The 121,510-nt window shown below is 39.8% G+C and overlaps 3 protein-coding genes and 3 long non-coding RNA genes across 7 annotated transcripts; 4 read left to right on the top strand and 2 right to left on the bottom strand.

Annotated features, from left to right (window-relative positions):
* Positions 1-10,787: 10,787 nt before the first annotated feature.
* LOC124286506 lies at positions 10,788-17,739 on the top strand. Its single transcript, XM_046722880.1, has 5 exons — positions 10,788-10,833; positions 11,554-11,835; positions 14,105-14,234; positions 15,945-16,147; positions 17,576-17,739. The coding sequence occupies exons 1-5, from the start codon at positions 10,788-10,790 to the stop codon at positions 17,737-17,739; spliced, it is 825 nt and encodes a 274-aa protein (XP_046578836.1).
* A 1,236-nt stretch (positions 17,740-18,975) lies between these two features.
* On the top strand, positions 18,976-31,609 carry LOC124286505. The gene is made up of 9 exons (XM_046722879.1): positions 18,976-19,056; positions 19,796-20,015; positions 22,350-22,507; positions 24,143-24,314; positions 24,870-25,025; positions 25,168-25,323; positions 28,491-28,578; positions 29,244-29,304; positions 29,667-31,609. The coding sequence occupies exons 2-9, from the start codon at positions 19,880-19,882 to the stop codon at positions 31,017-31,019; spliced, it is 2,280 nt and encodes a 759-aa protein (XP_046578835.1). The 5' UTR covers positions 18,976-19,056; positions 19,796-19,879; the 3' UTR covers positions 31,020-31,609.
* Positions 31,610-37,268: 5,659 nt separating this feature from the next.
* On the top strand, positions 37,269-96,817 carry LOC124286523 (leukemia inhibitory factor receptor-like). Of its 2 annotated transcripts, none has more exons than XM_046722895.1 (16): positions 37,269-37,506; positions 48,458-48,587; positions 49,027-49,314; positions 50,998-51,124; positions 52,038-52,231; positions 60,018-60,157; positions 60,837-60,993; positions 61,717-61,808; positions 62,437-62,656; positions 78,185-78,342; positions 79,100-79,271; positions 80,431-80,586; positions 83,915-84,070; positions 84,594-84,681; positions 86,417-86,477; positions 94,974-96,817. In XM_046722895.1, the coding sequence occupies exons 2-16, from the start codon at positions 48,488-48,490 to the stop codon at positions 95,088-95,090; spliced, it is 2,226 nt and encodes a 741-aa protein (XP_046578851.1). In that variant the 5' UTR covers positions 37,269-37,506; positions 48,458-48,487; the 3' UTR covers positions 95,091-96,817. The 2 variants fall into 2 exon arrangements, with proteins under 2 accessions (XP_046578851.1, XP_046578850.1); XM_046722894.1 differs by having other exon boundaries at positions 37,271-37,506; positions 49,024-49,314.
* Positions 59,390-60,011, bottom strand: LOC124286527. The gene is made up of 2 exons (XR_006901051.1): positions 59,844-60,011; positions 59,390-59,629 (listed from the first exon to the last, which is right to left on the bottom strand). It is a non-coding gene; the product is annotated as an uncharacterized LOC124286527 (long non-coding RNA).
* Positions 96,818-97,752: 935 nt separating the features above from the next.
* LOC124286530 lies at positions 97,753-115,709 on the bottom strand. Its single transcript, XR_006901054.1, has 4 exons — positions 115,699-115,709; positions 104,383-104,389; positions 100,229-100,233; positions 97,753-97,832 (listed from the first exon to the last, which is right to left on the bottom strand). It is a non-coding gene; the product is annotated as an uncharacterized LOC124286530 (long non-coding RNA).
* LOC124286529 lies at positions 112,077-113,213 on the top strand. The gene is made up of 3 exons (XR_006901053.1): positions 112,077-112,120; positions 112,826-112,863; positions 113,193-113,213. It is a non-coding gene; the product is annotated as an uncharacterized LOC124286529 (long non-coding RNA).
* Positions 115,710-121,510: the final 5,801 nt, after the last annotated feature.

Raw genomic sequence — 121,510 nt, 5'->3', positions numbered from 1 at the left:
TCTCTTGCCGGATTCTAACCTCCTGAATGAATTTGATTGGTGTGTTCATAATGTCCTTTGTGGAAGATGACCACTTCTCAACTATATACTTTCAGAAATAACTCCATCTGATTCTTACATCATTATACAAGATGGAAGTTTTCGAAGAGCGAACTGGTCTTTATATCAAGCTTTATGTAAAATCTAGAATTGCGACCTGAATGTTTCGAGTGATATAACTGATCCCATTCAGATTTTTTGCTGACGTTTTAAAGAGGGAAATGGCTGACGAAATTAGCTATACCGAAATCCTCCATGTACGGAAACCATGGTTTAATACAGACTGTAGACAAGCCCGAAAGCGAGGAAGAAGGCAGAACATTATTTCCGCCACCATCCAACGGTCCATAAATTTAAATAAGATTAAAATACTCAATGCAAAGGCAAAATCGTACCTTCAAACAAATCAAACGACAATCTTGGTGGAAATATGTCTCTCCAATATTAATTCACGCGCCAATGTCTAAAGATTTGTGGAACATGGTTCCAGAAAATAAAAGGCAAAGGCTCAAAATCTGCTGTTCATCATCTTAAAGATGGAGACAATTTAATAACTGACAAATTACAACATTGGCGGAAACCTTTACCAAAAATTCTGTCATCGGCAAATTATGTCCCTGAGTTTCAGAGATATCCAGAAACAACAGGAAAAGAATAAAAACTTAATTTTGACTCGCATAACGGTGAAGATTATAATGGAAGTGTTTTCATTACACCCAGGCTACATACTGCTCTTGGGCAAGCTCATGACACTGCCGTGAATTGATGACAATATACATTACCGGCTAACAGAGCACGCTACCGGAACCGTATTCTGATGACACTTTTAAAGATATATTTGACAAAATATATGGACGTCTGGAGAACCTCCTCCTTCATGACGTCATGCCATTCAATAGTCCCAATGCACCCAAAACCTGTATCAAGGGATCATACCGATCAAATCTAATTACAGACCGATCTCTCTAACAAAACATGTTTGTACAAAACCATGGAACGTATTATGGTGAATAATAGATTAACTTGGTATCTTGGGGAGCCAATAACCTTACATAACCAGTATGCAGTATGGTTTCAGGAAAAATCGTAGTACCATTGATGATTTGGTACGTTTAGAATCCTTTGTTAAGAATGCTATAGTAAATAAACAACATGGTGTATCAATTTTCTTTGATCTTGAGAAAGCTTATGATACGACCTGGAAGCATGGCATTTTGGAAGGATTTACATGACTTTGGTTTGAGAGGCCGTTTGCCTCTTTTTATATCACGGTTTTAAAAGACAGACAATTTCAAGTTCGACTGGGTTCAACCCTGTCTGATCATTACAATCAGGATCAGGGTGTCCCTCAAGGCAGTATTTTGTCTGTCCACTTTATTTAGTATCAAAGATCAACAGTTTATCCAAGGTTTTAAACGGATTCAATTGATGGATCCACTTTTGTGGATGATTTTAATATTTCTTGTCATGGTAAAATATGCATACTGTTAGAACGGCAATTGCAGTTGTAGTTTAAATAAAATAAATAAATGGTGTCTTGAAAAACGGCTTTTCGTTTTCCAAGTCAAAACTAAATTGTCTACACTTTTGTAGAAAATATAAGCCGCATAAAGATCCAGAACTATCTTTAAATGGCACTCCCATCAAAGTTGTTAAGGAGGACAAATTCTTAGGAGTCTAATTTTGACTCCCATTTAACCTTTTGCCTGCATATTAAAATCACTTAAAAGCCAAATGCACAGAAGGCACCTGGATTTGTTGAAAGTTGTTTCCAACTCAAAGTGGGGAGGGACCAAGCTACTCCTCCTCCACCTATATCGATCATTGGTCCGCTCGAGACTTAATAATAATAATAATAATGGCTCTTATATATTGCTATATCGCGGACCACGCCATGAAGGTATAGCTGCTCAAAGCATTGCCTCAAACAGTGGAAACAGAGGCAGTTAAGGAGTTCTCCGCAGTGGTATGAGTTATGTATCTTTTGGTACCGTGCTTGAAAGGTAGGATTTAAAGACTGGATTTAAAAGAAGTTGAAACTTGTTGATTATGGCTCGATCGTATATGGAGCCTGCAAAGGTAACCCTAAAACTACTTGATTCTGTCCACATCGAGGCCTAAGACTTTATGCAGGGTCCTTTAGAACCTCTCCCTATTGATAGTATAATATTTGAAGCAGATGAGCCTTCTATTACACAACGTCGTATAAAATTATCTTGACAATACGTTTCTAAACTATATTCATGAAGTCTAACCCTGCATTTAACTGCGTTTTCAATCCCTCTGTGAGTTTATACAACAAAAACCTTCTCTTGTTCCGCCTCTTAGGCAAAAGAATTAAACCCTTCATTTCTGCTGCCGGCATTGAGCTGGAGAATATGGCTCCTTCTCGTCTTCTTTCTTCTCCTCCTTGGCAACTGAGTGGAAGCCTGAAGTTGACTAACTCTTACAAAGTTTAGAAATCTGTAACCTAATGAATTACAATATAAACAGAATATAATCAATTAAAAATAATTATAATACTCCTGAAATCCTTATTTTACAGATGGGTCAAGGATGGTGGCGCGGTGGCTTATTGCCCTGTCATTGGATCCCGAACAATCTCTTCTCGACTACCAGATAACAGCTCTATTTTCACAGCAGAAGCTAATGCCATATTAACAGCTCTAAAAGTAACGTGTTATTGTTAATTTTTTCCATGAAAAGCCGATGATGAGGTCTGGAGACTGTATAATGAAGATGACCAAAAAGGATGAGGTCCAGCAGGAACATGTGAAGGTAATTTGACCTATCATAGTGACTTCCATTATAAATAGTAAATAATTTCCGATTAATAGTGTAGAGACAAGGTTTATGGATGTCAACTCCTTTATTATGTAGAAAACATGTTTCACAGTGAATGCTTACCCTTCGTCAGGTGTAAGCATTCACTCCTAAACATTAATTTCATAATACAAACGATTGACATCCATGCTGTCATATCTCGTATTGATACTTCTAAATGCACCTCAAAGACTTATTAGTTGTAAACACTACAGTCACTACTGGGTGAATATGCTTGTGCCTTCAACAATACGACTGGCTGAGTTTGGTTTTACGCCGCTTAGTAGCAATATTCCAAGCAACATCACGGCCCGGGGACACATGAAATGGAAACAAACAATTGATTGAATATAGCAATTTGATGAAAATCTATTACTAGTACCCATTATTACTATATATAGAAAATGCAATGGAAATCTTCAGATTTATATATATAATGTATTACTACTACCTCTGGACTGGGAAGCATGTAACTCCAGAGATAAATTTTGTGCTATATATTGTGTGTCCTCTTTAGAAAATAAGATATTTCATTCCGGTCAATGAAGTGTGATGAATTGCATAATTTGAGTTTCTGGTATTTTAAACCATCCTTGGCATTGTCAGTTTCTTGTTGATTGATGTTTGTACTTAATTTATCAAAAATAACCTAGTATTCGTGCTATTACCTGCCATTTTCAGAAACTTGCACAACGCCCTAAAACAGACTCTTGCGGAAGGAACAGGCGAAAGAAAAGGTGCTGATAAACACTCACTCATATACGCAGCATCACCAGTCGTGAGTGACGAAGATGACGATCAATTAGTTGCATTCCGTCCTTTGTCGCAGGGTCGAGCAAACTTAGGGCATACACGACGACACTGGGACTTGGAAGCAGAATCTACACCTCCACTGCTCTCTCGTCGAGGCCAACATGAGGGACGAGATGGGAGCATCCCAAATCAAAGTAGCAGAGGATCTCTGCCCGGTGATCTTATGGTAAGATTCAACTGACCAACTCTTGCAATTTAATTGAATTTATTTTCGAGATTTCATGAAAATGTAATTTTATTTTATTTTAATATTGTATTTATAAGCTGTATGTTGTAAGTTATTGTATGATGGTATGTTATAGTGGATGTTTGGCGATAGTTGTGACAGATAGAGTGTGTGGCTGAATGCCAAGGCCTGCAAATAAATGTCCGATGCAGCTATGTTTTGTTACTATGTTAAGTTGTATGTTATTAGTTATTTTTCACCATTAGCATGATTTTAGAAAAAAAAAAATGGATATCTAACATGCTATTTAAAAGAGATAATAAGTGAATGAAGTTTAACTGATGAAAAAATTACTACTTTGTTATAAATGATATATGATTTCTTAAAACTGGATTTCGAGTTATGCAAAATGTTTTGCCTTGTTCTTTAGTGTGCTATATTACTTGTTATATGTATGATCTTTATTTGCCTTAATGCTAATTCATTATTCATGATGAGAAAATAAAACAATGAATCTTATCATATATTCTTCTGTTTTTCTTTAAGTAAATGTCATGATAATAACAAGTTGCTTATATTGTTTTTAACTTACGGGTTTATGATATGAATAAAGAAGAATGTTTACATTTAGCTCTTTGAAACACGCATATGAAAACTTGTGAACCTGAAATTGAAACCGGTAACTGAAACTATGCGGAAACTATGTCGGATTGTTGGTAAACTGAAACTATGCTTGGAAACTATGTCCGGATTGTTTGTAACTGAAACTAAGCGGAAACTATATGTCGGATTGTTGGTAACTGAAACTCTGCGGAAACCTGTTGGAGTCTTAATGCTTCTGAAACCTTTGCGGAAACCTGATGGATTCAAAGTTAACTGGAAACTCAACGGAAACTTCTTGGAGTTAGGGTAACTGGATACCTTGCGGAAACCTGTTGGAGTGTGGGTAACGTAAACCCTTAGAGAAGTGGGTAATTGTAAGTTTCCGTTATTGGGTGACACTCAGTGTAAAGAACGGAAACTCACTGGATCTAGGTGGAAAGTTAAAGTTTCAGTCCACTTTCCACCCAAGTTATTTTGCTGTGTATGCATCGTTCATAAAAATGCGGCTGGTTTTCATGAGGATATACTAACCTTGAAACTTCATTATTGAATGTGTCGAAGATGATACAGACTGACTTTGTGCGCTGGTGATTGGTGTCTGACTCTGAGAGTGTGGGTTCGAATCCAGGAGTAGGACACAACCCAACAAAAGTACTAGAATCGGTACATTGCTCAGATAGGTGTAATCCCAAATATAACTTGTTACATTTTGACTACTTTCCTAAATGACATTTACGTGTATTCATAAATGTAACAGAGATAAGGTGTTTGAAGTTGAAATGTTTAAAGTAAATGTCATCTTTGTGTGTGTAATTCGAAGCATGCAATGTCTACAACAATAGAAGTGTTGAGAATAATATGTTCGTTAGATGTGCTTGTGGTTGATTTTAAGTTTTTAAATTTATTAGTCCCTCCTACCTATCTCTCGTCACGTGATATGGCTGAAATATTGCCGATGGGACGTTAAATATTCACTCTAACCTCACTCTAGCTCCTACCTATCTATCTATTCTAGCCACATCTAGTTGATGTCGGTAATTGACAAGTACGTACTGATGCAACTCTCGTTCTGTGCATGCAGTTTTCCTAACAACTGACTAAGGTGGCTGACAGTTAACAACCACCTTATCCAAATCCACAGATGTATTTGTGTAATGTTAACTTAAGTGAAGGAATAGTGTACGAATTTGCTGATGTAAGACAGTGTTGATCGAGTCAGGCAAAATGGTTATTGTTTATTTATTGTGGAACAAAATGAAAGTTGTAAGAATATAGAAAGATGATCAGTTACATTTTAACCTTATGACAATGGGGAAAATAAAAAGAGTGTAAGGATGAAATGTAAGCATGTCTGAAGGTAAACCCCAGCAGGGCTATACCCAGTTGTAATCATACTCATTAATCATCCACGATTATCCACACTCCACTCCTCATCCTTGCCTTTCGGTGATTGTGGTTCAGTTAAGAACTTTAGGGTCCAGAAGTTATCAGACGAAGGCACATTGGCCGTTATGGAATGGAGATGTCATATCATTATACTCATTACTTGGATTTATACATATTTGATTTTCTGATGTTCTGCTTGATATGTTTACCTGCTGTCATACCAATGTATATAACATTCATGTTCTTGTAATAAAACACCCTCTCATACATGTTGAATTTAATTGAAGGAGTAATTATATCACTTATCGGGGTTACATGACATTAACTAAGTCAATACACCTGTCTGAAAACTGTCAGGATGACAACAGGTAATGTCAATACTGTCTGGCTGTCAGGATCACATCAGCTACGTCAATACATCTGTCTGGCTGTCAGGATGATGACAACAGGTATGTCAAAACACCTGTATGGCTGTCAGGATGACAACAGGTATGTCAATACACCTGTCTGGCTGTCAGAATGACAACAGCTACGTCAATACACCTGTCTGGCTGTCAGGATGGCACCAGCTACGTCAATACACCTGTCTGGCTGCCAGGATGACATCAGCTACATCACTACTGCATGACTCCTATAGCTAGGATCATTTAACAGGGAGCTGGAGTCACATCCCTTATTGCAGATCACTGCACCTGTCCAATCACTGGTGTGTCCGGTTCAGACTCACGTTTATTTACAGAATCTCTCGATATTAGTGTGTTGCTATGCAGACTGATACACAAATCATGTCGTAGAAAAGAAACTAAAACCAGGCATGAATATATTGTGATCATTAAATATAATTGTTAGTAGTAGCAGATATTAGAATAATATTTAGAGTTGATGTTACTGTCTTAATCCTGTGTAAGGGCTTAATGTCTGTAACATCGGACACAAAACACGTCTCATCGATATCTGTATTCAGCAATGGAGACCTGATTTAGAGTCAAATGGTATTTTTTTTGCTTTACCAAAATTTAAAAGCAGTTTTTGGTTTTGGAAGTGTATTTGGAACTAATTAGAAAACAAAGTGATAGGAGATTTATCATACAAATATTCCAAGGGAAGACCGTATTGTGATTATTGCAATACCCAGGGTCAAATCTTTGTTGAAATTCAGTAGCCTTTTATGATGATTTGTCCTAAATATTTACAGTTTAGAAAGTTATGTGTTCAAGCTTCTACATGTGTTTATAAGTTTATGTGTATCACTGTTTAGATATTCCAATCAATCCTGCCAACCTTAGCTCTCTAGTGATGTAACAACTCTCAGACACCATGCGTTGACACCATACATTGACTCCATACATTGACTCCATACATTGACTCCATACATTGACACCCATGCATTGACTCCATACATTGACACCATGCATTGACTCCATACACTGACACCATGCATTGACTCCATACAGTGACACCATGCATTGACTCCATACATTTGACACCATGCATTGACTCCATACACTGACACCATACATTCACACCATACATTCACACCATGCATTGACTCCATACATTGACAATTCATACATTGACTCCATACATTGACACCATGCATTGACTCCATACATTGACACCATGCATTGACTCCATACACTGACACCGTATGCATTAACACCATACATTCACACCATGCATTGACTCCATACATTGACACCATGCATTAACACCGTACATACATTGACTCCATACATTGACTCCATACATTGACATCATACATTGACTCCATACACGTTGACACCATACATTGACTCCATACATTTGACACCATACATTGACTCCATAAAGCTGATTAAACATATCCTATGTGGCTTTACAGGCCTGTACACCATGTGGTTTTGCATCGAGTAACATGTTGTTTCAAGTCAAAATAAATTCTTCTCCTCTTCTTCTTCACCTTCTTCTTCATCTTCTTTTATGTCAGTTGTTTGTCCTTATGTCAGTTGTCTGTCTTTATGTCAGTTGTCTGTCTTTATGTCAGTTGTCTGTCTTTATGTCAGTTGTTTGTCTTTATGTCAGTTGTTTGTCTTTATGTCAGTTGTCTGTCTTTATGTCAGTTGTTTGTCATTATGTCAGTTGTTTTGTCTTTATGTCAGTTGTTTGTCTTTATGTCAGTTGTTTGACTTTTATGTCAGTTGTTTTGTCTTTATGTCAGTTGTTTGTGTTTATGTCAGTTGTCTGTCTTTTATGTCAGTTGTTTGTGTTTATGTCAGTTGTTTGTGTTTATGTCAGTTGTTTGTGTTTATGTCAGTTGTTTGTGTTTATGTCAGTTGTTTGTGTTTATGTCAGTTGTTTGGGCCTTTCATTGCAAGTATGGTCTACTTCAGATCGTTCATTGTTTGTGTATGAGTCTTGCGATGTGTTGTCGAAACTGATAATTGTCGTTATGTTTTATGATGTGTCCCGATTCGCTTTACATACATACATATACATTTTATATACATATATTTACACTTTACATGCATATATATATATGCACTTTACATACATATATTTACATTTTACATACATGTATATATACATTTTACATACATATAGTTACACTTTACATACATATAGTTACACTTTACATACACAATTTACACTTTACATACTTATATATACACTTTACATGCATATATTTACACTTTACATACATATATTATTTACGCTTTACACTTCCTTGATAGTAATAGTCGAGTCTTGCGACGTGTGACCAGAACATGGCGAGGATGTATGGATGCTGACGATGCTGTGACATCCGTGTGACAGCGACTTTACTACAAATTTGTCTGGGAAGGGGTCGGTGGTGTCCTCTTTTGCCAGTCGGGCAAGTTGTTTTATTTAAAGAGTAAGAGGATTAAGAGGCATGATCGACTTGGTTTGTTTGTTTAAGAAAAAAATGGTTATTGGGATGATAGCTTACGCCGATACATTCGGCTAACTAAAACGCAGCTAGTGGATTAACAATATTTTCTGTTTGCAAGAGAAATGTCAGCTTGTTCAGCCTTTGATAACTAGGCAAAATTTGAGTGTAAGATGCTAGATTTTCTAAACAAATCATACCGATGATCACAATAATAAGGACAGCTAACTAAGAAATGGACTTCGTCTTCGACAGCCTGACTACTACAGTGACGACAAAGCCTGTCTGCAAGTGGCGTCGCAGGACGAGAAAATCTTCCACGTTCTATTTCTAATGGAAGTGTACCACAGCGAAGTTTGCCTAGAACGCAACAGTGCCATCTGGGCAGTATAGCAGTTATGTACGGTTCTGGAGTAACAGTGTGCTTTAAACTGTCTATATGTGCTTAACTTGTTACCGTTGGGATTACCCTATTGATCATTCCACAGTTCCAGTAGCCACTCTTGATGATCTAACAACTGTACATGTTGAAATGACAAAGTCAATTCACTACTAGACATGTGTAACATGATCTTACACTGGGAGTTGCAACTTGATTGTAGTAAAGATGACACTGTGTTATCCGCTGTTTGAAACAAACGCCGTGACCAGCTGCTAATAACAGAAGGTAATCTAGCAGGTGCCATACGGTGCAGATTATCATAAAATCGTACTACTTCTGTTCTCTGTTTTGACCAAGTACCAGTCCATCGCATATCGCCCTTACTGCCAAATTAGGGTTTTGCTATTTACGCCAATGAAAATCTACAAGCACAGTTCTGTACTGCGCTTATAGGAGACTAAAATCCTTAGTTCCCAAAGTACTGCACAGTAAGACAGAATAGGGTTGCACTAAGTTGTTGTGCAACGTATTACAGACGCTATAAGTCATACCTCTTCTATGTAATCCACCTGTGTCTTTCTTGGCTTGGTCATCTCCTCAGTCATCCCCACCCACTCCACTCACTCAGTCAACCTTTCCCTCACTGCTAGACCACGTATTCACTCCACTGCACCAACCAACCTCACTCAACAATAGCACTTATGTTGGAAAGTAGCCAACCGCGCCTTTACGGTTGTTGTGTTTTGTTTGTCAGTCCATAAGTACATACAATGCATGCACACATGCTTCTTGATCCGTCGCCTACATCCTTGTGTGTAGGTATTTATCCGGTGTCCGCGTTCGTTTCCGCGGTTTAGATATATTGCATTAAACATCATATATGGTACAATGTCCTCCACTGCATCAGTCAGCGCGGACGGTACCGAGGGCGTGGGACAGTGATGTAGTTGAGGACTGTTCCCAGTCCTCCTATACGTCATGGACACTGGGACTATATGCAACAATCACTTTGGTCTCATAGAACAAGCAAAGTGGAGACAATTAGGTGGACCCTGAAACAATCAGTACACAATTGATATACAGGGACACAATCAGTTTGATATACTGGACACAATCAGTTTGATATACTGGACACAATCAGTTTGATATACAGGACACAATCAGTTTGATATACAAGGACAATCAATCAGTTTGATATACTGGACACAATCAGTTTGATATACAGGACACAATCAGTTTGATATACTGGACACAATCAGTTTGATATACAGGACACAATCAGTTTGATATACAGGACACAATCAGTTTGATATACAGGACACAATCAGTTTGATATACAGGACACAATCAGTTTGATATACAGGACACAATCAGTTTGATATACAGGACACAATCAGTTTGATATACAGGACACAATCAGATTGATATACAGAACACAATCAATATGATATACAGGACACAATCAGCTGAATATACAGGACACAATCAGCTAAATATACAGGACACAATCAACCTCACATACAGGACTCCATCAGCAAAGAGTTTAGTTACCATGTCTAATCGTATAACATAAAAATATCGCCTTTAAAGTCTTTTCTGACCTATTTGCAGACTATGGGTTAGATTACCTCACCAGCATCATGGCAAGGCTCTTTCAAGGAATTCAGAAGATACTATTGGTCGTCGTGATGTCGCTCAACTGCAGTAATGCGTTCTTGTTTGTCACCAATGGATGTAAGGGACCAACGACCCTGATGCATGTGCATGAACCTGGAGTGACGTCATTCAAATGCTGGAATTCCCGCAAACTCTGCAATTGACTTAATTGGAGTCTTTTCTCCCATGTCGCGAACCTATAACCGTACATAACCTGTTTACTATAGGAAGTCACTGTGTTCCCATTGATAGAGCCATTGCGGCAGTTGATCAATTGACAAATTAACGAGGATCACTACTTTCCCCCAGTATATACAATCAAACGTCAACACGAGATCTGCACCATGTATATAATGGAAGGACTTGTAAGGGCTGGTAGTTTATTAAGTAATAAAGTTGTTTTTAAGTAGATTACTACTGATTGTTATGCTATCAGTCACCAGGTGAAATATTTCTGGTGTTCATAAACATAAACTGAAATATAAATACGGTTAAAGCAAATATTTTAAATCAGTAATGAGGGCTTTACTGTTTAATAGTTTTATACGTATCTTTCAAGTAGTCTTTCAGAGCTTTGATCAGTGTCATTATCAATATGAAGCAATATTTAAAATTATATATTCAATGATGCATAGACTGATATGAATTATGCTTCAAAAAGTTCTATATTCTGTATCGTGAAATAGTTTCGCACCACTAACGTGATAGAGCCGCGATAGAGCCCCGACAGTGCCGCGATCTCTTGAAATCTTATGGCAGTACAAGTTTATTTACAACCACTTATGTCTTTGTCCTCAGACGTTCGTCCTGTTAATCCTTATGGATTCATAAATGAGACCTTGACCTTGACCTGCAACGTGACGAAGGACAGTTTGGCAGGCAACATATCTGGAGGACTCTTCTTCAAGCTGACGTTTCTGAAAAAGGTCAAGGTTCTTCCCATGCACTTTGTTACCCAAATAAGTGACCGAGCCATACAGCTGGACTACCCTCTGACGTCACGCCGAGACCAGGGCCAGTACACATGCAAACTGAACACAACGGACGTCTTCATAGGCGAACAGCGAGTTCATGTTGAATGTAAGTACTGAGAATCCTCCCCTGTTTGTCAGAATGATGATGGTAGCCTAGTGGCTAATTAAAGCGCTCGTAAAACCGTTGGCCAGTGTTCGCATCCCTCGTAGTATCCATCCTATGGTCAGAAGGGAAACTATATTGATTTGACACTTTGTTGTTGTTGTTGTTGTTGTTGTTGGCAATGCACCAGCAGGCGCCGTGGTAAAGCCGACATGAGATGACTGTCGCGATAAGCAAAAATAGAAACTAGGAAACCAATAAATCGTGACACTGTCAAACAAAAATAGTTCCATTTTAAAGAGAAAACTACGTTGTACAGAAGTCGTTCGATTTCTAATCGTACGTCGAGCTTCACAGTTGTGACTGATACCCCAATAGTATCCAGAATCACACTAGAATCGGTTTATAATCGGTTCCATTAATTATATGATGTTCATAATGATTATTGATTCATTTATGTGGTAGTCTCACATGCATCAAGGTCACCTCCTATATCATGGTGACCTCCTACATCAAGGTGACCTCCTACAGCAAGGTGACCCCTATATCGTGGTGACCTCCTATATCATGGTAACCTCCTACATCATGGTGATCTCCTATATCATGGTGACCTCATATATCATGGTGACCTCCTATATCATGGTAACCTACTACATCATGGTGACCTCCTATATCATGGTGACCTCAGCAAGGTGACCCTATATCATGGTGACCTCCTACATCATGGTGAACCCTCCTACATCATGGTGATCTCCTATATCATGGTGACCTACATCATGGTGACTCCTACATCATGGTAACTCCTACATCATGGTGACCTCCTACATCAAGGTGACCTCCTACATCATGGTGACCTCCTATATCACACCTCATAGTGACCTCAAGGTACCTACATCATGGTGACTACTACATCATGGTGACCTACATCAAGGTGACCTCCTAAATCATAGTGATCTCTTACATCATAGTGACCTCCTACATCATAGTGACCTCCTACATCATGGTGACTACTACATCATGGTGACCTCCTACATCATGGTGACCTCCTACATCAAGGTGACCTCCTACATCATGGTGACCTACATTAAGGTTACCTCCTACATCATGGTCACCTCCTTTATCAAAGTGACCTTCTATATCACAGTGACTTCCGTGATAAAGGTGACCTCACTATATTATAGTTACCTACATAATGATGACCTTTTATATCATGGTGACCTCCTACATCATAATGACCTATATCGTCATGATCTCCTATATCATGGTGACCTCATACATCAAGGTGACCTCCTATATCATGGTCACCTCCTTCATCAAAGTGACCTCATTCATCAAAATAAATGACCTATATCGTCTTGATCTCCTACATCATGGTGACCTCCTATATCATAGTGACCTCCTACATCATGGTGACCTCCTACATCATGGTGACCTCCTACATCAAGGTTACCTCCTACATCAAGGTTACTTCCTATATCATGGTGACCTCCTACATCATGGTGACCTCCTACATCATGATGACCTCCTACATCATGGTGACCTCCTACATCAAGGTGACCTCCTACATCAAGGTTACTTCCTACATCATGGTGACCTCCTACATCATGGTGACCTCCTACATCATAGTGACCTCCTACATCATGGTGACCCCTATATCATGGTGATCTCCTACATCAAGGTTACTTCCTACATCATGGTGACCTCCTACATCATGGTGACCTCCTACCTCATGGTGGCCTCCTACATCATGGTGACCTCCTACATCATGGTGACCTCCTACATCATGGTTACTTCCTACATCATGGTGACCTATATCATCGTCTTCTCCTATATAATGCTCACATACATCAAGATGACCTCCAATATAATGCTGACCTACAACATCAAAGTGACTATCATATATTTCATGGTGATTTCATACATCATGGTGATCTACTGATTGGTGGTGACCTATATCATGGTGACTTCCTTTATCACGGTGACCTACTATATCGTGGTGACCTTTGTCAAGGTAACTTCCTTTCTCATGGTGACCTATGTCAAGGTAACATCCTTTATCACGGTGACCTACTATATCATGGTGACCTATGTCAAGGTAGCTTCCTTTATCATGGTGACCTCCTATATCATGGTGACTTACTTCATCATGATAACCTACTATATCATAATGACCTACCACATCAACGTGACCTACCACCTGTCATTATATAACCGGGATACTGTTCAAGGCGTCATCATACACACCTTACTCATACATTAACCCTTTCTTCAGATCGGCCCAGGAAGGTGGAGAAGCTGGACTGCCGCGTGTTCGACTGGAGGAACATGACCTGTCGGTGGGACCTGGGAGTGGACTATATAAATAGGGACATGGTGACGTCCCAGCTGTTTTGGGAAATCAAGTAAGGAGTTTGACATTCACTATGGCAATCGTGAAAATCATTTAAAATATTTTCGTAAGAGAATGCATCGACACTTGTGATAATTGCTCCTTTCCTTCTTCTTGTGGGAGCTTTTGTCTGCGGCCCTTCCGTCTTCGAGGCACCCATCACTTGTGATAATTGCTCCTTTCCTTCTTCTTGTGGGAGCTTTTGTCTGCGGCCCTTCCGTCTTCCAGGCACCCATCACTTGTGATAATTGCTCCTTTCCTTCTTCTTGTGGGAGCTTTTGTCTGCGGCCCTTCCGTCTTCCAGGCACCGTCATTCCTCCTGTGAGGCACCCATCACTTGTGATAATTGCTCCTTTCCTTCTTCTTGTGGGGCAGCTTTTCCTTCTTGTGGTCTGCGGCCCTTCCGTCTTCCAGGCACCCATCACTTGTGATAATTGCTCCTTTCCTTCTTCTTGTGGGAGCTTTTGTCTGCGGCCCTTCCGTCTTCCAGGCACCCATCACTTGTGATAATTGCTCCTTTCCTTCTTCTTGTGGGAGCTTTTGTCTGCGGCCCTTCCGTCTTCCAGGCACCCATCACTTGTGATAATTGCTCCTTTCCTTCTTCTTGTGGGAGCTTTTGTCTGCGGCCCTTCCGTCTTCCAGGCACCCATCACTTGTGATAATTGCTCCTTTCCTTCTTCTTGTGGGAGCTTTTCCGTCTGCGGTGATAATTGCCCTTTCCTTCTTCTTGTGTCTTCCGTCTTCCAGGCACCCATCACTTGTGATAATTGCTCCTTTCCTTCTTCTTGTGGGAGCTTTGTCTCCTTTCCTTCTTCTTGCGGCCCCTTCCGTCTTCCAGGCACCCATCACTTGTGATAATTGCTCCTTTCCTTCCTTCTTGTGGGAGCTTTTGTCTGCGGCCCTTCGTCTTCCAGTCTTCCTTCTTCTTGTGGGAGGCACTTCCAGGCACCATCACTTGTGATAATTGCTCCTTTCCTTCTTCTTGTGGGAGCTTTTGTCTGCGGCCCTTCCGTCTTCCAGGCACCCATCACTTGTGCATGCTCAGTCTCTCTCATGATCTTTAACTCTGAGACTTCCGGGAATCGCTAGGCCTGTGCCCCGCATGCTTGTGAGTGAGTGAGAACAGACCCCAGCATCACATGTGTGAGTGAGTGAGTTTAGTTTTACACCGCTTTGAGCATTATTGCATCAATATCACGACGGGGACACCAGAAAAGGGTTTCACATATAGTACCCGCTAGGCTACTCCACAGCCACGCCTCCCTGTAAGGATTCTGGGACCGAACAGGTACTATCGCGCGAATTTCATCTCCTTGGAAGTTGGGGGAAGAATAGGTTCCCTGCACCCAACATGAACCTCCGCTTGGCACGCCTGAATGTACAATAGCACTTACCTGTTATACTAACATTTATTGTTAAAAACACATGGACTTTCATCATTATCAGAGACTAAACAGATCTTTCGAATTTTGGTTTCTTGGAATTTCAACTGTATCTCTGAGCATCAAGACATCACCTGCAAAATACAACATATCCAGATACTGATTATTCACAACATGATTCTACTTGGCATATATACTGGACAAAATAGTTGGGGATAAATGTAAATTTTGAAATTGTGAATAATGACTTATTTATTCATTAACATACTGATAAAATATCAATCATAAATATGCCAATATCCCTAACTTATTTTGTTCAGTATATGTTTCGCTGTTTGCAGGGGTGGCGCCAACAGATGCCCTCATTCAAGGGCGACAACCTGCATCTGGAAAGAGACCGAGGAAGGAAACAGAGTGGATTTTTTCAAACCACATCAAAATTACTTAATGCAAGTTAATGTGTCTGTCCACAGAAAGGAGCCCAAGAAATCACTGTTGGATACTGCGGCATCGGAGGTGTTTTCTATAAACCCTCGAAATCTGGGTACGATAGTTATGTGCATGACATTCGTGACAAACTCGTGTTATTCCGGGACAAGCCGGCGAGTGGTGACGAATGTATGCATGAGTCATTCGTCACCACATGCCCCTTTCCGTAACCTATTCGGCTTGTCCCGGAATAACACGAGTTGGTCACGAATGACTTCTTGGCTTTCGTCCCAACTCGCCCCTTTCCGTAACCTCGATATTCGGCTTGTTACGGATTGGTCACGAATGGCCGGGGAACGTAATCTTTTACGGGCGCTTCTCCAATATTGCGCAACATCAGCTCTGCCCTTAAAAAGGGCGGCGAAATATTTACATCTTGCAATCCAGTGGTGTATGAGCAAGCCTTTTTCAGAACGAGCGAATACTCTGGGGTGTACAATGTAGCTGTACCCCACATTTCGTGGGGACAAGGGCTAGAATAGGCTCCCAGATCACTGATCTATCTATCATTTGGTTGACATCGTTTCGGCATTTACCGACGGCATGGGACGTTGTAACAATTGTATGGCGACTGAACAACTCAGTGGTTGTGTGTTGGAGTCAAGGCAAGTGGTTTACATGTCAGACATCTGCTCGTGTTGATGTGTTCCCGACATTATGAGACAAACATTCCAACACAAGTCCACAGGGACTTAACGCTAGAATCTGCCATCACGATCTATACTGTCACTGACGCTGAAGGTGTCGTTGTCGGCACAGGTACTACAGATACGTACCCCAGGTACGTTTCTGTATACAGATATGTAAACAAAGTCAAAATACAGAAACGTACCTGGTACCCTGAAAGGCAGACGAGTCCATATTCCGCAATCCAAAACCAAAACCGCACGTAGTTGTTCCCGTTCAACTGATTGCGATTAGTATTCATATGCATCGCGAAATATCCGTTACTGTGTATTCTCATTACTTACATAAAGCAATCAAATGTATCTAATACAACGGTATGACAATTCCGATCAAGAATACGACACAATGGGAATGAAATCGCCCTACGGTACGTTTCTGTATTCTCATTATGGCCAGGGTACGTTTCTGTATACAGAAACGTACCTGGGGTACATATCTGTAGTACCCGTGCCGACAACGACCCCTTCAGCGTCACTGACGGAGTCTTCATAACGGCACTATTTTAAAGGAAAGAGGTGTAACGAGGTCAACACACCAAGTTTTATCCATTTATATAAATCTAAGACCCCGTCAGTGACAGTATATACTTTCGTGGCAGGTTTTAGCTTTACAAGCCCCTGTGCACCAGCTCACTCAACCCAATACCCGTTGTTCACAACGAACAGCAACAGGTGTTTACAGTGGACATCCGAGTCTGTTAAAAGGTTCTTAACTTAATACAACCGTCAGTTACAGGATCCTTAGATAATCTCTGTGGAAAAAAATCCGTAATTTGGATCTGCCTCTATGTTTCCAGTGGAACCGGCTCCTGTGCAGTCGGTGACTGTGGGTAACAGGACCAGCACGTGCTTGTCTCTGCGGTGGAACCATGAACAGTACATGTGGGGAATGATGTACACCGTGCACGTTCATCAGAAACAGGGATCTGTCTTAAAGGTAACCCTGCAGACTCACCAGTAATATAACACTCAACATTTGATAGGGATAATCATTAGCTCCAGTAGATGCACGTTCATCAGAAACAGGGATTTTTCTTCAATGTAACCCTGCAGATTCACCTGTAATATACTACTCAACATTTGATAGGGATAGTCATTAGCTCCAGTAGATGCACGTTCATCAGAAACAGGGATTTTTCTTAAATGTAACCCTGCAGATTCACCTGTACTATACTACTCAACATTTGATAGGGATAGTCATTAGCTCCAGTAGATGCACGTTCATCAGAAACAGGATTTTTTCTTAAATGTAACCCCTGCAGATTCACCTGTAATATACTACTCAACATTTGATAGTGATAGTCATTAGCTCCAGTAGATGCACGTTCATCAGAAACAGGGATTTTTCTTCAATATAACCCTGCAGATTCACCTGTAATATACTACTCAACATTTGATAGGGATAGTCATTAGCTCCAGTAGATGCACGTTCATCAGAAACAGGGATTTTCTTCAATGTAACCCTGCAGATTCACCTGTAATATACTACTCAACATTTGATAGGGATAGTCATTAGCTCCAGTAGATGCACGTTCATCAGAAACAGGGATTTTTCTTAAATGTAACCCTGCAGATTCACCTGTAATATACTACTCAACATTTGATAGGGATAGTCATTAGCTCCAGTAGATGCACGTTCATCAGAAACAGGGATTTTTCTTCAATGTAACCCTGCAGATTCACCTGTAATATACTATTCAATATTTGATAGTGATAGTCATTAGCTCCAGTAGATGCACGTTCATCAGAAACAGGGATCTGTCTTAAAGGTAACCCTGCACACTTACCTGTTATATACTACCCAAAATGTAAAAGAGATATTCATTGGCTGCTTCGAAGTATGCTGTTTTTGTCTGTATGGTCAAGCTCAGTTTTGATGTTACATATGTTTTCAGTTAAACACCAGTGTAAGGGAGGTAACTGTGTGTGACCTACACCCTGCCATGAACTACAAGCTGCAAGTGTCGTGTATCCCGTTACTATATGGATCTAATGAAACTACAGGTTTTTACAGCGACCCGGCCTTCATAGCGGCAAAAACACTGGAAGACGGTCAGTGACTTAAATCATATTTGTTATTAAACAATTTTCAAATATCACAACCTCAATAGCTTACTCAGTCACTCAGTAGATAGCGATACACTCACTCACTCATTGACTCACTCACTGACTGACTCCACCACCCACAGTACCCAGCGGCGTTCCTGTAGTGAAGACAGGCAGCTTTGTGTACAACGACTGTGAGACGTCACAGTGCATTGCGACGATCTACTGGAGGGTGAGTACTCTCAGCATATCACATATGTCGTGTGGGACGCCATGCGTGTCTGTTCGGCAATGTTTACACTGTTTCAAGGCTTGACTTGCGTTAGGGATAAAGTTATTTTTTACAAGCTAGTGACCTATTTTACAGATATTCATGAGATAATTGAGACAGCTTTGTTCATCATAACTATGTTCATGAGCGTCATAAACACATAAACACATGGGAGCGTGGTGGGCGAACTGGCTAAAGCGCCAAGCTATCGAGGTGACGGGATCGAGCCCACCAATTTTGTGTGCAGACTCTACCAACAGAAAAACTTTTGATAAACACCTACACATGTCATCGCATCCCATTTACGTATATCGATGCTCATGCAGTTGACCACAGGATTGACTGGTCCAGACTCGAGTATTTACCGACCGCCGCTATATAGCTGGGATTTTGCTGAGTGCGGCGTAAAACAACAAACAAACAAAACAGCAACAAAAACATTAAACCGCCCAAGCAAAACATATCTGCAAGAAATAGTTTCGATTATCCATATTTATTTGGTTTCGAGACACTTTTACATACAGCCTTGTTATAACATTCATTAGGTATTGACAGTGTCCCTGGTGCGCCCAATGGGGAGATAACTCTGACCTTTCATTATTATGATGTTCTAGATACGTTACGTTCCGCCATTCCGAGCAGTGTTCAATGAATTGTTTTCACTTCACCTCATCTAACCACTTTCTGTTATTTACAATAGCCAATACCTTTTGAAGAGTCCAATGGGGAGATAACTCTGTACACAATAAAGCAAGAAGACAGACATCATGGAACTAGCAAGGCGATGAAGGTGGAGGGGTCAGCAACATCGTATGACCTCAAGGTCAGGTGTGACCGGGAGTATAGCATCACCTTAAAAGGAGAAACACGAGTGGGCGTGTCAGCAGAGTCCAAACCTATTGTGATTCCTGCTTGTAGCAGTGAGTATGTGCCATGTATAGGCAACAACTGTTATTGCATATATACACATGGAAATAAATATCGCAACACCTGTGATTCTTTATCCCCGTATGTATACATATCACAGTTATGATTTGGTTATATGATTATTTTCGCAGTTCAGGTGCATTTTACAGTGATTTTATATATGCACGTGCTACAATCAATGGCGAGATTCACGTGCAATACGTTTACCCGTCATTAAGCAAATATCAAGTTCAGTAAACTGTTCTTACGCCTCGATAACTTGGAAAATCAGTTGATTTCTTTGTTGATAAGCAAATATGGGGCCTCGTCATCTGACAGCTGCTCAAAGATGGCAAGGTATTGATATGCGGAATGCTGACGTCACTGAGGACTATTGCAAGAGGTGGTGGTTGTCATCCATCGGCTATTGACATTACGCTCGGCTATTGTTATGTGTAGGCTCAAATCCTGAAACTGGCCGCACTTGTAAACGTCATACGACTATAGTTGTCTGCACTACAAAATGATTTAATGCTTGCCGATGTTAATATACTACGGTTCTTCGTTCTTTTTTACGGTTCTTCGTTTACATTTGATATTCAATTATTCCCCGAGAGTCAATTTTCCGGATAGTCCGTTAAATCGAGGTTATTGGATGAGTTATAAGATAAGATATTGGTGTTTTGGTTAATCGTAATATACTGATGCTATACTGATCATGTTGCGATACGTTTGTCCATGTGTATATATGACACCTGTCTTCGTCGAAAGACACCAGAGTCCTAATATATGAAGGCTGAATATTTTCTATATATTATCGAGTAAGTGCGGATACATACACGTGCGTTCGCATGTGTACATGTATACATTGACTGGAATTTCTTGTGGGTTTAATATCATCGCTTTTGTTTCCCTGTTTTATTGTTACGACTTTAGTATTCGGTCTGTATATGACATGAAAGGCCTTGTATTGAAAACATATTTCAAAGTATGTTTTAACCCAGCGGATCAGTAAATTAGAATATAACAAATGTTGCCATAGAAACAGATAATACCGGCAGTAAAGTGTTGCCCTCCATAGTTACAGGACCCATTCTTTAGTCGTAGAAGAATAGATTCCCGGTACACAAACTAGTTAACCTTCATGAGGAGTAGGTGGAAACAATGTCCGACTGTCCGTCACCATGCCTTGTGCGAATCCTTGCTAATGCTGTCAACTCTGGTTTGTCTGGGAGACTTATTGACGAGATTGATGCTATTGTACAACTTTCCAAATCAATGCATTGGCCGGAATTCTTTGCCCAAAGTCAACATATAGTTGATGTATGCGTTTTTATATTTGCATAATGACCAATTGTTGCGTCAGTTTTAACAACAAAATAAAAAAATGTGCTTCCCATGGCAACACAAAGACATTCACTCACTTTAATGACTTAAGGGCTTCATCATCATACAGACATGAGAATAAGGAGATCAGTTCATCATCATACAGACATGAGAATAAGGAGATCAGTTCATCATCATACAGACATGAGAATAAGGAGATCAGTTCATCACCATACAGACATGAGAATAAGGATATCAGTTCATCATCATACAGACATGAGAATAAGGAGATCAGTTCATCATCATACAGACATGAGAATAAGGAGATCAGTTCATCATCATACAGACATGAGAATAAGGAGATCAGTTCATCATCATACAGACATGAGAATAAGGAGATCAGTTCATCATCATACAGACATGAGAATAAGGAGATCAGTTCATCATCATACAGACATGAGGAATAATCATCATACAGGAGATCAGTTCATCATCATACAGACATGAGAATAAGGAGATCAGTTCATCATCATACAGACATGAGAATAAGGAGATCAGTTCATCATCATACAGACGTGAGAATAAGGAGATCAGTTCATCATCATACAGACGTGAGAATAAGGAGATCAGTTCATCATCATACAGACATGAGAATAAGGAGATCAGTGCATTGTTTTGTTTGGTCAATTAGTTCTTTCCTTTTAGCATTGCTCTGAGCTACGCTTAAAGTTTTGAAATGTAAAAGTTGCATCCAGTTTATGAAGATTTGCCGTATGACATGTATGACACATTTACAGACTTCCCAGTGCATGTGCTATTAATGTTAGTACGATGTCATCAATTTTAGAATTGGCCCACGCCTCGGACGGCACCTACGGGTCAAGCATCCTTGGGTATAACTTGCTGAAATGGCTATAGGTTCGATGACGATTCTGTGTCATACCCTACTAAGTTTTACAACACTCACAATAGCCCTGTTTACTCGAAATTTCACAGTACAAATCATGTTGTTTTTATTGCAGAAATGCCATTCCACTCAGAAATCGTGGTAGAGGCCGACAGCTCCACCCTGTACATTACCTGGGGGGTTCCACAAGGGTCACGTGACCCCCACCACGGGAGAGTCACAGGTTACACCTTGTACTACTGCAATGGGTCCAAGATCGCCTCCAAATGTGAGGTAGGAATAGTATTATTTAATTACCATTTTTGTTTTAGGTTACTTTTTATTTTATTTATTTTTTTATATATATTTTCTATATATTTTTTTTTTTTATTGGGGGCGGGGGTGGCGGTTCCTTAGTTACCATGAACAGTTACCAGAACATCCTACTACAGTTACCAGAACATCCTACTACAGTTACCAGAACATCCTACTACAGTTACTAGAACATCCTACTACAGTTACCAGAACATCCTACTACAGTTACCCGAACCAGACTATTGACTTGCTAGTTACAACCATGTCTTGCATGTCAAGATGATACCCAGTCCTCTAACAAATTAAATAATGTGATGGCTACATATAAATGTACGGGGGTGGAAATAACCCATTGCCCGACGTCCGAGTCCAGTGTTTTTTTCTGTCGGGCAAGCAAATTTGTAAATCACACTGTACCGTGCCCAGTTGACTTTCCAATGTTAATTACAGTAGAACATGGTTATAGCGAACACGGATATAGTGTACAAACGGATATAGCGAACAAATTTAAAAGTCCCGTCAACAGTCCTTATAATATCATTGAAATTATATGTGAATAACGAACTCGTGAGTAGCGAATTAACGGCTATAGCGAACTGATTTACTACCCCCAAGGTACCCAATTAACGACGTGATTAGCGAACTCACTCAGTGTCAGCTCAGCCACTTAGCGGTACAGTATACATCAATCTTGTTGGCAGTGAATCAACATTGTTTGATGGTCATGTATGTTGTTTGCTTAAAAAATCAACAAGAAAACGGACGGTATAGTGGAAAAATTATCAGGGCAAGTGATTTTACATGTGCCACTGTACCGGAGTACACTAGTAATTTTAAAGTTATTTCCACCCCTGATGTAATAGTGAAAGGACGTTTTATATAATTGATACAATGTCTATATATTTTGTATATTTATTTGGTTGTGGAGTATAACGGTATCTCAGTCGTCGGTGGTTGTGAAGTGGTCACCACCACTATCCCTGCCTTACACGGATCTTCTCACTCTTTACATCCTTGCCGACCCACACAAGTGATGTCGCTATATCCTTCCCCTTGACTGTTGTGAGGGTGTGTTCTTGTAGTTGATTCTCATCCCAGAAAATCGGCTTTTCTCAACGTGCATGTAAAAACTGACGCAACAATTGGTCATTATTCAAAATTGAAAATGTATACATCAAGCATAATGTTGGCTTAAGGCAGAGTCTTCAGTCGAATATGATTCCGAAAGTGGAATCAACTCACCCTTCTTCATTGGTGCCACTTCCGGTATCAACGGATTCTCTGGAGTTGTCTATCAGACCATTTGTAACTCCTAGGTAATAGCGGACGGTGACATGTACGGATTTAGTACTACTACACCTGTCTACACTATCAGTAGATGTTATATCAGGCAACGTGCAAAGTGTATCCACTCCTATTGTACACACAGTCCGGTTTCAATATGGTGGTTATGGGTGACGTAGGCACGTGCACGTGATCGTGGTCATAGTGGAAAGCGTGCACGTTGGATATCGATTGTTATAAACGTTCAGGATGTCCTGGGTGTCAGAACAAGACCGTTACATTTACTGTGATCAATCAACAAGCCCTCAACGCGATATTCATGTTTTTCAGGATAGCATCCATTGGCTATCTTTTCCACCTAATATCAGACAGTATGAATGGAAGGTGCCAGATAGTAACCTTGACAACAAGATGGTCGGGGTATCAGTGGAAAAGGAGACAGCCAATGGGAACGTGAGCAGTGGAATCAGGTGGAATACCTGTGTGTGGCGCAGGAATCACAGTAAGAACATTCAATAAAGTAACGGCGTGTTTCAACCATTGGTGTAACTGACACGCCAGGATCAGAGTGAGTTTAGTTTTACGCCGCGCTCAGCAATATTCCAGCAATATCACGGCAGGGGGGACACCAGCAATGGGCTTCACACATTGTACCCATGCGGGGAATCGAACCCGTGTCTTCGGCGTGACGAGCGAACGCTTTAACCACTTGGCTATCCCACCGTCCCCAAGGATCAGAAAATGCGCACAACTGGTCGCAAGAGGCAAAGGTTGGTCGGGTTCTGTAACATGGTTCGTTGTGGTTCACTGTAACCTTTACTCATGCTTTCAACCAATGGTTGGCTCTCTTAATTTCATTAACAGACCGCAATGATATACTCGAGAATATTGCGTCCTTTGGCAGTAAACAAATCCATACTTTCATCTTTTATAATCCTTTAGGGATGCTTTCAGGGAATTAACAAGTTCCGGTTCCGTGTGTCAGTGAGCACAGAAGGTGTATCCCTTGACCTGAGACGTAACAAACGAAAGAATAGTTCATTAACCATATCCACAGAGCCCCCGTCACCACGAGGAGTGACCTTCTCCAGGCACCAACCGGACAACGCCTTGAGCTTGGAGTGGCAGAGGTTGGGATGTGCCGAGATTCCCGTCTATGTCCGCTACTACATGGTGTCCCACTGCACGGTCAACAACCAGGGTGGATGTGCGGGTACGACAACATTTCAAGGAATCATATTTAATTCAGCGTCACCTTGTAATTTTGTATGTCCGTGTTGATAAATGTAGACGCCAGTCTCTGTACAGTGTGAGTCACTGATGATTACTTGTTAGCATGATCTTTGGTGTTTTAGGTCCTTCTGTGATCGTCAATGTGTCTAACACCGAGAAGAGCCATGTGATCCAGGGTCTGTCAGCTGGAGTGAAGTACAGGGTGACTCTCCGGGCGGTGTCCAGGACAGGGGAGGGGCCAGAGAGTGACCCCATCACCAAACTTGTTGTAAACAGTGGTAAGGAACATCTCATTACAAAGTTGTAAACAGTGGTAAGGAATATCTCATTACAAAGTTGTTGTGAACAGTGGTAAGGAATATCTCATTACAAAGTTGTAAACAGTGGTAAGGAATATCTCATTACAAAGTTGTTGTAAACAGTAGTAAAGAATATCTCATTACAAAGTTGTAAACAGTGGTGAGGAATATCTCATTACAAAGATGTAAACAGTGGTAAGGAATATCTCATTACAAAGTTGTTGTAAACAGTGGTAAGGAATATCTCATCACAAAGTTGTTGTAAACAGTGGTAAGGAATATCTCATTACAAAGTTGTAAACAGTGGTAAGGAATATCTCATTACAAAGTTGTAAACAGTGGTAAGGAACATCTCATTACAGATTTGTAAACAGTGGTAAGGACTATCTCATTACAAAGTTGTTGTAAACAGTGGTAAGGAATATCTCATTACAAAGTTGTTGTAAACAGTGGTAAGGAATATCTCATTACAAAGTTGTAAACAGTGGTAAGGAATATCTCATTACAAAGTTGTTGTAAACAGTGGTAAGGAATATCTCATTACAAAGTTGTAAACAGTGGTAAGGAATATCTCATTACAAAGTTGTTGTAAACAGTAGTAAAGAATATCTCATTACAAAGTTGTAAACAGTGGTGAGGAATATCTCATTACAAAGATGTATTCAGTGGTAAGGAATATCTCATTACAAAGTTGTTGTAAACAGTGGTAAGGAATATCTCATCACAAAGTTGTTGTAAACAGTGGTAAGGAATATCTCATTACAAAGTTGTAAACAGTGGTAAGGAATATCTCATTACAAAGTTGTAAACAGTGGTAAGGAACATCTCATTACAGATTTGTAAACAGTGGTAAGGACTATCTCATTACAAAGTTGTTGTAAACAGTGGTAAGGACTATCTCATTACAAAGTTGTTGTAAACAGTGGTAAGGAATATCTCATTACAAAGTTGTTGTAAACAGTGGTAAGGAATATCTCATTACAAAGTTGTAAACAGTGGTAAGGAATATCTCATTACAAAGTTGTTGTAAACAGTGGTAAGGAATATGACATTTGATTAATAACATATATATTCCTTGTATGTATAAGTAAAATTAACTGAATATATAATTTCAGACAGCATTTCTCAGTTGTAGGAATATATGTATTTCATCCACGTTCATAAAATATGTTTCACGGTTCGCCCAGCCGGTAGTAAACAAGAGGCCATAGCCCAGTAACAGTTTTGCTCTATTCTCCTGCAGACGTTATTCAATATTTCACTCTGAATAAAGTCGGTAAATGCACAGGGGCTTGTAATGGTGAAAGTAATACGTTCTAGGCTCAACACTCAGTCACTGATAGCCATCTACATATAATAAGGAGTGAGGGAGGGAGTTTAGTTTTATGCCGCTCTCAGCAATATTCCAGCTATATGGCGGCGGTCTGTAAATAATCGAGTCTGGACCAGACAATCCGACCGCCTCCGTGGCGTAGTGGTTAGAGCGTCCGCCCGGAGAGAGGAAGGTCGCAGGTTCGATCCCCGACCGCGTCATACCACAAGACGTTAAAATATGGTACTTGTTGGTCCCTGCCTGGCGCTCGGCATTAATGGGTACAACAAGGACTGGTCGGCTCGGTCAGTATAATGTGTTTGAGTTGGGTATTCATGCTATCTCAGTGGGCTAGCACTATAAAACCAGCTTAAGTCTTGGCTAGTACAAGCAGCCGCACATACACATACACACGCATGCACGTCGTCATATAAGTGAAATATTCTCAAGCAAGACGTTAAACCCACTTTCACCTCACCTCACCTCACCTCACCAGACAATCAAGTGATCAACAGCATGAGCATCGATCTGCGCAATTGGGGACCGATGACATGTGTTAATCAAGTCAGCGAGCCTGACCATCCGATCCCGTTAGTCGCCTCTTACGACAAGCATGGGTTACTGAAGACCAATTCTAACCCGGACATTCACGGGTGAAGATGGCATGAAGGCTTAAGGTGGTAAACATTACAGCAATGATGATTGCAATATTATCTAGATGTGACGTTCATATAGTTCTTATATTAGGCTCGTGAACTTGAATAGGTCAGAGCCAAGTAGCTTGTGTAGGTGTACCGGGTACCCACATGTACAGAGCAAAGGCAAGGTAGGATCTAAAATACACACTAGAGTGAGGATACCATGGAATACAGATATTCACAATGTAGGACAATCATACATCTCCACGACATTTCATCTATGTGTTCAGTAACCAGTATTTCACCTCCACCTTCATCTTCTGGCAGTTATTCTATTTGTACAGATACATTGACATGAAAAAGATCTAAAAGTTTGGAACAGAACTGATTCCTGTTGTACATATAATGTTCACAATGTAGAATTATATAGCAGCCATAGTCATAACATTTTGAAAATGTTGCTTGAGAATAAATGATTTGTACACAAAATCATCAGGTGAGAGTCCAGGTGATGAAGGAGTAAGCATACACTCCGAAACGTCGTGTTATGAAGTTGACATCCATAAATCTTGCTTTTCTTATGCATCCCACTTCTAAATGTCCTTCATTTACACATACTTTACAGTTTCAATTGTTTTATTTATTTACAAGCTAGGTCTACTCAGCAGGGAACACTAATTAGTACTGTTCTATTTCAGCCATGGGTGTTGTCTGAATTAATCCCCTTCTTTAGTGTCTAAGTTTTGGCTGTCTAACATATGGAGGTCTAAGTTTTGGAGGTCTAAGTTTTGGGAGATAACTCTTTGAAGGGTTCATGGAAGGCATCCTTCTGACGGCAAAGCTGACGCCAAGACAGTGTAAACATTGCGGTGTAAAAAGGCTATGTTGGTGCACATCTTTTTGTCCCCGCTAAGAGTGTGCCATAAATAATGTCCAGCTCCAAACATGCTGTCATCATCCCGCGTGGATTTCGAGAACAGATCCCGGGCCTGTGTAAGGTGTTTATTTGTTTGTTTGTTTGTTTAACGAAGGCTGCCCAAAGTGACTTCCAAGCTACATGGCCGCGAACCGTAAATAATGGAGCTTCAAGCATGACTGAATTTTTCATACAAACAAAATTACTTGCGAAGGAAACCTGAATAAGTAGCAAAGAATTCTTTGTGAAACAATTGTATATCTTAGAATATCTTTCACAGTTTTAACATCGAGCCAGATTGCAGGCATATCCATGGGTGGAGTATTCGGCTGCGTTGCACTTGTATCATTTGTCGTCTGCTGCATACGGTAAGTGACATTGACAAGGGTAATGACGCCAGTACCATCTTCCCGGGACAAGGCACGTCACTGACTATGGAGGTCCAGTTTCCTTGTAGAAGGACTTACCTAGTCAGGTACCTCTCTTGTCTCAGGAGTAGTGATCTGGAACAATTACAGACACGCCATGGTGGGAGGTCAGGTTCTCTCATAGGAATGTTCCAAACAGATCTTCAGTTGGTGTCACATGCTTCAGTGTAGATTTATAATAATAATACGACGGAAGTTCGTCACATTTAACAGCAGACAAAATATGATCATTGTAGGATGGGTAAAGCCGTAACAGTGTATTCCCAGCAGACATTTGTGTTTATCCTCAGACCAAAGAACTGACTGTCATATTATCAGACAGTAGTTATCGTCTTTGGAGAAACATTCCATTCTCTCATGACATTCATTCATGAGTGAGTTCAGTTTTACGCCGCTGTTAGCAATATTCCAGCAATATCAGGGCTGGGAACACCAGAAATGGGCTTCACACATTGTACCCATATAGGGAATCGAACCCGTCTTCGGCGGGAATAGAGAGCGCTTTAACCACTAGACTACCCCACCGCCCAATGACATTCATGACAGTGACGTAAAACACACATGTCCTGTAGCTGACATTCATCATCTCCATATACTTCTACTAGGAAACTGCAGAGGACCTACAGAGGTATGCGTTTGGATATTAAGCTGCCAACATTAACGGGGGTAAGTTGGTAAAATCAAGAATGAAACTACAAGAACAACGTGTTTAAAATCCAGAGATACTGCAGAAGATTTATTTCCTAAGATGACTTTAACTAAGAGTACAGTCAGGGTGTCTTCCGGCGAACACCTGGTGTCATCACTGTTTAAGAGTGAGACATGCCAGCTGTACAGTGGGAATCAATATCTATTGCAACCAGTTAATGTTGCATGATAACATCCGAGCAGAATATTGTTTTCGATTGACAGTCCAAAACAAGACAATTTTATTGAAGACAATTATCTTCTGTTTATGACCGTGACATATTACATTTGTTGACTGAAAAAATGCCGTTTGGTGAAAACGATAAGCCATTTCTTTGCAGGTCGACAAGAATGAGGAACATGTCATCAGGGAAACTGTTACCATGGAAACTAATGATAATATTTTGAAAAAGGGAATTCAGCCAAAATATCCATCATCTATTGAAAAGAGCACAGCTAACAAAGAAAACACAGTGGATCGTGAAGGTGAAGTGACCCATCCAACAACCCTGGGAACTGACACGTCTGAGAAGCCGAGGCCAAATGTAGAAACTGCCCAACTTGCATCGGAGATTGTGAGGCCTCTACGTGAGCTTGGCGACACTTCATGTTCAGACAGAGACAGTGACAAGGCCAAGACATCAATGAAGAATAAAGCTGATCCATCATCCACCCTGGTGGACAGCTATTCGAAACTGGCTCTGTCAGGCAACTCCGAATCCACCAGACCGGAACCTGGCACAGATTACATTACGAGGGACAAACTGTCACTTATGTTGGGAAGGCCATCTTGTGATGCTTCACATTCTTCAGGGCAGGACTCAGCATCAAGCCCTCCTCCTCCATACGAACCACCTCGATCTCCTGATGACCAGAAGTTGGAGACCCCACCGCCAACCTACAGCTCCTATGTCTCATCCCAGACAGATTTCCTATCAGCCCCCAACTCTCACCCTCTCTCTCATCAGTCACCAGCTCCCTCTTCTGGTGATGCATCCTTCAATCAGTTTCAGTCTGATGAGGTGAATACTTTTCCTCGAGGACATAACTTAACCCACCAACTACCAAGTGGAAGTCCTTCCAATGATGGCCCATTTATCCATCTTGAAGAAATTCAGCCTCCAGACGAATCTACAGGTCGTCGCGAAAGTCACTCCACTGATGGCCCGTATGTCCCTTTTGACACATTACACCCTCGAGACGCATCTGAAAATCACAACAAATCTCCCAAACCTCCTCGTGAAAATAATTCTACTGACGGCCCTTACATCTCTATTGTCAAACTTCAGTCACCTCATCCACTTCAACCACCTCAGCCAATTCAGCCACCTCAGCCACTTCAGCCAATTCAACCACCTCAGCCAATTCAACCACCTCAGCCCCTTCAGCCACCTCAGCCGCTCCAACCACCTCAGCCGCTCCAACCACCTCAGCCAATTCAACCACCTCAGCCCGCTCCAACCACCTCAGCCGCTCCAACCACCTCAGCCGCTCCAACCACCTCAGCCACTTCCAACCACCTCAGCCAATTCAACCACCTCAGCCACTTCAACCACCTCAGCCGCTCCAACCACCTCAGCCACTTCAACCACCTCAGCCACCTCAACCACCCCAACCACCTGAGGAACAGAAGCAGGCCCCACTGTCAGCTGATGACAGTTACGTGGCTGTGTCAGATTTATCCCAGATGTTGATTAACAAACCTTAAATAGAAAATCAGCATACCATAGATGTTAATGACACCTGGCTTCGAAAACCCAAAGGACCTTTGCCGAGTAAAAGCATCAGAAACTACTGTCAACTGAGAGCACCTGGTGTCCGACTTCCCAGATACCCTCCATGTATATACATATCAGAATGTAAACGTGACAAGATGCATATATGTCTACCTATATCTAACAGGTATATTCTAGAGAATGATAAACGTTTGTTATGCATATAGTTGCCATTTCACAAGTCCTTGTATGAAATTTGACAGAAATAAGGAAATGACAATAATGATGTCCTATTTTGTTGAAAACACAGACTCTTCAGACCAAAAGAACTTCAGCATCATTCTGATGTACATGTTTTGACTTGTGGGTGTTTTGTGTCGTTGTACCTGTTTTCACGTGAGTGTGTCTATGTTGTAGGTGGTATATATGATACAATCAGATTGTAAGTAATCATGTATGAATACTTTGAAGGGAAGGAAAATACAACCGACTGACCCCTTTGGCCCCAGTGATAGCTGCATGTCACACTAGTAGGGTGTAAGTCATTTACTAGCTTCACGGACCCGTGAAGGTCCGGGTTGGAATAAACCTTCAGTAACCCATGCCTGTCGTAAGAGGCGACTAACGGGATCGGGTGGTCAGGCTCGCTGGCTTGGTTGACACATGTCATCGGTTCCCAGTTGCGCAGATCGATGCTCATGCTGTTGATCACTGGATTGTCTGGTCCAGACTCGATTATTTACAGACCGCCGCCATATAGCTGGAATATTGCTGAGTGCGGCGTAAAACTAAACCCACTCACTCACTACTAGTTTCACGAGACTGACGCTCGGGGTGAATCATCTCCCGTACACTCTGCTGGTGACGAGTTCAAACGTTGCAAAGACAAGTTGTGGGTGAAATATATTATCTGCCTGGTGACCGCCGTCAGACCCCTAACGGTAACTAATTGCGAGCAGAAAAATGTAAAAAAATGTCTTATCTCCTTTAAGGTTTTCACTTCATTTTGGATTGCTGCGCAATTGTATTTCCAAAATCATCCACACAGTATTCACGTCACAATGCACATAATATTTACGTCACCATGAACGTAGTGTTCATATCACCATGCACATGGTATTTACGTCACCATGCACGTAGTATTTACGTCACCATGCACATAGTATTTACGTCACCATGCACATAGTATTTACGTCACCATGCACATAGTATCACCATGCACATAGTATTTACGTCACCATAGTATTTACGTCACCATGCACATAGTATTTACGTCACCATGCACCGTCACCATGCACAGTATTTACGTCATGCACATAGTACATCACCATGCACATAGTATTTACGTCCCCATGCACACAGTATTCACGTCACCATGCATAGTATTTACGTCACCATGCACATAGTATTTACGTCACCATGAACATAGTATTCACGTCACCATGCACATGTATTTACGTCAACATGCACCGTCACAATGCACATAGTATTTACGTCACCATGCACATAGTATTTACGTCACCATGCACATAGTGTTTACGTCACCATGAACAGTATTTATGTCACCATGCACATAGTATTTACGTCACCATGTACATAGTATTTACATCACCATGCACATAGTATTTACGTCACCATGAACAGTATTTATGTCACCATGCACATAGTATTTACGTCACAATGCACATAGTATTTACGTCACCATGCACATAGTATTTACGTCACCATGAACAGTATTTATGTCACCATGCACATAGTATTTACGTCACCATGCACATAGTATTTACATCACCATGTACATAGTATTTACGTCACCATGAACAGTATTTATGTCACCATGCACATAGTATTTATGTCACCATGCACATAGTATTTACGTCACCATGAACATAGTATTCACGTCACCATGCACATAGTATTTACATCACCATGCACATAGTATTTACGTCACAATGCACATAGTATTTACGTCACCATGCACATAGTATTTACGTCACCATGCACATAGTGTTTACGTCACCATGCACGTAGTATTTACGTCACCATGCACATAGTATTTACGTCACCATGCACATAGTATTTACGTCCCCATGCACACAGTATTCACGTCACCATGCACGTAGTATTTACGTCACCATGCACATAGTATTTACGTCACCATGAACATAGTATTCACGTCACCATGCACATAGTATTTACATCAACATGCACATAGTATTTACGTCACAATGCACATAGTATTTACGTCACCATGCACATAGTATTTACGTCACCATGCACATAGTGTTTACGTCACCATGAACAGTATTTATGTCACCATGCACATAGTATTTACGTCACCATGTACATAGTATTTACATCACCATGCACATAGTATTTACGTCACCATGAACGGTATTTACGTCACCATGCACATGATATTTACGTCACAATGCACATAGTATTTACGTCACCATGCACATAGTATTTACGTCACCATGAACAGTATTTATGTCACCATGCACATAGTATTTACGTCACCATGCACATAGTATTTACATCACCATGCACATAGTATTTACGTCACCATGAACAGTATTTATGTCACCATGCACATGGTATTTATGTCACCATGCACATAGGTATTTACGTCACCATGAACCTGAGTCACGTCACGTCACCATGCACATAGTATTTACATCACCATGCACATAGTATTTGCGTCACGTGCACATAGGTAATTTACGTCACCATGCGCATATTATTTACGTCACGATGCGCATGGTGTTTCACGTCACCATGCACGTATATTTACGTCACCATGCACATGGTATTTACGTCACCATGCACATAGTCAATTTACGTCCCCATGCGCACCCATTCACGTCACCATGCGTAGTATTTACGTCACCATGCACATAGTATTTACGTCACCATGAACTTATAGTATTCACGTCACCATGCACATAGTATTTACGTCACCATGCACATAGTATTTACGTCACCATGCACATAGTATTTACGTCACCATGCACGCATAGGTATTTACGTCACCATGCACATAGTGTTTACGTCACCATGAACGGTATTTATGTCACCATGCACATAGTATTTACGTCACCATGTACATGGTATTTACATCACCATGCACATAGTATTTGCGTCACCATGAGACGGTATTTATGTCACCATGCGATAGTGTTTACGTCACCATGCACATGGTATTTGCGTCACCATGCACATAGGTGTTTACGTCACCATGAACAGTATTTATGTCACCATGCATGGTAGTATTTTGCGTCACCATGCACATAGTATTTACATCACCATGCACATAGTATTTACGTCACCATGAACCACATAGTATTTATGTCACCACATATGCATGCACATAGTATTTATGTCACCATGCACATGAGTATTTACGTCACCATGAACACATAGTATTTATGTCACCATGCACATAGTATTTACGTCACCATGAACAGTATTTATGTCACCATGCACATAGTATTTACGTCACCATGCACATAGCATTTACGTCACCATGCACATAGTATTTACGTCACCATGGACATAGTATTTACGTCACCATTCACACGGTATTTACGTCACCATTCACATAGTATTTACATCACCATGCACATAGTATTTTGCGTCACCATGCACATAAGATTTACGTCACCATGGACACGGTATTTACCTCACCATGCACACGGTACTCACCTCACCATGAGACACGGTACTCACCTCACCATGTACACGGTACTCACCTCACCATGCACACGGTAGTCACCTCACCATGCACACGGTACTCACCTCACCATGCACACGGTACACACCTAACCATGTACACTGTACTCACCTCACCATGCACATAGGTACTCACCTCACCATGCACATAGGTACTCACTTCACCATGCACGCGGTACTCACCTCACCATGCACACGGTACTCACCTCACAATGCACACGGTACTCACCTCACCATGCACATAGGTACTCACGTCACCATTTAGGGATGAAGCTACCACCTGACTTAGAAATGAGTGAATAACAATTTATACTTCCAGTTATGGAAGCGCCGGGGTCTTGATAACGTTTTAAGATAAATTGGACTTTGTAAATATTAAATAAAGTTTAAAATAGGAGCCAAGCTTTATCATTTTCGTTCTAGCTTAATGAGTGAGTGAGTTTAGTTTTACGCCGCACTCAGCACTTTTCAGGCTATATGGCGACAGTCTGTAAATAATCGAGTCTGGACCAGACAATCCAGTAATCAACAGGGAACCAAGTCAGCGAGCCTGACCACCCGATCCCGTTAGTCGCCTCTTACGACAGTCAATTCTAACCCGGATCTTCACGGGTCGTTCTAGTTGAAAAGCTACATTGGTGATGATATTTTTCTGTAAAATATGTTCATTTCAGAGACTAAATGTTAGTCTAACATTACACCGGAATCAGGACGCAACAGAAGGTCTTTTTTATCCAAAAGTTTGTGAAACATTCAGCAAGTCAGACGACATATTTCATCCATTCACTAGAACCGCCACCGTGGTGTAGTGGTTAGAGCGTCCGCCCGGAGAGCGGAAGGTCGAGATTACGACGTTAAAATCCAATTCGTCTCTCCTCACATCATTCACTAGTGATAGAAATTCTTACGGCTATTTAGCTAACGTTGTAAAGATTTACGTCACAACTTACATTTTTGTGACATTACATACATTTAGTAACGTAATAAAACACTGTAAACATACGTCATTGTACTTTTACAGGACATCAGCATGATTAAGGATATTTAATTGTTTGATCGGCTGTCTAGAAGTTGGTGTGTCAAAAATGAAGTATACAACTTAATTAATGGATGACAGCTTCTTGTTTATTCAGAGCGACGTTTCGATGCAGTTACATGCTGTTGTTAATGTTAATCTGCTGTTTGTCATAACATATACCATGTTAATCTGATTGTCAAAAACATACTATGTACAATGTATATAATTCTCATTATTTGGTAGTGGTCACTTTTAGCTTGATAACGGTGTAAGAATCGACATCGAAACATCGCTCTATGCAATAAACAAAAGTTGTTATCCATAAAGTTGCATGCTTCATTTATGGATATTTAGCTAGCTGATAGATGATTGTTTGTTGTTTTACGCCGCACTCAGCAATATTCCAGCTATATGGCGGCGGTGTGCATAAGTAATCGAGTCCTGACCAGACAATCCAGGGATCAACAGCATGAGCATCAATCTGGGATCGATGACATGTGGCAGCCAAGTCAGCGAGCCTGACCACCCGATCCCGTATTTAACTAGCTTGTGAAGACCACTTTACTATCTTATGATCTGGTATAAGAAATAAGCTTTACACATTGTATCCATGCGGGGAATCGAACCCGGATATCCGACGTGACGAGCGAACACTTTAACCACTAGACTACCCCCACTGCTCCGCCAAAGCATAGAAAGCTTAGGTACTTTGTAGGTGACACACAAACATGGATATAGTGTGTTGTAGGTGACACACAAACATAGATATAGTGTGTTGTAGGTGACACACAAACATAGATATAGTGTGTTGTAGGTGACACACAAACATAGATATAGTGTGTTGTAGGTGACACACAAACATAGATATAGTGTGTTGTAGGTGACACACAAACATAGAAATAGTGTGTTGTAGGTGACACACAAACATAGATATAGTGTGTTGTAGGTGACACACAAACATAGATATAGTGTGTTGTAGGTGACACACAAACATAGATATAGTGTGTTGTAGGTGACACAAAGATAGATATAGTGTGTTGTAGGTGACACACAAAGATAGATATAGTGTGTTGTAGGTGACACACAAACATAGATATAGTGTGTTGTAGGTGACACAAAGATAGATATAGTGTGTTGTAGGTGACACACAAACATAGATATAGTGTGTTGTAGGTGACACACAAAGATAGATATAATGTGTTGTAGGTGACTAGTATACGTCTAAAGGAAACAAAGAACTTATTGCGTATTAAATATATGTAAAATGCTTGGATTGAAATTAAAACAAATAATCTACATCGGCCACTCTGCAATTATCCTGCTGGTGCCTAGCAGGCGGTTTGGGTTGTATGTTTCCCGGGGAGCTGAGAATTAAAATCGCGCGCACACTGACATCTCACAATTTAGGTCACCACGCTGACGGGACAGACAGGGGGAAGTGAGCACCCCTCACAAACACTCGCCCACCCCCCTCTCAACGGTCTGGTCACCCCGTCACGTGTTATATTACGGTGGAGCCCGCGAATGACGAGTATCACTTCTATGCAATACATTTATTTCACCTCGCTCTAGCAAACATGACCCACTTTCGGCAAGTTCCGGGAATCAGACCTACACCGACTTGAAGAGTCGCAGTTTGGCTGTGAGATCGTTGTACACGTATAGAGAACGACAGTTGGATACGATCGAAACAGTTTCACTGACGGCAAAATAGAGGTAGGTTACACACAATTACAATATTCTGTGTTGTGTAAGAGTGTTGTGTATAGATTGTACCGTTTCTCAATAGCGAGAAGTTAACAGGTGTAATCGCTGGTACACGGCGAGATCCGGTAGACGAGACCAACTCGGCAGTGGGCTTGGCGACGTGATTGCGCTGTTAACGGTCGATGAACCCAACACTGTGGTTGATGAACTATACATAGATGTATCCACAAGGGACAGTCTAACCCACATATACAAATCTAACATTTAAATCTGTTAAAGTGTATCTGCGCAGTATGATAAAGCTAAAAATTTGAAAAATTTTGAGATTGTTATTTATGATCAAGGCAATTTATCATATTTCAGTTTCATAGTTCTATCACTATTTCTGTAATGTCTAAAGCTGTTGGAAATACCCGTGTAGTGATGATAACCTACCCTGAGAAGTTGACGTTGATATGATAAGACTTAACACAGACGTTGATGTTGGGCATAGCAATATCATGTGCGCTCTGTCATTGTCAGTGTCAGTGTCAGTGTCAGACTGGAACCCCCCGGGATTTCCCGGTCCGATCAGGTCAGGGCTAGATGCGCTTGTCGTGGGGTGACGTCATGCACCTCGTGGTCAAGCTTGAGTGTGGCGTCTTCTGCTACTTCGACTATGGGGATCGTCGCTCATAACATTATTCAGTCGCTTCTTCGGACGCGCGGTTATTTAGCCGCAATATTGCTTTTTGAGTGTGGCGTTAAGCAACAAGGAAGCGAGTTTAAATTGTTAGTTCCTTAACACTGTTATATTTCTTGAAAAATTTGAAAGAGTTATTAAAACTGATTCCTACATAAGTCAAGATGACTATACACGTTATGCAGATTGCACGTTATAAATGCTGTTCAGTTTGATGATTGTGGGCCGACCGTCCTATCCTGAAAAACATTTCCAACAAACAAACGCCAATATCTGACCGACAACAGACAGTACTTGTTATGTTATTTATTATTCCCGCCGCGCGTTTAGCGCGAAGCAGGGGAATATAGTATTAGGCTCCGTCCGTCCGTACGAATTGGAATATCTTAAGAACCGTTCAATAGATTCTTTTCATATTTGGTATTATATTTTGCAACGATTTCAAAGTGTAGATGTATTTGCTTTTAGTGACACACTATGAAAATCTAATTGCGACCACTTTTGTAGCATAGAATATTTTTTTCAGCGACATTTCTCCTTGCTTCGATTACTTTATCGGTGTATTTTTTCTTTTCAGTTACTTTCTCGTTATTTCAGTTACCTCCTCGTTTTTAAGTTACTTTCTCGTTATTTCATTTACTTTCAAGTTACTCCGATTATTTTCTCTTTGCTTTGAATATATACTCGTTTTTACTGCAATTTTCTTTCAAAACTTGAAATTTCGATTAATTTCTCGTTACTTCAAATATTTTCTCTCTTTCCTTCAAGTTTCTCTCACAAACATTCGAAATTTCAAGTTTTGAAAGAACTTGAAGTAACGAGAAAAATACTCAAAGCAACGGGGAAAATCGAAGTAACGAACAAATTATAATAATTGAAATAGCGAGAAAATATTCCCAAGTTTTGCCTCGTGCCTCTGATTTGTATTGTACTCCCTCTTCAGTAGCTAAGCCACAAAGATCGACTTTTGACTCTTGAATTATGACGAATCTATCCATGAGTAATGTTATACGTATATCATACCGGATAATGAAGGATGTTGTGGTCGCGAACTACCGTTATGTGACCTTAATACGGCGAAATATACAGCCAGGACATCACGCCCTCCATGTCCGGTACATCGTAGGATGGCGCGCGTAGTGTCCTAACTGAATATTTCATGTTCACAAACCGATACGCTGATAAACAACTTACTTCATTTGTCCCATAGGCTTGTGAAAGGTGATTTTAAAAATTTATGAATGTACGTTACAAACATGACTGCTGTTTTACGCAGCTGCGAATATACGCGAGATACCAGGTTGATGCATCATTCAGTATCAGTATCCCCTCAGATGTGAGGTATTAGTAGAAGCACAGCTGTTGTGATCGAATAAGGTCGTTTGGAAGTTTCGGTGAAAGGCATATGAGAACTTCTCCCACGTCAGAATGTGTCAAGTGTAATGGAAATGGATTTAAAACCCCATCATTTGGGTCCATTACGTACTCTTCTTACACAGAATTGTGAGTATAATTAAAGTTTTTTTATATGGTACTTTTTCGTTCTGTACAATGCATATTTTCTTTATCAACTGTGTTTAACTGAAAGTCGGCCTTCAAATCAGCCCAAACGCAGACTGATTTAACAAGAATCTTTCATGTGTAGCATGAGGGAATGGGGTGAGGGGAATGGGGTGGGAGGGAGGGGTGGGAGGAAGGGATTGGGGAAGGCTGTTGTAAAAGCCGTCATTTGAATAGAAAATATATATCCCTTTGTTTTAGGACAAAGTTGAAAGAAAGTCGCTGGTCTTTTATTTGTGCATTTTTATCGTTTGTATTCTGGGACCGTTCATATAATGTATGGCTAGAGGGTGTGATGATGATTGGGGGGTGGGGTCAACCCATTTTGTTCCTGGGTTGGTAGGGAGGTCATCAATTTTGTACATGAAAATATTTAATAATTATGCTTAAAAATTATGGGGAGGGGGTAATTAATTTTGTACACCACATGCAGGAGGTGACTTCGTATATAAATTTTAGTCGGGGAGGGGATGAAATTGAACAGTCTTTCCACATCATATATATATAGTTCAGTGAACAGTCTTTCCACATCATATATAGTTCAGTGAACAGTCTTTCCACATCATATATAGTTCAGTGAACAGTCTTTCCACATCATATATAGTTCAGTGAACAGTCTTTCCACATCATATATAGTTCAGTGAACAGTCTTTCCACATCATTTCCATATATAGTTCAGTGAACAGTCTTTCCACATCATATATAGTTCAGTGAACAGTCTTTCCACATCATATATAGTTCAGTGAACAGTCTTTCCACATCATATATAGTTCAGTGAATAGTCTTTCCACATCATATATAGTTCAGTGAATAGTCTTTCCACATCATATATAGTTAGGTATAACATCGCAGTCCAAAATCTGAAATGCTAAAAGCCTCAATGCAAATGCAGATCATAAGACTTTTATCTTAACATGAGGACAACTGGTTCTACTTTCACAAGTACCCAACACTGATCAGCTGAACCTTTCAGGTTTATTGTATACGATGAACATTTGAAACTAAAAATGTTTACATTATGCGTTTTAGCTGTTCTCTATATGACCCGTGAAGATCCGGGTTAGAATGAACCTTCAGTAACCCATGCTTGTCGTAAGAGGCGACTAACAGGATTGGGTGGTCAGGCTCTGACTTGGTTGACACATGTCATCGGTTCCCAATTGCGCAGATCGATGCTCATGGTGTTGATCACTGGATTGTCTAGTTCAGATTCGATTATGTACAGACCGCCGCCATATAGCTGGAATATTGCTGAATGCAGCGTAAAACTAAACTCACTCACTCACTGTTCTCTATACAATATATATCCTTGAGGCCCCTAATTCTCTGGGTAAATCGGGGTGGTGGGGTAGCCTTGTGGTTAAAGCGTTGGCTCGTCACACCGAAGACCTGGGATCGATTCCCCACATGGTTACAATGTGTGAAGCCCATTTCTGGTGTCCTTCGCCATGATATTGTTAGAATATTGCTAAAAGTGGTGTCACTCACTCACTCACTCACCTTAACGAAGTAGGGGGTCATGAAATACAAATGTTGATAGCTGGTATCTGATTGTCATGTTTTGTATTTTGACTGAAGCTGAAGACAGACCTTGTTGCTAGGAGCGATGGGATACCCTACTGGTTACAGCGTTTGTTTGTCACGGCAAAGACCCAAGTTTAATTCCCAGTTTAATACAATGTGTGAAGCCAATTTCTGGTGTCCCTGGTGGTATTGCTAGAATATTGCTACAAGCAGTGTAAAACCATGCTCATTCATATTTCACTGACTATGCCATTACAAAACTCTCTGTCACTAAGGCTTCTTCGTCTACTTGGTACACTCAAGACATTGCGTTGTTCCTTTTATTTCAAAACATTAACACAAATCTATAAAAGTTTAAAACCCTGGTTTGTGTTCTATATACATGTATTTGATATTAAAAAACGTTTAGGTGAGATATTTATTGTCTCATTGTTAGACTGTAGGTCACCTTACAGGATGATCTCAGGGGAATGAATAAACCTGTTGACCTACATCCAGCCCAGTACAAAATTAAGGAAGTATCTTTTTTCATCTGTAAAACATTTTGATGTGCACCTACCGCTGTCAGCCGTGAACCAGCCGCATTGTTCATGTGACGTGAAGCAGCCCAGCCCATGTTGTAGGCAAGTCCTGCACTGCGGCCCAGTTGCCAGTAAACAACTCTGCGTTACTACACTCAGCCTAGTCTCTGAATATGTATAATTTTGATAGAAACAAATTACCGCATAAACTGCATAAAGTGAGATGCAAAGGAGGATAATCTAGTGAGCTTCATGGGAGATTAAAGTAACAGAGGACTGATAATCTAGTTTTACTTGCTTCATTATCCGGGCTTCACCAGAAATTACACATAGGGCCCATGGGGGAATCGAAGGGCCTTCAGCGTGACGAGCCAACGCTTTAACCACTAGGCTATGGATGGAAGGGACTGTGAGAAAGACCACTGAGTCACCTATCTCAAGGTGAAGATTATTGTCATGGGAGAACAGGGTTGCAGGTCGCTGTGACCCAGACCTCAGGCAACAAGGAAGACGCTATCTCTGTACCCATGCACATCATGGGTCTACACTCAAGGGAAACATTCTTCCATTATATTTCCTAACAAGAGAGTTGGGTTTTTCTATGACTACCCACTCAATGTATTACAAAGACAGCTTGTGAAAAGTTGGGATGGGACATGATGTGACAGTCTTCAACTTGTGTTTCATTGTAAGAGTATAAGGTATAGACATTAACAGTGTTTGGGGAGAGGTTGGAGGGGCTCCCATGTTTGGTTAGCTACACAATATTCTGTTGTAAATACCCCCACAATTTAACACAAACTCATTTTTTTATTTTTTTATTTTATAGTCTCTTACACTGACTGACTGAGTTTAGTTTTACGCCGCTTTTAGCAATATTCCAGCAATATCACGGCAGGGGACACCAGAAATGGGCTTAACACATTGTACCCATGTGGGGAATCGAACCCGGGTCTTCGGCGTGACGAGCCAACGCTTTAACCACTAGGCTACCCCACCACCCCCTATAGTCTCTTACATTTAACTATTTCATGTTTAATTGAACATGTCAACTTTATAAAGCCATAATCGTACACACTGTATATTCTGTAAATCTTTCTACAAATCTCGAATCGGTGAATTTATTTGGAACTACGCAGTCAGAAAATAAAATAGACCCTGCTGGATTCTGGGTACAAACGGAAAGTCCATAGTCACTGCATTTGTCAATACCGTGCATAAAAAACCAAAGATTGTTTAGTCATATAGTGTGCTTCTTGGGTCAGTGGTTTAACATGGCAGTTGTATAGAGTACTGGAGAAGCACTCCACACAAACGCGGCTGGTTTCAATAGAACAAGTACAGGCAAGTAACGTACCTCCAATACCATGACATGAATAACTTATATGGTCTTAATACTCCTATATATTCTGTATTCAGTATTCAACCTGAATACCTGATATCTGAAGCCTGATATACCACATTACACATATTGGCAGGGGAAGGTGTGATCATACATCGTGTTGTGACGTAATTACTAACACCTGTATGTTCAACAAACACTGTGCAAATTTATGGCCTACTTGCACGTTGCAGAAAACATGTTCAACACAGGTATGCTGTTTACATACAGTTGTTTCTGTACAGCATACTGCATGTAGGCCTATCTAACCCTCGTCTTCTATAGTTATCAGAACAGGAAAGTTCTGTCCGTCAGATCTTGGAGGTGAACAATGATAATGATAACCTGCATGTTTAAATCAATTAACAATTGTGATGTGTTCTGTGTACTGGCAGCGAGTTTAACACTGGAACTGGTAGCATTGATCAAACAAGTACCGGTATGTCTTGAGCTGTGATTTGAAAGAAAAGACGGGGTAGCAGTTTTAATAATCTGGAAGACAGTTCTCGGTTGTGAAAGAAAAACATCTTTTTCAAAAAGTAGAATAATGTGTATGGTTGTGTTGCGTTGTGTCTAATTTTGTATTAAACGTTAATAAATGTGTAACGTTTTTCCTTGGGGCAATGTCATATGTATCTTCTGAGCTTTTTGTGAAAGTTTCCCGGATGCTGTAATCAACAAGGCTATCAACACTTCCTCTACAAACAAGGACATATAACCGTACTAAGTATTAGTGGGATAGCCTAGTGGTTAAAACACTGGCTTATTACCCCAAAAGTCCAGGTTTGATCCCAAACATGGGTACAATGTGTACAAACCCATTCTTGATATTCCTGGTTTGGTATTAATATTATTTATGGTATTTATGTTGATAACAATAATAATAATAAGTCCATTTGTATAGCGCCCTATATCCAATCACCAAGTGGTTGCTCATGGCTCTAACTATATACATATTTACAATAGGAGTTCATTTAGATGTCATAGTGCTTCTTGAACAGGAAAGTTTTTAAGTTAGACTGGAAGCTGGCTATTGAGGGGATTCTTTGAGAGACACGTGCAGATTGTTCCAGAGGATAGCTGACAAGTAGGAAAAACGTCGGTGTCCATATGTCTTCAGACGTGCATTTGGGATGATGAGCTGCTACTGATTGGCTGATCTCAGAGTCCTGGTTGGAACATACTCTCTTACAAGACTAGAGAGATAGGATGGTGCTGCGTTGTTAAGACATCTGTAAGTCATGCTAAGTATTTTGTATTCTATCCTAGCTGGGAGTGGTAACCAGTGCAGACGCATGAAGATTGCGGTCATCCATGTCTTCACATTGCCTACACACACTTCAACTTCTGCAACTTGTGATTTTGCATCATTAACATTGAGTTTTCTTAAAAGTTGAGTATCATCAGCATAACAATGATGTAAGATGTTATGCCGAGTAATAAGGTCCCCAAGACTGCTGGTGTATAGAGTGAATATCATCGGCCCCAACACGGAACCTTGTGGGACACCACATGAAAGGTTGCATGTCTGAGATCTAGTATTTTGGATGAGCACAAACTGAGATCGTTCTGATAGGTATGAGGAAAACCATCTTAGAACAAAGCCGCCTAATCCAAAACGGTTTTGTAGACAATCAAGAAGCTGTTTGTGATCTATCGTATCGAACGCTACCCATAATTCAAGAAGGACGAGTACACAGGCCTTGCCAGAGTCTACCGCTCCAAGCAGGGTATCCATTACATGGAGTAAAGTTGTCTCAGTGCTGTGATTGCTCCTATACGCTGACTGGAATTCATCGTATAGACTGTGGTTCTTTAAATGAGCAGTAAGGCAGGTCTTCACAGCTTTTTCCAGTACTTTGGACACAAAGGATAGATTTGAGACGGGTCTGTAATTGGTCAAATCATCAGCGTCAAGGCTTGGTTTCTTCAATCAAGGCTTCACAGTAGCTTGTTTCAGGCATTCTGGAACATGCCCTGAGATCAAGCTGAGATTTACGATTTGTGTAATGACCGGAAGGAGAATATCCACAAACTCTAGCGTGAATCTGGTAGGGATGGGATCCATCACACAGAAGGTTGGTGTTGAAGCTGCTATCAGTTTCTTTACCTCTTCCTCACTGAATACATCAAATTTGTCAAGATACATATCTGAGGTTACAATGTCGCCTTGTAGAGACTCAGACAGTTCACACCTGTCAAGATCTGAACGGATCTTTGCTATCTTATCCACGAAGTAATTGCTAAAATCCTCTGCAAGAGATGACATATCTGTAGTATCTGGGAGACTAGAAGACTTCTCCTTTCCCAGAAGAGAGGACATGAAATCATACATGGATTTAACTGAGGTAAATAAATAGAGAGTGTACAAACCCATTCTTGATATTCCTGGTTTTGTATTAATATTATTTATGGTATTGATGTTGATAAATAGAGATTACAAAATGAGTGGGTGTTGAATATGAAAATATTCCAAGAACATATTTTTCAACTTTTTGATTTAAGCAGACGATGCTGGATGTAAACAAAACAAAAGGGAGATAACTCTGTCACACCTACTTTATAGATGAAAATAAACAATGAAAAATATTCAGTTGAAAAAAACTACAAATCCCGAGGACACCAAAATTGAATTTTAATTATCCACTAACCTAATGTTTTGTTAGGTTGATATTTTTGGTAAAAAACTGCTTGAATGGAGTTTAATGTTAATTTGACATATAGAGGTGGCATTATGACGTCACTGTCATTGACATTCGTGACCAACTCGTGTTATTCCGTGACAAGCAGAATTTTATGGAAAGTGACGAGTGGTGACAAATGTGTCGTTGAAAAACAGCCGATGGGTACACAACAATCGTTGGATAACTTTCAACTGGTTACACATCACCTGTTTCAAATAACCAAAATTATCTCATAAAGATATTCAGAACATGTGTGTAATAATATGGAATATTACTATAAGCATTCTAAGCCCACATTGTCACTCTACTGACAAGGTCTATAGGTTAAAATGGTGATTTGGTGTTTTTGCTTTGTGTTTCCAGGTCTTTTCACAAATCTGATACAAGCCATTTACTTGTAATTACATCATAGCATGACGAAGTATGCTTGTTTAAGTGAATATATTTTTTTAGAAATCCTAGCTGTATTACTCACTGCTAATTCCAAAATGTCAACTTGTAAATTGCCATATTATCTTGCATACCTGCCAACTCCCGCTCCTTTGGTGTGAGACTCATGCTTTTGTTGCTCATGTCACGCTAACACAACTAAACTGATACTTCTCACGCCAAACTGACTTCATAGGAACAATATAATTTTGACAACTTAAAATCACACAAATGTGTCAGAATGCATTGTTTTCAGTGACTTTGCTGAGAATGGAATTTGCAATCATGCATTGGTCATGCAGCCCTTAGACCCTAGCATCTCAAGCGTCTTACTATATCATCCTTCAGTACTGTAGGTGATCATGGGGGTGGGTAGCCTAATGGTTAAAGCGTTGGCTCGTCACACCGAAGACCCGGGTTCAAATCCCCACATGGGTACAATGTGTGAGGCCCATTTCTGGTGTCCCCCGCCGTGATGTTGCTGGAATATGGCTAAAAGCGGTGTAAAACCAAACTCAGTCAGTCAGTCAGTAGGTGGTCATGTCACCTACTGTCACTAATGTCTTCCCAATTCCTTCATCAACCTGTGAAGATCTGGGTTAGAATTGGTCTTCGGCAACCCATGCTTGTCTCCCCATGAAGATCCGGGTTAGAATTGGTCTTTAGCAACCCATGCTTGTCTCCCGTGAAGATCCGGGTTAGAATTGGTCTTCAGCAACCCATGCTTGTCTCCCGTGAAGATCTGGGTTAGAATTGGACTTCAGTAACCCATGCTTGTCTCCCATGAAGATCCGGGTTAGAATTGGTCTTCAGCAACCCATGCTTGTCTCCCCGTGAACATCTGGGTTAGAATTGGTCTTCAGCAACCCATGCTTGTCTCCCCGTGAAGATCCGGGTTAGAATTGTCTTCAGCAACCCATGCTTGTCTCCCTTTAAGATCCGGGTTAGCATTGGACTTCAGCAACCCATGCTTGTCTCCCTTTAAGATCCGGGTTAGAATTGGTCTTCAGCAACCCATGCTTGTCTCCCTTTAAGATCCGGGTTAGAATTGGTCTTCAGCAACTCATGCTTGTTGTAAAAGGCGACAGATGGGATCTAGTTGTCAGACTCGCTGACTTGGTTGACACAAGTCATCGTATCCCAAATGCATAAATCGAAGCTCTTGATGTTGATCACTGGATTTTCTGGTTCAGATTCGATTGTTTACAGACCCTGACATATCAGAGGCCCAGATAAGCTGCGTATAGGGGTAAAATACGCAAAGAAAACTTCTAGTTACGCATTGAAAAATATTTGTTGCGTACCAATTACGCATTTAAAATGTTAGATACCCAAAAAGTTTAAAACAAATGCGTGCGGAATATATTTATAAAAATAGCTTGCATTATGAAAAAGACATCGATTGCTATCAAATTGTACTGTTAGTATAGGACAAGTGTTGTACTGTCAGTATAAGATGAGCGATTTTTTATGAAATCATTTCCATTATATTTAAGTTGGTTTTGATTAGGTATGACGTAAGGCAGAACATACCTGCATAGTAAACTTACTCAATGACATAATACTTAGGTGAGTAAAATGACTGAAATACGCACATATTTGAAAGCAGTGGGTAACTGAAAATGAAATACCCACTCAACATTCATAATGCCTACTCCAAGAAAATACAGTGGGTACGGTACCCACATGAGGTAAATCTTATCTGGAGCTCTGCGTATAGCTGGAATATTGCTGACTGCAGCTTTAAACAACATACAAACAAAATTTCATTAACAGCAGACAACTATTTCTATAAACTAATAACTCTTACAAATTTGTAAATGTTATTTTTGGTTGTTCCCTAGTAGCTTCTACCTTTATAGAGGGAGTATATACGGCGATGTACGATGGGCAAGCTGGTCCGTATGGCCATCAATCCATATATGTTTATAATTATTGGAATTATATTTGCGGCAATTTGTTTTGTATAATTAAAAATGAATGACTAGTCTACTAGAAATAAGAATTATGAACAATATGTTGGGCAGATTATACTGTCATCAAAATGTTTGGTAAAACTGATTATTATTTCTTAGTCTTTCACTAAATTTGATATTTGCATATATCAAGTCTTCCTTTCGGGGTACTTAAGTAAGGAACATCAGTTTTCAAAATGTCATGACATATTTTCTGTTTGCAGGAGTGGTTCCCATGACAACATGACAACAGCATGACAGGGGTACCAGAAAGTAGAGGTATACTGAGTGCAGTTGTACTTGTTGTGTCCCTCAGCCACAACCTTGCATTCCTAGAGGGACTGTCCAATGGAAGTGAGTGTTTTATACCTTGAGCAAATGTAACCATCTTTACAGCAAGTGTTGTGCATGCAAATTAAAATTCAGAACTTTTCATAACTCAGCATAAACGATGTTTTGTGTGTATTCTCAATTTACTTATTTGCTTCTGTTAAAGTTTAGTTCTCCTGATTGGTCATGTGACTGAGTTAGTCAATGATACTTTTGAATTTAGTTTCATGAAATCGTGTTCCTTTGTATGGTGTATGTTATATTTTAACTCAGATGGACAGAATTCTCATATAATAATAAAATCACAATATATTTCTGTGTCCTCTGTCAATCATAGCAAACAACTCATGATGTGTTTCACATTAGATGAAGTGAGATAAGGACTAATGTTGCAGGAAACAATTCATCACATTGGTACAAAGTGTATTATTCAAAATGCAATTTCTACTTTTATCTTCAGAAGTGAGTCCCAGTAATCCATATGCATTCATTAATGAGACCTTGACCTTGAACTGCACCGTGACCTCAGACAGTTACCCTGGCAACGTCTCAGGATCACTGTTCTTCGTTAAAGATTTTGATGATGTTGAGAAGGTGCTGCCGATGCAGTACATCACCCTTCTAGGTAACCGATCCATACAACTGGACTACCCCATCACTTCAGGCATCGATCAGGGGTCGTACGTGTGTAAGCTCAACAAGACGGATGAAAGCAGTGTCATCATAGATTCCCAGTACACCTCCATCGAATGTAAGTTGACTACCTTGTTTACCTCACATCAAAGGCCATGTGAGGTGTAGATGTTCTCAAAGTTCTCTCACTTGTCATCCTTTGCAGAGGTATTGATAAGCTGCGTATCTGCGTAAATTATGCAAATATTTATGTGAAAACTCAATTCCTATCAACTCTATTGCGTGCAAGTATGCTTGAATTTGTAAATACTCAACAAATTTGATCTTACATGCGAGAGACTAAAATGTCAAATCTTAGCGTGCATACTGTAACATTCAGCAAACCTACTAGAATTTGGAGTAAGCAGACCCATGTGCTACAGATGGAGGTTACTGAGGATAGATAAAATAACTGAGGTATATTGAGAGGTTCTATTTCAGCCCATGAACTTGGCAACTTGCAGCCTTTCTTATATTTTCTCATATTACAGATCAAATATAAATAACACACACGTAAACCAAGATTTAAACTTTATTCTATTTTCACAAATAGTGGAAAATGGCAAAATACCCAATTCAGTTTGAGTGAGGTGGGTATAATTTATTTGGTTACTCAAAGGAAAATTAGGATACCCAACTGAGATGAACACAAGCGAGTGCATTACTCAATGACCCATAAAGTTATCTGTAGCTCTGCCTTTGTGTGTGTGTGGGGGTTTTTAAGATTGATCCTAGATTCAGCTGAAATTTTGTAGGTATGTTTATTATTTGAAGGGCGTGAAGTTGTTCGAGGCATCAAGGAATTTCAGTGGGACCACTTGGAAGACATTTGATTTTAGGAATATCTTTTGTAAAACATGAAGTTGGCTGATCAGGTGGTTACCATATTTAGTTGTGAGATGAAGGCATCTTTATCAGACATCAGATATGGCTACAAGGAGTTATATTGGCAATGGAGCTGAAACCAAACATGCTTGTCACCATTTTCCGCTTGAAGTTTTAATCATATTTTCAATATGGCCGACATGGCAATCACATTGGAAAAAGCTATTTCTAGCTATTAGTCATTTCTGCCATTTGTCATTTTGTAATTTGGTACATGAGAAGTCAGTAAAGGAACTTTTAATATATATTTTATATTTTGGCCTTGTATTGATCATGCATTTGTATGAGCAAACCATAAATTTTGCATCTTGCATCTCTTGGTCAAAAAAGAAAACAGTACTTTTTAGTTCTAATCTCAGATGAACCAGGTTCTACCTATATTTGTAAGTTTCACCAGTGTGATGCACGTCCAAGACCTGTGTATACTCTTTCGTCATGTGGACAAGGTGTCCGACCTGAGATTGGAAAGTCTGTTGTTCAAATCATGACTGAGAAATCTTGTGGACAAAGCATCTGGCCTGAGATGAGGTCTGTGGTTTGAATCCAACATGGGCTGAACACACTGACATTATACTTGCGGAAAATACATCTCAGGACCCTACTATGCAGCATGGGACGCCTCTACTCTTGACAGAGGTGGAGTTATCCCACAGATGACATAATAACTGACAGGGTTAACCTCTGTGGTCGTGTAGACAGGGCATTCTACTTGATTTCACAAGGTCAGAATCCTAGCAGACTCGGATCTGTTAGGGCAGATACACTATCAGTTGTCAGTATGATTGGAACACTGATTAAAGCAGCATCACTCACTCACTCACAAACCCACCCGACTACTCACTCACCGATCACCAAAATATTGTCATGTCTGTTCCAGATCGGCCGAAGATGGTGGAGAAAATCGATTGCCGTGTGTTTGACTGGAAGAACATGATGTGTTGGTGGGACCTGGGCGTGGACTATATAAATATGAATCGACTTAAAGTTCAACTGCAATGGGGAATGTAAGTGGAGCTTTATCTTGTTATCATTTGAATTTTGAATGCCCTATCAGTGCGGCACATTTCAACATGCTTTAAAACTGTATCTCCAGAAGAGTTGAACATACAGACATGAGCGCTATTTTAGGACTGGTTTCCTGTCAACAAGGGTTAGTATGTGTTACATAGTCCAGGAAATAACATCCAGGAACTATAGTTTTTCTGAACTCAGAGGGAACACCAGTTTTAGTTTGTTATAACCATCTTTCATTACACACATATCAACTAAAATATGCAGTAAGTGGGGTAACAGTCCTGTTTGTTACATCTGTCAGTTTCTTATTAACAAGTTCATTATAAACATCTTATGCTGTACTGTGTTTTCAAAGTATACGTTACATGTGTATTCAACCAAACTGAATAGAATTTAACACCAAAGGTGCATCAATGAGCTGGAAATTGTGTGTTATGCTGCCTGTTTTTTTATTTCAAATCTTCTCATTCCATGTAAAGTTGTTATTTTAACCAAACAAAGACGTGTTATATTGCCTCATGCTAATCTTCTTGTAATATAGTTCAATCATATTTGGCATTTTATTTTCAATTTTAGTGGTTCTCAAGCAGTTTTAATGTAAACAGAGGATGTAGGGGTAGTCTAGTGGTTAAAGCTTTCGCTAGACACACCAAAAACCCGGGTTAGATTCCCCACATGTGGACAATGTGTGAAACCCATTTCTGGTGTCCCCCGCCATGATATTGCTGGAATATTGCTAAAAGTGGCCTTAAACTAAACTCCCTCACATAATGTGAAAATGAAATATTACGTTTTGAAAATGGATGCAAAAATATGATAGAATCACTACCTGGGGAATGATATTGTGTGTCAGCAGGTACACATGTGTGATACATTGATACATCTATCCGTCTCTGCCTCCAGATTGGGGGGTTTATACGCCTGTCCTCACGAGACTACAACTACATGCAGCTGGAAGGAGAATGATGGTGCAGATTCTTTCAAACTTGAAACATACGTCATGATAGTTAATGTTACAATCTATGACAGTGACCAGTATAAGAGTGTCAAGGATGAAGCTGTCTCCAACTACACTATGGTGGATACGTTAACAATAGGTGAGATATACTGTGCTAAAGGTGAGATATAATCTCTTATAGGTGAAACATGCTGTATTATAGGTGAGATATACTGTACTAAAGGTGAGACATACTGTATTATAGGTGAGATATGTTGTATGATATGTGAGATATGCTGTATTAAAGGTGAGATTATCAGATGTAACCTCCTTTAGTACAGAGATCATCAGATATGCCCTCCTTGATCACTCAGATCATCAGATAGGAACAATTACAAGTATTGTTAGTAATTGTTAGTAAACTTACCTCTGGATTATGGTTGCCTTATTTATGGGGTTACCACAGACACATACAGAAAAAATGGAAAAGAAAAACGATCCCTAAGTCATAGTTCCCTGGTAGTATGCCCTACCCCTTAAAGAGTTATCTCCCCCTTAAATCGTGACGTAAGAGCGCCCTTTTAAACCTCACAATTTTTATGAATAACAGACTCTTCTGCCATGATTAGCGGGGAGGAAAAAAGGGAGGGAACTAAACCCCATAATCCAGAGGTAAGTTTACTAACAATTACTAACAATACTTGTAATTGTTCCTAATTTAGGCGTAAACATTCCCTCTGGATTATGGTTGCCTGAATCCCACATAAGGAAAGGAGGGAATGAGCAGAAGACTAATAGATAACTTAGGGCATATTTCCAGAATAATCCTTAAATATATGGATAGAATTGGGAACTATGACAGCGCTATACGAATAAACGTTTTATATATAAAAAACTGGCTTAGAGATCATTCTTCTAAAGTTAGTTGACTAACCCGACACCAAGAAAAGGATCCAACTGTGAAGGATAGCAATAAACCAAAAATCTAACGGGAGTCTATGACGTCACTTCCGGATTAATGACCTTACTTCGGGTTTCATGACGTCACTTCCGGTCATTGACGTCACTTCCTGGAAAATGACGTCACTTCCGGTTAATGATGTCACTTCTGGTGCCTAACGTCCTATTCTCCCTTAGGTTACGTATTCGGTGGAAAACAATAAAGATAGTGGTATACCAATCCACTGAATAACACGTGACTCAAAACTAAGTTAGAGAGACCATGATATAATTTAGGCTCTCACCCCACAAAGTATCTTGAGTAGCGGCAGATCCCCATCCTTCACAGGCCAGACAGTATCCCGCTGCATGCGGAACTTCTTGAGCAACACGCACACACACACACACACACACACACACACCCTTGTTCCCCCCAAAGAAGGATCAAGCGGAGGAGAGATGTTGAGCCGCCACCAGGGGACCAAGGTTCTTCAACCCATCCATGGAAGAGGCGACATCTCTGAGGTAGGCGTTGATGAAAGTATTAGCTGACTTCCACTGGCAAGCTGACACAACCTGTTCCACTGAAACCGATCTCCAAGCAGCTAAGGAGCTCACTTACGCTCTGATCTCGTGTGGTGATAACTTTACGTTAATTAAGTCCTGATCACAATCCTGGTATGCATAAGCAATCGTCTTTCTAAGCCAGGATGCCAAAGTGTTCTTAGAGATTTCAGTGTTCATATTAGTTTTGCAAGATAAAAATAGCCTGCGACGATTCCGTCTAAAACTGTGCGCGTACGTTGAATATACCATCGTAGTGCGCGAATTGGACAAAGAAGTCTAGATCTGTCTGATCGAGATGATGTATCTGGAAGAGCCGGGATCTTGTATACTCTCTGACCTAAAGGTCCCTAAGCTGAAGACTGGTTTTTGGCAATAAATTCAGGAAGAGCTCTGCAGGTGATTTCCTTATATCCATCCGCAAACATGATTGAACGGAAATCTAGAGCATGTAGTTCAGACACTCTCGAAGCTGTAGCAAAGGCCAAAAGAAACGCTGTTTTGAAGGAGAGGAATTTTAGCGAAGCATTCTGAAGTGGTTCATATGGAGTCCTTTGTAATGATTTAAGTACTAAACAGAGGTCCCATTTTGGAAACATGGCAGGAGTAGACACATCTTTAATTTGAAAAGATCTGATAAGTCTATGCAGAGAATTATTAGATCCCACACCTAATCCCTGAATATCACACACCGACGCGATTGCGGACTTGTATCCTTCGATTGTGCCATGTCTAAGCTTCCTTTCCTTCCTAAGATAGAGTAAGAATTCAGCAATTTGCGGAATAGTAATGGGAGAATCTAAGAGCTGATGCAGTCTTCTCCACTTGATGAATCGAGCCCATTTGGTATTGTACAGTGATGATGTGGAAGATCTGATTGATTGAGAGATAGCCACAGTGGTTTCTGTTGTAAAACCCTGCTGTTGAAGTGACTTGCGGATAACTTCCAACCGTGCAGTTGAAGTTGCTGAATGTTCTTGTGATATCGGTTCGATTCCGGTTGACTGATGAGATTGTGCCAATTTGGAAGTAACATCGGTGTGTCGATGAGGAGATCCAGTAGGGTCGGGAACCATGTCCTCGTGGCCCAGGCAGGAGCCACTAGATATATTACACAATTGTGCTGATAGATCTTGCTGAGCACTTCCGGAATCAACCTGAAGGGAGGAAAGGCATAGGCTATCATTCTGTCCCACGAGATTGAAAGAGCATCCACCGCCCAAGCTAGAGGATCTGGAACTGGACTTACGTAGACTGGAAGTTTGTTGTTGCGACGCGTGGCGAACAGCTTTATCATCGGAGTCTCCCAACGTTGAGAGATCATGTTGAAAGCCTCGTCGTGTAAAGTCCATTCGGTTGTAATTATCCTGTCTTGCCTGGATAGAGAGTCCGCTAGAATATTGAACTTGCCCGGAATGTGACGTGCCCTGATTGAACATTTGGTCAAGTCCACAATTGTAAACAGCCTCTGAGTTGCACGAAGTAGCTGGTGGGATCTTGTCCCTCCCTGCTTGTTCACATAGCAGACTACGGTTGAGTTGTCTGTGGCCACCATAATAGCTTTTTTGTGGAGACACCAAGACCAATGTTCGAGTGCTCTGACTATGGCTAACATCTCGAGAACATTGATATGCAGACTCTTCTCCTGGTCTGACCAGATGCCTTGAAGTTGCAGATGACCCATATGTGCACCCCAGCCCGAGGTGGAAGCATCTGTGTACATCGTCAGGTCTGGAGGCGGAGGTCGAAAGGGTGCTCCCGACAGGATGTTGGCCTCGTTGGTCCACCAAAGTAGTTCTCCTTTTAGTTTCTGTGGAAAAGGAAGAAGCGTGTCTAGGTCTAAATGTCTGTTCTGGTTGATCCACACCTGACACTCCCGTAAATGGATCCTGCCTCGTTGAGTAAAAATTGAATTGACGTTAGTGATCCTAGGAGAGACATCCAAGAGCCGTGAGTGTGATGTTGGGGTGCACTTATGAGATGTAGAATCCTGTCTTTAGGATTAACCAGCGATCCGACGGAGGATAAATGTGAGACACTCGAGAATCCAGGATCGCCCCAAAAAACTTGATTCTTGAAGTTGGAATTAACTCTGATTTGTCGGGATGTACAATTAGACCCAAATGAGTGAACACATGGATGATGAACTTGGTCTGCTTGATTAAAGTCTGAGTGATAATATTCCTTGCTAAAAAATCGTCCAGATATCCGTGAATGGCGATGTTCCAGCGATGGAGAAAGTTTAGTATAGGATTCATCATTACCGTGAAGAGCCAAGGTGCTAGGGATATTCCAAACGGAAGGACTAGAAATTGAAATCTTTGGCCGTTGACTGCAAATCTGAGATATTTTTGGGAGCGTTGATGAATCGGGATGTGAAGATATGCATCCTTCAGATCTGTACTTATGAATTTTGAGTGAGGACGGATGAGAATACGAAGGTTGCTGAGCGATTCCATCTTGAATGTTGGTGGTTTTTGGAGGAATTCTTTGTTTAGAATCTTCAGGTCTATAATCATTCGCATCTCTTGTGTGTCTTTTTGGGGGACAAGAAACACTGGAGAATGAAACCCCCGGGAGGTATCGTGACTGGGGAGCTCTAATACCGCCCGTTTCTCCAATAATTGTTCTATTGCCTGAGTAGCCGCAGACACAGGCGTGGTTCCTGTAGAAAAAATCTCCGTCCCATGGGCTGGATCGTTACTGGAGGTAGCCTGTCCCATGGTAAGATAAAACCCCTTTTCACAATTGACAGGATCCAAGGGTCCCGTGTGATCTGTCTCCAATTGTCTATGTACAAGGAGATCCGGCCCCCAACAGGGGATGGAGTAACTGGAATCATAAACATGTGATCTAGCTCTGAATCCGTGGACAATACCGGTTCGTAAGGCTGAGAGGAAATTGTTCTTGGAACGTATGCGTCAGCTTCTCCTTCCGCCCGCTCTTGAGGAACGAAAGGAACCTCTACCCCTATTTCTCCCTCTGAAACTCTGCCCCTGCTCCCGTGAAAACCCAGGATTAGAACGTGTCCTGGAATCTGACATACAATCAAAGGCAGATCTTTGCAAGGAATCCCGACGACCCACGGAGGATGAACGAGACATGGTAGATGATGGAGTACCTCTCCTACTTCTAGGAACACTTCTGGATCTATTTTGAGCAATTAGCGCCGAGGCTAATTGCTGATTAAGATTACGCGAAGTCACAGCATCCTTAGTGGTAATGGCCTGATGACACTGTCCATTAAAGATGGAAGGAGAGTTAATGGGTTGCTGAAATACTAGTAGTTGATCCTTCAATGAATCCGGGAGATTCCTCACAGAATGTAACGCTGAGAACGATCGACGGCCGTCAAACGTCCTAAAGTATTTACTTGGGCATGCGTGACATCACTGATCCCCTGGTACACTACATCAAGGAAGGAGTGTGCTAAGGCAACTTCATGAGCAGACATTGCCACTAAGGTATCCTTCTTTATTCCCGAATAATCTTGGAAAACAGGAGGAAGCAGAGCCCTAACACCCGCTGCAAACCAATTCACATAGGATAATATGTCCACAGAAGCTCTAGCTGCCATATCCATATCACGCACATCCTTGTTATATAAGTGAGTGACCTGATCCTTGGATGCTCTAGGATCCAGTTGAGAAAAATCATCATCCAATTCAGGTGGGGCAGAGGGGAATAACCTGTCATGAATACTGTATCCCAGTTTGTGAAAAACCTTAGGCAAATTCAATACATTCTTGACCTTGGCAAGTTGTGAATTATAATTTTGTAAAGCTGACTTAACTACAGACGAGTGTGGCAGAGAAAGTCTAGGAACACGTTCAGGTGGGAGACATCCCGATGTCCCTAATTCCACGGGAATTTCCATCGCTGGTTGATCCGATGGAGGAGGTACCGTAGACGGATAAAGTTCATGAATAATTTCAATCTTGTCTCTAAGGGACCATCCTGGTACGTAATCCTCAGCCTCCGTATCCATGGAAGGGACTGTCACTAAGCCCTCTCGCATAACCATGGCTGGTTGAGAAACGGGGTAAACACTAGATCCGAGCTGATCCGAAAAATCCGGGACTAACAGAATAATGGGAGGGTTGTCAATATCCAGTGACCCAACCTCTCCAACCGCATGATCAGACGTGCCGCCCGTGCCTAAGGTAGACGACCGCTGAATTTCAGCCGAGCTGCACGAAGCTATCCAAGCCAGCCGTACTGCCCTTTACTTGACCCCGGTCTGACCCAGTGACAGCTATATGCTCCGTAGCACGCCCGCTCGGCCCGTGCTGCAAGCTTGCATCCGTGCTTTTATTTATAATCAGCTGACTGGCACAAGTATTAAGGGAATCCGCCGTCATCGACTGAAACCCCGAGACAAGCAGGCTACCATCGGCCCCTGCCATGGATTTATCCTGCTGTCTGCCGACCCCGTCGGTTGTCCCTGCCCCGCTCGAATGCTGCTGCCTCACCCCGGGGGATCGGCGTTCAGCTTCAGACGGCAGGAGATGACCCACTCTCTGGGACAGAGCTCCTGACCCGCCTACGGGTACTGACCCTAGACTATGGCCCTGGCCGGCGTCTTCCAGGTCTATCGACATAAGGTGGATCGGGACTCAATTTGCTTCTGCAGACTAGAAAACTTGAGATGATTACGTGACTCCAGCTCATTAAAGGATTTGTTCATTGAAGCGGAAAGTTCGTCTCTAAGCGAACCAAACAAGTTAGTAATGGCAGCCAAATCCAACGATGCAGAAGATTTAGATTTTGAGGAACGTGAACTACTCTTGCTAGTATTATCCGATTTACTAGACTGACAGTCTGAGGAGGATTTAGCACGTTTAATTGAATCAGAAGACACAGAAGATTTCCTCTTCTTAACAGAATTCTAGCAGCGTTTTGATCCAATCATCATTACTGAGACTTGAGCACAACAAACATCTAATGTCTAAGGTACAGGGAGGCTCCTTGCGGCACGCTGCACACAATGAATGAGGATCGAAATCCAACATGACTTTTTGACAGTGTAAACACTTGGATTGCGCCATAGCGCGGGAAAATCAGAGTCACAATGAATAATGTCACAAAGTTAATTAAAGCAATTGTAGCACCAACAAGGTGATAGTACTGACCAATCTGTAGATTTGATCTAGAAAACTTGACTATTGTTGATGATAAACGAATTACAGTAGAATCTTTTCCAAATTTCTGAAACGTCCTGTGCGTAGCACATACAGAAAAATTGTGAGGTTTAAAAGGGCACGCTCTTACGTCACGATTTAAGGGGGAGATAACTCTTTAAAGGGGAGGGCATACTACCAGGGAACTATGACTTAGGGATCGTTTTTCTTTTCCATTTTTTCTGTATGTGTCTGCGGTAACCCCAGAAATAAGGCAACCATAATCCAGAGGGAATGTTTACGCCTAAATTATGCCCTCCTTGATCACTGAGATCATCAGATATGCCCTCCTTGATCACTGAGATCATCAAATATAACCTCCTTGATCACTGAGATCATCAAATATACCCTCCTTGATCACAGAGATCATCAGATATACCCTCCTTGATCACTGAGATCATCAGATATACCCTCCTTGATCACTGAGATCATCAGATATACCCTCCTTGATCACTGAGATCATCAGATATACTCTCTTTGATCACTGAGATCATCAAATATACCCTCCTTGATCACTGAGATCATCAGATATACCCTCCTTGATCACTGAAATCAGCAGATATACCCTCCTTGATCACAGAGATCATCAGATATACCCTCCTTGATCACTGAGATCATCAGATATACCCTCCTTGATCACAGAGATCATCAGATATACCCTCCTTGATCACTGAGATCATCAGATATACCCTCCTTGATCACTGAGATCATCAGATATACCCTCCTTGATCACTGAGATCATCAGATATGCCCTCCTTGATCACTGAGATCATCAAATATAACCTCCTTGATCACAGAGATCATCAGATATACCCTCCTTGATCACTGAGATCATCAGATATGCCCTCCTTGATCACTGAGATCATCAGATATACCTCCTTGATCACTGAGGTCATCAGATATACCCTCCTTGATCACTGAGATCATCAGATATACTCTCTTTGATCACTGAGATCATCAGATATACTCTCTTTGATCACTGAGATCATCAGATATACCCTCCTTCACCACTGAGACCATCAGATATACTCTCCTTGATCACAGAGATCAACAGATAAAACTGGCTTGATTAGTGATCATCAGATATACCCTCCTTGATCACTGAGATCATCAGATATACCCTCCTTGTTCACTGAGATCATCAGATATGCCCTCCTTGATGTAACCTCTTTGACATCAAAGATCATCAGATATAGATCCCGGTTCTACAATAATAGTCAACCATAGCTGCTATGGTAAATATCTTTGCCTCTATGTTTCCAGTGGAACCAGCCCCTGTGCATTCACTGACTGTGGGGAACAGGACCAGCAAGTGCTTGACTCTGCGGTGGAACCATACACACCACACTAGGGGAATGATGTATACTGTGCACGTTCATCAGAAGCAGGGATCTGTCTTAAAGGTAACCCCGCAGATTCACCTGTAATATACTACTCAACATTTGATAGGGACAGTTATTACCTCCAGTAGATGCACGTTCATCAGAAACAGGGATCTGTCTTAAAGGTAACCCTGCAGATTCACCTGTCTTAAAACATTTGATAGGGATAGTCAACCCCAGTGATGCCATCAGAAACAGGGATCTGTCTTAAAGGTAACCCTGCCGACTCACCTGTTATATACTACTCAACATTTGATAGGGATAGTCATGACCTCCAGTAGATGCACGTTCATCAGAAGCGGGGATCTGTCCTAAAGGTAACCCTGCAGATTCACCTGTAATATACTACTCACTGTTTGATAGGGATAGTCATTACCTCCAGTAGATGCACGTGAAGGTAACATCCTGCAGAAACTCGGTTCCATCAGTATCAGGTTCATATGTGTCATGTGTTTGGTTTATGCAGCATACCTATATTTGGTGGCCAAGTCTGACATAAAAGGTACTCAAAGTCCACACAGTGAAATAGAAGGTATTTGATCTGTTTCAACAAAGCGGTGGATTGGTGTTTATTTTGGATGTAGGTTATCAGGATATGTACATGCATTGTTATATTACTTTCCTGAACATAGACTTTGTCAGAAACAAGTAGGAATGTCTTTTTAGTGAATGGAATATTTATGGAATCTAATGTCTTCAGCTCAACACCACCACAAGAGAGGAAACTGTATGTGACCTACACCCTGCCATGAACTACACGCTGCAAGTGTCGTGTATCCCGTTACCATATGAATCTAATGAAACCATGGGCTTTTACAGCGACTCGACCTCCATAGTGGCGAAAACTCTGGAAGACGGTTAGTGGTGTTGTTTATAACAATGCATCATTTTGGTACTCATTCTGTTATATTTTGTGTCAATTGTTATGATAAAGCAGAGATATTGTTTAACACGTTGACTGCCTATCACGAGTATACTCGTAGTATCAATTCTGGCCAAATGTGCCACTACGAGTTATGTTGTAGTGGCAAAATGGTATTTTGAAACAAGTTTCACATGTTGGCAAAATAGGCACAAGAAACAAACGTCTCCTGGCGTTCTTTGTTTCCACCAGGAGACAATTGCTTCTTGTGCCTGTTTTGCCAACATGTGAAACTTGTTTCAAAATATCACTGATGCAGCTACATGATAACTCGTAGTGGCAAATTCGGCCAGACATTGATACTACGAGTATACTCTGGTGGCAGTCAACGTGTTAAAGTGGCATAAAACCTTATTCCCTCACTCACTCAGTGAGCATCTCATGAGTGTAACATGGTAGTCAACCTTGTTTGTGAAAATTGTGCTTTTATGTACTGTACTCTAAACAGTCAGCGAATTTGTTTTAATTTTGAAAGACAAGTGATTAAAAAACATATCATGACTGACAAAGTATCATTGATGGTTGTCACTGTACGTTGATGACGCTTGATACTTTTGATGTGAAACTGATTCAAATGACCTCCAAGAAATGTCAAGGTCGCTGACGTTCACTGAAGTGTTTGTCAGTAGTAATGTTCGGAGTATTCGTACTCTTTCAGTGCCAAGTGGTGTTCCTGGAACGCAGGTCGGAAGTTTTGTGTACCGGGACTGTAATCAGTCATCGATCTGTACTGTGACCATCTACTGGAAGGTATGCATCAGTCTGTGACGGCAGTAATGGAAATATGGCAGTAATGCTTAAATATTTTTTTTAAACTTACAGATGTGTGTAAGTTTCTGACCCCTATTATAGGAGGGGGCCTGTTAGAGTAAACTGCAGTTATATTGCTTTGTGGATATTGTACATACACATCAGTAAGTTTCTCATTTATTGTTTTTAGCGGTATGTAAAAGACAAAACAAGTAACTCCCTTTTATCTTGACAGAAGTACCTGTACATTTGTTTCCCATGCTCAGTTCGAATGTAACTGTCAACCGATGTGGAAGGTCTTATTAACATTTTTTTCCCAACTTGGATTCCTCTTTCGTTCATGCATGAGAAGCAAGATGTCAACAGTGCCACTGATCTTTGTCCAAATGCAACCAGTATCTTGTTCTCAATCATCAGCAGGCAATAGGTTTGGTAAGAGTGCAATGGGGAGATAACTGTGCCCCCAAACCAAGAAGTTAGTTATTGTGATGTCATCCTGGTTTTCACTGTACCCCTATTATTCTCAATAGACAATACCTCTGAAAGAGCAAGTAGGGACTGAACTGTTTTCTCATTGAAACATTTAATTATCATGATGTCTTAGATATATTTCTATTATTTACAATAGCCAATACCATTTGAAGAGTCCAATGGGGAGATAACTCTGTACACAATAAAGCAAGAAGACAGAGAGCATGGAACTAGCAAGGTGATGAAGGTGGCGGGGTCAGCAACGTCGTATGACCTCCAGGTCTGGGGTGACCGGGAGTATAGCATCACCTTGACAGGTGAAACACGAGTGGGCGTGTCAGCAGAGTCCAAGCCAATTGTGATTCCTGTTTTCCACAGTGAGTAAACCACATTCATGTTTTGTCTAATCTGCTTCAGAAGATTTGATAAATATGAAAACCATATTACTGTATACTTAGCATGACTGATGTGAGCCAGATGTACCTGGTTAGGTCTGTGAGTGAGGACATTCAGTGGGTGGGAGAGGCAGGGTTTTAATGCAGGATCATAGATGCCACAGACTGGTAATGCTTCCAGAAGTTCCTCTCATATCATTTATTCTGAAACCATAGATGGGGATATTATGTTAGACTGAAGAAACTCATCCACGGACACTTTAAACCTTTTGTTGGAGTAGTCTGTTTAACTTGTTAATTTTATGTTAGACTGAAGAAACTCATCCATGGACACTTTAAACCTTTTGTTGGAGTGGTCTGTTTAACTTGTTAATTTTATGTTAGACTGAAGAAACTCATCCATGGACACTTTAAACCTTTTGTTGGAGTGGTCTGTTTAACTTGTTAATTTTATGTTAGACTGAAGAAACTCACCCATGGACACTTTAAACCTTTTGTTGGAATGGTCTGTTTAACTTGTTAATGGTATGTTAGACTGAAGAAACTCACCCATGGACTCTTTAAACCTTTTGTTGGAGTGGTCTGTTTAACTTGTTAATTTTATGTTAGACTGAAGAAACTCATCCATGGACTCTTTAAACCTTTTGTTGGAGTGGTCTGTTTAACTTGTTAATTTTATGTTAGACTGAAGAAACTCATCCACGGACTCTTTAAACCTTTTGTTGGAGTGGTCTGTTTAACTTGTTAATTTTATGTTAGACTGAAGAAACTCATCCATGGACTCTTTAAACCTTTGTTGGAGTGGTCTGTTTAACTTGTTAATTTTATGTTAGACTGAAGAAACTCATCCGCGGGACTCTTTAAACCTTTTGTTGGAGTGGTCTGTTTAACTTGTTAATTTTATGTTAGACTGATCTAAACTCATCCATGGACACTTTAAACCTTTTGTTGGAGTGGTCTGTTTAACTTGTTAATTTTATGTTAGACAGAAGAAACTCATCCATGGACACTTTTTTAAACCTTTGTTGGAATGGTCTGTTTAACTTGTTAATTTTATGTTAGACTGAAGAAACTCACCCATGGACTCTTTAAACCTTTTGTTGGAGTGGTCTGTTTAACTTGTTAATGGTATGTTAGACTGAAGAAACTCATCCATGGACTCTTTAAACCTTTTGTTGGAGTGGTCTGTTTAACTTGTTAATTTTATGTTAGACTGAAGAAACTCATCCACGGACTCTTTAAACCTTTTGTTGGAGTGGTCTGTTTAACTTGTTAATGGTATGTTAGACTGAAGAAACTCACCCATGGACTCTTTAAACCTTTTGTTGGAGTGGTCTGTTTAACTTGTTAATTTTATGTTAGACTGAAGAAACTCATCCATGGACTCTTTAAACCTTTTGTTGGAGTGGTCTGTTTAACTTGTTAATTTTATGTTAGACAGAAGAAACTCATCCATGGACACTTTAAACCTTTTGTTGGAATGGTCTGTTTAACTTGTTAATTTTATGTTAGACTGAAGAAACTCACCCATGGACTCTTTAAACCTTTTGTTGGAGTGGTCTGTTTAACTTGTTAATGGTATGTTAGACTGAAGAAACTCATCCATGGACTCTTTAAACCTTTTGTTGGAGTGGTCTGTTTAACTTGTTAATTTTATGTTAGACTGAAGAAACTCATCCACGGACTCTTTAAAACCTTTGTTGGAGTGGTCTGTTTAACTTGTTAATGGTATGTTAGACTGAAGAAACTCACCCATGGACTCTTTTAAACCTTTTGTTGGAGTGGTCTGTTTAACTTGTTAATTTTTATGTTAGACTGAAGAAACTCATCCATGGACTCTTTAAACCTTTTGTTGGAGTGGTCTGTTTTAACTTGTTAATTTTATGTTAGACTGAAGAAACTCATCCACGGACTCTTTAAACCTTTTTGTTGGAGTGGTCTGTTTAACTTGTTAATTTTATGTTAGACTGAAGAAACTCATCCATGGACTCTTTAAACCTTTTTTGTTGAGTGGTCTGTTTAACTTGTTAATTTTATGTTAGACTGAAGAAACTCATCCATGGACTCTTTAAACCTTTTGTTGGAGTGGTCTGTTTAACTTGTTAATTTTATGTTAGACTGATCTAAACTCATCCATGGACACTTTAAACCTTTTGTTGGAGTGGTCTGTTTAACTTGTTAATTTTATGTTAGACAGAAGAAACTCATCCATGGACACTTTAAACCTTTTGTTGGAATGGTCTGTTTAACTTGTTAATTTTATGTTAGACTGAAGAAACTCACACCATGGACTCTTTAAACCTTTTTGTTGGAGTGGTCTGTTTAACTTGTTAATGGTATGTTAGACTGAAGAAACTCATCCATGGACTCTTTAAACCTTTTTGTTGGAGTGGTCTGTTTAACTTGTTAATTTTATGTTAGACTGAAGAAACTCATCCACCTAACTCTTTAAACCTTTTTGTTGGAGTGGTCTGTTTAACTTGTTAATGGTATGTTAGACTGAAGAAACTCACCCATGGACTCTTTAAACCTTTTGTTGGAGTGGTCTGTTTAACTTGTTAATTTTATGTTAGACTGAAGAAACTCATCCATGGACACTTTAAACCTTTTGTTGGAGTGGTCTGTTTAACTTGTTAATTTTATGTTAGACTGAAGAAACTCATCCATGGACTCTTTAAACCTTTTGTTGGAGTGGTCTGTTTAACTTGTTAATTTTATGTTAGACAGAAGAAACTCAACCATGGACACTTTAAACCTTTTGTTGGAATGGTCTGTTTAACTTGTTAATTTTATGTTAGACTGAAGAAACTCACCCATGGACTCTTTAAACCTTTTGTTGGAGTGGTCTGTTTAACTTGTTAATGGTATGTTAGACTGAAGAAACTCATCCATGGACTCTTTAAACCTTTTGTTGGAGTGGTCTGTTTAACTTGTTAATTTTATGTTAGACTGAAGAAACTCATCCACAGACTCTTTAAACCTTTTGTTGGAGTGGTCTGTTTAACTTGTTAATGGTATGTTAGACTGAAGAAACTCACCCATGGACTCTTTTTTAAACCTTTTGTTGGAGTGGTCTGTTTAACTTGTTAATTTTATGTTAGACTGAAGAAACTCATCCATGGACTCTTTAAACCTTTTGTTGGAGTGGTCTGTTTAACTTGTTAATTTTATGTTAGACTGAAGAAACTCATCCACGGACTCTTTAAACCTTTTGTTGGAGTGGTCTGTTTAACTTGTTAATTTTATGTTAGACTGAAGAAACTCATCCATGGACTCTTTTTAAACCTTTTTGTTGGAGTTGTCTGTTTAACTTGTTAATTTTATGTTAAACTGAAGAAACTCATCCATGGACACTTTAAACCTTTTGTTGGAGTGGTCTGTTTAACTTGTTAATTTTATGTTAGACTGAAGAAACTCATCCACGGACTCTTTAAACCTTTTGTTGGAGTGGTCTGTTTAACTTGTTAATTTTATGTTAGACTGAAGAAACTCATCCATGGACTCTTTAAACCTTTTGTTGGAGTGGTCTGTTTAACTTGTTAATTTTATGTTAGACTGAAGAAACTCATCCATGGACACTTTAAACCTTTTCTTGGAATAGTCTGTTTAACTTGTTAATTTTATGTTAGACTGAAGAAACTCACCCATGGACACTTTAAACCTTTTGTTGGAATAGTCTGTTTAGCTTGTTAATTTTATGTTAGACTGAAGAAACTCATCCATGGACACTTTAAACCTTTTGTTGGAATGGTCTGTTTAACTTGTTAATTTTATGTTAGACTGAAGAAACTCACCCATGGACTCTTTAAACCTTTTTGTTGGAGTGGTCTGTTTAACTTGTTAATTTTATGTTAGACTGAAGAAACTCATCCATGGACACTTTTAAACCTTTTGTTGGAATAGTCTGTTTAACTTGTTAATTTTATGTTAGACTGAAGAAACTCACCCATGGACTCTTTAAACCTTTTGTTGGAGTGGTCTGTTTAACTTGTTAATGGTATGTTAGACTGAAGAAACTCATCCATGGACTCTTTAAACCTTTTGTTGAGTGGTCTGTTTAACTTGTTAATTTTATGTTAGACTGAAGAAACTCATCCACTTGACTCTTTAAACCTTTGTTGGAGTGGTCTGTTTAACTTGTTAAATGGTATGTTAGACTGAAGAAACTCACCCATGGACTCTTTTTAAACCTTTTGTTGGAGTGGTCTGTTTAACTTGTTAATTTTATGTTAGACTGAAGAAACTCATCCATGGACACTTTAAACCTTTTTGTTGGAGTGGTCTGTTTAACTTGTTAATTTTATGTTAGACTGAAGAAACTCATCCACGGACTCTTTAAACCTTTTGTTGGAGTGGTCTGTTTAACTTGTTAATTTTATGTTAGACTGAAGAAACTCATCCATGGACTCTTTAAACCTTTTGTTGGAAGTGGTCTGTTTAACTTGTTAATTTTATGTTAGACTGAAGAAACTCATCCACGACTCTCTTAAACCTTTTGTTGGAGTGGTCTGTTTAACTTGTTAATTTTATGTTAGACTGATCTAAACTCATCCATGGACACTTTAAACCTTTTGTTGGAGTGGTCTGTTTAACTTGTTAATTTTATGTTAGACAGAAGAAACTCATCCATGGACACTTTAAACCTTTTGTTGGAATGGTCTGTTTAACTTGTTAATTTTATGTTAGACTGAAGAAACTCACCCATGGACTCTTTAAACCTTTTGTTGGAGTGGTCTGTTTAACTTGTTAATGGTATGTTAGACTGAAGAAACTCATCCATGGACTCTTTAAACCTTTTGTTGGAGTGGTCTGTTTAACTTGTTAATTTTATGTTAGACTGAAGAAACTCATCCACGGACTCTTTAAACCTTTTGTTGGAGTGGTCTGTTTAACTTGTTAATGGTATGTTAGACTGAAGAAACTCACCCATGGACTCTTTAAACCTTTTGTTGGAGTGGTCTGTTTAACTTGTTAATTTTATGTTAGACTGAAGAAACTCATCCATGGACACTTTAAACCTTTTTTGTTGGAGTGGTCTGTTTAACTTGTTAATTTTATGTTAGACTGAAGAAACTCATCCATGGACTCTTTTTAAACCTTTTTGTTGGAGTGGTCTGTTTAACTTGTTAATTTTATGTTAGACAGAAGAAACTCATCCATGGACACTTTAAACCTTTTGTTGGAATGGTCTGTTTAACTTGTTAATTTTATGTTAGACTGAAGAAACTCACCCATGGACTCTTTTGTAAACCTTTTTTTGTTGGAGTGGTTCTGTTTAACTTGTTAATTTTATGTTAGACTGAAGAAACTCATCCACTGACTCTTTAAACCTTTTGTTGGAGTGGTCTGTTTAACTTGTTAATTTTATGTTAGACAGAAGAAACTCATCCATGGACACTTTAAACCTTTTGTTGGAATGGTCTGTTTAACTTGTTAATTTTATGTTAGACTGAAGAAACTCACCCATGGACTCTTTAAACCTTTTGTTGGAGTGGTCTGTTTAACTTGTTAATGGTATGTTAGACTGAAGAAACTCATCCATGGACTCTTTAAACCTTTTTGTTGGAGTGGTCTGTTTAACTTGTTAATTTTATGTTAGACTGAAGAAACTCATCCACCTGGACTCTTTAAACCTTTTGTTGGAGTGGTCTGTTTAACTTGTTAATGGTATGTTAGACTGAAGAAACTCACCCATGGACTCTTTAAAACCTTTTGTTGGAGTGGTCTGTTTAACTTGTTAATTTTATGTTAGACTGAAGAAACTCATCCATGGACACTTTAAACCTTTTGTTGGAGTGGTCTGTTTAACTTGTTAATTTTATGTTAGACTGAAGAAACTCATCCATGGACTCTTTTAAACCTTTTGTTGGAGTGGTCTGTTTAACTTGTTAATTTTATGTTAGACTGAAGAAACTCATCCATGGACACTTTAAACCTTTTTTGTTGGAGTGGTCTGTTTAACTTGTTAATTTTATGTTAGACTGAAGAAACTCATCCACGGACTCTTTAAAACCTTTTGTTGGAGTGGTCTGTTTAACTTGTTAATTTTATGTTAGACTGAAGAAACTCATCCATGGACTCTTTAAACCTTTTGTTGGAGTGGTCTGTTTAACTTGTTAATTTTATGTTAGACTGAAGAAACTCATCCACGGACTCTTTAAACCTTTTGTTGGAGTGGTCTGTTTAACTTGTTAATTTTATGTTAGACTGACGAAACTCATCCATGGACACTTTAAACCTTTTGTTGGAGTGGTCTGTTTAACTTGTTAATTTTATGTTAGACTGAAGAAACTCATCCATGGATTCTTTAAACCTTTTGTTGGAGTTGTCTGTTTAACTTGTTAATTTTATGTTAAACTGAAGAAACTCATCCATGGACACTTTAAACCTTTTGTTGGAGTGGTCTGTTTCACTTGTTAATTTTATGTTAGACTGAAGAAACTCATCCACGGACTCTTTAAACCTTTTGTTGGAGTGGTCTGTTTAACTTGTTAATTTTATGTTAGACTGAAGAAACTCACCCATGGACTCTTTAAACCTTTTGTTGGAGTGGTCTGTTTAACTTGTTAATTTTATGTTAGACTGAAGAAACTCATCCATGGACACTTTAAACCTTTTGTTGGAATAGTCTGTTTAACTTGTTAATTTTATGTTAGACTGAAGAAACTCACCCATGGACTCTTTAAACCTTTTGTTGGAGTGGTCTGTTTAACTTGTTAATGGTATGTTAGACTGAAGAAACTCACCCACAGACTCTTTAAAACTTTTGTTGGAGTGGTCTGTTTAACTTGTTAATTTTATGTTAGACTGAAGAAACTCATCCACGGACTCTTTAAACCTTTTGTTGGAGTGGTCTGTTTAACTTGTTAATGGTATGTTAGACTGAAGAAACTCTCACCCATGGACTCTTTAAACCTTTTGTTGGAGTGGTCTGTTTAACTTGTTAATTTTATGTTAGACTGAAGAAACTCATCCATGGACACTTTTAAACCTTTTGTTGGAGTGGTCTGTTTAACTTGTTAATTTTATGTTAGACTGAAGAAACTCATCCATGGACTCTTTAAACCTTTTGTTGGAGTGGTCTGTTTAACTTGTTAATTTTATGTTAGACAGAAGAAACTCATCCATGGACACTTTAAACCTTTTGTTGGAATGGTCTGTTTAACTTGTTAATTTTATGTTAGACTGAAGAAACTCACCCATGGACTCTTTAAACCTTTTGTTGGAGTGGTCTGTTTAACTTGTTAATTTTATGTTAGACTGAAGAAACTCACCCACAGACTCTTTAAACCTTTTGTTGGAGTGGTCTGTTTAACTTGTTAATTTTATGTTAGACTGAAGAAACTCACCCACAGACTCTTTAAACCTTTTGTTGGAGTGGTCTGTTTAACTTGTTAATTTTATGTTAGACTGAAGAAACTCATCATCCGTGGACACTTTTAAACCTTTGTTGGAGTGGTCTGTTTAACTTGTTAATTTTATGTTAGACTGAAGAAACTCATCCAGGGTGTCTTTAAACCTTTTGTTGGAGTGGTCTGTTTAACTTGTTAATTTTATATTAGACTGAAGAAACTCATCCACGGACTCCTCTTTAAACCTTTTGTGGAGTGGTCTGTTTAACTTGTTAATTTTATGTTAGACTGACTCTAAACTCATCCATGGACACTTTAAACCTTTTGTTGGAGTGGTCTGTTTAACTTGTTAATTTTATGTTAGACTGAAGAAACTCATCCACGACTCTTTTAAACCTTTTGTTGGAGTGGTCTGTTTAACTTGTTAATGGTATGTTAGACTGAAGAAACTCACCCATGGACTCTTTAAACCTTTTTGCTGGAGTGGTCTGTTTAACTTGTTAATTTTATGTTAGACTAAAGAAACTCATCCATGGACACTTTAAACCTTTTGTTGGAGTGGTCTGTTTAACTTGTTAATTTTATGTTAGACTGAAGAAACTCATCCATGGACTCTTTTAAACCTTTTTTGTTGGAGTGGTCTGTTTAACTTGTTAATTTTATGTTAGACAGAAGAAACTCATCCATGGACACTTTAAACCTTTTGTTGGAATGGTCTGTTTAACTTGTTAATTTTATGTTAGACTGAAGAAACTCACCCATGGACTCTTTTTTTAAACCTTTTGTTGGAGTGGTCTGTTTAACTTGTTAATGGTATGTTAGACTGAAGAAACTCATCCATGGACTCTTTAAACCTTTTTTTGTTGGAGTGGTCTGTTTAACTTGTTAATTTTATGTTAGACTGAAGAAACTCATCCACGGACTCTTTAAACCTTTTGTTGGAGTGGTCTGTTTAACTTGTTAATGGTATGTTAGACTGAAGAAACTCACCCATGGACTCTTTTGAACCTTTTTTGTTGGAGTGGTCTGTTTAACTTGTTAATTTTATGTTAGACTGAAGAAACTCATCCATGGACTCTTTTTAAACCTTTTGTTGGAGTGGTCTGTTTAACTTGTTAATTTTATGTTAGACTGAAGAAACTCATCCACCTGACTCTTTTAAACCTTTTGTTGGAGGGTCTGTTTAACTTGTTAATTTTATGTTAGACTGAAGAAACTCATCCATGGACTCTTTAAACCTTTTGTTGGAGTGGTCTGTTTAACTTGTTAATTTTATGTTAGACTGAAGAAACTCATCCACGGACTCTTTAAACCTTTTGTTGGAGTGGTCTGTTTAACTTGTTAATTTTATGTTAGACTGACGAAACTCATCCATGGACACTTTAAACCTTTTGTTGGAGTGGTCTGTTTAACTTGTTAATTTTATGTTAGACTGAAGAAACTCATCCATGGATTCTTTAAACCTTTTGTTGGAGTTGTCTGTTTAACTTGTTAATTTTATGTTAGACTGAAGAAACTCATCCATGGACACTTTAAACCTTTTGTTGGAGTGGTCTGTTTAACTTGTTAATTTTATGTTAGACTGAAGAAACTCATCCACGGACTCTTTAAACCTTTTGTTGGAGTGGTCTGTTTAACTTGTTAATTTTATGTTAGACTGAAGAAACTCATCCGTGGACACTTTAAACCTTTTGTTGGAGTGGTCTGTTTAACTTGTTAATGGTATGTTAGACTGAAGAAACTCATCCATGGACACTTTAAACCTTTTTGTTGGAGTGGTCTTCAACTTGTTAATTTTATGTTAGACTGAAGAAACTCATCCGTGGACACTTTAAACCTTTGTTGGAGTGTCTGTTTAACTTGTTAATTTTATGTTAGACTGAAGAAACTCATCCGTGGACACTTTAAACCTTTTGTTGGAGTGGTCTGTTTAACTTGTTAATTTTATGTTAGACTGAAGAAACTCATCCATGGACTCTTTAAACCTTTTGTTGGAGTGGTCTGTTTAACTTGTTAATTTTATGTTAGACTGAAGAAACTCACCCACAGACTCTTTTTAAACCTTTTGTTGGAGTGGTCTGTTTAACTTGTTAATTTTATGTTAGACTGAAGAAACTCATCCGTGGACACTTTTAAACCTTTTGTTGGAGTGGTCTGTTTAACTTGTTAATTTTATGTTAGACTGAAGAAACTCATCCATGGACTCTTTAAACCTTTTGTTGGAGTGGTCTGTTTAACTTGTTAATTTTATGTTAGACTGAAGAAGCTCACCCACAGACTCTTTAAACCTTTTGTTGGAGTGGTCTGTTTAACTTGTTAATTTTATGTTAGACTGAAGAAACTTCATCCAGGGAGTCTTTAAACCTTTGTTGGAGTGGTCTGTTTAACTTGTTAATTTTATGTTAGACTGAAGAAACTCATCCATGGACACTTTTAAACCTTTTGTTGGAGTGGTCTGTTTAACTTGTTAATTTTATGTTAGACTGAAGAAACTCATCCGTGGGACACTTTTAAACCTTTGTTGGAGTGGTCTGTTTAACTTGTTAATTTTATGTTAGACTGAAGAAACTCATCCGTGGACACTTTTAAACCTTTTGTTGGAATGGTCTGTTTAACTTGTTAATTTTATGTTAGACTGAAGAAACTCATCCATGGACACTTTAAACCTTTTGTTGGAGTGGTCTGTTTAACTTGTTAATGGTATGTTAGACTGAAGAAACCTTCACCCATGGACTCTTTTAAACCTTTTGTTGGAGTGGTCTGTTTAACTTGTTAATTTTATGTTAGACTGAAGAAACTCATCCATGGACTCTTTAAACCTTTTGTTGGAGTGGTCTGTTTAACTTGTTAATTTTATGTTAGACAGAAGAAACTCATCCATGGACACTTTAAACCTTTTGTTGGAATGGTCTGTTTAACTTGTTAATTTTATGTTAGACTGAAGAAACTCACCCATGGACTCTTTAAACCTTTTGTTGGAGTGGTCTGTTTTTAACTTGTTAATGGTATGTTAGACTGAAGAAACTCATCCATGGACTCTTTAAACCTTTTGTTGGAGTGGTCTGTTTAACTTGTTAATTTTATGTTAGACTGAAGAAACTCATCCACTCTGGACTGTTTAAACCTTTTGTTGGAGTGGTCTGTTTAACTTGTTAATGGTATGTTAGACTGAAGAAACTCACCCATGGACTCTTTAAACCTTTTGTTGGAGTGGTCTGTTTAACTTGTTAATTTTATGTTAGACTGAAGAAACTCATCCATGGACTCTTTAAACCTTTTGTTGGAGTGGTCTGTTTAACTTGTTAATTTTATGTTAGACTGAAGAAACTCATCCACCTGGACTCTTTAAACCTTTTGTTGGAGTGGTCTGTTTAACTTGTTAATTTTATGTTAGACTGAAGAAACTCATCCATGGACTCTTTAAACCTTTTGTTGGAGTGGTCTGTTTAACTTGTTAATTTTATGTTAGACTGAAGAAACTCATCCACGGACTCTTTTAAACCTTTTGTTGGAGTGGTCTGTTTAACTTGTTAATTTTATGTTAGACTGATCTAAACTCATCCATGGACACTTTAAACCTTTTGTTGGAGTGGTCTGTTTAACTTGTTAATTTTATGTTAGACTGAAGAAACTCATCCATGGATTCTTTTAAACCTTTTGTTGGAGTTGTCTGTTTAACTTGTTAATTTTATGTTAAACTGAAGAAACTCATCCATGGACACTTTAAAACCTTTTGTTGGAGTGGTCTGTTTAACTTGTTAATTTTATGTTAGACTGAAGAAACTCCATCCACGGACTCTTTAAACCTTTTGTTGGAGTGGTCTGTTTAACTTGTTAATTTTATGTTAGACTGAAGAAACTCATCCGTGGGACACTTTTTAAACCTTTTGTTGGAGTGGTCTGTTTAACTTGTTAATGGTATGTTAGACTGAAGAAACTCATCCATGGACACTTTAAACCTTTTGTTGGAGTGGTCTCTTCAACTTGTTAATTTTATGTTAGACTGAAGAAACTCATCCGTGGACACTTTAAACCTTTTGTTGGAGTGGTCTGTTTAACTTGTTAATTTTATGTTAGACTGAAGAAACTCATCCGTGGACACTTTAAACCTTTTGTTGGAGTGGTCTGTTTAACTTGTTAATTTTATGTTAGACTGAAGAAACTCATCCATGGACTCTTTAAACCTTTTGTTGGAGTGGTCTGTTTAACTTGTTAATTTTATGTTAGACTGAAGAAACTCACCCACAGACTCTTTAAACCTTTTGTTGGAGTGGTCTGTTTAACTTGTTAATTTTATGTTAGACTGAAGAAACTCATCCGTGGACACTTTAAACCTTTTGTTGGAGTGGTCTGTTTAACTTGTTAATTTTATGTTAGACTGAAGAAACTCATCCATGGACTCTTTAAACCTTTTGTTGGAGTGGTCTGTTTAACTTGTTAATTTTATGTTAGACTGAAGAAGCTCACCCACAGACTCTTTAAACCTTTTGTTGGAGTGGTCTGTTTAACTTGTTAATTTTATGTTAGACTGAAGAAACTCATCCAGGGAGTCTTTAAACCTTTTGTTGGAGTGGTCTGTTTAACTTGTTAATTTTATGTTAGACTGAAGAAACTCATCCATGGACACTTTAAACCTTTTGTTGGAGTGGTCTGTTTAACTTGTTAATTTTATGTTAGACTGAAGAAACTCATCCATGGACACTTTAAACCTTTTGTTGGAGTGGTCTGTTTAACTTGTTAATTTTATGTTAGACTGAAGAAACTCATCCGTGGACACTTTAAACCTTTTGTTGGAATGGTCTGTTTAACTTGTTAATTTTATGTTAGACTGAAGAAACTCATCCATGGACACTTTAAACCTTTTGTTGGAGTGGTCTGTTTAACTTGTTAATGGTATGTTAGACTGAAGAAACTCACCCATGGACTCTTTAAACCTTTTGTTGGAGTGGTCTGTTTAACTTGTTAATTTTATGTTAGACTGAAGAAACTCATCCATGGACTCTTTAAACCTTTTGTTGGAGTGGTCTGTTTAACTTGTTAATTTTATGTTAGACTGAAGAAACTCATCCACGGACTCTTTAAACCTTTTGTTGGAGTGGTCTGTTTAACTTGTTAATTTTATGTTAGACTGACGAAACTCATCCATGGACACTTTAAACCTTTTGTTGGAGTGGTCTGTTTAACTTGTTAATTTTATGTTAGACTGAAGAAACTCATCCATGGATTCTTTAAACCTTTTGTTGGAGTTGTCTGTTTAACTTGTTAATTTTATGTTAAACTGAAGAAACTCATCCATGGACACTTTAAACCTTTTGTTGGAGTGGTCTGTTTAACTTGTTAATTTTATGTTAGACTGAAGATACTCATCCACGGACTCTTTAAACCTTTTGTTGGAGTGGTCTCTTCAACTTGTTAATTTTATGTTAGACTGAAGAAACTCATCCGTGGACACTTTTAAACCTTTTGTTGGAGTGGTCTGTTTAACTTGTTAATTTTATGTTAGACTGAAGAAACTCATCCATGGACACTTTAAACCTTTTGTTGGAGTGGTCTGTTTAACTTGTTAATTTTATGTTAGACTGAAGAAACTCATCCATGGACTCTTTAAACCTTTTGTTGGAGTGGTCTGTTTAACTTGTTAATTTTATGTTAGACTGAAGAAACTCACCCACAGACTCTTTAAACCTTTTGTTGGAGTGGTCTGTTTAACTTGTTAATTTTATGTTAGACTGAAGAAACTCATCCGTGGACACTTTAAACCTTTTGTTGGAGTGGTCTGTTTAACTTGTTAATTTTATGTTAGACTGAAGAAACTCATCCATGGACTCTTTAAACCTTTTGTTGGAGTGGTCTGTTTAACTTGTTAATTTTATGTTAGACTGAAGAAGCTCACCCACAGACTCTTTAAACCTTTTGTTGGAGTGGTCTGTTTAACTTGTTAATTTTATGTTAGACTGAAGAAACTCATCCATGGAGTCTTTAAACCTTTTGTTGGAGTGGTCTGTTTAACTTGTTAATTTTATGTTAGACTGAAGAAACTCATCCATGGACACTTTAAACCTTTTGTTGGAGTGGTCTGTTTAACTTGTTAATTTTATGTTAGACTGAAGAAACTCATCCATGGACACTTTAAACCTTTTGTTGGAGTGGTCTGTTTAACTTGTTAATTTTATGTTAGACTGAAGAAACTCATCCGTGGACTCTTTAAACCTTTTGTTGGAATGGTCTGTTTAACTTGTTAATTTTATGTTAGACTGAAGAAACTCATCCATGGACTCTTTAAACCTTTTGTTGGAGTGGTCTGTTTAACTTGTTAATTTTATGTTAGACTGAAGAAACTCACCCATGGACACTTTAAACCTTTTGTTGGAATAGTCTGTTTAGCTTGTTAATTTTATGTTAGACTGAAGAAACTCATCCATGGACACTTTAAACCTTTTGTTGGAATGGTCTGTTTAACTTGTTAATTTTATGTTAGACTGAAGAAACTCACCCATGGACTCTTTAAACCTTTTGTTGGAGTGGTCTGTTTAACTTGTTAATTTTATGTTAGACTGAAGAAACTCATCCATGGACACTTTAAACCTTTTGTTGGAATAGTCTGTTTAACTTGTTAATTTTATGTTAGATTGAAGAAACTCATCCACTCTGTAAATCTTTTGTTGAGGTACTCTGTATTCTAGACTAATAGTGTTACTGGTATGTAAGACATAAAAGTGATGATTTAAATAGCTGTATCTGTTCAGATCTCCTGGAAATTGTTGGAATGCATTCTCCATTTGTTTACATGTAGGTGCAGTATTTGTGTTTGGTTAATCATTGTTTAAAGCAAAATTGTCGCCACCTAGGTGTGGACTGCCAGAGCAGGGCTTGTGTCTGTGGGCAATATATGTCCTGTCCAGATCAACCTGCTCAACACTGATGTGTAACGTGTAATTTTGATGATTCATTTAGCCATTCCTACTTTGATCTCTCAGACCTAGTGAATATGATTTGAGTTCCTTCTTTACATGAAGGATGCATAATTTGTGTTGGTTTAAAGGCATATAGCACACCACACTTCTCAAAAAATACATAATGCATTTCTCTCAATGAAAGTCACTAGCAGCCCTCAGGGAAGCTACCATATACTATATATTCCCAAAATAATTACGTATTTATATTACAGTATTAAACTAAAAAGTCCGAATTCATGCAATGATGCATTAAGTCAACTCTTTCACCCTCTACCGACCGAACATTATTTTAAGCGAACCCCAGTGAGTATATCCCTTGGAGCGTGCTCTTTACGAATATTTTACGCAAGACTTGTGATTGAAACTGGTTTGGCAAACACCAACAACACCGTATGCAACAGTTTTTGATATACAGAGCATTTGTTTACATTCCATATATGGCAAGTGTTCTCTGTTTGAAGCTATTCGCCTAGAAGTTTCAATTACTGATTTCAGGCAAGTCGTAAGAAATAATAAGTCTTTTATATCATATGCCCCAATATGTATAATATAGGCAAAAATATCGTCTAGAATGTGTGACATTGTGCCTTTAATCATTACTTCAGAATTGTTGACACCCAGAAGGCTTCCTGTGCATGTCTTGTGTCTGTGAGCAATACTTGTCCTGTCCAGACCAACATGCTCAACCTGACAGGAGTGGCTGGAAGGTTACCAGCATCACACAAATATCGAAACTTTTAACCTGTCTTTGCTCTATAAATACTCCAGTTGTACCATTGGTTCACAAGTAGCAAATTATTCATGTGAATGTGCTGCTTTGTGAGTGAGTGACTGAACATCCAACAAGTACCATATTTTAACGTCTTTTGGTATGATGCGGTCGGGAATCGAACCCACGACCTTCCGCTCTCCGGGAAGACGGACGCTCTAACCACTACACCACGGAGGCGGTCCCCTTGAATAAGAGGTAATGATGGCAATCCAGCGTCATCTGTTTGAGACCATCCCAGGCAAATGAGGAAAAGCCAACATAAGTACATAAGTGTAATTTTGATCTTAATAAATGAAAACCTTTGAAAATGAAAGAAAACATGCATGCATGGCACTGTATTGCAGTACATATTACAAGACAGACATAAAGATTGCAGTACATTGTTGTACAAAACCTAGTTAATTAACAGCCCTAATGTTCTCAATTGCAGAAGTGCCTCTCCCCTCAGACATTGTAGTAGAGGCCGACAGCTCCACCCTGTACATTACCTGGGGGATGCCACCAGGGTCACGTGACCCCCACCATGGGAGAGTCACAGGCTACACCTTGTTCTACTGCAATGGGTCCAAGATCACCTCCAAATGTGTGGTAAGAACATTTATAATGTGCCCCTTCCAAGATAAAGCTCATGTGTGACTGAGAAAGTTAAATCTTGGTGTCAGAACAACAAGGGAGAGTTCCAAAGTACAGTGCAGAGTGTCATCCTTTTAGTGCGGATGGGATGACCAGTCGATTTTGTGTGTTTGAGCGCAAGTTGCAGTTGTCATGCTGGAGACCAAACCATGGAGGCACTTGATTCCCCAATTCTGGCCACATGGTACTAGAGGGACCATTTCTGGTGTCCATCTTCATGATAGAACTGGAATATACTGATGGAAACAAATAAGGGAATGCATGAATGTATAGCTGTTCCTGTGTTCAGTTCCAGGTTTCTTTGCACAGCCTTATATTGTACTGTGGGTGAAATCTGGGAATAAATAAAGGAAAAATATCATGTGTTCCCTTATTTGTTTCCATCAGTATATATGGCATAAAACAATACTCACTCACTAATCCTATTTATCTTACCTGGTAAATTCCTTGTGATACTAATGTGATTGTCATAGGTATTTCAAATAACAGTTAATCTGGTCATATTTTGTTTTGAAAACAATTGACAAATGTATTTCCCGATCATTTAATTTGTTGTAGGTATTATGCAAGGATAAAATGAGTTGCAGAAAGTTTTACTGGATAAACCATTACTTATGTCAGGTGTAAAGAGCTCTCAAGAATCAACAGTACAAGCCATATTATATTAAGTAAACTCAAGCAAGTTTTCTCCAGTTATGTGTTTCTTTTCTAGGATGGTATTCATTGGCTGTCGTTTACCCCTGAGGTGCTGAGCTATGTATGGGAGGTTCCTGATGGTAACCTAGACAACAAGATGATTGGCGTGTCTGTAGAGAAGGAGATAGCCAATCAGAGAGTCAGCAGCGGTATTAAGTTGAACTCCTGCTTGTATGTCAAGAATCAGAGTAAGTATTTCTTGGAATATATATATAAAATATAAAATAAGTAACTACATGTAAATGATATAAAATATATCTACACTGTATGTAATGACAAGCAGCTTATGCTTCATTATTGTGAATGTGTTAATCAAACTGTCAAACATTGCCAACCAAACAATCAAACATCGTCAACCAAACAATCAAACATTGTCAACTGAACAATCAAACATTGTCAACTGAACAATCAAACATTGTCAACTGAACAATCAAACATTGTCAACCGAACAATCAAACATTGTCAACTGAACAATCAAACATTGTCAACCAAACAATCAAACATTGTCAACTGAACAGTCAAACATTGTCAACCAAACAATCAAACATTGTCAACCAAACAATCAAACATTGTCAATCAAACAATCAAACATTGTCAACCAAACAAACATTGTCAACTGAACAATCAAACATTGTCAACTGAACAATCAAACATTGTCAACTGAACAATCAAACATTGTCAATCAAACAATCAAACATTGTCAATCAAACAATCAAACATTGTCAACTGAACAATCAAACATTGTCAACTGAACACTCAGACAATGTCAACTGAACAAACATTGTTAACCTTGAATTTGCTTTACTGTTTGGCAGTGCCTAGCCATACCAGTCTTGAATCTGTTTACATTTTCCCTACATAACAGCAAAGAAACAAATGACACTGACACATAGTTCCTCGGTTTGCATTTGGTGGCAATAATAAGATGAGGTCAGATGTTTGGTAGTGAAACGGGCACTAGGATTGAACTTTCACAATGAATACAACTGTCCCTTTAGAGTAAAAGGACATGCATCCAAGTGACCAGTGACACAAACTTGGCAAATATTGATCATTTTTCCCATCTATGGATTTAAAGGACGGCACTCCACTAAGTGTGGTGCTCCAGTAACCATCAGTTTGTGCATATGATTAAAAGTAATGACAGCGTTGTTGATTAGCATTTTGTCATTAGATCAATAATTTAACTACAATTACAGTAAAGTAATTTTATTATCTTATTATTAGCATTATATCACCATTGTAACTTTTATATTCAGTTCAGTGGTGGTATGAATAATTTTCAAGGGCATGAAACAGACAGCATGCCATGTGAAGTTTTAGTTGGATTCCTGTAAATATTTCCAGTTCCTCTGCGTCCACAAAACCTCAACTTCTCCCGCCACCAGCCGGACAACGCCCTGAGTGTGGAGTGGCAGAAGTTTGGATGTGAGGAGGATTCAGCCTACATCACCCACTATGTTCTGTCGTACTGTCCCACCGACCAACACAGGGATTGTGAAGGTAGGGCTCTATTCAGGGATGTTGTAATCACCCACTATGTTCTGTCATACTGTCCCACCGACCAACACAGGGATTGTGAAGGTAGGACTCTATTCAGGGATGTTGTAATCACCCACTATGTTCTGTCGTACTGTCCCACCGACCAACACAGGGATTGTGAAGGTAGGACTCTATTCAGGGATGTTGTAATCACCCACTATGTTCTGTCGTACTGTCCCACCGACCGACACAGGGATTGTGAAGGTAGGGCTCTATTCAGGGATGTTGTAATCACCCACTATGTCCTGTCACAGGATTGTGAAGGTACGTCTCCATTCAGGGATGTTGTAATCACCCACTATGTCCTGTCGTACTGTCCCACCGACCGACACAGGGATTGTGAAGGTAGGGCTCTATTCAGGGATGTTGTAATCACCCACTATGTCCTGTCGTACTGTCCCACCGACCAACACAGGGATTGTGAAGGTAGGGCTCTATTCAGGGATGTTGTAATCACCCACTATGTTCTGTCGTACTGTCCCACCGACCAACACAGGGATTGTGAAGGTAGGACTCTATTCAGGGATGTTGTAATCACCCACTATGTCCTGTCGTACTGTCCCACCGACCAACACAGGGATTGTGAAGGTAGGGCTCTATTCAGGGATGTTGTAATCACCCACTATGTCCTGTCGTACTGTCCCACCGACCAACACAGGGATTGTGAAGGTAGGGCTCTATTCAGGGATGTTGTAATCACCCACTATGTCCTGTCGTACTGTCCCACCGACCAACACAGGGATTGTGAAGGTAGGGCTCTATTCAGGGATGTTGTAATCACCCACTATGTCCTGTCGTACTGTCCCACCGACCAACACAGGGATTGTGAAGGTAGGGCTCTATTCAGGGATGTTGTAATCACCCACTATGTCCTGTCGTACTGTCCCACCGACCAACACACAGGGATTGTGAAGGTAGGGCTCTATTCAGGGATGTTGTAATCACCCACTATGTCCTGTCGTACTGTCCCACCGACCAACACAGGGATTGTGAAGGTAGGGCTCTATTCAGGGATGTTGTAATCACCCACTATGTCCTGTCGTACTGTCCCACCGACCAACACAGGGATTGTGAAGGTAGGACTCCATTCAGGGATGTTGTAATCACCCACTATGTCCTGTCGTACTGTCCCACCGACCGACACAGGGATTGTGAAGGTAGGGCTCCATTCAGGGATGTTGTAATCACCCACTATGTCCTGTCGTACTGTCCCACCGACCGACACAGGGATTGTGAAGGTAGGGCTCCATTCAGGGATGTTGTAATCACCCACTATGTCCTGTCGTACTGTCCCACCGACAGACACAGGGATTGTGAAGGTAGGGCTCCATTCAGGGATGTTGTAATCACCCACTATGTCCTGTCGTACTGTCGACGTCCCACCGACCAACACAGGGATTGTGAAGGTAGGACTCCATTCAGGGATGTTGTAATCACCCACAATGTCCTATCGTACTGTCCCACCGACAGACACAGGGATTGTTAACGTAGGACTCCATTCAGGGATGTTGTAATCACCCACTATGTCCTGTCGTACTGTCCCACCGACCGACACAGGGATTGTGAAGGTAGGGCTCTATTCAGGGATGTTGTAATCACCCACTATGTCCTGTCGTACTGTCCCACCGACCGACACAGGGATTGTGAAGGTAGGGCTCCATTCAGGGATGTTGTAATAACCCACTATGTCCTGTCGTACTGTCCCACCGACGACACACACAGGGATTGTGAAGGTAGGGCTCCACTCAGGGATGTTGTAATCACCCACTATGTCCTGTGTCTGTCGACGTCCCACTGTCGACACAGGGATCCCATTCAGGGATGTTGTAATCACAGGGATTGTGAAGGTGAAGGTAGGACTCCATTCAGGGATGTTGTAATCACCCACTATGTCCTGTCGTGACTGTCCCAACGACCAACACAGGGATTGTGAAGGTAGGACTCCATTCAGGGATGTTGTAATCACCCACTATGTCCTGTCGTACTGTCCCACCGACCAACACAGGGATTGTGAAGGTAGGACTCCATTCAGGGATGTTGTAATCACCCACTATGTCCTGTCGTACTGTCCCACCGACCAACACTGGGATTGTGAAGGTAGGGCTCCATTCAGGGATGTTGTAATCACCCACTATGTCCTGTCGTACTGTCGACGTCCCACCGACCGACACAGGGATTGTGAAGGTAGGGCTCTATTCAGGGATGTTGTAATCATCCACTATGTCCTGTCTTACTGTCCAACCGACCGACACAGGGATCGTGAAGGTAGGGCTCTATTCAGGGATGTAATCACCCACTATGTCCTGTCGTACTGTCCCACCGACCGACACAGGGATTGTGAAGGTAGGGCTCTATTCAGGGATGTTGTAATCACCCACTATGTCCTGTCGTACTGTCCCACCGACCAACACAGGGATTGTGAAGGTAGGGCTCTATTCAGGGATGTTGTAATCACCCACTATGTCCTGTCGTACTGTCCCACCGACCGACACAGGGACTCCATTCAGGTCTTGTCATACTGTCCCACCGACCAACACAGGGATTGTGAAGGTAGGACTCTATTCAGGGATGTTGTAATCACCCACTATGTCCTGTCGTACTGTCCCACCGACCAACACAGGGATTGTGAAGGTAGGGCTCTATTCAAGGATGTTGTAATCACCCACTATATCCTGTCGTACTGTCCCACCGACCAACACAGGGATTGTGAAGGTAGGGCTCCATTCAGGGATGTTGTAGTTTGTCACTGATGGCAGTACTGGTTGCTGCTAATCTGATGAAACAAATTTCCACATGCAGAGACCTTGTTACATAGAGTTGGTACATGTTACCTCATTGAAATCTGTTTCATGCTCTGTAGAATAGACCCATCCTTGCTCCGGTGCCATTCATTGGCAAGTTAGATTTATGTGATTTGTGTACAGACCAAGGCATAGATTTTCGAAGCTCTCTTAGCGCTAAGATAGTCGAAAGTCCCATACATTAACATTAACTTACGACTATCATAGCGCTAAGAGAGCTTCGAAAATCTAGGCGCAGTACATTTGTGAAAGTGAATGTGTTTGACATAATGGTACATTTTATAGGGTACATTTCTACGTTCTGTTTACCTCTAGGGACATCTGTAAAGGTGTGTGTTGGATTTTGTTCTTGGTTAGGGTTTCAGTTTCCAGAATGGAACAAAGATCTTCACTTCAGCCTCTCTCACTTTGATACCTGTCAGTATTTTGTGGACATAACTCATCACTTATGGTTACTATATCTTTTATAAGATTTTTTCCATGTTCAGGTCAGTCAGTGCAGGTCAATGTGTCTAACACCGAGGGAGAGCCACGTGATCCAGGGTCTGTCAGCTGGAGTGAAGTACAGGGTGACTCTCCGGGCGGTGTCAGGACAGGGGACGGGCCAGACAGTGACCCCATCATCAAACTTGTTGTAAACAGTGGTAAGGAATATCTTATTACAAAAGTGTTTGTAAACAGTGATAAGGAATATCTTATTACAAGATGTTGTAAACAGTGGTAAGGAATATCTCATTACAAAGTTATAAACAGTGGAAAGGAATATCTCATTACAAAGTTTTAAACAGTAGTAAAGGAATATCTCATTACAAAGTTATAAACAGTGTGTAGGAAGATCTCATTACAAAGTTTTAAACAGTGGTAAGGAATATCTCATTACAAAGTTGAGAACAGTGGTAAGGAATATCTCATGACATTAACTCATCTGTGTGTGGGGTCCAGGGAGTGACCCGATCACCACAGTTGTAGATAGTGCTAAAGAATATTTCATTTATTTACATCATTGTAAACAGTGGTAAGGTATTTCTCATAATAATCTCAGCATTAATATGATATATTCCTCACCACCAACACAAGTAGTTTGCGTAATGCATGACATCCTCCCTATTTTGTTACATGCCAAAACTGATGAATATACACTCCTGGATGTTCTCTTGTCTTTTACAGATTTAACGCCAGGAGCAATTGCGGGCATATCTTTCGGTGGAATATTCGGGTGCATTGTCATACTCTCTTTCATGATCTGCTGCATAAAGTAAGTTTTGACATTAGCATAAAGTGTGACTCGACCTCGCGGTTTCACTCACAGAATTATTCCTCATAATTATGTCACTGATGCCTCAAACCTGCAGTCAAGTCAAACATGTAGAGACATCAATAATATTAATGTTGTTTGTATTTAAATCATTAACACAGAAACACTGTAGACCACAACAGGAAATCAGTGACATTGTTCAGTGCAGTAATGCAACACCAGCCACGCCCATTTAATTATCAGCCAATCAGGGAACAATAGTCTACTAGGAGGAGTGGCTTAGATCATTTTCACTTACGGAGTCATAACAGGAAACGTGCTTATATGGCCAATCAAATGCAACAAGTCACTTGCAGTATATATTTTGCTCTCTCTGCTAGGCAGGTTTGTTTGCCTTGCCTTGTTGCACAAGGCAATCTTGGCACTGTGATGCTCATAACTCCTATACATAAGGTGAGGTGAAATTGGGCTTAACGTCGTGCTTGAGAATATTTCGCTCATATGACGACGTGCATGCGTGTGTGTGTGTATGTGCGGCTGCTTGTACTAGCCCAGACTTAAGCTGGTTTTATAGTGCTAGTCCACTGAGATACCATGTCGCAGTTAAGCATGAATACCCCCCTCAGAAACATTATACTGACTCCGAGCCGACCAGTCCTTGTTGTACCCATTAATGCCGAGCGCCTGAGGCAGGGACCAACAAGTACCATATTTTAACGTCTTTTGGTATGACGCGGTCGGGGATCAAACCCGCGACCTTCAGCTCTCCTGGCGGACGCTCTAACCACTACAGCACGGAGGCGGTCCTCCTATGCATAAACATATACCAGTAAGGGGCTACATGCATTCACTCTTCGGAGCAGGGTCCAGATTCAACAGTTTGTATTATATATCAGTCAGAACAATGCCAAACTGTTGCTATATAACAGTCAGAACAATGCCAGATTACTACATGATCTGTATATCTGTATCTCAGATGTCCCTTTATCTTACAACATTTTTTTTTCAAAATGTATCCACAGAGCAAAAGCAACTTAGATATGTTTAGATATGTTTAGATATGTTTTGAAACAGAAAATTGCAATACATATTGCAATAAAAGCAGTGCAACTGGAATTTGGCTGGTGCAACTAGGTTTTTGTCTTAGGCTGCACCTGGTGGAAATAGGCTAACATCTCTTAAATAGAGCCCTGTGATTATGTCTTTTGACATAGATTCATCAACACATTTATGTTTACGTCAAGCACTCACTGAATCTGTGTCAACCAGACTACTATTGGCAGACTTGAACTTGAAGTGAGCTCCAGGGTACTTCCACCTCTTACAATATGAAATATGTCGCTGTTGTAAAGCTGTTGTGAAACATCCATGATTACAGCATCGACTTCATATATGACCATGGCACATTTATCATTACTGATCCTTTTGGACCCGTGAAGATCCGGGTTAGAACTGGTCTTTAGCAACCCATGCTTGCCATAAGAGGCGACTAACAGGATAGGGTGGTCAGGCTCGCTGGCTTGGTTGACACATCATCATCGTATCCCAGTTGTGTAGATCGATGCTCATGCTGTTGATCACTGGATGATCTGGTCCAGACTCCATTATTGACAAACCGCCGCAATATAGCTGTAATATTTCTGAGTGTGGCATGAAACACAAACCAAGCAACCAACCATCATATATCGCCATGGCACACGTATTATTACTGACCCTTATAATATTGTCTTTCCAGGAGAGTACGTCGGACCTATAGAAACATGCCTATGGATATAAAACTGCTGGAACTTGTGAAGGTAAGATATCTACACTGGTAAGCACATCTTTAACTGAACTGAGTGCATGATAATTATTTGATATTCAGCTGTGTAACAATTGATTTTGAAATAAGAGATATTTTGTTAAATAAATAATTGCTGGAATTGTTGGATGATCTAAGACATTCACAGAAATATTTAGCTTCAGTACAAACAAATAACTCATTGAAAAAAATATCTTTTGAAACAAATAACCAGCAGAATATTAATGGGATGATATCTCTGAAGTACTTTCAGTAAAGTAAGTTGAGCAGGATTGTGATACACAATAGTGTCCGGGAATCTAAAGGGTTACGCTGTAGGAAGTATCAGTGATAAACACAATGTTCGAGTTCTGAGTAAACAAGGACAGTGTCCATAAGAGAGAGCTGATATCGCTAAGACTTGATAAATACTGGAAATATGGTTACAAGTGCCCTAAAACATTTGAAAAAGCAAGGTCTGACCACTTTCTAGATGGTATTATGTTTTCAAAGCAAGGTTTGACAACTGCATTTTATGGTCATGTGCCATTTTGGTCATATACCCCAATTTCATGTCAGAAAACCCCAGGTTATGTATTATCACAATTTAAATATTATATTAAATTAAATCAGAACTGAAAGTTAGAAATGAAATGAAATGAAATCTCTGAGGATACTGATTCCTATGTATCAAGTGTAGAAACCGGATAAATTAAAATATTGACATATTTTCACTGGAATATTATTTAACTGTCATCCCACAATGCCCTTTCTGTTGTGCTTGGTTGCTAGTACAAGGTTGTTGTGCTTGATAGCTAGTACAAGGTTGTGTTGTGCTTGATTGCTAGTACAAGGTTGTGTTGTGCTTGATTGCTAGTACAAGGTTGTGTTGTGCTTGATTGCTAGTACAAGGTTGTGTTGTGCTTGATTGCTAGTACAAGGTTGTGTTGTGCTTGATAGCTAGTACAAGGTTGTGTTGTGCTTGATTGCTAGTACAAGGTTGTGTTGTGCTTGATTGCTAGTACAAGGTTGTGTTGTGCTTGATTGCTAGTACAAGGTTGTGTTGTGCTTGGCTTGCTAGTACAAGGTTGTGTTGTGCTTGGCTGCTAGTACAAGGTTGTGTTGTGCTTGATTGCTAGTACAAGGTTGTGTTGTGCTTGATAGCTAGTACAAGGTTGTGTTGTGCTTGATTGCTAGTACAAGGTTGTGTTGTGCTTGATAGCTAGTACAAGGTTGTGTTGTGCTTGATTGCTAGTACAAGGTTGTGTTGTGCTTGATTGCTAGTACAAGGTTGTGTTGTGCTTGATAGCTAGTACAAGGTTGTGTTGTGCTTGATAGCTAGTACAAGGTTGTGTTGTGCTTGGTTGCTAGTACAAGGTTGTGTTGTGCTTGATTGCTAGTACAAGGTTGTGTTGTGCTTGATTGCTAGTACAAGGTTGTGTTGTGCTTGGTTGCTAGTACAAGGTTGTGTTATTCTTGGTTGCTAGTACAAGGTTGTGTTGTGCTTGATTGCTAGTACAAGGTTGTGTTGTGCTTGATAGCTAGTACAAGGTTGTGTTGTGCTTGATTGCTAGTACAAGGTTGTGTTGTTCTTGATTGCTAGTACAAGGTTGTGTTGTGCTTGATTGCTAGTACAGAGTTGTGTTGTGCTTGGTTGCTAGTACAAGGTTGTGTTGCACTTAATAGCTAGTACAAGGTTGTGTTGTGCTTGGTTGCTAGTACAAGGTTGTGTTGTGCTTGATTGCTAGTACAAGGTTGTGTTGTGCTTGATTGCTAGTACAAGGTTGTGTTGTGTTTCTTTGCTTGTACAAGGTTGTGTTGTGCTTGGTTGCTAGTACAAGGTTGTGTTGCACTTGATAGCTAGTACAAGGTTGTGTTGTGCTTGGTTGCTAGTACAAGGTTGTGTTGTGCTTGATTGCTAGTACAAGGTTGTGTTGTGCTTGATTGCTAGTACAAGGTTGTGTTGTGTTTCGTTGCTAGTACAAGGTTGTGTTGTGCTTGGTTGCTAGTACAAGGTTGTGTTGCACTTGATAGCTAGTACAAGGTTGTGTTGTGCTTGGTTGCTAGTACAAGGTTGTGTTGTGCTTGGTTGCTAGTACAAGGTTGTGTTGTGCTTGATTGCTAGTACAAGGTTGTGTTGTGCTTGGTTGCTAGTACAAGGTTGTGTTGCACTTGATAGCTAGTACAAGGTTGTGTTGTGCTTGATTACTAGTACAAGGTTGTGTTGTGCTTGGCAGCTAGTACAAGGTTGTGTTGTGCTTGATTGCTAGTACAAGGTTGTGTTGTGCTTGATTGCTAGTATAAGGTTGTGGTGTGCTTGGTTGCTAGTACAAGGTTGTGTTGCACTTGATAGCTAGTACAAGGTTGTGTTGTGCTTGATTGCTAGTGCAAGGTTGTGTTGTGCTTGATTGCTAGTACAAGGTTGTGTTGTGCTTGATTGCTAGTACAAGGTTGTGTTGTGCTTGATTGCTAGTACAAGGTTGTGTTGTGCTTGATTGCTAGTACAAGGTTGTGTTGTGCTTGATAGCTAGTACAAGGTTGTGTTGTGCTTGATTGCTAGTACAAGGTTGTGTTGTGTTTGGTTGCTAGTACAAGGTTGTGTTGTGCTTGGTTGCTAGTACAAAGGTTGTGTTGTGCTTGATAGCTAGTACAAGGTTGTCTTGTGCTTGATAGCTAGTACAAGGTTGTGTTGTGCTTGATAGCTAGTACAAGGTTGTGTTGTGCTTGATAGCTAGTACAAGGTTGTGTTGTGCTTGATAGCTAGTACAAGGTTGTGTTGTGCTTGATTGCTAGTACAAGGTTGTGTTGTGTTTGGTTGCTAGTACAAGGTTGTGTTGTACTTGGTTGCTAGTACAAGGTTGTGTTGTGCTTGATTGCTAGTACAAGGTTGTGTTGTGCTTGATTGCTAGTACAAGGTTGTGTTGTGCTTGGTTGCTAATACAAGGTTGTGTTATTCTTGGTTGCTAGTACAAGGTTGTGTTGCAGTTGATAGCTAGTACAAGGTTGTGTTGTGCTTGATTGCTAGTACAAGGTTGTGTTGTGCTTGATAGCTAGTACAAGGTTGTGTTGTGCTTGGTTGCTAGTACAAGGTTGTGTTGTGCTTGGTTGCTAGTACAAGGTTGTGTTGTGCTTGATTGCTAGTACAAGGTTGTGTTGTGCTTGATAGCTAGTACAAGGTTGTGTTGTGCTTGATAGCTAGTACAAGGTTGTGTTGCACTTGATAGCTAGTACAAGGTTGTGTTGTGCTTGATAGCTAGTACAAGGTTGTGTTGTGCTTGATTGCTAGTACAAGGTTGTGTTGTGTTTCGTTGCTAGTACAAGGTTGTGTTGTGCTTGGTTGCTAGTAAAAGGTTGTGTTGTGCTTGATAGCTAGTACAAGGTTGTGTTGTGCTTGATAGCTAGTACAAGGTTGTGTTGTGCGGATAGCTAGTACAAGGTTGTGTTGTGCTTGATTGCTAGTACAAAGGTTGTGTTGTGCTTGATAGCTAGTAACAAGGTTGTGTTGTGCTTGATAGCTAGTACAAGGTTGTGTTGTGCTTGGTTGCTAGTACAAGGTTGTGTTGTACTTGATTGCTAGTACAAGGTTGTGTTGTGCTTGATTGCTAAAGAACAAAGGTTGTGTTAATAGCCATTGCTAAGTACAAGGTTGTGTTGTGCTTGATTGCTAGTACAAGGTTGTGTTGTGCTTGATTGCTAGTACAAGGTTGTGTTGTGCTTGGTTGCTAGTACAAGGTTGTGTTATTCTTGATTGCTAGTACAAGGTTGTGTTGTGCTTGATTGCTAGTACAAGGTTGTGTTGTGCTTGATAGCTAGTACAAAGGTTGTGTTGTGCTTGATTGCTAGTACAAAGGTTGTGTTGTGCTTGATTGCTAGAACAAAGGTTGTGTTGTTCCAGCTTGATTGCTAGTACACAAAGGTTGTGTTGTGCTTGATTGCTAGTACAAGGTTGTGTTGTGCTTGATTGCTAGTACAAGGTTGTGTTGTGCTTGATTAGCTAGTACAAGGTTGTGTTGTGCTTGATTGCTAGTACAAGGTTGTGTTGTGCTTGATTGCTAGTACAAAGGTTGTGTTGTGCATTGATGCTAGTACAAGGTTGTGCTTGGTTGCTAGTACAAGGTTGTGTTATTCTTGGTTGCTAGTACAAGGTTGTGTTGTGCTTGATTGCTAGTACATGGTTGTGTTACGCTTGATAGCTAGTACAAGGTTGTGTTGTGCTTGATTGCTAGTACAAGGTTGTGTTGTTCTTGATTGCTAGTACAAGGTTGTGTTGTGCTTGATTGCTAGTACAAGGTTGTGTTGTGCTTGATTGCTAGTATAATGTTGTGTTGTGCTTGATTGCTAGTACAAGGTTGTGTTGTGCTTGATAGCTAGTACAAGGTTGTGTTGTTCTTGATTGCTAGTACAAGGTTGTGTTGTGCTTGATAGCTAGTACAAAGGTTGTGTTGTTGCTAGTGCAAGTTGTGTTGTGTTGGTTGCTAGTACAAGGTTGTGTTGCACTTAATAGCTAGTACAAGGTTGTGTTGTGCTTGATTGCTGAGTACAAGGTTGTGTTGTGCTTGATTGCTAGTACAAGGTTGTGTTGTGCTTGATTGCTAGTACAAGGTTGTGTTGTGTTGTGGTTGATTGCTAGTACAAGGTTGTGTTATGCTGGTTTGATAGCTAGTACAAAGGTTGTGTTGTGCTTGATTGCTAGTACAAAGGTTGTGTTGTGCTTGATAGCTAGTACAAGGGTTGTGTTGTGCTTGATTACTAGTACAAGGTTGTGTTGTGCTTGGCTGCTAGTACAAAGGTTGTGTTGTGCTTGATTGCTAGTACAAGGTTGTGTTGTGCTTGATTGCTAGTATAAGGTTGTGGTGTGCTTGGTTGCTAGTACAAGGTTGTGTTGCACTTGATAGCTAGTACAAGGTTGTGTTGTGCTTGATTGCTAGTACAAATTGTTGTTGTGCTTGATTGCTAGTACAAGGTTGTGTTGTGCTTGATTGCTAGTACAAGGTTGTGTTGTGCTTGATTGCTAGTACAAGAGTTGTGTTGTGCTTGATTGCTAGTACAAGGTTGTGTTGTGCTTGATTGCTAGTACAAGGTTGTGTTGTGCTTGTACAAAGGTTGTGTTGTTCTTGGTTGCTAGTACAAGGTTGTGTTGTGCTTGATAGCTAGTACAAGGTTGTGTTGTGCTTGATAGCTAGTACAAGGTTGTGTTGTGCTTGATAGCTAGTACAAGGTTGTGTTGTGCTTGGCTGCTAGTACAAGGTTGTGTTGTGCTTGATAGCTAGTACAAGGTTGTGTTGTGCTTGATTGCTAGTACAAGGTTGTGTTGTGCTTGATTGCTAGTACAAGGTTGTGTTGTGCTTGATAGCTAGTACAAGGTTGTGTTGTGCTTGATTGCTAGTACAAGGTTGTGTTGTGCTTGATTGCTAGTACAAGGTTGTGTTGTGCTTGATTGCTAGTACAAGGTTGTGTTGTGCTTGATTGCTAGTACAAGGTTGTGTTGTTGTGCTTGATTGCTAGTACAAGGTTGTGTTGTGCTTGATTGCTAGTACAAGGTTGTGTTGTGCTTGATTGCTAGTACAGAGTTGTGTTGTGCTTGGTTGCTAGTACAAGGTTGTGTTGCATTGATTGCTAGTACAAAGGTTGTGTTGTGCTTGGTTGCTAGTACAAGGTTGTGTTGTGCTTGATTGCTAGTACAAGGTTGTGTTGTGCTTGATTGCTAGTACAAAGGTTGTGTTGTGCTTGGTTTGCTAGTACAAGGTTGTGTTGTTCTTGGTAGCTAGTACAAGGTTGTGTTGCACTTGATAGCTAGTACAAGGTTGTGTTGTGCTAGATTGCATTGCTAGTACAAAGGTTGTGTTGTGCTTGATTGCTAGTACAAGGTTGTGTTGTGTTTAGGACTTGCTAGTACAAGGTTGTGTTGTGCTTGGTTGCTAGTACAAGGTTGTGTTGTGCTTGATTGCTAGTACAAAGGGTTGTGTTGTGCTTGATAGCTAGTACAAGGTTGTGTTGTGCTTGATTGCTAGTACAAGGTTGTGTTGTGCTTGATAGCTAGTACAAGGTTGTGTTGTGCTTGATAGCTAGTAGAAAAGGTTGTGTTGTGCTTGATTAGCTAGTACAAAGGTTGTGTTGTGCTTTTGATTGCTAGTACAAGGTTGTGTTGTGCTTGATTGCTGAGTACAAAGGTTGTGTTGTGCTTGGTAGCTAGTACAAGGTTGTGTTGTGCTTGATAGCTAGTACAAGGTTGTGTTGTGCTTGATAGCTAGTACAAGGTTGTGTTGTGCTTGATAGCTAGTACAAGGTTGTGTTGTGCTTGATAGCTAGTACAAGGTTGTGTTGTGCTTGATAGCTAGAACAAGGTTGTGTTGTGCTTGATAGCTAGTACAAGGTTGTGTTGTGCTTGATTGCTAGTACAAGGTTGTGTTATGCTTGATTGCTAGTACAAGGTTGTGTTGTGTAGGTTGTGTTGTGCTTGATTGCTAGAACAAGGTTGTGTTGTGCTTGATTGCTAGTACAAGGTTGTGTTGTGCTTGATAGCTAGTACAAAGGTTGTCTTGTGCTTGATAGCTAGTACAAGGTTGTGTTGTGTAAAGGCTTGATAGCTAGTACAAGGTTGTGTTGTGTACTTGATAGCTAGTACAAGGTTGTGTTGTGCTTGGATAGCTAGTACGAGGTTGTGTTGTGCTTGGTTGCTAGTACAAGGTTGTGTTATGCTTGATTGCTAGTACAAGGTTGTGTTGTGCTTGATTGCTAGTACAAAGGTTGTGTTGTGCTTGCATTGCTAGTACAAGGTTGTGTTATTTGTGCTTGGTTGCTAGTACAAGGTTGTGTTGTGCTTGATTGCTAGTACAAGGTTGTGTTGTGCTAGTAGTACAAGGTTGTGTTGTGCTTGATTGCTAGTACAAGGTTGTGTTTGTGCTTGATTGCTTGATTTTATGCTAGTACAACAAGGTTGTGTTGATTGCTAGTACAAGGTTGTGTTGTGCTTGATTGCTAGTACAAGGTTGTGTTGTGCTTGGTTGCTAGTACAAGGTTGTGTTGTACTTGATTGCTAGTACAAGGTTGTGTTGTGCTTGATTGCTAGTACAAGGTTGTGTTGTGCTTGATTGCTAGTACAAGGTTGTGTTGTGCTTGATTGCTAGTACAAGGTTGTGTTGTGCTTGATAGCTAGTACAAGGTTGTGTTATGCTTGATAGCTAGTACAAGGTTGTGTTGTGCTTGATTGCTAGTACAAGGTTGTGTTGTGCTTGATAAGCTAGTACAAGGTTGTGTTGTGCTTTTGATTGCTAGTACAAAGGTTGTGTTGTGCTTGATTGCTAGTACAAGGTTGTGTTGTGCTTGATTGCTAGTACAAGGTTGTGTTGTGCTTGGATTGCTAGTACAAGGTTGTGTTGTGCTTGATAGCTAGTACAAGGTTGTGTTGTGCTTGATAGCTAGTACAAGGTTGTGTTGTGCTTGATAGCTAGTACAAGGTTGTGTTGTGCTTGATTGCTAGTACAAGGTTGTGTTGTTGCTTGATTGCTAGTACAAGGTTGTGTTGTGCTTGATTGCTAGTACAAGGTTGTGTTGTGCTTGATTGCTAGTACAAGGTTGTGTTGTGCTTGATTGCTAGTACAAGGTTGTGTTGTGCTTGATTGCTAGTACAAGGTTGTGTTGTGCTTGGTTGCTAGTACAAGGTTGTGTTGTGCTTGGATTGCTAGTACAAGGTTGTGTTGTGCTTGGCTGCTAGTACAAGGTTGTGTTGTGCTTGATTGCTAGTACAAGGTTGTGTTGTGCTTGATTGCTAGTACAAGGTTGTGTTGTGCTTGGCTTACAAGGTTGTGTTGTGCTGCTTGTACTAGTACAAGGTTGTGTTGTGCTTGATTGCTAGTACAAGGTTGTGTTGTGTGCTTGGTTGTGTTGTGCTTGGATTGCTAGTACAAGGTTGTGTTGTGCTTGATAGCTAGTACAAGGTTGTGTTGTGCTTGATTGCTAGTACAAGGTTGTGTTGTGCTTGATTGCTAGTACAAGGTTGTGTTGTGCTTGATTGCTAGTACAAGGTTGTGTTGTGTACATAGCTTGTACAAGGTGTGCTTGCTAGTACAAGGTTGCTAGTACAAGGTTGTGTTGTGCTTGATTGCTAGTACAAGGTTGTGTTGTGCTTGATTGCTAGTACAAGGTTGTGTTGTGCTTGATAGCTAGTACAAGGTTGTGTTGTGCTTGATTGCTAGTACAAGGTTGTGTTGTGCTTGATAGCTAGTACAAGGTTGTGTTGGGTTGTGTTACAAGCTTGATAGCTAGCACAAGGTTGTGTTGTGCTTGATAGCTAGTACAAGATTGTGTTGTGCTTGATTAGTAGCACAAGGTTGTGTTGTGCTTGGTTGCTAGTGTAAGGTTGTGTGGTGCTTGGCTGCTAGTACAAAGTTTTGTTGTACTTGATTGCTAGTACAAGGTTGTGTTGTGCTTGATTGCTAGTGTAAGGTTGTGATGTAATAAGTGTTTATTTGGTATTTTCTTTGGATGAAAACTATGACCCTCTTTATTGCAGGTTGATGAAGACACACAGGTTCATGATAAGGAAAACAATAATGTGAAGAAGGAAACACCAACATCCAACAAGAAGAATAAGACCGATACCAGCAGAAACATAGAGATCCTAGATTGAGATCCCAGATCAGACCTTAAATCAGAGGACATGGCTGTAAAAACAGTAAATGACCTCAAAACAATTCAACAGGATCTGAAGCATGTGGACATCCCATGTTCAGGTGAGTCAACTGAGTCAGAGTGTGACAAGACTGGGACATCCCATTCTGATTCAACTGATCCGTCATCCATCCAAGTGGACAGCTATCTGAAACGTGATCTGTCAGGCAACTCCAACTCCACAAACAGGATGCTGGCAGTGATTACGTTACGAGGGACAAACTGTCACTGCTGCTTGGAAAGTCATCTTCTGATGCTTCATTTAACAAGGCGTCCCATTCTTCAGGGCAGGACTCAGCATCAAGCCCCCCTCCTCCATATGAACCACCTCAATCTCCTGATGACCAGAAGTTGGAGACACCACCGCCAACTTACAGCTCCTATGTCTCATCCCAGACAGATTTCCCATCAGCTCCCCAGGAGAGGCAGATGTCTTCTTGCCCTGTGGGTGATGTCGGCTCGTCCACCAACTCACATCCCCTCTCGGTGCTGCTGGAGCAACAGCCACCCCCCTTCCTCTCCTTGTGGTGATGCCTTCTACAACCAATCTCAGTCTCATGAAGAGTCTACAGATCTCCAAGACCACACAACCCCCAAACCTCAAAGTCATTCTACTGACAGTCCATACATTCCTTTCGACAAAATTCAACCTCCTCAACCACCTAAACCACCTCAACCAACTCAACCACCTGAAGAGCAGAAGACAGTTTTGCCTCCTGCTGATGGGTATGTATCTGTGTCAGAGGCCTCACAGATGATAAAAAAGGATGGATTAGAAAAACCAAAAGTTTTTTGTCCAACAGTAGAATCAGGAAACTATTGTAAAATAGGTATAAACGGCAGTTTGGGGCAACTCGCCAACAGTGACTATATTTCCAAGGCTGACCTGGTGGGTGAGACTGGTCCATCCAGTACTTCCCGTACACTACACAACCAGGCCACCACTACCTTGTAGGTGCTGTTCACATTAAATCCCATTTGTAGCAGCAGAGTGTTACCAGACAGTTATGACCAATAGGGCTTTAGCTATTGACAACCTGACTTTCTATTTGGGAAATATGATTGAGCCTATTCCACTCAAGGATTATGCATGAACATGCACAAAGCAAATCAACATAATTATTGTCATTGCAACAGATTAACCCTTTTATTTTGACAGACATCTGCATTCATTCAATCATTATGATAGACACCTAAATTAATTCAATCACCTTGACAGACACCTGAATTCATTCAGTCATCTTGACAGACACCTGAATTAATTCAATCATCTTGACAGACACCTGAATTCATTCAATCACCTGGACAGACACCTGAATTCATTCAATCATTTTGATAGACACCTGAATTCATTCAATCATCTTGACAGACACCTGAATTCTTTCAATCACCTGGACAGACACCTGAATTCATTCAATCATTTTGATAGACACCTAAATTCATTCAATCATCTTGACAGACATCTGAATTAATTCAGTCACCTGGACAGACACCTGAATTAATTCAATCATTTTGATTGACACCTGCATTCTTTCAATCACCTGGACAGACACCTGAATTCATTCCAGGTCTGCTACCAGATTATATGGTGCCAGTGTTAGTGTGACTTAGAAGACCTGGAGGCGTGATGGATAGCGTTTCCCTAAGAGAGTAAATATGCAACCCTCTGGATTAAAGGGATTTTACTGTATGTTTCTGAATTGTATGCCTTGCTCATGAAGGCATATCTGTGTTCATCTGATTGTGTGTTCTGAGGACAAGACAGAACAAGCTTGATATGACATGGATGGGAGCTGTAGGGCTGCCAGGTGGTTATGACATTCACTTATCACACCGGACGGCTCTATACCCCACATGGGTTAAGTAGGTCTAGATACACATCCACTGTGAGTTGCACCATTTGGACAAGGAAGTGTGGGTTTGAATCCCAGTACACCTTGATTATGTTTGTAGGTTTGCCAGCACCAAACCTGTGCTCGTTAGTTTCACCCAAGTGACGTGAGCCCAGAATCACCACTTGCACCCTCCCATGTTATACTAACTCGCCAGGATATGCCTGAAATGCTGTTCAAAGCTGCATCAAATATAACAACAAAACCCATTGCACATCCATAAGAAATATCTGCTTAAAGCAGAGTAGACTGTACGATTCCGATTTTTTTACGAGCATTTGAGAAAATAATGAATTTCCTTGACATAGATTAAGAAAACAAAATGTTGGTAGAGTGCTAACAGTTTATACATATCACAGTGAAGCTTATGTATGTTTTCTTTACTCTGTATATATTTCATTACATGTTTTACATCATTTCAATGGGTCAAGGACAAGTAAATAATGTATTGAAAGAAACAAGTAAAGGAACACAAGAACATTCAAGTGTTACTTTAATGTTTTCCTGTTTTCATAACCAACTTTGAATAGCGCTGTGGGAGTAAATCTGAGAATAAATATAGGAATACTGACATGAAGTGATGTTCCCTTATTTGTTTCCCTCAGTACTAGTATACTAGTATTATATTTTTTTAAATGAGTGAAAATGAAGGTTAATACAAAACTACAACATAAAGGATAATAAAGTAATATACTGTTGTCAGTAAACAAATCATGTTTACTTTCTTTCTCTCTGGTATTGACCCATCTGTGTAAATAATGATGCTTCTATGATTTTCTTTTGATATATTTTATCCCCCGCAACGCTTTCTATGGGGTATTGATCTGGTGGTGTACTGGTGCCTTTTGGTAGTTTTGTATTTCTGAATAAAATATTTTTGGCATTTCCATGGCAACAAGTTGTGAAATTGGTGATAGTGCTCCTTTCTGGAGCAGAACTTAAAAAAACTTTCAGTACTCTCCTTCCACTTTTCTATATACACACCTAAATATTTGACATAATCATAACTCGTAGACATAATCATTAAGAGTATTTTGCCATTGTGGGGATATTGATGACTTTGTCTTCTTGTTTGTTTTTGCATCTACATCTTTCAGTTTGTTTTATTAATTGAGGATGCTCTCACTAATACTTTTTCCACATGATATTAGTGTAAATGTATTTATGAATTTTTGTGATAACACTGAAGAATAAAACATTAGTGAAATGTTTGGGTTAATATTTATCGTCACAATGTTAGTCATGAAGTTGCCAACAGAAGGTTGAACGAGGATAGCAGATGTGTGGGACTGGTAAAACTCAATTTCATCACAACAATCAGGGAATCAACTTTATTTTTTCACAAATAAATTGTTTTGATATGTGTACTCATATTTTGTGATGAAAGTAATACAGGTGAATATACAATCAAATATGTACATATATACACCCGTGCATTAATTGAGCAGGGTATAGCCATCAATTTAATCAACCTGTAGTTAAAGAAGCTTTATCCACAGACAGTTTTACAAATACCATAACCTTTTCTATTCTTTATGAAGAATATGTTGATGATAATGTGATGGGACTGAATTTTTACCCCAAAAAACTATTCCTCTCCTGCTCAAACTACACAATTAAATGAAGTTTTCACCAAAACTAACAATTCTGTTATATACCATGATGACATTTACACATCAAGTAAGCTTTAAATAATCAGGAAGAACCCAAATGTCAAAGATGCAGACCTTTTTTCCAACAATTCAGGTTTCTAATTGACAAAAACTGAAAAAAAGGCCACATTAATAAGATTTTGGAATAATCTTTTTATGAGTTTGAGTTTATTGTAATGAATAAACACTTCTCCTTGCGGATAACTTTTACTGCATTTTAAAATTTCCCTTTTCCTCAATCTTAGTTTACAAACTTTCATCCATTCACAATAAATAACAAATTTATAGGTCACACAACAATCAATTATTACTTTCACTTTTCAAAATAAGGTAACTTGTTTCAGGACAGAAAAACACCTGTTTTAAATATAGGCAATTATCCTAATTAAAGTACATGGTAATTTCAATGATGTTTTTTTTTTGTGAAATGTTAAATGCTTGCTCTATCAAATTATAAAGGTTAAATTTGGGAAAGAATTTAGAATTTCATTTCAGACAAAATTAATTGCTAAAAATATAGGGTGGTGCTTATTTTATGCTCAGATGTATATATGGTTATGTTAAATATCAAAAGTACAAATATTTCAACTCATCCATGTTGAATGTAACAATATTATGTTTACTTTTAAAATTATTGTGAAATATTTCTCATTCAAACATGAAGCCAAAACAGTGAAATTGTTTGGAAAAAAATCATCTTTCTTGCCAATATATTTTTATGTACCTTGTTATAAAATGTTCCATATTCTATATTCATGTGATAATACACCTTATTCATGTGATAATACATCATTATCCATGTGATAATACATCTTTATCTGTGTGATAATACATCATTATCCATGTGATAATACATCATTATCCATGTGACAATACATCTTTGACCTTTTTGTTTTAATTGGTTACATGATATTATCTCAAAATCTTTGGCAGGCTGTTGAAATAAAGATAACAATACATTTGCGCTGCAATGTGATATGAATGATAAAAATGTAATGAATGATAAAAATGTAATGAATGATAAAAATGTAAGACACATATCATATTCCAGCTGTGAAGATCAATGCTCATGCTGTTGTTCACTGGATTGTCTGGTCCATACTCGATAATGTACAGACTACTATATGGCTGGAATATTGCTGAGTGCGGCATTAAACCACATTCAATAATCATAAGAATATTATTCAGGATCAGCATTAAATCAATAGATTTGAACTGGCACTATATTTTTTCCACATTCCTGATTGTTTAGAGTTTGTGGTTGTGTGGAACAAGTCATGAATATATAACTGATACTTTCCTTCCATCACATGTATTTTTATATCTTCTGTAGGGATCTACAACATCCTTAAAATCTTGACATTAATTGTATATTATGTGTGTTTAGTAAATATTCTTGTAGGGAAAAGTGTCCTGAAAATATTTATCTGTTTGAGATTTCATCATTACATTTTGTTTGTACGTACATGAATCAAAACACATTGGTGTATCATTCAAAATACAGATGAGATTCACTGTAGCCATGATCATGGTCGTGTAGACTTGTTCCTGACTTGCACTGGGTTGCCTTTGTTAAGTGAGAGATTTCATCACACTGTCTACGCAAAGGAATGTATAGGAAACAGACGTCAGTATTTTGTTGTTTGTTGAACAAACAGTATGTTAGAAGACTGCAATGTTTTGCTATATTTGTATGGGTCATCAGATGTTTGCTATATTGTGATACTATATCGGTTGGAGCTCGGGTTGAAGTTTAACAATTTAATATAATTACTACTTTGATGTCATTTTGTGTCAATAAACAATACCAATGTTAGGGATAATGTGTACCCATGTCAGCACAAGGATTTGTAATGCCAAAAAAACTAGCATCAAGTTATATACTGTCACTGACCAGCAATACATTAAAGGTTTACTGCTAAGACTAAGTCAGAGACAATAATTATTTTATTATATTGATGCTATTTTTTTACCTTCTTTGAGTGGCATTTTAGAAGCTTGGAAGTATAAAATTGACAAACTTTATGAATAACATCTTCTTTATTATGAGACTGCGACGTTTTGATACAGATTCTTGTACCGTTGTCAAACATTCCTGTTATCCATTAAGTTTGTCAATTTTGTTTGTTTACCCTGTGTATTTCAGTGTATACTAATTTCATCTTGTTGAATCCCTGTTCTCGGTTCATGAATATCATGTCAATAGATTATTAGAATGTCTTATACAAAGAGTGGAGCAACAAAACAATATTTCTGTATTTCGTGGTTACAATATACATTTTTCCATAAAATGCTATTGTATAAAAACATGTTGACTTATGACTTTTTTCAGAGGTTTTCTAAAATAAAAGGTTAAAACATAACTTGTGTTTTTTTGTCATATATTCACTACATATCAATTGTTCATGTGTTGGCAGGTTTCACAAACATGCTTTGTGTTCGATTCTCCATGTCGACACTATGTTTGGGACACATTGCTGGTGTTCTTGTCGTGATGCTGCTAGAATATTGATATGGAGCAGAAAAACTTACTCACTCACTTCTGTTAAAGTACTATGAGAACATTCAGGATGTGCGAGCCTCAGAATGGAATCATCTCCCACAACATTTGAGAGAAATGACAGAACTTTCAACCTTTCGAATATCGCTAAAGACCCGCCTTTTCCAAATAGCCTATTCGTCCTGACATCAGCTCTTTGAGCATGCATTGTGCATGGAAATATGCGCTTTATAAATGAACTATTATTATTATTATTATTATTACTATGAGAATATTCTGGATGTGTGAGATCTTGAGCCCATCATCCTATATTGGTCAGTACACCATGCCTAATTTATCTCACTTATTTGACTTTCCACATTTGTGATATCTCACCTTTCAGTGGTCGTTACACAATGCCTGATTTATCTCACACATTTGACTTTCCACATTTGTGATATCTCACCTTTCATTGGTCGTTACACCATGCCTGATTTATCTCACATTCCATTTAACAGTACACATTTGTCATATCTCACCTTTCATTGGTCAGCTCACCATGCCTTATGTATCTCGCCTTCCATTTGACAGTACACATTTGTCATATCTCACCTTTCATTGGTCAGGACACCATGCCTGACTTATCTCACATTCCATTTAACAGGACACAGTTGTCATATCTCACCTTTCATTGGTCGTTACACCATGACTGATTTATCTCGCCTTCCATTTAACAGGACACAGTTGTCATATCTCACCTTTCACTGGTCGTTACACCATGTCTGATTTATCTCACCTTCCATTTAACAGGACGCAATTGTCATATCTCACCTTTCATTGGTCAGGTCACCTTGCCTGATTTATCTCACATTCCATTTAACAGGACACAGTTGTCATATCTCACCTTTCATTGGTCAGCTCACCATGCCTGATTTATATCACACATTTGACTTTCCACATTTGTCATATCTCACCTTTCATTGGTCAGTACAACATACCTGACTTATCTCACGTTCCATTTGAGTGTATACATTTGTCATATCTCACCTTTCATTGGTCATTACACCATGACTGATTTATCTCACATTCCATTTGACAGTACACACATATCTCACCTTTCATTGATCAGTACAGTAAATCCGGTTGTCATGGCAAGTCCCGATGAGTCATTGTACTTCTCCTTTGCGTCTACGATAGTACAATAATTTTATCCTTTTATGGTCTCTTCTAGGGTAACGAAAGACATGGGAGGAATGCTCCAGGTTACAGATTAAAACGGTTATATTCTGGTATATGATTCTTCGTGTCAAGTTTCTCAACAGGTGTCACGTTTGATCAGTAAGATATGTGAGGCATGCGTGAAAGATGTGTCGCATTTGGATTTTTTGAATAATGTAAGACTATAGAGCGTACGTTCTGTTCATATATACTGTGGCACGAAACTCCTTGCTTGATTATGTCACACCAAGCTGAACCTATCAAGGTATGGCTGGTTTTTTTGTTGTTGGCTGTCGCCTGGTAAGGATGTGGCATTGTCCTAAATACATTTGAAGTAAATTCTACGAGTTCGAAATTTGCCAAATTTTCCACGATATTTCTTGCCTCACATCTGTAAAATCCTGTTATAATTGGTCTTCAGCAACATTTGCTTGAAAGAGGCGACTATAACGGGATCGGGTGGTCAGGTTCACTGACTTAGTTGACACAGGTCACAGTTCATGCATGCAGGGTGTTTTACTGCACGTGTGCCAGTAAGATTAAAGAGACTTTGATTTCAACAACAACTGGTGGCACCAATATAAGGGGCAGTACCTGAACGATAAAGTCTGACGTAATCAAGGGTGTGGAAAACATCGTTTACTGTGAGGTGAAGCACTCAGCAATATTCTAGCTACATGGCAGCGGTTGTAAATAATCAAGTGTGGACCAGACAGTCCTGTGATCAACAGCATGAGCATCGATCTACACAAATGGGATACGACGACGTGTGTCAACCAAGTCAGCGAGCCTAACCATCCATTAGTTGCCTCCAGCATGGGTTACTGAAGATAATTTTAACCTGGATCTTCACGGGTGAGGTGAAGTACAAGTGAAACAATCATTCATGGAAAAGGTTCGTCGCACATAACACGCTTTATGTTATACCTAAACTGAGGGGCAAAAGAAACGTCCCCGATCATTTTTGTATCATAAAATGATACAAACACGTGCAATTCAATGTTGAAATGTTTGATATAATTTTTGAACATATTATGCAGACTGTCATTACAGAACAATTGAAACAATTTGCTGTAAGTAGAGTTTTTGTGACGTTTTTCACAGGAGGTTCAAATGTCCGGTTTTCGATCATGACAACACATGCACATCAGTACTGACAGTGTCTTTGAGTGTCCAACTCCTCAGTAGCGAGTGTGTCCACCTCTTGCAGCGATACATGCTGCCACACGACGTCGTGCAGAGTGCACAAGACGTCTGATCACGTGATGTGGGATGCGACGCCATTCTTCCTGTAGAGCTTGAGCCAAAGCGTTTCTTGTCTGTGGGGGATGTTGACGTTGCTTAACCTGACGGCCGAGATGATCCCATAGGTGCTCAATAGGTGATCAATCGGGGGATCTTGCTGGCCAAGGAATGACGTTTACGTTGTTGTTGTTCAGGAAGTTCCGGGTAACAACAGCAGTGTGGGGAGTAGCGTTATCCTGCTGAAACAACACGCCTCGATTCTGCTGGAGGAAGGGTAACACGACAGGTCGTAAAACAACATCAATGTATCGACGGGCATTCAGGTTTCCCTCTATCACCAACAAGTCCGTCTTCCTCTCGCCACAAATTTCCCCACACCATCACACTACCGCCGCCAAACGTCTCAACTTCCTGAACGCAACAACGTGCTGTGCGTTCGTTCCGACGTCTGTAGACTCGTACCCGACCATCAGCTTTGTTCAACTGGAAGCGGCTCTCGTCACTGAAGAGTACCCGGCGCCAGTTCCGCGGCTGCCACTGCCGAACTCTACGTGCCCAAGCCAATCGACGACGTCGATGTTCACGCGTTAACGTCACGCCCCGGAATGGTCTGTAGGCTCTGATACCGAATCGGCGGAGTCGTCTGGATATGGTCCTTCTACTGACTGGATGGGTAAGGCTGGTTGTTGCTGATGACGTCACAGTCAGGAATCTGTTGCGCAAGTGAAGCACCCGTAAATGGCGGTCTTCCTGAGGGGTGGTTACGGGTGGTCTCCCTGTCCTAAGGCCTGTCTGCAGTCCGACCTGTTGTTCTGAAGCGTGTCATCAGTCTGGTGATGGTTTTCTTGCTGCAACCCATGATTCTTGCAACGTGACTGTGAGAAGCACCCAGCTGCAACATCCCAATAGCTCGTTCTCTCTGTTCTGCCGTGAGTCGAGGCATGTTCTTTGTGTCCAACGTATTGAAGTGATGAATTCGAGCATAATTTTTATACTGTACTTTCATACGGGTATGTTTCCACAGAACAAGCAAAAAACGTGAATAAAAGCAATTTTCATGCTTACAAGAAACTCCACGTGGATTTCCTTTCTGTGAGACGTGGGGATGCGTTCGGGAGATGTGTTCCTCAATAAATTTCCGTCATAACGAAAACAGAAGAAATGTTTTTTTACAATTTTACTTTGGGGACGTTTCTTTTGCCCCTCAGTTTATGTCGGTGTCCTCGTGCAACTGTGAAGTTCATAGGGGCACATGTTTTCAGGAGCAGAGTATGTTAATTAGCCACACACGGTTGAACTTGACATTTTATGTCAGTGTTTGTATATTTAGGATTTAAAACAAGAATTATTCATCACAGTTTGCAGATTAAATCTTAACTCAACGTTTTGGACAGCAGACGACAGTTTCTTGGAACAAGCGGCAAACGTATAGTTCGTTACACACACAAGACCTGACCATCCACAAGACCTTCTAACTGACTTGTAACGTGATGTCCGTTCCACAGATACTGATAAGTCTCCGATGTTAAAAGTCAAAAACTGATCAAAGTAACAATGAGAAATGAATGATGTAACGTCAATGCAAGAGAACAACCAGTTTTGATTATCCCCCGAAACTGTTTCTATTTGAGCAAATCACAAAATAGCTGTGAAAACTATATGAACGGCCTACTGAATATCTGCGATGACACTGAAACGTCTCATTTGTCGATAAAATTTTCACAATATGTATTGAAAATGGCTTGCGTACGCTTTCGCTTGTTCAATGTTTGGAAACATCTCGTTGTAAGTAATGGTGTAACTCCTGTAGTAATCTATCTGCCAAACACTGTATGACATCAATAGAAGGATAACCATGCTAGTTGACTTACTTATCTTTAATACTAACTTTCGGATTATATTTCTATTAGCTGCAAACCTCAATATCATCCACTTACAATATCATCGATACCAAAATAATATCGAAAAACACGTCAGTATTTCCATTAGCACTCTCTGTGTGTACACGAACAGCTGGGAGACATCGATCTGTAACAGAAGAACGTCATCAAACAGGGGATGACGTCATGCGTCCATGGCAACCGTGGCTGAAGACTATTCATGTACTAGTACTGAAATATAACGATAGAAAAATGCTCGGATTTGGAAAACCAAATCAAAGGAATTCGACGTTGTGGATTAGGCCTACTTTAGTTTGGGGTATATCGATGATCTGATAGCATATGTGGTCAAAAAGACATCAATTACCAAGTTCGGTTCCACAGAACTAAATTTAATGTTAGTGGTAAGGCTTTTCGCCGCTTTTATTTTAATAAAATAAAAGGCAAGTAATTTGTATTACAATGAAACCAAACAGAATGCCACAATCTCGGAGAGTTATCAAAGGATATTCGTTGCACATAAGCTGAGATACACTAACGGAGAAAAGAAACTATACCCCGCGTTCGATGGTGGCTAAACTGGAAAGAAACAAGGAATGATTATTCGATGGTGTATATAATCAAATACGAGTATCTTAGCTGTGTTTTGCAAATCTGAGCTCAGTTTGCACTGTTAATTGTGAATTGGTCTAGCTGTAATTTGACGGACATGAAGTTGTAATTTTTTATCACGAAATGTATGACATACAGTTGTTTCTTAGATCCAGAAATCGTGGTTCACGATCAGGGATTTTTAGACCTGGGGATCACGATGTCAAACACCCAATTCTAGTTCTGTACATGTTGTATTTGTTTGTGCCTAAAACCGCTCCAAGCACAAGACCAGATATATGACGACAGTCTGTAAATAATAGATTCTGTGGAACGCAATCCAACAGTGGACATCATGACTATTGATTTGCAGCAGTTGTGATCATCCATATCAGCGAGCCTGACCACCCGATCCTGTTAGTTGTCACTTTCTACAAGCATGGGTGGCGGAACATCTTTAAACGAGACCTCGGGACACGGGACACGTGACACACAGGTCATCGCTCATTGGCCAGTGAGAAAGTACGGTGTGGAATAGAACCAGGGATTTCATCAGGCTAGTTTCCATGTGTTATACAGTTCGCCTACAACCTGTAAGACAACACGTCCTGGACTAACACCACGGGAGGAGTTCCACGCGTGACCACTTAACCTGATCTGACCTTGTGCTTCTTCAAGTGACCACTTAACCTGATCTGACCTTGTGCTTCTTCAAGTGGGCACCTAACCTGATCTGATCTTGTGCTTCTTGGGGTGACACTTAACCTGATCTGACCTTGTGCTTCTTGAAGTGGGCACCTAACCTGATCTGACCTTGTGCTTCTTGGAGTGACACTCAACCTGATCTGACCTTGTGCTTCTTGGAGTGACTCTTAACCTGATCTGACCTTGTGCTTCCTGAAGTGACACTTAACCTGATCTGACCCTGTGCTTCCTGAAGTGGCACTTAACCTGATTTGAGTCCGGGGTCAAGCCCTGACCTGATCCTGAATGACCGCTTATAGTTGATTGACCCTGTAGCTGCTAAGTGACCGCTCAATCCGATCCGATCATTTACCGGTGACTCCCATATGGAGGAGCCGAGTCTGATCCAGCTTCACCTCACAGGTCAGGATTTGGTCACAAGACGTATTACGCAGGATTTATAATATATTGCAAGACGGCCCATACTCTAAATCTGGTCATTATCCAACTCTCCAACGGCGAATTTCTTCACAAGACAGGACAGACGAAAGTAGGGCCCATATATTAAGTGGTACAAACATAATAGTCTTGAATTGATCTAATGTGAAACAGTGGAACCTTCCTCTATCGCGACCTTGTTATATTTAACCATCTGTGCGGTTCTAGCTAGCTCACACCACACACGGCGAGTTGTTTTTATTATACTCTTCAAAAAAAAGTAGTAGGGGAACTTCATTTTAATTTACGATTGAAAAAAATGGGAGATATATCGGAGTTAATCAATGTTGATATGATAATAATGCATGTTTTGAGAGTGCATCACCACTTGCACTCCCTTATGACCATAGTTGCTTGTATCAGTAGTCGCTCTTGAAAGAAGTTTGCATGAATACGATTTTCATTTTCAAACAAAAACAGAGGCTAGAAACAAACACTAACAACTGTGTGATGCAAGATGACTGGCAAAATTAATGGTCTATAGTGATTTATCGACCTTCTAGAAAACAGTCAAAATCAAGAATGACATACCATGTACAGCGTTGTGCCCGTGCATCCACGCGTTATGTTTAGGCGTAGTGGTAAAGAGAAATAGCGGTGTGCACAGGGGCTTGTATTGCTGAAAATAATACGTCCTGGGTCCTACAAGCGTACACTGATATCCATATACATATAAAGAAGGATATGTATATGGATATCAGTGTACGCTATAGGACAGGACGTATTATTTTCAGCAATACAAGCCCTGGCGGTGTGTGATGATGATTTTCACGAAGAAGCATGTACAATGTGAATGCACCCCCCCCCCCACCCTGAATTTATGTACAAAGTAAGTGAAACTTCCCCTTACATCTACAAAATCAATGACGACCCCTTCAGTACATGTGTACAAATTTGATGATACCCCCACCTCCCAGAACAAAATGGGTTATCCCCCTAAAATTATCATTACACCCGGTGAGCTTAATACGGAGAGTTCGATATGTGTCGCGTTATGTGTGGCAGATTGTGTGCACTTGTCAAATAAAGGTTTGGTATCCATGACAACGCTTAACCACCGACTCAATTGCCTGTTGGGTAGATGTTGTAACCATAGTTCAGGCTGTAACATGCATAAACAGATATGCCGCTTGCTCACATCGTAGCGTGATAATGAACAATTAGCAGATTGAGTTAAGCTCTGTGATGTTATCGTGAGTGGTGTAAGTGAAGCGCCTGTAAAATCTCACATAATGTGAGAAGGAGAAATTGACTTGTGACTTGCTTCAGTGTATTTTTGAGTGAGTTGTTTACAGTTTTTCCAAGGAGTGTCATCTCAAAATGGAATAAAACCTCAAAGTGACACAGGTCGGTTTTGATAGCCATTTTTGTGAAACCCGCCAGCACGGCCATTATGTAGCAGGACTAATCATGATCAGGAGGTATAGATCTGGGAGCAGAACCAGTGATTAGAGCAGATCCAGGACCACACCGGATGTACCTGTATACAGTACATTGCAGTGCCTGTTGTCAGTGGACCGGACGTCGATCTAATGTTTACATAGATTTGAAATCATGTCTATCTCATTAGTGCGTCAATATTTTGATTTATTAGGACAGACCAATTTTATTTCTTGTTTTACGGATTTTTGTCCTCAGAAAACCTAAAGGCAGGAGGGAATTTTTTAAAAATCACCCGTCAAAGTAATATTCCCTCAAAATACTACTTTTGGCAATTTATGAAGTGTATACGGGGCAAAAAACAATCTAAAAAATACTTTTCTTGTAAGTTTACATTTTTGGCCAATATAAACATTAGGATTTTATTTTTGAAGCTGGGAAAATAATTTTTTATTTTTCAAATTTTCTTGAAAAATTATGACAGGCGGATCCGTAAAACAAGAAATATAATTGGTCAGGCCTTATTTACATAAGTAAAATACATGAAAAGGTAGCATCAAAAACCATGTCTATCTCATTATATGTTCTTGATGTTTGTTATGTGTGGTCAATATTTTGATTATTTAATTAAGAAAAATAACTTTACAAGGGATGATTAAGTAAAAGGTAGAAATACTGGGACTCCATCAATAACCTGACCCAACCCCTGACCAAACCCACCAATTATCACCCTCACCCCTGCTAGCCTCATCACTTCAGTGTTGATGCCCATGAGAACCACACCCACATAGTCACAGCATCCAGTCCTCATGGCAGTCTTTACGTAGCCCGTCATTGCTGCTCGTATTTTGTCAATATATCGCTAAATGTGATCCAGGTCCAAATGTCAATAGTATCATATATTTACCTTTCTTCAGCCGCGCACTACCTGAGTGAAGTTAATGCAATCAAAGCCCAACTCGTTATCACTGCTACAGGTCTGTGCGTCCCAGCCAGGTAGGTATTGATCCCCCAGTAGTGATGAGGAGAGGGAGGAGAGAGCCAGAGATGCAGAATACCATCACTCTCTCATAAGGGTTGGCTCTGGTACAGCTGCTGGTGGATAGGTGAGTCAAAGTCTCTTTACTCATTACCTTGCGACAACATATGGTCGTTTAATTATCCTATGTACAAAGCATTTGTGCAGTCTGAATGACAGGTTCCCTATACCTACTAATGGAAATCTGTCTATGTTATTAGGTACACTGCTCCAATGTGCTGTTCATGTATTGTAGACTGACATTGTTGAATCTTGGGCTGGCTGTGATAGTGTCCATCTGATCTCTTACTTTCTGGACAGGAAGAGTTCTCAGTAGTGTGTGCTATTGTATTATTTCAGTGAGTGAGTGAGTAATTGTCCAGAAAGCGGGGACTCCTGATTAGAAGGGTGCAGAGAATAAAATATTAAAGATTTCTCGGTACATATATGTCAAATATGCCCATACTTCATACACACTTACAGTGTGAGTGAGTTTGGTTTTATGCCACTTTGAGCAATATTCCAGTAATATGATGGTGGGGGGACACCAGAGTAGGGATTCACACATTGTAGCCATGTGGGGAATCGAACCCAGTCATTGGCGTGACGAGTGAATGCTTTAACCGCTAGGCTACCCCACTGACGCTTATTACTTGAGTTACATGGGAATCAGGTGCTTACAGTGAGTGGCCTGGTTTGGTAATAGATGCTGATGCTATCAACCACCGGTTTGTCTGGGGCAGGTTCACAGCTTTCTTCCTCAACCAGTGTGTTCTTCCACAAATGATCTGTTCTTCCTCAACCAATGAGCTCTTCCTCAGCCATTTTTTCCTTCAAGTAATGTGTTCTTCATCAACCAATTTTTTCTTCCTCGAATAGTTTGTGCTCTTCCTCTCATAATGTAATCTTTTTAACCAATGTGTCTTTCCTCTGCCATTTTTTTCTTCTTCACATAATGTGATCTTTTTCAACCAATCAAACTCTTCTTCTTCTTCCAGTATGCTGTTCTTCCTAACAGAACTCTCCCTGAACCAATGTGTTCCTCTGTCAAAATTTGAGAAAACAAACACCTTCACCTAAAATTAAAATACACACCAGGGCCTACTTGCACAGAGCAATCTTAACACTACAATTATTGTAAATCCTTAAGATCGCGATCTTAGGCTTCGGCTACAATCGCCATCCACTTGCACAAAGCGATTGAAGGCTAAGATCATTGTAAGTTACAATCGAAACTTACAATTGGTCCGGACCCATTGTAAGGAGCTAAGATTATTGTAGTCTGTGACAAAATGGTGTTCATGTTAGTGTCTGTTTCACGCATATAATCAGCTTTACGTTTGGAGACTGCTTTTATATTGCATAAAACTGTGTGGTTCGCCTCGACACTTCAACAACATGGAAAATGCACAACCAAGTTAACGTCGGATACATGGTTATTTACTGTAGTGAACCACAGAACTATCGAGTCGATATCACAAAGTACTATTCCCACCCGATTCAATGTTGGAATAAGTGTGAAACAACATACCTCTTTGATAATCAAAGAAAGGATACTAGCGAATGGTGTCCGCATGCGATTAACAATGGCCGTAACCGTTTCATTAACTCAAGAGCAGATAATTTTAGTTTATACACAAGATGAGAGTGGTTTCCCTTGGCATATGCCGTTGCCATAGTCTGTCATGCCCAATCTCAGAGCTCTTGAAACATACATTTCTTTTCGGTCATGGAGTAATTTTGTCTTAGTTTATCATGAAAGTAATCTACAATTAGATACAAGTTAACATGCAAAATGAAGTTTCTTTCTCATCCATAAATCTGAAATTGAGTACGCATTTTAAATATATACATCTATAGGGCCTATTCCCCAAATAGGATATACATATGCTGAAGCATTAGAAATTTATGTTTCAAAAGAATTTCACTTTTAGAAAAATATTCATCAACGCAATATGGTTATATCATTAATATAGTGTGAATAAGTATTTGACAACTGCTCTCTCAAAATATTATTTGATATTGGTATTTCCCTGTCATGCATTTCACTTTCAACACTTCTGTAGCAATATCACATCTTCTTTTTGTAAGAAAACTATACTTCTAGGATATTTTTAGGATTTTACCCCAAAATCCCCCAACAACAACCATTGGCAAATCATACATCTAGGTGTTATATCATAAGGAAATATTGTTTATATTTGACGTTTTAATTTTCCTAATTATTAAGTCACTAAATCTAGACCCAAATATATTAATGTATTGTTTCGTAGTTCAGTATTTTCACAAAACATCATGGGTAGGTATTTCTGTGTTTGCAATATCACATTCTCAGTTCATAAATCAAGAGAGTTAAAATGTAGAAGAGTATATGCTATCGTCCACATAATCGTTTCCTTCAAAGATTTCTGTGAATTTTTCATGAAAATTCTGCAAAGTGCGATTGAGGGAGGTATGCATTGTGTGCAGGGACCAGTGTGATTGAGGGAGGTATGCATTGTGTGCAGGGACCAGTGCGATTGAGGGAGGTATGCATTGTGTGCTGGGACCAGTATTGTGTGCAGGGACCAGTGCGATTGAGGAGGTAGGTATGTATTGTGTGCTGGGACCAGTGCGATTGAGGGAGGTATGCATTGTGTGCTGGGACCAGTGCGATTGAGGGAGGTATGCATTGTGTGCAGGGACCAGTGCGATTGAGGGAGGTATGCATTGTGTGCAGGGACCAGTGTGATTGAGGGAGGTATGCATTGTGTGCAGGGACCAGTGCGATTGAGGGAGGTATGCATTGTGTGCAGGGACCAGTGTGATTGAGGGAGGTATGCATTGTGTGCAGGGACCAGTGCGATTGAGGGAGGTATGCATTGTGTGCTGGGACCAGTGCGATTGAGGGAGGTATGCATTGTGTGTGCAGGGACCAGGTGTGTGCAGGGACCAGTTGAGGGAGGTATGCATTGTGTGCTGGGACCAGTCCAGTGTATTGTGTGTGCTGGGATTGATTGAGGAGGTATGCATTGTGTGCAGGGACCAGTCACGATTGAGGGAGGTATGCATTGTGTGCAGGGACCAGTGCGATTGAGGGAGGTATGCATTGTGTGCAGGGACCAGTGCGATTGAGGGAGGTATGCATTGTGTGCAGGGACCAGTGCGATTGAGGGAGGTATGCATTGTGTGCTGGGACCAGTGTGATTGAGGGAGGTATGCTGGGACCAGTTGATGTGCTGGGGGACCAGTGCGATTGAGGAGATGGTATGCATTGTGTGCAGGGACCAGTGCGATTGAGGGAGGTATGCATTGTGTGCAGGGACCAGTGCGATTGAGGGAGGTATGCATTGTGTGCAGGGACCAGTGCGATTGAGGGAGGTATGTATTGTGTGCAGGGACCAGTGCCAGATTGAGGGACCAGGTATGTCCATGTGTGCCAGTGGACAGGGACCAGTGTGATTGGGAAGGTATGTATTGTGTGCAGGGACCAGTGCGATTGAGGAGGTATGTACCATGTGCTGGGACCAGTGCGATTGAGGGAGGTATGTATTGTGTGCTGGGACCAGTGTGATTGAGGGAGGTATGTCTTGTGTGCAGGGACCAGTGCGATTGAGGGAGGTATGTATTGTGTGCAGGGACCAGTGCGATTGAGGGAGGTATGTACCAGTGTGCAGGGACCAGTGCGATTGAGGGAGGTATGTGTGCATGTGCTGAGGGAGGTATGTACCGTGTGCTGGGACCAGTTGAGGGAGGTATGTACCGTGTGCAGGGACCAGTGTGATTGAGGGAGGTAGGGAGGTATGTCTTGTGTGCAGGGACCAGTGCGATTGAGGGAGGTATGTACCATGTGCTGGGACCAGTGTGATTGAGGGAGGTATGTATTGTGTGCTGGGACCAGTGTGATTGAGGGAGGTATGTACCATGTGCAGGGACCAGTGCGATTGAGGGAGGTATGTATTGTGCAGGGACCAGTGCGATTGAGGGAGGTATGTACCATGTGCTGGGACCAGTGTGATTGAGGGAGGTATGTACCATGTGCTGGGACCAGTGTGTGCTGATTGAGGAGGTATGTATTGTGTGCAGGGACCAGTGTGTGATTGAGGGAGGTAGGTATTGTGTGCTGGGACCAGTGGGATTGAGGGAGGTATGTACCGTGTGCTGGGACCAGGGACCAGTGTGATTGAGGGAGGTATGTACCATGTGCTGGGACCAGTGTGATTGAGGGAGGTATGTACCGTGTGCTGGGACCAGTGCGATTGAGGGAGGTATGTACCGTGTGCTGGGACCAGTATCACTTTTTGTTTGCGCAGCATGCTATGCTCAGTTACAGACAACTGTAGACAGGAGTCGAGTTTAAGGAATTCGTACCTCAGCCGTTGAAGAGTTCGATCTTAGCTAACATCGCGTCTTACAATCGTACTAAGATCGGCTTTGTGCAAGTGGATTAGGGCAATTGTATGTTGATTGTAAAGTTGATTGTAGGGCCTAAAATTGATTGTAACTAAGATTGTTCTGTGGAAGTGGGCCCAGAACATTTCAAGTTTTCTTACATGTTCTTCTGAGTTCTCTGGGGGACGGTGGGGTAGTCTAGTGGTTAAAGCGGTCGCTCGTCACGCCGAAGACACAGGTTCGATTCCCCACTTGGGTACAATGTGTGAAGCCCATTTCTGGTGTCCCCCTGCCATGATATTGCTGGAATATTGCTGAAAGCGTCATAAAACTAAACTCTCTCACTCACTCTGAGTTCTCTGTTTCTGTCAAATCCTAACATGATTATGTTATCATGATCACAATGTTTTGTTAAACATGATAATATTTGAGTAGTGACAATTACTTAAATAAAACCCAATTATGCAAAATGCAGTGTATTGTGAGTTTAGTATCCATTTCATGTAATAATGAGAGTTTCTCTATAATCAGAAAGATAGCTTTTATTTTGAATAATATATAAAACATGCCACTGGATTATGTTTGATATGTCATTCCCAAGAAAATGGGTGAAAAGCCATTGTTATTCCAGATTAACTTCTGTTAAAGTTTTGATGAGGTGTTTTAATATTGCATTCAGTGGGAACTAGAGAACTGAGCATTAATAATGTAATTACTCCACAAGGATTGTAACCTGTGCATTGTTCATCTTTAGAACAATGCTGTACATCCGGGAAAATATGTGCAGGTATATTTTCTAATTAACAGCCATAAGTGAACAGATTTTGAAATATAATCCACATGAATAGCTATTCTGTTTGTCCGTATATGAATGCTACACCTCATTAGTGGACAGACCTCACATTGTAATATGGGTTTTCAAATGGATTTTGTTTCAATTTTTGTGTGGAAAGAATTGGCAGAATTTCTCCCATGTCTAATCCAGCAATCCTTTAAGAGGCAAACAGACTTTGGGAATCATAAAAACCAGGTCTGTGTTTAAACACCTGCCAGGTAGTGCTTACAATGGACAAAAGGCTTCCTCACGGACTTCAGATGATAACATTGATGTTTCTATGTTGATGCTGGACTTGTTGAGATATATACACAAGGGCAAAAGTAACCGTGAAATTAGAATGTGTGATAACTGAAAATTGAATACATTTATGATGATGGGCTATTTGGCTTGATGACTGTTTAGTCTTCTATGCAACAAACAATCCAGGATGTTAATATCCGAGTGTTTGGATGTCGTTGAATAATGAAGTAAAATGGAAAGATCACAGAATCGTTTTACCTTTTCAAGCTTCTAATAGTCAACAAAAGTAGACCAAAATTTCATTATTGCTTATCTAAAGAACAATAAAATAATTTACTTTGTTTAAATTCTAAATTTGTAAAACTAATTAATTTTTAAACAGTTTTGTTCATATTTAAGACAATTAATTTTTAATACTTTAAATATACAATGAATAAAGAGTGTAGTTATAAATAAAAGTCATTTAATAAAAATAGAGCAGATAAAAGCAGCTTGCCCAAAGATTCCCATGCCCTGGCATTATACAACCTAATATATAACGATGGAATTATTTATCAATTGCTTTTATGGATCCTAGTCACATGAAAATGGATTTTTTAATCAAAATTATTCTTTGCTGATTTTAACGTATACCTTTTGCATGTTTTTTCACATGATAATGGAAGGTCCTGCCTGGAACACAGGAGATAGTATTGATCAGAGTACAGGTTGTTTGTGGGGAGGGGGGGATAACATCTGCATGGTGGAACTGTTTTATGGCCTTTCATGATGTGTGTTTGGAATCGGAGTGATTAATTAAGTGTGTTTTACAGATGTAGTTATTGACTACTCATCTGTAATAATGTTTGGTGAATGTTATTGTTTAACTAATGACAGTTGCCATGTGGAAAATAGCTTTTTAATGTGTGTATGTTTATTGGTTTGTGGTAGTGATGATAAGTCTGGGCTTCAGTCATTTCACCGAAGTTGTTAACGTCAAAATGCCTCAATCATATCTGGATTTTTTCACACTGTAAACTGACATACTATGTTATTACTGGCACGCTAAACTGCCTCACTCACTCACTCGCTCACTCACTCACTCACTCACTCACTCGCTCACTCACTCACTCACTCACTCACTCTTCAATCACTGTTTAATTTGTCACTCTTAATCACTCTTAATTACTGTTTAATTTGCTGGGTGAAATATTTACTTGCCTGTGCATGTGTTTGTGATGGATGCCATCAGTAGAGAAGAATATGCTCAGCATTTCCTAAACCACTTCTTCCATCACTATATGATAATGATGTAGTTAGACTCATACAACATACTCGGCTTTGAGGAGAGATTTCATATGATTGGGGAAATGTGTTTCGTCATTTCTATTGAAATACAGATCGATGCTCATGATGTTGATCACTGGATTCTCTGGTCCAGACTAGATTATTTACAGACTGCCACCATACAGCTGGAATATTGCTGAGTGCGGTGTAAAACTAAACTCACTAACTCAACTCACTCTATTGAAATATGTTTAGCATTTATTTGGGTAAGTAAAAACTGAATAACCTTTGTTCCAGAATGTTTTCTTTTTGGTTGTATTTGTCACTTTTTATGTGATGTTGTTTCCTCTAATGAAATTTCAGCAATTTCTCTTGTAAATAACAATAGTTTGTTTACTAATCTCTATAAGAAGGTATTGTACAGAATCAGTACCAAGACATGTGACATTTCATTGTTCAATTGAAACCCTTTGTCAAAAACGTAAATTAAATTCTTGCAAGTTATGTATTCTTGTTCCCATGGCAACATCACTAGATTTGAGATCATTTTCAACATATCTGTTTGAACTTTCTAAATGATTCATAACGGAGGTACATCCTCTCTGTCAGGTGCATGCATACTGAAGCTGCACTAGCATTCTAGTGAGTGAGTGAGTGTGAGTGAGTGAGTGAGTGAATGAGTGAGTGAGTGAGTGAAATAAATGACAGCATGTCAAGAGACTAACCATTTCAGGCTCAGTTTTGTGATTTGTTGCTCCCAAGATGGCACCCCTGACATGTTGCCATGCAACTGTGACATGACACGACATGCCTGGTATTGTAGTCTGTGTCACTGTACAGGGACGTAGTACTGGAGTGAATGTTTGAATTCTTGGTCAATAATGATATTGGAACAGTACTGAACAACAATCATGCATTAATGATTATGATATTTAGTTGTGTGGGAAAATGCATATGTTTTAATTTTTAGTATAATTTTAATACAAAATTGCCGAGAGGATAATTACAACACAACTGCTTTCATTAAGAGGTAGACGATGTCAGCCACAACCATCTGCTCAGTAAGACTCTGTGGTCTGCTTAGCATTACCATAGTAACGTCAATTTAAAATAGAAGCAGATGTCAAACCCATTTTCTTTAAAACATGTAATATAACATATTTCATGCTGTAATTTTCTAAAACAATGATTTTAAATAATATTCTGAGCACAGTGGAATTTTGAGGAGACAAGGTCGTGTATTATCACTAGATAATGAGTTACTGTAAATGCAACCTGTTGTTTTCTGAAACATGGATTGGGTATGTATATGAGTTCAGTTTGACAGAAGAGTAGTAAAGGACTGACAGGGGAGAGATTGTTTGTGTAGGCATTAAAGGTCGGAATGAAAACCCTGTTTCCTGCAGTTATGGCTGAAGTTGATCTGTAGCAGACATAAGTCTATCATACTCACGCCTATGATGATCAACAAACTGCTATACACAAACATTTACAACAAATCAAACATTTGTCTAACGATGAAGTAGTCAGCTGACTGAAACAATAGCTGCATGTCTGGGTTCTCTGAACCGGTCTGTTGGTAAAACATTTCTCCTTAAGCATTAAGAGATTTTAGACTTTTTTTATTGGCCTGTCTTCAGATTTGTCTTCTGTCTTGTTTGGGCCCTTGTTCACAGAGGATGGAACAAGTCATTAATTATCCAACATTTAGAGGAAATATCCTACTTAAAACATTTTTAAAATTCCTTAGATTATATCAGTAGGAAATTATGAGGAGTGAAAGAAAGAGTGCACTATCAGGGATGGTTTCTTGCAATACCTCCCAAGTAACGGCTTCAGAACGGAATAGTTCCAGGAATATATTCCACATGATATCTGCACCACATTACCCAGTCTGTTTCCATCAGCTGTTCTTGATAAAATTCCAGTTCCAAACTGCGGACTCTTTCATCACATCTCAAGTCTGATACCAGTGCATGCTAAGCACATGTATTACGATGTCCCTCTACAATGCCCCGAGTTCTCGAGATCTTGAAAAACAGCTGTTGCACACTGCCACAACATGTTAGGTTGGAAATTAAATATCACGACAGAGGTTTCTGAAATAGCCATTGCTGCACAATGAGTTCCATTAACAGCGCAGACATTGTTGTAGAAGCTTGATACTAAAGACTTGCTAGCTACATTTACTTGTAATACAAAACACACCATGTCTAGACGGGTCCTAGCTGAGATTACAAGACTGCCCTGTCTGGGCAACTTGATTCAGTCACAGCTGTGTGTTGACTTGGCTATCTGAAGGTTGTCTGTTTATAATCTGAAGTTTAATGCTTAAAATATTTAATAATATTAAAATAAAATTCTAGAATACAGAATCTGTGGGTATATTATGTTGATGCAAGTTTGTATTTGTATTTGACTTAAAAATTGTGATGTTTACAGCAAAACTAATTATAGGGGCATTGTATAGAATATTTACGGAATGTTTTTATGTTTGGAATCAAACATTGGTCCGGAGTACTGAAATGTTATTGGTATGTCTGCAAGAAATGTCCACCTGTTTGAGCTGCGTAGCTTGTAAACACTAAGCGAGAAGTGCAATGACCCGGCCAGTATGTACGTAGTTATCTCCCTTGGTTTGGACACATTTTTGTGAACCTCCCATCATGAGTTCCCATGCCAAGGATTGTGTGTTTGGTCTCATGCACTGAAAAGAAATTATAAGTAGACATACTATAACATTACTGTGAGTATTTCATATTACCGGTAATTACATTGTATTTGGGGATGGGGATGTGCTGCGGTATGGGGAGATGTTGTCATCAAGTTTACAGATATTCATGACTCTTTGGTAGACTACAAAATATATTTTTGAAACACCAGATACAATTTTTAACCTCATGACATGTAAATGTGTGAAATTCCTCCGTTACACAGAATATGAAATTTAATATCATGGATGTGCTGTGAGCACACTCAGTGGAGGCAAGTTAGTTGTTCATTCATTCATTCATTCATTCATTCATTCATTTCATTTCATTCATTCATTCATTCATTAAAACATTCATTCATTCATTCATTCATTCATTCATTAAAATATCTGAGAAGAGTATTTTAGGAATGTATTTTCATTTATTTATGAATATCACTCACTCACTCACTCACTCACTCACTCACTCACTCACTCACTCACCACTCACTCACTCACTCAGGAATGTATGTGGATGATTGATAGTTTGATTGATGGCTCATTCAACAAAACGTTAAAAAGGGGCTGAATTATTGCTGCATGTTTCAGCAAGTTAGATGAACAATACCTGTATATCTATTTAGTTCAGGGATGGAAATTAGCACCAGCAGCCAGTATTGATGATGTTAAGGGTATCCTAGACTCTCAGACATGTGGGTGGTCTTACTATGTGTTATCCCGGTGTGAGCTGCTACACTTCTTGGATATGTTCCTTCTCAGCTGAAAGTGTCATCCAGTTAAACAATATCAGGAAAATGTTCGTTACGTATACTTGTTGATTTTTATATCGTAGTTGAAGAATTACTCTTCTGAACATGTAAAACAACACTGCATTTCAAGACTATTTGAATAATTTCTTTTCCAAATTGCCTCTCTTCCTTAAAAAACATGCCCATGTGGGTTTGAAGAGACTTAGAATATGGAGACAAGCCAGCGTCACTTCAGGCCCTGCCAGCTATACTTTTTAAATGTCTTGTATTGTTTTCTCATGTGACAAGCCATGGTTTGATGGACTGGTACTCCATTACATGGATGTAAGTCTTAATGAAGGGAGATGTAGTTGTGTACTGGGGTAACAGGTCGGTATACGTGATGCATGTGTGGTATCTGATATTCTGGGATGTAGGTCTTAATGAAAGGAGATGTAGTTGTGTACTGGGGTAACACGTCGGTATACGTGATGCATGTGTGGTATCTGATGTTCTGGGATGTAGGCATTCAACTTTGTCATCCATTAGATTCAGTTATTGTATGGAACAGATTTATAACCATTCTGACTGGTTTTTGTTATAATCAGACTTGTTGAATATGTTTTATCAATAACATTTGACAAAATCCGTATCAGAGATGCAGATATGTAGAATTGTGTGTATTTATTATGTCACATACCTTCAAGAAGGGGCGGTGGGGAGCCTAGTGGTTAAAACATTTGCTCATCACACCGAAGACCCGGGTTCGATTCCCCACATGGGTACAATGTGTGAAACCCATTTCTGGTGTGCCCTGCCATGATATTGCTGGAATATTGCTAAAAGGAGCGTAAAACTAAACTCACTCACCGGCATGAAAGAAAAACTTTTGGAAAATTATAACTCAAAGCCAAAATATATTCAAACATGAACATAAATAACATAAAACAAGTAATATAAATCAAAAGACAATTATGAAAAACAAAAATATCAAAATGACAAATTGAACACCAGATACTTAAATAGCTTGATGATCTCCAGATGATGAACATGGCAGAGTGAGTGAGTAAGTGTGACTAATGGTTGACAATATGAACACCAACTACACACCAGCCAATCACTTTGTCTTTTACAACAAACATGGTGACAGAATTTCATTGCCATTTACCCGATGAAGGGTGAATAAAGGTGAGAATTGGATGTCAACTTCTTGTATTATGAGGAACAAGACATTTCAGAGTGTATTCTTACTCTTTCTTCAGGTGAATCCTTAGAGAATATCTCCCAACATCATTCACATGATGAAGGAGTTAATTATTCCCTGAAACATTGTGTTCCTCAAAACAAAGATGACATCCATAAATTCTTGCTTTTATGTGTATCAGTTCTGTAGCCATTTAAAGACTTGAATGGTGAATATCTCTTCCACATTGCACACCTGTCTGTGACGTTCACATGATGTGTTACATGTAACCTGGAAGGTCCTATCAAGATACAGTTTGGATCCGCTTTGGATCCTGAAGACATGATACACTGACCATAGATCCTGGTGTTTGTGATAAACAGGAAATGCCAGGAGATAAATTCTTCTGGAGACATACATTGTTTACGTGTATAAACCTCCCTGGAACATGAGGGTGATCTACAGACTGACGGGGACGATTTCTACTCTCTCAAAATAATTGCTGA

Source organism: Haliotis rubra, unplaced genomic scaffold (assembly GCF_003918875.1).
Source record: "Haliotis rubra isolate DU_JTF1 unplaced genomic scaffold, ASM391887v1 Scf385, whole genome shotgun sequence".
Classification (NCBI taxonomy): domain Eukaryota; kingdom Metazoa; phylum Mollusca; class Gastropoda; order Lepetellida; family Haliotidae; genus Haliotis; species Haliotis rubra.
The sequence above is the reverse complement of the archived record's forward strand: the minus strand, read 5'-3'. Positions and strand labels throughout refer to the sequence as shown.

Coding starts and splice junctions, on each gene's coding strand:
- LOC124286506 (XM_046722880.1), top strand. CDS start 10,788: ATGTCGCTCAACTGCAGTAATGCGTTCTTGTTTGTCACCAATGGAT. Junction 10,834..11,553: donor CTTGTTTGTCACCAATGGAT/GTAAGGGACCAA, acceptor CTTTGTCCTCAG/ACGTTCGTCCTGTTAATCCT. Junction 14,235..15,944: donor CAGCTGTTTTGGGAAATCAA/GTAAGGAGTTTG, acceptor CGCTGTTTGCAG/GGGTGGCGCCAACAGATGCC.
- LOC124286505 (XM_046722879.1), top strand. CDS start 19,880: ATGAAGGTGGAGGGGTCAGCAACATCGTATGACCTCAAGGTCAGGTGT. Junction 22,508..24,142: donor AGATCGCCTCCAAATGTGAG/GTAGGAATAGTA, acceptor CATGTTTTTCAG/GATAGCATCCATTGGCTATC. Junction 25,324..28,490: donor CAAACTTGTTGTAAACAGTG/GTAAGGAACATC, acceptor TATCTTTCACAG/TTTTAACATCGAGCCAGATT.
- LOC124286523 (XM_046722894.1), top strand. CDS start 48,488: ATGACAGGGGTACCAGAAAGTAGAGGTATACTGAGTGCAGTTGTACTT. Junction 60,158..60,836: donor AGCAGGGATCTGTCTTAAAG/GTAACCCCGCAG, acceptor TAATGTCTTCAG/CTCAACACCACCACAAGAGA. Junction 86,478..94,973: donor AACTGCTGGAACTTGTGAAG/GTAAGATATCTA, acceptor TCTTTATTGCAG/GTTGATGAAGACACACAGGT.